Consider the following 144,179-nt stretch of genomic DNA (forward strand, 5'->3'; position numbering starts at 1 on the left):
ATTTTAGTGGAATTGCTTTGAGTTTCTCTCCATTTAATTTGATGGTGGCTGTCAGTTTGCCAGTAATTTCTTGAATAGTTTTGCATCAATGTTCACTAGGAAGATTGGTCTGTAATTCTCTTTCCTTGTTGCATCTTTGTGTGGTTTGGATATCAGGGTAACTGTAGCCTCCTAAAAAGAGTTTGGTAATGTTCCTTCTATTTCTAATGTGTGGAACAATTTGAAGAGTATTGGTATTAGCTCTTCTTTGAAAATCTGATAGAATTCTGTGCTTGAAAATTTTCTGGTCCTGGGCTTTTCTTTTCTTTTCTTTTTCTTTCTTTCTTTCTTTTTTTTTGTTGGGAGACTTTTAATGATTGTCTTTATTTCCTTAGGGGTTATTGGTCTATTTAAGTAGTTTATCTGGTCTTGATTTAACTTTGGTATGTGGTACCTATCCAGAAATTTATCAATTTCTTTCAGATTTTCCAATTTTATAGAGTACACGTTTTTGACATATGCCCTGATGATTTTCTGGATTTCCTCATTGTCTGTTGTTATGTCTCCTTTTCTATTTCTGATTTTGTTAATTTGGATGTTCTCTCTCTCTCTCTCTCTCTCTGCCTTTTGATTAATTTGGATAGGGGCTTGTCTGTCTTGTTGATTTTCTCAAAGAGCGAATTCTTTGTTTCATTGATTCTTTGTATTATTCTGTTCCTATTTTATTGATTTCAGCCCTCAATTTGATTATTTCCTGGTGTCTATTCCTCCTGGGTGAGTTTGCTTCTTTTTGTTCTAGAGCTTTCATGTGTGCTGTTAAGTCACTAGTGTAAGATTTCTCTTTCTTTTTTATGTGGGCATTTAGTGCTATGAATTTTCCTTTTAGCACTGCTTTCATAGTGTCCTGTAAGTTTGGGTATGTTATACATTTGTTTTCATTCAATCTAGGAAGTCTTTAATTTCTTTCTTTATTTCTTCCTTGACACATTGGTGATTCATTTGAGCATTACTCAGTTTCCATGAGACTGTAGGCTTTCTGTAATTTTTGTTGTTGAAATCGAACTTCAAGCCATGGTGGTCTGATAAGGTACAGGAGGTTATTCCAACTTTTGTATCTATTGAACTTTGCTTTGTGATTGAGCATGTGGTCAGTTTTAGAGAAGGTCCCATGGGGTGTTGAGAAGAAGGTGTATTCTTTTGTGTTGGGGTGGAATATTCTATAGATATCTATTAAGTCCTTTTGAGCCATAATGTCTGTTAGTTTCCTTATTTCTCTGTTAAGTTTCTTTCTGTCAGATCTGTCCATTGGTGAGAGTGGGATGTTACAGTCTCCCACTACTAGTGTATGGGGTTTGATGTGTAATTTATGCTTTAGCAATGTTTCTATTACAAATTTGGGTGCCTTTGTATTTGGGGCATAAATGTTCAGAATTGAGACTTAATCCTGGTGGATTTTCCCTGTGATAAATATGTAATGTCTTTCCTGATACCTTTTGATTGATTTCAGTTTTAAGTCTATTTTATTAGCTATTAGGATAGCTACACCAGCTTGTTTCTTAAGTCCATTTGATTGGAAAGTCTTTTCCCAGCCTTATACTCTGAGGTAGTATCTGTCTTTGAAGTTGAAGTGTGTTTCTTGTATGAAGCAGAAGGATGGATCCTGTTTTCATATCTATTCTGTTAGCCTGTGTCTATTTATAGGCTAATTGAGACAATAGATATTAGTGGATATTAATGACTAGTGGTTGTTAGGTACTGTTACTTTTTAGTGTTGCTGGTGTTGTGTGTTTCTCTTTGGTATTTGTTGGTGTGGGATTATCTATTGCCTGATTTTTCATGTGTGTATTTAACTTCCTTAGGTTGGATTTTTACTTCTAGTGCTTTTGGTAGGGCTAGATTTGTGGATAGACATTATTTAATTTTGGTTTTATTATGTAATATTTTGTTTACTTTATCTATGGTGATTGAGAGTTTTCCTGGTTTAATAGTCTGTGTTGGCATCAATGGTATCTTTTGTCTGCATAATGTCTGTCCAGGACCTTCTTGCTTTCAGATTCTCCATTGAGAACTTAGTTGTTATTCTTATATGGCTGCCTTTATATGTTACTTGGCCTTTTTCTTTTGCAGCTCCTAATATTTTTTCAGTATTCTTTATGCTTAGGGATTTGATCATTATGTAGCAAGGGGACTTTATTTTGGGACCAGCATATTTGGTGTTTTATAAGCTTCTTGTATCTTCATAGGCATTTTCTTCTTTAGGTTGGGAACGATTTTCTTCTATGTTTTTGTTGAAAATATTTTCTGTGCCTTTGAGTTGGTATTCTTCTCCTTCTTCTATTTGTGGTGATATTTTATTTGTGCTTTAATAGATAATGTTTGCCTGGAGATCAGAGAAAATAGCAAGCCATTTTAAGTAAGCACAAAAGTCAGGCAGTGGTAGCACATGCCCTCAATTCTATTATGTAACATGCAGGATCTCTGTGTGGTCAAGGCCATCTCTTGCATTTTGTTGGTTAGACTTGCATCTGTAGTTACTGTTCATTTGCTCAGATTTTCCATTTCCAGCATTCTCTCTGTTTGTGTCTTCTTTATTATCTCATTATCAGTTTTCAAATCTTGAACTGTTTCCTTCACCTGTTTAATTGCTTTTTCATGGTTTTCTTGCCTTTCTTTCAGGGGTTTATTGATTTCTTCCAATTTTTTGTTTGTCTTTTCCTCAATTTCTTTAAGGGAATTTTTCATTTCCTCTTTAAAGACCTCTATTATCTTCTTAAAGTTATTTTTAAGGTACATTTCTTCTGTTTCTTCTGCATTGGGATTTTGTGGTCTTGTTGATATAGAACCACTAGGTTCTAATGGAGCCATATTGGTCTTTGTGCTGTTGACTGTATATTTGCACTGGCATCTACCCATCTCTTTTCCACTCAGTGCAAGTGGTGTCTGTGTCTGAGGGAGCCTCTCTTGGTCTGATGGATACTCTTGGTCCAATGAGAGCTCTTGGTATAATCAGTGCTGATGGACTCTGTATCTTAGGGAGCAGCTCTTAGTCCAATCGGTACTGGCTCTGTTCTAGGGAACAGCTTCAGTCTTGGAGGGTGGGTGGTTTGGGGAGGGGTGTGGCTTGTGGGATACAGGCTCTGGTGGTGGATGGTGTTAGTTCAACCTGCCTGCAGGATACCTGCCTACTGGCCTGAAACAGGGACTGTGATGGGTAGTGGTGTGTGAGCACAGGGTGCTAGAATCTGGGGTGCTGAGCTATGGGGACAAAGACTCACCTTTTTGTCCAATTGGCACCGGCAGGCTCTGTCTCAGGGAGTAGTTATAGTCTCTGAGGGAGGGTAAGGTTTGGGAAAGGTGGGGTTTAAGGGTTGCAGGGTCTGTTGAAGGACGGTGGTAGTCCAACCTGTCTGCAGGAGACCTGGCTAATGGCCTGAAACTGGGACTGCAACAAATCGTTTGGGGGGGGGGTGCAAGCTTGTGCTCCTCGGCCCAACACCTTGAGGCTGGGGTGATAGGCTTTGAGGACAAAGACTTACCTCTTAGTCCAACTGGCACTGGAGGGCTCTGTCTCAGAAAGCAGTTTGATTTTTTTTCTTTTGATTATTTATTTGTGAGAGAGAAAGATCATGGGTAGGTAGGGAGAGGAGAGGATATCATAGGAGTTGGGGGATAAGAAAGATGATTAAAAAAACATACTGCCTGAAACTATCAAAGAATAAGTAATTTATAAAGAAAATTTATTGAAGAAGACCAGCCATACTCCAATTAGACCCAAACCCTTTTAAAGCGGGGAACTAAAAAGGCAACTTCACATAGTTTATCTGGTAGTTAAAAGAGGTTTATTTCAGTCTGGCAGTGGTGGCACCCACCTTTAATGCCAGCACTCAGTAGACAGAGCCAGGTGGATCTCTGTGAGTCTGAGACCAGCATGGTCTACAGAGGATCCAGGACAGACACCAAAACTATACAGAGAAACCCTGTCTCAAAAAAAAAAAAAAAAAAGGGGGGGGTATTCAGCGTAACCTACAACCAGTAAAGGGGGCAGTTACGGGATTGGGGAGAGAAGAGGTGCAGTCCAGCATGGTTCTCTGGAGAACTCTAACTTGGTCTGCCATCCAGCATCCCAGAATCACGAGGAGCCAAGAGAGTCAGAAGGTATGCATCTCAGGTCCTAAGTGCTCCCATCTGGGCCACACCCCAGGGGGAGGTCATAGGCTTGTGCATCAGTCACCAACTGCCTCACTAGGGGCAGAGCTTTAAGGTCAAAGCTGAAACAGCTACCCACTACACTCTTTCCTGTTTATTCCCCTTCTATTCTCTTTGTGGCATTCTTATTTACAAACATTGCAAGGCTAATGGATCAATGATTTCTTGTCACCTGACTACTGCATCAACAAAATGAGAGAAATAGTAAGTTAGATGCCACAGGCAGATGTCAATGGGATTATGTTGCAAAATTTGAAACATATTGAATTTTTTTGTTAAAATCATAATTCAGGTCTTTCTTAAATTTAAACATCAAAAATATCTCTCTAATAAAATAAACCATTCCTTTTACACACACACACACACACACACACACACACACACACACACACACACACACACCATTTGTACATTAAAGCCCTAACCACAAAATGAGATTCCCTTTGGAGAGAGGTCCTTTAAAGTATCTAATGTTGCAAAGTCATAAGGATCATGTCATAATCCAACAGGACCTGGGCCCTTCTGAAAAGAGGAAGCAATACCACTGATCCCTCCCTTTGGGAGCACAGAGAAAAGGCTTGGTGAGAGTAGGGTGAGAAGATTGCCATCTACCATCAGCAAGCATGACTTCTGCTGTCATTTTGATCTAGAATTTCCAACCTTCAGCATTCTGAAAAAATGCTTTTCTACTCTAAGCCACTCAGTCTGTGAGATTTTCATATGCCAGGATGATCAGAGTAAAATGTTACCTACTGTACAAAATGGTCCTTTTTACATATTTCACCATGTTCTTTTTTCCATTCAATTTTGCTTCATTATTACAAGGAACTGCATGATGCTTGTGTCCCTGAAACCTAATTATAGTTTGTAAATCATTTTAATTAAATCTTTCAGTAAAATATTGAATAATGGAAAATCCATTATAACAAAACCTTTTAAAATGGCAATTAAGACCCACCAAATCATTTAATTATATTTATTCTTATTTTATGTGCTTAAAATACAATTAATGGTAAATATTATTCTAAAATTCCATGTGTATTCAAAACATTTGTTTCAGTACTTGGGAAAATAGAGAGAAATTGAAATTAAAAACAAATTCTACATCCAACTTGTCATACCTGCACAGTTTTTATATACATGAAAATTCATGTTCCAATTAGAGTGCACATGAGTGGACGAGCTTTTATTTTCTAAATGTTGTTTTGTGACTTTGTTCATAGTGAAGCACATATGAATCACCAATGAGGTGATAGTTTCACATCACAATTGAATTCTTTCATGCCTGATCGATCTTCACAGAAGAAAGGAAGAGGCTCCAAAATGTATGCCATCGTCAGCATAATGAAAAATGTTGTGAATCAATGAGAATGATACAACAGTTAAATAGAGAATCATAAGAACATTAAAAGACAAAGGAATGTAGTCTAATGGATATGCAATTTAGAAAGAAAAATTTGTGTGTTGGTCATACCACCAAATAAGAACTGGAATATTTGTGTTTTCAAAGACTTCCATATCTTTTTTATGATTCATTTTACTTTTATTGGTATATATATGCAAGTCTCTGTGTGTATGCCACATTTGTGTAGGTGCTATAGAGGCCAGAAGAAGAAGACAGATCCTGTGGAGGTCAAGCTTCTCACAGTTGTGTTCTGCTAAAGTGGGTGCTGGGATATGAACTCGGTCCCTCAGGAATAGAAGAATGCGCACTTAACCACTGAATCACCTCATTAGACTCCAAAGTATTTTCTTGCTGGAATAAAGAAACATATATGCAAATTATGTGTGCTACAGGAAAAAGTATAGTGCCTCACTAAACTGATGTGTTTGAATAATCAGAACTGAGGAGAAATCTATTACAAACCTGAAACAAAATTTTCAGCTTCTATAGTTTTGTTAAAATTTTTATAATAATAATGATTATAATTATGACAACAAACCCTGTTTTCTCCTGGTGCCTGTCTTTGTACATTTGGCATTGCTGTAAAACTTTTATAACCAGGATAATTTCTCATGGATATTATAAATATTTTCTGATCAGGAAGTCAGGAAGTCCGAGATTAAGGGACTGGCAGAGACTATTTTCTAATTATGCCACAGCAGAAGAGGAAAGATGGCTAGAGTGAGCCAAGCTGAGCCAAGATCAACCTTTTATAAAGACCAAACACTGTGTTGCTAAACTCATGCTCATAATGATCTACACACTGACACATGACTTATTGAACCTTTACTTCCTGGGATTGTTTAATGGTTAGTACATTTTAACATGAGCTTTGGAGGTGACAAAATTCAAGTCACAGTGTTCATACCTGGTACGTCAAACTCAAATCTCTCTTGAACATAATAAAATATGTATGCTATCCGAAGCAATTTAAAATTTTGAATGTCTTCCAATATCAGCACAAACGTCCATAGTCTCATCTATTTCAGAAAAATGTGAAGCAAAAATCACAAAGTAAAGAATCATCTCTGTTAGTTGTTGAAAAACAAACAATCCAAAAAACATGTTACCTATTTCCAAAGGACAATGATGGGACAAAGTGTGTGTGTGTGTGTATGTGTGTGTGTGTATGCCCAGAGGAAACAAAAGCTTTGTGTGCTCAGTCCTTAAAAGCAGCTTCCCCACCCACTCTGTATGAAGTATACTGGTGACTCTTTAGTCATGGTTCATGGGTTGGGAGAAGCCCAAATCGTCTCTAGAACTAATAAAGACTAATGAGTTCTGAACAGCTCAATACAAGGAAGCTGAGGGTCTGTCGAGGGAATGGGGAATGAACAAACACACAGAAATGTAAATGAATTTCTAAGCATGTTAGTAAACAAATAACATGGAGCCAAATATAGAGGTGAAAACCTTAGAGATCAGGGAAATAGTGAGAGCCACCAACCACCTTACCTCACCAGGTCTGTAGCTTCCAAAATGCCACGACTTCTTGTCTACCCAGGCTTTTATTGCCTTGCTGTTCTGCCCTCTCATTGGCTTTTAGCACAGCTACTCAATTCCTTGAAACTGCCTGTCTTTACAGGCCTCCAGGTCTCTATGGTTGGTACTGGGATTAAAGGCTTGTGTCACCACACTTGGCTCTGTTCCCTAGTGTGGCCTTAAAAAACACAGAGACCCTGCCTGCCAAGTGATCAGATTAAGGGCATGTGCTACCATTGCCTGATTTTTGTGTTTACTTAAAATGGCTTGCTATTTCCTCTGATCTCCAGGCAAAGTTTATTAACATACAAATAAAATATCACTACACAGAAATGCTGGCAATGGGTGGGGTATCCTCACTATGATGGTGGCATACTAACTATTCAGCAATTTGGGACTTCAGTACATTTATTATGGACAGAGAAAAGAAGTAAGGTAGTCTCATTTGTAGGTCTCTTCAGACAGTCTCAGGCTCTAAAGATCTGGAAGGATGAATCTGTGTTTGATGCTTTCTGTATATTTTGTCAAAATAAGTACAAAACAGAAGATGGCTGTCAATTTTCTGAGCCTGACCAAGGAAGGCATAGTTAATTCCCATGCACCTGAGAGATAGACTGTTTTCAGCCACACATTCTCTCTGAACTTCATCTGCTCCTTAGTCACTCAAATTTTCTCCACTCCCTAAAAAGGGTCTTCTGCAGCATCTACAATCACATGGTACTGGTGAGAACTCTGCCCTTGTGGGAACTCTCTTCCATAGCTTTGTCCTAAAATGACCCACTCTGGTCTCCCACACTGTTCTCTGTGTCTGTTTTAGTCGATACAGACCTCACCATGGTTCCACAGTCTATACGCTGCAGTCAAAGCACAATGCTACACGATCAAGGTTTACTAATGAGACCTTCCAGATTGGTTTCCAGAGTTATACCTGAAGCCATGTGAGGAATAGCTAGGGCTGCTGAGGGTAGTTACCACAGCATGTGGAGTTCAGAGAACTGAAGTGCTACTAGACAAAGTGCCTGTAGAAGGGACTCTGAGCCTGGAGACATGAATCCAACTGTTCTCAAGCTCCAGGGCTTTAACGTTAGAGCTAAAGATCCACCACTTTCCTGGACAGTGTTGGTAAGCAGAAGTTGCCTTCCCTTTGTACTTGTAAATAACTTTATCTAAACAATTGTCATTTTATCTTGATCATACTATTTTATTCCATTTGTATGTGAAAGAAACGGAGGAACTTGAGTAAGGCATTCTGGAGAACTGTAGGGCACTAGCAATTCCAGAACTTTATCCTAGGGTGGTCTCACATTTATGTATTCTGCTTCATTTCTAATATGAAATTAGTCTTTAAATCATCCCTATCTATTTTTCATTTATATTACACAAATAAAATAAACAACATAGATTATCAAATGTTTTGTTACAAATGTTCTTTATCCTTCATTACATAGACTAAGTTCATTAGCATTAAATTTTGCCTGCCATACAGTCTTTGGTCATGGTCACACTTCAGTCAAGTTCTTTACCTTTTCATAACAAGGATGACCTTTACTATAGATTCTAATGAGACATTTCTCATCTTCATCTGAGAATTTATCACAGTGATCTTAATATTCATAAGTCTATGAACATTCTGGAGCTTTTCTAATAACTATTCCTGTCTTAGCCTTCAATAGAATTAACCTTACCCTGTCTTCATGGCACTATAGGAGTTTTTGTTTCAGAATCCACATTCAAATTAGTTCTACTTTTACTTACAGTCTAGTTACAAAACTTTTATATTTTCGTTTATCAGAGAAGCAATTCTACCTCTAATTGCTAGCTCTCTGTTACTAATTCAGTTTATGATCCTCTAATGAAATATCGCAGATATCTCATGATTATGGAGGTAAGAAGTTCAAGATTAATTGATTGGCATTTGGTAAGGGCTTTTCCATGCATTATTCCACTTCTTAAAACTCTTACAAAAAGCCGGGCGGTGGTGGCGCACGCCTTTAATCCCAGCACTTGGGAGGCAGAGCCAGGCGGATCTCTGTGAATTTGAGGCCAGCCTGGGCTACCAAGTGAGTTCCAGGAAAGGCGCAAAGCTACAGAGAGAAACCCCGTCTCGAAAAACCGAAAAAAAAAAAAAAAAAAAAAAACTCTTACAAAAGCAATGAAATTTCAGCAGAAGTTTCAGAAAGAGGCAAATTTTCAAAGGTTCATATCACAGAAATATTATTTGTCCCTTTTCTACAGTAAATTTCCTCCTTTGTAGTCATATAGAATTCTGTTTATAATACCAATAGACTTCTAAATGGTGTTAGAGACATAAGTAATAGACTTACAATTTCTTAATGTTTTATGATGACTCTATTTATAACTTTGTATGTTTCACATTAACTAAATCAATTTCATCTATTTCAATAATGTGAAATAATTTCTACATGAACAGTTATTTTAAATAATGGATTTTATGCATATGCATATGTATATATATATATACATATACATATATATATAAAACAGTTACATATCACTATTTGTGGCCTCTACTACTAACATTTATCATCTTCTTAATATGTCAAGTGAATTATCAGCTGGCTGAAGTACTTAAATGTCAATATCAAGTACATGATGACATTAATTCATTTAAAAACATGCTGATAATGTATTTTTATTTGATTGACTATTATTTGAATATATTTTGATTCAATTTTTCTCTGAGTTGCAAACAAACCCACTTATTTTCTAAGCTAAATTAAATACAGATGAGAAGATAATGACTATATTAAAAATTAAGTCATCTACCACTTTAAAATTAAACAAACTATAAGTAAAGAAAATTCTTTCAATATAAAATTCAAAAGAACTCTTCAAAATATTTTACTTTCATGAAGATTTGAGGATGACACATAATAAACTGAATGCACTATGTAGCTGAAAAGTCTATTGCTATGATTTTTTTTGTTTGTGTGTTGAACAGGAGTTGTGTCAGCCTGCCTTGTGCTGCATGGAATCATTGCTTTAGACAAGGTCTCAATATTGACTGGATAAATATATGCAAGTGCATACACATGCACGTACACAACACGAATACACATGTGAAGAGTAATAGATACTAAAGCATTTTTCACTGATCATTTTTTGTATTAATCAAAACGTGTATCTTTAAATAAAACAGTTGTCTTCAATCTTCACTATAACTTCTTTGGGAAATGACATAGTTGAAATTCACTCTTTAGGTTTAAAAACAAAACACTAATTTAATTAAGTTATTTATAGACCTGTCTTTTTTTCACTTTACATTCAACAAGGAATCCTTACAGAATAACAGATACTTCTTTAGTCTCAGTTAGTACAATTACCACTGTTCATTCAGCCATCTTTAAATATGTAGTATCATACAGTTTATAGATTGTTCGATCAGTTTTCCCATAACATTTTTTCCTCAAATTATGTATTGCTTGCTTATGTATTTATATTTATTATAAATTATTTCTAATTATATATGAAAATGCCATAAAGCATTTGGAAAAGAAAGCATATTTCTCACTAAGTGACAAGATCTTTTATAACAATGCTTTATGATATTTTTGCATGTGTGCTTATGTATGTGGGTGCATAAACATAATCTATAGATTTAGAAAGACAGTCCCAGTGAACATATTTTCAAAGATTATTATTTTACTTTTTTGTCCTCAGCAGTAGCTATATCCTAATATAGATATTGATTATTGCCCTCTCATCATCTATTTAGTCAAAACAAAAATATGTAAAATGATTCTTATAAACCAATGCATCTTGTTAGACAATTAGAACATTTGCATAAGAACATTTATACATGTAATAAAGGATTTCAGTTTATGTGTTCATAAATATGCATACTGTTGTTTTCATGGTTTTAAACTCTTGGGAATGATGACAGACTTACACATTATATTTTCAATCATTATTCAAGTTTTTATTGATGTAGAACTCATGTCAAAATGCACAACTACATTTGTGACATTATTGGTTATCTTTCTGTTGTTATGAAATCCATGGATGTTTTCAACAATGTATTTTCAGGCACAAAATATAGTTTTCAATCTAGAAGATTGATAGTTCAGAGAACATATTATTTTCCATATTACTAAATATCAACAAAATGCTCATTAAATAATTTATATCAATTTACTCTACAGATACCATTGTATGTGGGTTCTTGTTCTTCCTAATACTCACTGTGCATTAATATTCTCAATTTTCATATTTTTATCTTTAACAACATGATTTCTTCTTCTTCTTCTTCTTCTTCTTCTTCTTCTTCTCCTCCTCCTCCTCCTCCTCCTCCTCCTCCTCCTCCTCCTCCTCCTTCTTTTTCTTCTTAATATTATTATTACTATTTGGATTTTTTGAGACAGGGTTTCTCTGTGTAGTTTTGGTAGCTGTCCTGGATGTTGCTCTGTAGACCAGACTAGCCTCGAACTCACAGAGATCTGCCTTGCTCTGCCTCCAGAGTGTTGGGATTAAAGGTGTGGGCCACCACAGGCCTGCCTAAGGTAACTTTTCTTATTTTAACATGAAGCTATGATACTGTTTTATTTTAGAAGAAATTAAACATTGTTTCCATATGTGTTTCTGTGAACCAGAAACTTCTTTGTCAAATTTAGAAGTTTCTGTGTGTTTACTGTTTGTACTCTCAGTTACTTTGTTTCTTTGTTTTATGTCAACTTATGGCAGACATGGTTATAATTTTAATACAGTCAAACTATTTTATTCTGTCTTCTCAGCAACTTGTTAAAGCACATACATGTATTTTCACTCAACTTGTTGTAGATAGTATCTTTTTATTAGTTAAATAATCTATTAGTGAATTTGTTAATATTATTCTACTTCCAACAAGTGATTGTTTTATGCATAACTAATCCTTTTCTTTAATGTGTCATTTAACAGATAACTATCAGATCTCAGATCTCATTCCATAGCAACAAACTACCAAATTTTAATGAAATTGAAACTTGTGTAAAGATTACTATCATTATTAATTTTTTTTTTTTTTTTTTTTTTTTCAAGACAGGGTTTCTCCATGTAGTTTTGGTACACATCCTGGATCTCACTCTGTAGACCAGACCAGGCTGGCCTCAAACTCACAGAGATCCACCTGTCTCTGCCTCCCGAGTGCTGGGATTAAAGGCATGTGCCACCACCACCTGGTGTGAACATTATTTTAAAATGAAGATGTTTACTACCACTCTTGGGTCCCTCCAGAATGTGACAGTATGGTCACATTGCCAAAGATATAGTGGAGCTATAGAACATGGAAAATTCAAGTTGGTATTACCATGAAAGTTTCATTAATACTTAATAGGCTTCATTGTACTGCAAGTTTCTCTGCTTGCTACAATAGGAGAAACATAATCATCCATCTTATATTCTGTGATCCTTGTAAGTTATTATAAGGACCTGCCTGGAAAAATATGTAAATTGGTTCTATAGTGGCATTGCTGTGGGAGTGACCAACCACTTGCTGACTGAATTTAAATCCTGTTCCTCAAGATGAAATCCATACTTGGTATATATACTGGGTCAAGAACCTGTGACTAGACTAGCCATAGGGCCTAAGGGAGAAGAGAAGACTAGACTAACTGCTGAGGATTTATCTTTATTACCATAGATTATGCATCCTTCAAAGCTCATCCGAGAAATATCTTTATTTTTCTGGTAGATGTGACTAACACATAGAGCCACAGCTGTTCTGTAAATGACACAGACAGTAAGTGACTATGGAGCTTTCAACTCTAAGTAGGAACATCTAAATCATACCTACTCTCAAGTCCTAGGGAACATCGTAGAAGACTGGGTGAACATCATACCAGAGTCAGAGGTAGTAAGTGATTACAAGGAAACTTTTCCACAAAAAATAAGGCAGTTGATTTTTTTACATGGCATATGTTAATTGACAGCACGTATGAAACCCTTTCAAGCTCAAGGCAGACACAGTTACTAACAATGAAAGTGGAGATAGGAATCAAGTTTCATTCTTAGCTGCCAAACTATTGGTAACTGATAACTGCTGGGAGATGGAAAGTTATTTCTCTTTATGTTTGTGGCCCCTGGGAGAAGAAAGAAAACAAAAATAAAAAGCCTTCAGTGATAGTGACTGACTATACATGAGACCATGTGTAGCAGTAAATGGTCTCCCTGGTTTCGCATCATTGAATGTCAATACAGTCGGGCAGAGATGAGAAAGGAGGTTGAGCATAATTAAAATATAGCATAAAGGATTCTCAATTGATAAAAGTACTTTTAGAAAAGAAGTTATACAAACAAACACTGTTATAATTTCCTTCAATTGACTAAAAAATTACATTATATCTTTGAGGCTGCTACAGGAAAGTCCAACATATTATGTAGGTTATAAACAGCAGAAACTTAAGAAACCCGAGAAATCCAAAGTTCCAATGCCAGGAAATTCAGTGTCTTGGGCAGGCACATTTCCTTACATGATGGACAACAGAGAGTCCTTTCTTTAGGAGTCCTTTCAGGAGAGCATTGATCCCACTCAGCATTAAGCACTTTTCACAAGCTTCACATGTTGAGTCATCACATTGGTGGTTATGTTTTTTACATGTAATTTTTGGGGTATGTAAATATTTTGTCCATAGGGGAAAAATATCAGAAATGAAGCTATTGTAAATGTCTGGTCTATTCCTTAAAATGCTAACAAGCACAAATTGGTAAGAAATCCCTTAGTGAGACAGAATGATCACTCATATCTGTATAGACAGATATTAGCACATTTTTGAACCCATTTCTTCTCTACTAAACATCAAGTTGACTTTACAGAAAAAAATCACAAAATTAAATATATATATATATATATATATATATATATATATATATATATAAAATCAACAAAACCCCTCAATAGTCCCCGTTCTGAAAACAAACCCAGGCTTGAATGTTAGTTTTAGTCTGTTACTACAGATACTCATATTCCTCTTTGTTATTGATCTATATTTAATGTCTATGGTTATTTATCCCCTTAGTTTTCAATTTCCAAATAGTATGGCCACTATGAGCAGAGATGTAGACTCTCTCACAGGTTACAGAAATGGTGTAAATCTTTTTTTTTTTTTTTTTTTTTTTTTTTTTAAAAAGCACATGTCTGTAGCCTATGTCTCAAATTTCTATCTGAGTACACCTCAGTTTCCTCTGCTCCATTGTCAGTACACAAAACTAAAATGTGCTACTTGATGACAGATGTATGCGCTTGCCAGTTTTTTTTCCCTGACAATGTCATGTATTGCTGCTTACTGAACAAAGGTAGAGGAATTTTAGGTACACTGAAGGTATAATTTCATGTGATAAGATTTCGGCAACTTTGAAAGCTCATTGTTAAAGTAAATATCAATTTAATGGTTTCTGATTAAAGTAATTTCTGTGTAGGTAATTAATAAGAAAAAATGAGTTAAATCAGTACATATGTCTGTAAATTTTATTGACTTACTGTATTTTAGATTTTTTTACAAGTGACATTATTTTCTCAGACTAGATTGATCAATTAATTGATACAATTAAGCAATTACATATAATAAACACATGTATTTATAAGAATACTAGGATATTATTTTGTAATTGAGAACCACACTTCCTAAGAATACACAAGGATGAGATCATATTGTTAATTGTCAAGTTTTACTTTTATCCCACTCTAGTAATTAACCACATATTAGGATAAGATGGCTAGATTGATAGTTATGGGAACTCTAGGCTACAAATCTGCAAGAGATAAATTAGATAAAGGCTGAAATTCTTAATGTTTTACAGGATGATCTTTGTCGACATCAGCTAGACAGACATAGGTGAAAAGCAAACTGTACGGTGGATAACAATTGTATTTCAGCAAGGCTACCTCAAATCCCCTGGAACTGACACAGTTGGACAAGATGCATATAAAGTTATTCTTTGTTTTGTCGTAGTGGAATCTCTATACCAATATTCTCCTATCATACATCTGCTGCCATACACAGCCTTAAAATTTGACATAATAACCAAAAAGGGCAATGGATACTTTGGAAAATTCTGACTCACACCAAGACATCTACTCCTCTTTTCTTCTTTGTTTTCACTAAATGTTTCATCTTGAAACAATCTTATTAACACAATTTACCCCTAGAGAAAGCTGTCCAAAATTTAGTGGTAAGACATTCTAGATGTCCATATTCAGCCATTGAATGTCTATTTTGTCCATCACAAAATGATCTCCCCACTCCTTCCTTCCACTTCCTCTGAATTTCCTCTCTGACAATGGGACATACCACATAGAAGTTTCATTCCTCATTGTTTATGTATCACACGCCACCAATGGTTTCATCGAGAACAATGATTTTCATAAAACGCTTATGTATTTTTTTTTGTTTTATGATCTAATTTTAAAAGATTTTTTTCTGAGGTTTGCAATTAAATATTTTATTACTCTGATTATTTTTAAAAATAATTTAGCAGCTCTAAAATATAGTCCTTCAATAGGACAAATGCATATTCAAGTTGAGTAAACAGTTTTCAAAGGTGTGAGAAAAAATGTTAATTGTGTGGGCCATATTGGCAGTTCCTTAATTATGTAACTATGAAACCAGAGGAATTATTTGATCTTTCCCTACCTCTTTGGAAGAGAAAACAGAAAATTAAAACCAGTGACTGAATTACAAAACAGAGAGCCAATTACATGTTTAGTCAATACATAAAGAATAGTTGGGTACATGTTCTGTTTTGTTCCCTTATTTCCCCAGGTGCTGCTACAACGTTTTCTTTGAGACTGTAATAATATGAGATGGTCTCTCGGTACAAAACAGAAAAAACAAAGAAACAAAGAAAAACCCACAGTGTTTTGTCTTTTACATAATCGTCCAGAATTGTACAGGAGGAACAAGCCGGCTCTGAATTTTGAGGAGATTAAAAAGCAAAGGTGTCCTGTCATGAGATTTATAATCTACTGAAGAAAGCCCTAAGATGAAACCAGTTGACCTGTGTGTGAACAGAAGAGAGCACTTGAAGACAAGTGACAGAAGTGTAGCTAGGAAATATATAAATTGGGATAGAAAAAGAGAAACCATGGCCTTTAAAGAATTCTTATTTTTTGTCTTGCACACTGTGTTGTGATTTTCCAGATCATTTCTCCAAGGATACAGGCTATGTCAGAATTCATGAGCCCAGTCAGGGAATGGACCTGAGCAAACGCATGTCAACTTATTTCCCACCAGGGCAATTCCGGGTTGCCATGTAATACATTTGGATTCAGAATCCCTGAATTCTTATATCAAAAGAAAGAATTCTGTTCTATAATTTTGTAGCAACAAGCATTCTGTTTAAAGGGTGAATGTGTATCCTACTGGATTTTAGTTACTGACCAAATTTAAAATTGGCCTCTTGGCTCTGATCAAATCTACTAATTTGAAGGTGAAAGAAAAGATGAAAATGTGGAAAACATTGCCCTACCCAGGTGATTTTGGTCCTTCCAGAAATCTAAAAGCATGGCTGCAACAAGAGGATGAGCATTTAAAGAACAGTTTGGTTGGGAGGTGCAGCCTGGGGGTGGTCAGGAGTAGGGAAGAGGGGGATCTTTGATTGGTATGTAAATTGAATGAAAAAAAATTTTAAAAGATCTCTTACATAATCTACCCCCCCCAAAAAGAACAGCTTGTCTTAGAGGAGGGGGCAATATTGGGGAAATATGAGCCTGTCACCACTGCCAGGGAAGGGGGGAGTGATGGAGGAAGGGACAATAAGCAAGGGAGGTCTTTGGAAAGTGACAACTAGTATGCAAATCTTTTTGACAATAGAAACAGGAGCCAATGTCAGCACGTGTTGGTTTCCACGGCTGCTCCTTTGTTAGATTGCTTTAGTGGTTTTATAAGTAGCTGCCAATATAATTCCTATTTTGGGTGGTTCATATTTGAGATATTACACACGTGTACATACTCAACATAATAAAACACAGCCAAAGTCTCAATAGTATTAGTCTTAAATTTTCCTATCATCATTTGTTATGAGAAAATAAAACTTATCTGAATCATTTTTTTAATATACTGTTCTTTCTCATTTGTTTTACTTGCCCTTATTTCCCTTTGGATAATAAACTTGCTACTTTTAGTATGAGAGGCTCTATAAGAAGAAGGCTACATATTTATTGGAGTATATTTGATAAATTCTGTTGGCACAGTATTCTTAGATAATGTATCTACATATATAACAGGCATTCAAATAAAGGGGTGTGTGTGTGTGTGTGTGTGTGTGTGTGTGTGTGTTTTGAACTTACATATGTAACTCACAGTTTTGCATTAGACTCACAGGATTGCACTGGACTGTTTCACACAGATACTGATTTAAATAGAAGTCATTGTATCAAAATGCCTTGTAAAGTTGAGACTTGAAATTTCGAGCAAACAATCTGTCTTATATCTTTGTAAGAATAAAGTACTTTTGCTGTGATTGAAACAGAAAGGACAAAGGTGACTTGAGCATTTTCTGTTTGACTTTGTAAGTGGTGCTTTCTTTGTTACCTCAGCCTTAAAGATCTCCCCTTCCATCAATCTCACAGTAGATTATGTGCCTTAAATCTCAGAGGCCAGCCATCTGGAATTTAAAACTTCAGCATCCGTCTGCCCTGGCATCATACTGGGATGAGTCAAGCCTTCAGACACTATCTCATTGGGGAAGAAAAATGATCATGTCTGAGTTCCAGGAATAACGAGTCTAAATATGGACAGGTCTAATTCATTGAAACTTTCAGTGATGGCCAAGTGACGCATGCTGGGAGGGCTCAACCTCTACAGCTGGAACACTTAGCTCTTCAGAAGGAGGTGGCAATGTGAATCGTAGAAGATGAATTACATATCATGTTTTAGAATGAATGGATTGTCCAGCAACACAGAAGCTTTCAGAAACCTTAATAACTACACTCCTTTTCTTAGTTGTTTGATTCTCTCTATGCAATCAAGCACTGTAAAGCTCATCAACCCTTTCCTCTTGTTATTAATTTTAAAGAATTTTTAATTTTAAAATATTCAGTATCTGTATTTATCTCAATTGAAACAAAATATGCATTTTTGCAAACAGCTAGAACATATGGGAAAAAATTAACTTGAACAAAATTATATGACCAGGCATGTTAAATGGGGAGAATCTCAGAAACACATGAAGTAAATAGTATGTCATGAATACATGAATAACATAACAAAACATACTTCATCATAAAATAGTGGGTAAAGAATTAAGAACAAAGGCAACAGAATTAAAATGATATAATGTAAGTAACACCTGTTTGCCTGATTGGTGGTACTTCATGTCACTGGAAAAGATGCAACTTAAATGTACAGGCCTCAGTTGCTTTCCACTGTGCAAAAAACATGGAGTCAATGGGAGAATATTGCTGGCCAAAGATGATAGTGCCCTGGCAAAATTAACAGTACAAATGCATGTTATGTGTTCTATAAAAACAAGAATATGTGTTGCATCTGCTATAGCGTTTTATAATTCTTTTGTTGATCACTAAATAATTTTTCTTACATGAATCTTCAGTTCTCTGCAGTAGACACTTTCCTATGTTGGAGATGAATGGAAGTATATACAGATAAATCATACATAGGTTAGCTAAAAAGGAACTTTTAAAACAACAGTTGTAAACTCAAAAGATTTGCAAATATTCATATTTCATATATAAATTTTGCTACACTTCAATATTGCCCTTGAAATGAATTATATAATGTATTTAACATAAATAATATATTCATATATATTTCTGTATGTATGCAATTTCCTGTTGTGTTTCACACATACATATGCATTTTCATTTGAAAGGATGATCAAAGATTCAATTCTAAAAGAAAAAAATGATAGAAGATAACTCACTAGATGGAAAAAGAATTTCGGGAAAATTATAATTATGTTTGACATAAAATTAGTTGACTCTTGTTCTTCCATTAAAAATGCTATTTGGATTTCATCATGAATTTAAATTACTCATCACAAGTATCACCATATTAACATGATAGTGCTATCCATCCAGCATATATAGGATGTTTTTGTTAAACTTCATCTATATTGTATCTGGCACAATGAAGCATTGTGGTTATGGTGCAATAATTAAAAGAATAATGGTTCTTGTTAAATTTACATGAATGAATTTTGGTATTATATAGTATTTGTAACAATTTATTAGCATATGCAAAATCATTTGATTTATAAAACATCAACTAACAGATCCATTACTGAATCTTGTATAAAAGTGAATTGAAGCTGGGCGGTGGTGGCACATGCCTTTAATCCCAGCACACAGGAGGAAGAGGCAGGCAGATCTCTGTGAGTTTGAGGACAGCCTGGTCTCCAAAGCGAGTTCCAAGAAAGGCGCAAAGCTACACAGAGAAACCCTGTCTCAAATAAAAGCAAAACAAAAAAAAGTGAACTGAATCATTTCAACTGGCATATAAAATAAACTTCCAAAACTTCAAAATGTTTGAATTATTTTTGACTTACTATTCGTCAAATCTATACTTAAATGTAAGTGCACACTTACTGTATCATTCTTTGCAGGTGCTGTTTGAAATCAAACTAATACTTTGCAACTTTAGCACAAGATTAGTTGAGTAAAACTTAGTGAATCTTAATCAACATTGCTAATAGGTTAAGAAATTATTGTGTTGTGGATTCAGTCTAACTCGTGTTGTATAAACAAAAGAAACAAAACAAAACAAAAAATCAACAATACCAGACCCTAGTCCAGCAAAGTCTATGACCATTTTTGTTTAGGCTTTGACAGATCTCACAGTTGCTATTAAAAGGATTTAATCTGCCTTGGGAGGAAGATGTTGTTAACTGAGAAAATTTATGCTTTGAACAGCTGGAATCAATCCATTTCTTTCTAATGAAGAAAAATTGATTAAAACCCTGTTAAAATGTCACTCCCTTTATGTAGCCAGACAAGTTTCACTTCTGGTCATCTGTCAATATTTTCTTTTAAGAATAGTGCTTTTGCAATGTTCTTATTATGTAAATAAATACTGGCACTGATTTAATCTTATTGAGTGTCATGTACCTAAATTTCATAAATTTTGATTCATATCATTGCTTTATTTATCTCTTCCTTCCTTTCTTTCTTGTGTTCTCTCTCTCTCTCTCTCTCTCTCTCTCTCTCTCTCTCTCTCTCTCTCTTTATTATTATTTTAGACCAGTAGTGTTTTTTTTTTTTATTTTACAATACTATTCAGTTCTACATAACAGCCACAGATTCCCTTGTTCTCCCCCTTCCTGCCCCCCTCCCTTCCCCCCAGCCCACCCCCCTTTCCCACCACTTCCAGATCAAGGCCACCACCGAGAACTGAGATCAACGTGATAGACTCAGTCCAGGCAGGTCCAGTCCCCTCCTCCCAGAATGAGCCAAGCGTCCCTGTATAAGTCCCAGGTTTCAAACAGCTATCTCATGCAGCGAGCCCAGGACCTGGTACCACTGCCTAGATGCCTCCCAAACAGATCAAGCCAATCAACTGTCTCACCTATTCAGAAGGCCTGATCCAGTTGGGGTCCCCTCAGCCTTTGGTTCATAGTTCATGTGTTTCCAATCGTTTGTCTATTTGTCCCTGTGCTTTGTCCAACCTTGGTTTCAACAATTCTTTCTCATATAAACCCTACTCTTTCTCACTAATTAGACTCCCAGCGCTCCACCCGGGGGCCTAGCTGTGGGTGTCTGCATCCAGATTCCTCAGTCCTTGGATGGGGTTTCTGGCACAACTATGAGGGTGTTTGGCCATCCCATCACCAGAGTAGGTCAGTCCCGGCTGTCTCTCGGCCATTGCCAGCAGTCTATTGTGGGGGTATCTTTGTGGATTTCTGTGGGCCTCTTTAGCACTTTGTTTCTTCCTTTTCTCATGTGTTTTTTTTTTTTTTCCCCTAGGTCTCTGGGCTGTCCAGTCTTCAGTTCCTGGCCATCTAAGCATTACCAGGCATAGGTGCCCTCTTGTTGAGAGGTCTCAAGTAAAATTGGACATTAGTTGACCACTCTCACAAGTTCTATGCCCTCATTTCCCCAGCACTTCTTGCAAGCAAGACTGAGTTTCAGTCAAAGGTTTTGTGGCTGGGTTGGTATGTTGGTATTCAAGTTACTTTTGGTAGCCCTGTCGGGTACCTTCCTGCACCCAAAATACTAGAATGTAGTGGTGAAGGCTCTATTCAGGCTCCATCTTGATCTCCCCATGTTCAACGAGCTATGTGGATGTTGTCCTTTGTGATGGTGCCCCTTGTCAGTTCGCTGAGAGCAACCCTCTGTCCTATAATCAGCCTGGGTTTTTTCAGAGGCTCCATGGAACACCCTTGGCCAACAAGTCAGGCTAATGCAACCCAGTCCTGTTAATAGAAGCCGTGCTTGGCTTCAAGAACTGATCAATTGAGACTCTGCGTACTCCATTACGAGAAGTCTGCCCTAGGACCACTCTCATAGATATTCCAGGGAGTTTCCACTGCACTAGGTTTCAACACTGCCTTCCAAATGCCTGCCTCCTCAATTCTAGCCTTCTCTCCCTGTCCTTTCTCCCTCCATCTCATCTCCCTCACAACCAGATCTCTCCCACTCCTATCCTGACCCCAACACCAATCCACATAGAAAATCTATTCTATTTCCCCATTGCAGGTAGATTCATGTGTCCTATCTTTCTTCATTTCTTAACTTCTTTGGGTTTATGGATTATAGCTTAAAAATTATTTACATATAAGTGAATACACACTGGATTTGTCTTTCTGGTTCTGACTTACCTTGTTTGGGAAATTTTTTTTTTCTAGTTCCATTCATTTGCCTGTGAATTTCATAATGTCTTTTTTTTTTTTTTTTAAAAAAACAACTAAGTGGTACTCCATTGTCTAAATGTACCACATTTTCTTTATTCATTCTTATGTTTAGCAACATCTAGGTTGTTTCCAGTCTATAGCTTTTAAAAACAATGCCATAAAAATGAACATAGTTGAGCAAGTGTTCTTGTGGTAGGATTGAGTGTCCTTTGGGTGTATGCCCAGGTGTGGTATAGCTGGATCTTGAGATAGACAGATTCTCAATTTTCTGAGGAACTGCCACATTGATTTCCACAGTGGTTGTATAAGTTTGCACTTCCATCATCAATGTAGGAGCATTCCCTTTGCTCCACTTCCTCTCCAGCATATGATGTCACTTGTGTTATTGATTTTCGCCATTCTGACTGGGATGTCAGAGTTGTTTTGATTTGCATTTCCCTGATTGCTAAGGATGTTGAACATTTCTCTAATTGTTTCTTAGCCATTTGAGATTCCTCAACTGAGAAATCTCTGTTTAAATCTATTTCTTTTTTTTTTTGGTTTTTCGAGACAGGGTTTCTCTGTGTAGCTTTGCGCCTTTCCTGGAGCTCACTTGGTAGCCCAGGCTGCCTCGAACTCACAGAGATCCGCCTGGCTCTGCCTCCCGAGTGCTGGGATTAAAGGCGTGCGCCACCACCGCCCGGCTTGTTTAAATCTATTTCTTAATGGGGGGAGGGATTAGGAAGAGAAACAGTGGCTGGATATAAATTAAATAAATCTAATTAAAAATTCAAATTCAAAACTGAATTTCTTCTACAAGGGAAAAATATCTATTGGAAAAAGTGTCAGCCTATAGAATGGGAAAATATTTTTACTAAATCCACATCTTATACAGGACTAGTAAGCCAAAAGTTATAAAGAATTCAAGAAACTAGACAACAAGAAATCAAATAATCAAATTTAAAAATTGCTTTATATAAGGGAATACTAGAAAAAATTTGCAGGTTCATTGAGATTGTCACTTTAATCTGATAACAAAGAGGCCCAAATACAGAATTTGGATTTCTATATCTTTTTTTTTTCTTTAACATAAGATTAGTTATACCCAATGGCTAGAGTATTAGTTAATTATCATTGTCAGCTTGACTGAGTTTGAAGTAACTACTTAGATAGGACTTTGGGTGTGTCTATAAGGATATTTCCAGAGAGGTTAAACTGGGGAGTTTATAAACTGACAACATGACCTCTCTATGGTGGGGTTAAGGAGAAGGTTTTATTGTAAACATGAGAGAGAAAGAGAGAGAGAGAGAGAGAGAGAGAGAGAGAGAGAGAGAGAGAGAGAGAGAAAGAGAGAGAGAGAGAAAGAGAGAGAGAGAACAGCCAAAGACATCTGGAAGAGTAGAGTAGACTGAACATGGCCAGCAGCAGACTGGACATAGCCAGAGCTATCTTCGAGAGAAGAGAGAATACCAGGAGACAAAAAATAGAGGAACTATAATGAGAAGCAAGAATAGAGAGGGTCACGAGAGAGGAGAATAACAGCTTTATAAGGGAAATGAGTATCTAGGGGCAGGGAAGTTTGAGAGCTGGAGGGAGTTTATGGGAGAGGAGGAGATGCAAAGTGCTAGGATGGACTGTGAAATATGTAGTAGATATTTGTGATTCTGAGGGAGCCTGGAGGCCAGCATCAGCTTTGATATGCTAATAGGAGCCACAGATAGATTGGAACCAGTTTCTCAAGTTCCTGGGGAACACTGACTTTCATCTAACCATAATCCAGGTTGAACTCATTTCTGGATATTTGGACTGCCTTTTGGAGTTTGGGGAGTTTGAGTTTCCTTCAGACCTGACCAGGAGGGAATACCACCCTGTATGATTGAATGTGGAAAGCATCATTTCATAACATGAGGTCCAGACTTTAAAAAAAAAAAAATGAGAAAGTTATCTGATAAATACCATTCAACTGTCTTTGTTTCCTTATTGTGGATACAGTGTGCTATGGTGGTACATTGTGCATCCCAATAAAACTTATCTGGGGATCAGAGGACAAAACCAGCTACTAGATTAGACATAGAAGCCAGACAGTGATGGCACACATCCTTAATCCTATCACTTGGGAGGCAGAGATCTATCCATCTGGATTTCTGTGAGTGTAAGGCCACACTGGGAACAGAGGCAGGCATGGTGGCACACACCTTTAATCCAAACACTTGAGATCTCATGCCTTTGCTTGGGAAGCACACATACCTTTAATCCCAGGACATAAGATGGCAGGGCAGAAAAAGGTGTATAAAGTGTGAGGAAACAGGAACTCATGCTCTTGAGGCTGAGAATTTCATAGAGGTAAGAATGTGGCTGACTTGTTCTGTTTCTCTGATCTTTCATATTTCACCCCAATATCTGGCTTTTTTATTATTAATAAGATCTTTTAAGATTCATATTACAGTGCATCCATACATTCCCATTGAGGTGATAATGCCTTATCTCCCATGATGGACGCTATTCCCTCAAACCTAAATAAATCTTCTGTCATAAATTGCCATTTGCCCAGTAATTGTTTGCAGCAATAAGGACATCAATTAATATGGTGAGATTTCTTAGGAATGATTCTGATTTATAACTAATATATTGAAGCTTACTCAATTTCATTTAACTGGATATATTTTCCCCAAATAACTATGATCTGTTTCAAAATTGTTCTAGTTTCAATCCTGTACTAAAATATCACAAACAAAAGCAACTTGGGGGAAAAGGTTTATTTGGTTTACATTTCCAGGTCACAGACTGTCACTGAGGGAAGCCAAGGCAGGAATCTAGAAGACACCATGGGGAACCAATTGCCCACAGTGGGGTGGGCCCTTGCATATCAATCATTAATGAGGAAAATACCCCACAGACATGTCTACAGGCCCATCCATTAGAGACATTGTCTCAGTAGATGTTTTCTTTGGCCAGATAATCCTGTCATCTGTGATGTTCACAAAATAAAACAATAACCAATGTAAAAGTAGAATCTGAAATCAGTACTAACTATTTTGCAAACACCATTCAGTACAATCTAGAACTACAAAATAACTAATATATACTACATACTGGACAATTTGAATGTCAACACAGAGGAACTCTAATTTTGGAGAGGAAATATTCATGTTTCTGCATTGTTTATAAAAGAGTTCATAAGGGTTTTCTGAGATAAGCCATGAAGAATGGAAAAATAAGTAGTGACTGTGTAGAAAGTGGTAGAAATATTGCAGCCATTACCTGCCTGCCGTATGGGAAGTAGTCATCATTCCCTAGTTTCAGTGGTATAACACATGCCTATCTTCACTTGTTTTCTCTTTGGGGGCAAATGTACCATTGGACAAGCCAGAAATCTTCTGCGTCACTTCCCATGAGGGAGGATGGTGTAGGAGACTGCTAGCCAGAAGAACCACTTGTCTTAATTTTATGTCTGTGCTTAGACTCTGCCACCTCTTAGAAGATTAATTCCTCATATTTAAATAAATATGGCAGCATTGTGGTCACTGAGCTTTTGATAAAATATTCAGTAATTCCATGATATTTTTAACAGTGAACAGTTATGCTCTGCTTTCTTCACTCCTTTTTTAATTTAACTTGGTTTTTAAATTCTGGGATCTTTGTAACCTTTCTTTACATGTGTTTCCATATAATTCTGGATCTAGAGACTCTTCGTATTCACTCTAGAGTTATTCTAGTTATTGTATTACATCCTTATCCTTTCTTTTACCTACATTTTGAAACAGGATCTCACTAAGTCGCTGAAGTTGTCCTTTAATGCCTTCTGTAGTCCAAGTTAACCTTGACTTTATGACACCTCTGTCATAGCCTCCCATGTAGCTCAGATTACAAACCTGCACTAGCAGCCTTGGACAATGTACATTAGTAAAGTCTATTTACATTAGTTGATATACCTACTATATGTGTTAAAAGAACACTTCAAGATGTGTTACACACACACACACACACACACAAAAGACAACACTGTTTACAGAAATATACCAAGCATCAATAATCAATATTAGAGGTTATATTTTTATATAATTTTAGTGTGTGTGTGTGTGTGTGTGTGTGTGTGTGTGTGTGTGTGTGTGTGTGTGTAGGTACTCAGGGATGAAGGTCAGAGGGTAAATTTTGGGATTCAGACCTTTCCTTCCATTGTGGGATCTGACAATTGAACTCAGGTTGTTTCTGGGACAAGCAGTTTGCATGCTAAGCTATCTCACATCTCAATATTATTCCTTTCTGATTAATTTTGTCTGTGGAGAAGCTGAGGCACAAAAAGACCAAAGAAGCTTGTAGCTGAAGAATTTCTCTTCAGCTCCCGCCAAGTCCTGCCAGTCCCAGAGCCCACTAATAAAATAACAGACAGACTCTTACATTATTTAAACTGCTTGGCTATTAGCTCAGGCCTATCATTGTCTAGTTCTTGCTCTTATATTTAGCCCATTTTTTATTAATCTATACTTTGCCACATGGCTCGTGGCTTATAGGTATTTTATATCTTTCTTGTCATGGCCGAGGCTCCAGCAGTCTCCTCCTCTGCCTTCCTGTTCCCTCGATTCTCCTCTCTGTTAGTCTATACTTCCTGTTTGGCTACTGGACAATCAGTGTTTATTTATACGGAGCGATATCCACAGCACTTTTCTGTGAGCATAGGTCATTTACTAATGTGTGTACATGATAGTTAATCATTTAAGACCATGTTCAGATTGTATATTTTTCCAGTATACTAATAATGAACCAGATTCTCAACCCATTAACTCAATATCTGAGGGAACAATTTAAAAATTTTCAGTGTTTATTATGTGTTCTACTGATCTTTAAATACTATGAATTTAATGTGTGTGAATATGGATGAGACAATTCTGTTGATTAGGGGGAAACTGAGTTTCAGAGAAATAGCTGAACATTCATGAGGTCATACATCTGAAAAGCAAAGCAAAATTAGATTAAATAAATTATAATAATATTTAGCTTGCATTTGAGGACTCAAGTTTCTCAAAAATATATTAGAATTATTAAAATATTGATTTATTTTGAAATGTTACTGGGTTTTGCCTTAGGTACCATCATGAGATCATTAAGTTTTAAAGGTGGTTTTGGTACAAAGCCTGATGTATTTTTTGCCCTGAGTTTACCTATTTACCTATTATTTTACTATTATTCCCTTATTGCCCAAGTCCCCTGGAAATTTTCTCTTTACTTCTCTGACCAGTGGAGACAGTGGTGTTTGCTGACTCAGATGCATGAGAGCCATCTGAGCTTTGCCCATCTCTGGCTCCTGCTCAGGAAGCAGGTCCTCTTCCCACCTGCCTCTGCTTGTGTTCTGAGTTTTAATGGCACATTAACTTACATTTTTCATGTTAATTATCTGTTTTTTTTAATTGCATCCAAGAGTCTAAGGGAAGAGGTTGAAGAAGAATGATCTCACCAGGAGGGGAAGGAAGGAAACCATTAAAGTGGTTAGAATACGAAAAACACCGTGTTTAGTTAAGTGGTTTAGCCCGATTTTCCTTACATATACGTAAAACCAATCTGTGAGGGAAGGGACATTGGGAAACACTGTAGAGAGCAATTACAGGATAAATTCTTGAGTACACTGTCAGACGTGTGATAACAGAAAGTGAAAAACAAGCCTGCCTTTCCAAAGTTGCAAGCTCTTGAATTTTTTTATTTTACACTTTAAAAAATTTAATTAGTTTATTTATTCTTCTCTCATCTATTGCATCCTGAGTGCAGTCTTTCCGCTCTCCTCTCCTCCCCCCACCTCATACCTCCTCTGTTTCTACTCCTCCTCTGTTTCTCTTCAGAAAATAGCAGAAATCTCAGGGATGTCAACCAAACATAGCATGCCAAGTTACAGTCAGACCAGGCACATATCCTCCTCCTAAGTTTGGATGAGGCAAACCTGTAGGAGAAAAAAGGTCCCAAAAGCAGACAAAGGAGTCAGAGACAGCCTTCTCTCCAAATGTTAGGAGTCTCAGAAGAACTGGGATGGAAAACTGGCTCTGTGGACAAGAGTGGATACTTCTTTTGCAGAGGACCTAAATTGAATTCATAATACTTAGGTCCAGCGACTCACAACTGTTTGGAACTCCAATCCCAGAAGATCCAAATCCTTTGGCCTCCAGGTTAACAATACTCGCATGCACATACCCACACAGATACATATACATACACAAAATTAAAATAACGAAAAAAGGGTGGTCATATTTTCTATTGCTTAGGAGTTTCTTGAATATTGTTTTGTGCAGCTCTACAATCATTGATTTAAGGGCCCATCTCCACCCTTATTCTCTCTCACACATGTGTGAATATGGATAGTTAAAGTTACCAAAGCTATTTGTATTATTGAGTGTACTTTCCTTTCTCATATTATTTTTTTCATTTCAGATTTTTGGTTGATTTTTATTATTTATTTGGTTGATATTGGCATGACATGTCTCTTTCAGCCATTTATTTTTAACTTATGTTACTGTTATAAATTAGTAATTAAAAGAAGTTAATCCAAATGTCCAAGAAAATCATTAGAAAACAGTTCAGTCTTATCAACACTGAATTGAATGAAAATTATAAAGAAAATAACTATTTTAACATAATATATTTAGTATTTTTTGTGTGTATAGAATTATACTAGCACCAGCTAGAATAAACTCTGTTATAAGAAACATGCAACAAAAAACACAAAAATACTGCTTGAAATAAATTATCTGAATGGGAACAAACTGTCAAAACATAGAGTCATTAAATAAATGAAGCTACATTTGCAATCAGAAAATGCAGCAATTAAGTAAATTATTTCATCATTTATTTATGGACTTGGAGCTGTTCTTACCACTTTTATTTAGTAGTAGGTGACTCTATTCTAGTAAACCATAAAATTAAAAGATAAAATAAATCATATACGTACATATATCTGTACTAGATTCACACAAGAAGCTTGAATGCAGTAAAACTAAGCTGTTAACTCTACTTGGTGATCTCAGCGTTGATGGAAGTGAAAGAAATGGGCAAGGGAAGAATATTAGCAGTTATTGTATAATGTCTGTCCTCTTGTATCTTTACAAGCATGCATTCATTTTCTAATTAGAAATTAAATAAAATTTTAAAAAGATTTACAATAATACAACAAAGGAATTACTGTTGAATGAATTATAAACAATCTGTAGCAAATTATTACATTTTTAATGTGTGGAAGTTTGACTCCAGATAGATTGAAAAAAAATTACTTATAAATCTTTTCATGTAAAATTAATAATAGAGTTTATTATGTGGTATCTTTTACTTTAAAAGTAGTCATTACAATGTGATACATTATTACTATGCCATTTTAATTGCTAGAAATTTGTGTGCTTTATTGTGAATATTTTCAATTTGGATTTTTGACCCCAGGCAACATCATTATAATGTAGCATTCCTTTTCATATATTAGAAAATGTTACAAATCAAAAGGATAATTATAAACAAAACGAATTAATTCTGACATTCTACAATTTTCTGATCATTTTCTTTTTGTCTTCTTGGAACAAAGAAACTCCAGCAAGTTCGTGAGAAGTGAACAAATGAAAGAAAAATTCTACAAGTTATAAAGAAATTTAGGAGAAACATTCCATTGATTAATAAAACAGGAAAATCAAGAAGCAAGTTAATGTTAAAATGTAATACAAAACCCTCAATCTAAGAAAACACTCTACTACATCATTTTGTAGGTGAGGTAGGACTCAGGTTTATGTATCTTGATACTCCAGGATATAAGCATAAGGATATCGTGAAAACCCATGGTGAGATGAGGTTCGTTGATCCTAAGCTTCTTATTCACGTGTTATACTACTGTATCAAGAGGTAAAATAAATTTGATTTCTTGTGTATGCTGCCCCTATCCTCTGCCTAAGAAGTGTACATTTGGGATCTTTCTCTTCTTGGATGTCCCAGTATTTAAGATTCACAATTGGAGAAAGAATTTGATGCTTCACATCTGTAATCTGAGATCTGTCGATCTCAGGAGGCTGTAGCAGGAGAAGTGCAACTAAGTGATTAGAATTTGAGCAACAGTGTTCTATGATAACATGAGCTACAATATGAGATCCTGTCTCAATAAACAAAACAAGCAAAGCAAACCACGTTTTAACTATAAACTTCTTGACTTTCAAAACACTAAGAGCCATGTTTTTACTATTGAACTTGGAAAATTCAAGGTATGCAACAGCACTCGGTTCATAGCAACACTGGACCAAATTTGTTAGAGTTAACCAGTTGGCATTGGTCTGTGGCATTGAATGCAGAAGGTAGATTGATGAAAGCTGGGGTCTCAAAGGGGAGGTCCAAAGAATTATGGCCTGCTATTCTCCCTGTGTTCTACCTTTCCTGTGTCCTCAAAGACACTCCTTCTTCAGTTATGTTTTGACCCACTTTCTTCTTCATTTTTAGTATATGACTCTGTGTTAAGCATCAAGGCAAAGGGCCAACCATGGCCTGTGTTTACTCATACTTGCCTTGGGTGAAATATATTTAGGTATATCAGATATCATTTCTTCATCTTTTTTCTAGTTATCTTTCAAAGGTATTACATGAGAAGGTCATGCTTTAGCAGGTTTCCCCATCCTTTCATAGCACTGTATTTCCATTAACTGCATATTACTGATGCTTTTGGTTCCTAAAATTGTCAATCTTAAAAAATATTATACTTATTACCTTACATTTTTAGACATGAAAATTCTAAAATAAACTTCATTGCAGTAAAAATCAAACAAAACACAAAATATAAATAGGAAATTTGGGGGGAAAGCATGTGTTTCTATGTCTTTTTTTTTCTTCTAGAAATTTTCTACAATTATTGGTTCAGGGCCATATTAACCTATTAATTGTTTTAATCATCATGCTTTATTTCTGCTGCTGACCCTACTGCTTTCTGCTTATCCAATCCCCTGGGAATATATTCTGTCTGTGGAGGCACTCCAGGATAATATTTCCAGGTCAAGTTCTTTAATTTAATCACATCTACAATACTCTTTTTGGCATTTGGTAATGTATTTGCAGAGCTTGGTAAATTAGCATGTCTGGGAGACTATCACTTACCAAATTACTGTTGGTATAGAATACACTGTCCTAAGCTATTGTAGACTAATCTAGCTACAGTCTCTACTTTACTCTGTATTGCCATTCTCCTACTCATCTGAGAAGTTTCTGTATTCTCTAAAGCTTTACAATTCACTTGTTCACATAATGCCCATCATATGATTTCCTGATTCTTCTCTCTCACCCAGTCACATGTCTGAGAGTCAAAAACAGCCTTCATGATGTCACCTGCAATTACCATTTCTCTGTTATGTTCTTAGTAAATACCTCAGGCTTTTCCTTAAATTCTCCCAAAACATAATTCCTATGATTCAGGAGTCTTCCTCTGACAAAAGAAACCAGAACCCATCATCTCTATTCCATGTTTTAGATTTTTTTCATTATATATAATAGCCCGTGTCTTCACTTTTTGTTCATGTTTTAAATTATCACCTACTTTCTTTTGCCACAAATAATGGCATATCTGTGAAAGAAGAAACTACATGTGTTTTCGCTGATTCTTTAGCTTTGAAACCATGCCTAATGCAGATATTTGAGAGTGTAAATAACTAATTTTCCATTATATTTTGGGCATTGCCATTACATTTTATCTAGCCTATTGATCAAAATTACAATTATGAGTAGAGCTAAACATATGGTTTAGAAGTGGAGGGTCTACATACTCTGTAAAAGTCCTGGGTTGAATTCTCAGTCCAAACAAAAATACTACTTGCTTATTAAAACTGAAATTATAATAACCATTAAGCATTGATTTAAACAGGAGTGAATATTGTTTTTCTACAAACTGTTTCAATTGAGTAAATATGCAGTTAATCTCAATGGTTCTTGATCTCAGAAGGTTTACATACAATGTGAAATAGAAAGTCATGAAAAAACGAAGAAGGGAGCTAAAATCTAAGTGTTTTATTTGTGTATATAAAGGTGAGTGTACATGAACAAGCATGTAAAGATAATTATATGTGCAAGGGCAAGAATACAGTACTTATATATAAGGGCATGATTGTACATTATATCTGGATATTTTCAAAATAGTATTTTGTGACTACTTTCTGACATTATTGTCTCATAGGGGTTTCTAAGTTAACGTTTAAGTCGTCCCCCCAGGCAAAAAAATGTTTTTTGTATTTGTGCTCAGATTTGCTGCTTCTACCATGGTCAAAAATAATTAGTGTTTGAAACTTCAGGAAATGTTAAATGATATCTTTGAAAAGAAGTAAGTCTATGGCAGTTTGGGTGATAAAAATGCCCATATATATTTTTTTCTTTTATTTATTTATTTTATTTTACAATAATATTCAGTTCTACATAACAGCCACAGATTCCCTTGTTCTCCCCTTTCCTGCACCCCTCCCCTTCCCCCCAGCCCACCCCCCTTTCCCACCACCTCCACATCAAGGCCACCCCGAGGACTGAGATCGACCTGAAGGACTCAGTCCAGGCAGGTCCAGTCCCCTCCTCCCAGATTGAGCCAAGTGTCCCTGTATAAGTCCCAGGTTTCAAACAGCTATCTTATGCAGCGAGCCCAGGACCTGGTACCACTGCCTAGATGCCTCCCAAACAGATCAAGCCAATCAACTGTCTCACCTATTCAGAGGGCCTGATCCAGTTGGGGGCCCCTCAGCCTTTGGTTCATAGTTCATGTGTTTCCATTCGTTTGGCTATTTGTCCCTGTGCTTTATCCAACCTTGGTTTTAACAATTCTCGCTCATATAAACCCTCCTATTTCTCACTAATTAGACTCCCAGCGCTCCACCCGGGGCCTAGCCATGGATGTCTGCATCCAGATACCTCAGTCCTTGGATGGAGTTTCTGGCACAACTATTAGGGTGTTTGGCCATCCCATCAGCAGAGTAGGTCAGTCCCGGCTGTCTCTCGGCCATTGCCAGCAGTCTTTTGTGGGGGTATCTTTGTGGATTTTTGTGGGCCTCTTTAGCATTTTGTTTCTTCCTTTTCTCATGTGGTCTTCATTTACCACGGTCTCCTATTCTGTTCTTGTTCTCCCTCTCTGTTCTTGATCCAGGTGGGATCTCCCACTCTCTTTCTCTCAACCCTCGACGTTCATTGCTCCCACTCATGTCCAGGCTGTTCATGTAGATCTCATCCATTTCTCGGTCATTGGGTGATCCCCGTGTCTTTCTTGGGGTCCTGTTTTCCAGGTAGCCTCACTGGTGATGTGAGTAGCAGTCCAGTCATCCTTGTTCCACATCTAGTATCCTCCTATGACTGAGTACATACCATATTTGTCTTTCTGAGTCAGGGTTACCTCACTCAGGATGATTTTTTCTAGATCCATCCATTTGCCTGCAAACCTCATGATGTCATTGCTTTTCTCTGCTGAGTATTCTTCCATTGTGTATGTGTGCCACAATTTATTTATCCATTCTTCAGTTGAAGGGCATCTAGGTTGTTTCCCAGTTTTGGCTATTACAAACAATGCTGATATAAACATAGCTGAGCAAGTGCTCTTGTGGTATGATTGAGCATTTCTTGGGTATATGCCCAAGAGTGGTATAGCAGGATCTTGGGGAAGATTGGTTCCCAGTTTTCTAAGAAAGCGCCATATTGATTTCCAAAGTGGTTGTACAAGCTTGCATTGACATAGGAGATCACTTCCTAAATATAACACCAGTAGCACAGGCACTGAGACAAACAATCAATCAATGGGACCTCTTGAAACTGAGAAGCTTTTGTAGAGCAAAGGATACAGTCAACAAGGCAAAGCGACAGCCTACAGAATGGGAAAAGATCTTCACCAACCCCACATCTGACAGAGGACTGATATCCAGAATATATAAGGAACTCAAGAAATTAGACATCAAAATGACCAACAGTCCAATTAAGAAATGGGCTATAGAACTAAACAGAGATTTCTCAAGAGAGGAAACTCAAATGGCTGAAAGACATTTAAGGAATTGCTCAACATCCCTAGTCATCAGGGAAATGCAAATCAAAACAACTCTGAGATACCACCTTATGCCTGTCAGAATGGCCAAGATTAAAAACACTGAGGACACTTTATGCTGGAGAGGATGTGGAACTCGGGGAACTCTCCTCCACTGCTGGTGGGAATTCCCATATATTTTAAGAGATATTCAGACTGTCAGAAATAAATTCTTCCTGAATTCCTATAGATTAAAATTATGAGAGCTTGTGAAGCTACCACAGTCAACAGAGAATAAAACCTTGGCCTTTACAATCTTACCAGCATGTACTGGTTAGCAAAACAGGCAGGATGAATCTACAAATCTGACTTTTGTCAAACAAGTGTGTTTTTGGTGTCACAGGGAGACGTTCCACACAAAATATTTGCCCCATTAGTATTAAACCTAGGAATTATAAAACCAGAGGAATGTAAAGTAATTAATACTGAAATAGAAAGATACAAATTTTAAACTAGAAATGCAGAAATAAAAGATTAATTCTAATTCAATATAAACTACTCTTTAGTAATTGTTAGCAAATTTTTCATACAACCTATTTTAATCATATTATTTCTCCTTTCCAAACTTCTCTCAGACCCTCACCACCTCTCTGCTCACATGTATTACTCTTGTCTCTGTCTAAAAAACCCCTGAAAATCAATGACAACAACAACCAAAAGAAAATTAAAACAAATTATATAGAATAGTGACAAAAAATACCCAAACAAAACAAAAATTTCACACAAATACACACAGAGAACAAACAAACAAAACAAACTAAGGATAGGAGGTTTGTTTTATATTAGCCAACTACACCAGGCCTGCCCTGGAGTATGGAGAAAATGTCTACTGAAAGGATATTACAAAACATTTATACACCAAACACAAGGGCATCCTAGCTCATCAAAGGAATACTGCTACAATTCAAATCATATATTGACTGTAACACAGGGACAGTGGTTGACTTCAGAACATGATTCTCAACAATAACCAGGCCATCCAGACAAGAAATTAACTGAGAAAGGCTGGAATAAGGTAATATTATAAATCAAATGATCTTAATAGACATTTACAGAACATTCCATCCAAATATAAAAGAATGTACTTCCTTTTAAGTAGTCTATGGAATTTTCTTCACTATTGTTTGGAATTTTCAAGTTACAGATTATCTAGTACATATGGTTTTCATTTATAATTTTTTGTTAAGATTTACCCATCTAATACAGTTTAACAAAGTAAAAATATGTTCTTTGTGTCCCCAAGGGCCTTTAAATATATTTGGTTTGATGTAGTCCTAAAATTTATTCTTATATCAGTACATTCATGTTTGTCCTGATAGTGTCAAAAGATTAGGGAAGACTTACAGTGCCTTATTAATTATTAAGGTAACAGTGTTACTGTTATTTGCATAGGAATCACATCATAGATGCACACACAAACACACACACACAGAGATATTCACAGGCACACATAGGGACACATTACATAGATACAGACACACACACAAACACAAACACACACATAGACATACACCCACTTACTGAACCAACTTGTACTTAGAAAATTCTTCATAAAATGGCAAAGCAATTTTATAAGATGTTAACTATTAACATTTCCTGTTTAATGGAAAACTACATAAAAGATTTCTTCTGCTAACCAAGTATTTCTGTTCATTCAATCAATATCACTGTTTGATCCCACTTCAGGCTATAATAAACACTCTTTCCAAATAAATTAGTTTTTAAAAACAACTCTGATGCTCTGAGGTTGAAATATCTTATCAAGTGATTCATACATAGCATACATAGCCTGAAAGATCAATCCCAACCAGGTGCACCCACAGTTTGAAAGTAACAACCATGTTTTCATTCTCCAGAGCTTTCTTCTGTGCCCACAATCCCCAGAGAATATGCGTGCAGTATAAAATGTTAATATTTTTTCAGTCCTGACTATTTAGACAGCAACGTCATCTTTAAAATGAGCTCCTTTGATACTGATAAAACTGTCTTTGGCTTGGTTCTCTTAGTAGAGTGGCTAATCAATCATTACTGGTGATTTTCAAAGTAGGAACATGAGTCACAAGTTAAACTACTGTGGCACCTCTTCCCTGTGAGATGTCAGTGTAACTGTGATGAGTACTATCTTATTACTTTTGGAGGTTTTGTCATCATGTATGCAATATCTTTGGTTACATGAAGAAGAAAATCAACAATATGTTGGATATCAGAAGTTTATTAGACTACTTTGCATATTCAGAATATTTTAACAAACGGAATCTTTACTTGTAGCCCTTGCTAACCTAACCTAAAGTTCAATATGTAGACCAACCTAGCTTTGAACTCACAGAGTTCTACCTCCTTCTGCTTGTAACTGCTAGAATTCTGCTGGAATTATAGCCATGTGCCACTGTAATGGGAAGATTAAATACTTATAAAACCCATCTCTGTGTTAAAAAATTACAACAAAACCTGGAAAGGTATAATTTTCTAATCTTTGGAATGGCCGCTAAGTAGCTACTAGAGTCTGAGTCAGTGCATAGTGAAGCAGAGAATTCAGCTAGTTAAATCCTGATTGTAAATCAGCTTTGGGGTGTTATTTACGTTATAACACCCAAAGCATATATTAACACCTTAGCCCCTGGTACTTGAGAACATGACTTCATCTGGAATAAGGCAGGTGTTAGGTACTTGTCTTGTTGCTGTGAGAAAAAAAAATCTGACAAAACAACTTTTTTTTTGTTATAATTTCATTCATTGAAATTTATTGGAATTAATCAACATGGCCCTGGTAAATTATGCCTAAAACATTTCACAGATAAGAACTCTCAATGTAACAGCAATTTTAAAAATGATGGTAACCTTTCTAGCATGCTTAAAAGGAACTTGTCAGGATTGTTCCTGTCCTTCCCCAGGATGATCGAGTCCTTTCTAACACTCTGATTCCAAGTAGGCAGCAGAGAGCATGATGGCTGATTAGGGTCTTACTACTTGGCTTGCCATATGCTGTTTTGAAAACTGACATGGAATGAGGGCTGGAGAGATGGCTCAGCCATTAAAGGCTAGGCTCACAACCAAAACAACTTTTAAAGGAAGGATTTGTTTTGGCTCAGAGTATCAAGAGGTGCATTCCATTACATCAGGGACAGGAAGGTAAAAGGAGCAGGAATAAGCTGGTCACATTACATTCTGTATCAGGAAGCTGGTAGTGACTGATTTTAGTACTTATCTCTTTTCTCCTATGCATGCAAAATGGGACCACTGCCCATAGAATGCTGTTGCCTAATTTTCGGGTCAGTCTTCCTGCCTCAATTAGCCTAGTCTAAAAAAATCTCTCACAGGCATGCCCAGAAATTTGCTTCCATGGTGATTCTCAAATCTGCCATGTTAATAATCAAGATTAACTATCACACAGTCATGTCTGCTATAGTTATTAAAGTTAAGATGATTGGAACAATTGTACTCACACACATTTAGGATTGTTGACTTAATGAGACAGAAGGAATGAGATTGAATGAGATGTGTGTGAAGATGGAGGCAAAGGTGGAGTATGGGATCCATCAGTCAGTGGAAGATGAGGATTGTCATTGTCACTCTTGGGTGTATGACATTTCACTGTCACATGACCAACCTACTCTCCCTTTCTCAGCAGCTTCCAAATGCCGTCAGTTCCTCAGACATGCTGCAATCTTGTCTAGTTTGGGATTGTGCAGGTCCAGCCTTGGTGACCTGAAGCATCACTGGCAAATTAAAGCATACAGTATTTATTATACAGATATATAATGTTTGCAATAAACTTATTAGATGTCCAAAACATGTATTTGCACAATTGTTTTGCATGAAAATATTGTGGTAATATTAAAGCTTATTTTGTTGTGCTAAAATTCTCCTTATTCTTAAAGATACCAGAAACCAGAAAGTTGAGTCATAAAGCATGGAGGAACTAAGTTGATAATGACCTGTGTACTTCATATCTACTAACTAACTTTCACAGGGTGGGAAGTTGCTATGGCACACTACTGAAAGAGAAAAATAATCATCAGTTGTCTATGATCCCTCATAGGTAGAACAATGACTATGCTAGCAAGATATTGGTGCAATGATAACTTGAATGTTATGGGTGTAACCAAACATTTTCTGATGGGATAAATTTAAGGCTCAATTCAAGATAGAACCCATACTGGGCATCATTATTAGGGCCAAGAACCTGTGACTAGATGGGTCACATACCCTAGGTGGAAAGAATATTACAATTATTTTAAATGGACTGAGTTTTAAAATGACTGCTAATATTTTATTGATATATCTATATATCAGTGCATCTCTCAACATACAGAGAAGAGGAGATTGTGGACTTCTCAGACCTAAATAGTATACCTATATCACTCTTCTCCTCCCAAGGGTCAGGGACCATTGCAGAAAAGGGATGAAAATAATCATAAGAACCAAGGATGTTACATCATTGTAAGAAAACAGTCCTTTCCAGGCACAATAGGCCAGAGGCTCATAGGAACTGACAATAATCATGGCAACATACACAAGAGCTGTATAAGCCCAAGCAAGACAAAAATCACAGCATGGAAGGAGTCATTGGGCATGAAGTCCTACCTGTAGCTGAAGAGTTATTGACATTTTGTAAATACTAGGAGGGTCATTTCTAAGGCATAACTCCTGATAAGTCAATTGCTGTCCATGGTAGGGCACATACTAATGTGTATTTGGGCAACACAAATTGGGCTGCATGGGTAAAAAAAAATCAAACAGAAGAAGCAAACATGAAATTGAGTAGGTAAATAATGTGGGGTGAATCTGTGAAGAGTTGGGAAGGGAGAGTAAAGAGGATCAAAATACATTGAAATTATTTCTTCATTAAAATATTATTTTAAATTTTAAAAAGTAAACATAGATATCTTGTAGTTAGCTTTAGGTCTGAAGAGAAACGGAGTGCAGAATGAGCCTGACACATGAACTAGCAGTGTGTATTCATTACATATTTGTAACTGACAGTGCCCATGGCTCCATTTAGGATTTACTCATCAGTCATGTCAACTTTTGAGAGTTCTAGAAATAGAAGAAAAACTGAAGTGCCTTTTGAGATGTCCTTTTACACTTCTATAAGGTTATTGTATATCCATTAACTTAGATGACAAAGGAAATGTCATCTGAGTTGAGTGAGTGGATGCCAAAATGCTGAAAGCGCCATTGTCTCAGGTGAGGGAGCAAATGTACAGCCTCCAGGGGTAGAAGCTCTGACTCTGTCTGTGTGGTGACACATGGTGCTCAGTATTCTTACAGATTTGTGAGGAAAAAAGATCATAAACCATCAAATAACATGATATATAGAACCTGGCCTTGGAGCTGACCCAGATTATTCTTCATCTATTTCAAACTGATGGTCTCTGTCCTATCATAAATATCATTCACCCAGAGGGACAAAGAGACAATGGGACCAGGAAAAAAATGAATCAAACTAAGAACACTCTTGAAAAATATGGAAGGGGAACCAGAATTTTTAGTGTGGGTTCACAGCAGAGTTGAGGGAATAGATTTGAGGGCTCGGGTTTAGCATCCCATTGGAATAAAATTAGCTCCCTCTGAACACTATTAAAATGAAAATAACACACTATTGGATCTTTGCCATCAAAAATCATACTATAGTCTGTAGTATAAAGAAAATGCTTAGGGCCAAAAGTTGGCTCAGTGAGTAAAGGTGCTCTTCATTAAACCTAGCACCGGAGTTACTGGGACCCACAGGGTAGAAGAAAAGTGACTACCATAAATGGTCCTCTGATATCTCCATGCATACTATGACATGTACACATCTATGCATGCATGCATGCATATCCACCTACACATACATAATAAAATGTAAATAAAAATTAAAATAAATGATTAACATTGATAGTCTCCACTTATTGGATAAAACTGGAATGAGGGACTCAAAGGAAGTATGTTAATGTTAAAATTTTAGCTAATTCTAAAAAATAACTTTAGGGCTATAATATCTGAAAAACAGAAAAAATGGGAAATGAAAGTGTCCTTTGATGTCACTTGCTCCTGATCTTCATCGGGGGATAAAGGAAGAAGTCGTGAAGTGTTTAATTTGTTATCTAGAAAAGTTTATAAGTAAATCATAGCATCAAAATTTGAAGGACTTAGGAATTGATGTCCAACTTTCTTATAGGAAATAGGAAAACAAATACACTCATCATTTTTACATACATAAAATTTAAGAAAACACTAACACTGACATCAATTGTTGTAAAGTTAGCAGGAGGGGCAGACACTTCAAGAGTCAGGTGTGAAGGAAATTTCTTTTAGAAAAGTATTTGTGTGTGTGTGTGTGTGTGTGATATTAACTTACAGTTTTTTTTTTCCTTACGATACTTTCTTATATAGTTATGGTCAACACAAGCCCCATCAACTCCACTGTTATTTTTCCTTGTCCCTCTGTTTGCTTCTCCACCCCTAGTACTCTATTGGCATGCATTTTTAACACACTTTTCCTCTAAGCAACTTTTAAACATGCTACTGTATCTTAGAGGAGAATTCTACTTCTGCATTTCAAAAAGTCAGTGTACTTTGCCATTAATGGAATAATTTTAATAGTAATGTGAACTGTTTTTTTATGGAGATGTAAGAACCATGCCTTTTAGCAGACAAAATATATACTATAACACTTATAGCCTCATTTAAAACATACTTTTTACATACCGATTTCCATCTATTAACAATGTGGCAATAAGTTTTAGAAGTTAACAGTGAGTAAGGTCAATATTTTTTCCCACTTTCTAAGGAACATATTTACATCTAGATAGATGAGGAGATTTTAGCCATGTGTGTATGAAAGTGATAATTCTTAATTTCCAATTACAGCTTTAAAGCTGTTATCAAATTATCATACTCATTATCATGAAAGCCAAATGTTTTCTCATATTTACAGAAAAAAATGAAAGGAAATTCTAGTTTGGATCCTATATGTAGTGCAGACCTCATAGGATATTGCAAAGGTGTCTATTGGCTTAATTTCTGAGATGCTAACACCATACCTAACACTAGATTATTTGTTAAAGAGGTTTCCTTGGCATATAGTTCTGAAGTTTGGACATGAAGGCTGCATTACTGTTTTTTCTAGATTTGTTTAAAGTGAAATTTTATGGAATTAAAATTATTGAAAATGCTCTAAATATATCTTCTTTAAAACACCCCTTCTTACCATAATGATACCATAAGATATTCAATAGTAAGTTGGAATCAAGAAATAAGAGGAGATGGGAAATTGCAGTAATTGACTTAGAGAAGTATGAACTGAAATCAATATCTAGCAATATTTATATTCTATATACACAATTTCTTCAGTTTATCTTAAGCACCAGAAAAATGCTTAAAATATTCTAAATTTATATTTGATAGAATTTAGGAGATTGTTAGCAACAGATTATAATCAAAGACAGAATTCAGATAACTACCCCTAATTCAAGTAGAATGAAAGGTCAACAACAATCTTAAAAACAAGTTATTATAAATATTCTCAAAATTCAGAAAAAATTCTAGACTGCTATATAATCTTCAAATTACCTATAATTATAAAAACTTGCTCACATAATGTGTTAACTGTGCTGATAGAAAAATAGTGTGAAAATACTAGGAAAGTGAAATTATGTTTAGTAATCATTAATGTGAATTAGTGTATAGAGAAGTGTGCCATACATGACACTGTATCAGTATGTATATACAAAGAAAACATACATGTTCTAGTAAGAAAACCTCTCTTCTTTCTAAGGAGTTCTAAATTAGAGATGAATATTATCAAGACATTTTTTTAAATGAAATTCTCAAATGATAACTAAAAGATGTTCATTTTTTTCTCAATACCACTGCAATTATCAAAGATTTATATCATCCCACACTTAAGTGACAATCTATTTACCTGGTATCATATATGAGGAAATTTTGAGGTAAGGCAAAGACAGAAAATAGAACCATGTATAACTATAATTAAAGAGAATATCATTTATCAGATTGTCTCTAACAATGGAGTAAAAAAGAAGTGGCCAAATGACTTCAGATATGGAACTGTATAATCACATTGGTACATTTTGCTTAATGAAACATATTCAAAGAGGCCAGAGAAGGCAATCAGAAGCAAGTTGCATGGATTTTAGCTTGGTGATAGTAGCTCACGCTAGATTAATGGCATGAAAGTTGGAAAGGAAGCATCTGTTCAACCCTTAGGGGAGATGTTGCTTTGGCAGCACTTACCTACTAGCTAGCTGTAGAAATCATGAATGACAGGAAAGTACGGGGAGATGTTGATAATGAAAGAGTCAAGAATAACATTCTAAGTGATGATGTGCATAGTGTTAGGAGTTTTCCTAATAGGTTAACAGAAAGTTTGTTTAGCAAAAGGTACTCCTAATACATCCTGATTTTAAAATCTATAGGTTGAAATGCTCTCAGACTATTGAGAAATGATTTGTATTTTTGATTACAATTAAAAATGCATGAGGTGAGGATACACAACCTAAAATATTAGTTTGGATTAGATCATAACTCTGGATTGTTCCTGGGCTTGTGAGTGCCTTCAGTTCTATCCTGAACAGAAAGAACTTCATAATGAGTGTCAGCATTGTGGCAGAAGCATTTTCAATAGTAAGGGTTCACATGGCCAGTTGGAAATGAATGTGAGATGTCATACAGGCTCAGACCTGTATGACAATTTATTCAAGGGAAATATCTTTTTAATTCATTTTTTTTTTCATTTTCAGTTCTTTGTGGTGTGTGCATGTGTGTGTGTGTGCGTGCGTGCGTGCGTGTGTGTGTGTATGACAGGACAATTTGTGGGAGTAATTTCTTTCCTTTCTACCATGTGTTTTGAACTTGATCACAAAGATCTAACTGAGATCATTACATTTAAATTCTGAGCCATTTTGTCTAGCCATATATGCTAACTATCTCTCAAGAATACTTAGCCCCCTCTGGTAAGGATTTTAGCACATATTATGAATATCAAGAGAAGGTTTATATTGGTTTATTAGATAGTTTTATGCCAAACTGACACAAGATGGAGTCATCTGAGGAGAGGCAACATCTGTTAAAAAAATACCTCAAGAAGATGGGGTTGTAGGTAGGCCTGTAAAGCATTTTCTTTATTAATAATTAGTGGGAGAGGGGCCAGACTATCATGGGTGGTGCTATCCCTGGGCTAGTGATACTGAGTTCTATTAGAAAACAGACTGAGCAAGCCATGAGGAGCAAACCAATAAGCAACAATCTTCCATGGCCTCTGCATCAGCTTTTGCCTCCAGGTTTCAACCCTGTTCAAGTTCCAGTCTTGACATCTTTCAGTAGTGAACAGTGACGTGGAAGTGTAAGTCAAATAAACTCTCCCCCCACATTTGCTTTTCATTCGTGGTGCTTCATATCAGCAATGGATCATTGCTAACTAAGAAAACTGGATGCATAGAAAGACCAGAGGAAAAAAACCTGGGAAACACCTTTAGTCATAATGAAGAGGGAAACTCATTCAACTGATTTTTAATAATGGTATAGAATGTGGTCAATCTTGACAAAGTGCTGACTTCACCTTCCCAAGATGTCCTATGGGTTAATTTTTTTTCCTCTGGATTTTGCCATATCACTGAAGATGAAAGCACATAAGAAGACAAAAGAGCTAGAACCATAATTATGGAATTGCTAAAACTTTGAGTCTAAAACAATCTCCACAGCTTCATCAAAGTTGAATGACATGTTCTCTTTAGTTTGTAGAGTTTTTCATCCTCTCTATGAATTTATTTACTTTCCTCATTCTGTAGTTTGATAGTTTGAATGATCATAGGTCTGTGTAACTGTATCTATATCTATCTATCTATCTATCTATCTATCTATCTATCTATCTATCTATCTATTAATCATCTATCTATCTTTGTGTGTGTTTGTATGTGTGTATATATGTATGTATATACATATGTATATTTGTATGTATGTATATACAATTACAAATATTCCCTATAGCTCTCAGTCTTCTATTATGACAGTCAATATTCAGGCCAACTCCCAAATTCTCCTGCCTCAGTATGTGATTGTTTAGATTGCTAGAATGGACCACCACATGCCTCTTATTGACTATGATTTAAATTTCAGTGTTTGGTTTAAGTTCTGGGATTACAAGTATGAAGTACTGCCTGTGACTTATTCACCATGCTTTAAATATTTTCATCCATTCTCTGCCTTTTCTATAAGATTTCTGGTGGCAGAGCTTCCAATTCTAGCATTCAAGAGGTATAGGCAAGAGGACTGCTACTTGCTCCAGGCCAACTTGATCTGCAGGGTGAGTTTTGAGTCAGCCACAGTTAGTTTCTGAGACCGTATCTTGAACAAATGAACAAATAAATAAATGCATAAATAAGAAGTGCAATTTAAAATGGAATATTAGACATAAACAAATTTCACCTTAATATAAGGAAACAGTGTCTCCAGTGTGAGTTGGTAGCAGACATTACTAGGTGGGAGCTAGTATTGTTAATGAACGGGAATACTGGGTTCATTGACTCCGAACTCTGCTGGCACTGTTTGACTCATTGATATTTCATGCCATTATCTGACATGTGCGCAGCAGTCTTTATCAGTCACATTCAAGGCAGCTAGAAGAAAAATAGGAAGCCTGAATTAATCATTATAGAAATAGATGATATTTACTATTTTAGAATTTTATAAAATATTAGTATGTTCTGGAAATGTCCTCAACATTACTCTCAGGGGACATGTATCAATACCTAGAAAACCTGGTTGACCCTAAGAGAGAGCAGAGCAGGTCTTCTGGAATCTAGATTGTACCCTGGACATAATTCCCAAACAACAATAAGAGCACGACTGAGCTTGTTATTGAAAAGGTTTTAATTTTTTTACATTTATTTATTTATTTATTTTACATCCTGATACCAGGTTTCCCTCCCTCCTTTAATCCCAGTCCGTTTTCCCACCTGCCCTCTGCCCCTACCCAATCCTCTCCTCCATTTCTATTCAGTGCTGTGGATATCATTCTGTATAAATAAACACTGATTGGCCAGTAGCCAGACAGGAAGTATAGGTGGGACTAACAGAGAGGAGAATTGAGGGAACAGGAAGGCAGAGGGAGAGACTGCTGGAGCCGCCACCAGAACAAGGAAGATGTAAGGTACCGATAAGCCATGAGCCACATGGCAAAGTATAGATTAATAGAAATGGGCTAAATATAAGAGTAAGAGCTAGACAATGATAGGCCTGAGCTAATGGCCAAGCAGTTTAAATAATATAAGCGTGTCTGTATATTTATTTTATAAGTGGGCTAAGGGACTGCCTGGGCTTGGCGGGGCCTGGAGAGAAAACTCCAGCTACAATTCAGAAAAAGGAAGGCCTCCCATGAGTATCAAAAAAAGAAAGAAAGAAAGAAAGAAAGAAAGAAAGAAAGAAAGAAAGAAAGAAAGAAAGAAGGAAAGAAAGAAAGAAGGAAAGAAAGAAGGAAAGAAAGAAGGAAAGAAAGAAAGAAAGAAAGAAAGAAAGAAAGAAAGAAAGAAAGAAAGAAAGAAAGAAAGAAATGTGGATTTTAATTTACAGTAAGACCAAGTACCTCCTCTTGTATTAAGGGTGGGCAAGGCAATCCAATATGAGGAATATAGTCTCAAAAGGTTTCAAAAGAGTCAAAGACAGTCCCTGTTCCCACTGTTAGGAGTCCCATAAAAAAACAAAGTTACACAACTGCCACAAATATGCAAAACAGTCTTGAACACATGGGCACAGGAGACACCTTGCTGAATAAGAATACCAATAGTACAGGCACTAAGATCAACAATCAAGGGAACCTCATGAAACTGAAAAGCTTGTGTAAGGCAAAAGACACCATCAATAGGACAAAATTGCAACATACAGAGTGGGAAGATATCTTCACAAACCCCACATCAGACAGATTTCCAAAATATATAAACTCAAGAACCTAGACATTAACAAACCAAATGATCCAATTAAAAAATGGGGCACAGATGTAAACAGAGAATTCTCAACAGAAGTAAGTCATATGGCTAAGAAACACTTAAAGAATAGTCCAATATCCTTAGCCATTAAGGAAATGTCAATCAAAACAACTCTGAGATTCCATCTTACATCTGTCAGAATGGCTAAGATCAAAAACACAAGTGACAGCTCATGCTAGAGGGGATATGGAGCAGGTGGAACACTTCTTCATTGCTGGTGGGAGAGAAAAGCTCCGAATTTTATAGAGATTGTACATTAAGATGATTCATCTATACTATTAGTCAAAGACCAGTGTTGATTTTGGAGATAATATTAAGGAATGAGACTTGAAAAATCCCAATGTTTGGAGGTCTGAAGGAAAGAGGGAAGGAACTGATGCCATGCTTGTGTAAATTATCTCACCAGTGACTGAATTGTTTAAGCACTGGATATTCCTAGGTTCATGTCTGTATCTCCCTCCTCTCCCAAACCTCAGTGTTTGTATTCCCAGGAAACATTAGCTTATTATTATTAAATTTTATTAATATTAAGTAACAAAGAAATAAGAGACCCAGATCCAATTTTTAATAAAATCCAAACCTAAAGCATAATTATTTGTCTACCCCTTTATTGAACAATAAAGTTCCCAGCCAATCTCTAAATATTTGACATAGCATTGAATTTAATAAAGTGATAAGAAGGTAAATAATAGTGGAAAGAGATATAAAAACCAAATAATTAAGTACAAATATAACATTCAGGTCATACTGCTGAAATAAAAGAAAGGAGAAAGAGATCACATGCTCAAGTGATACACTTATTAATGGTAAAGTCCACTTCTAAGCAGTTTGCTGTGTTTAGTGGAATATTTAGCTTAAGGCAGAAAACAGTTGATTAATAATGAATGAGAATTGGGTTTTAGAGTCAAAGCAGGCTGTACAATATTAAACAAACCGGATAGGATATAAGTCAAGGAGAATGTGGCATCTGAAGAAAGGCCAGAGGTGCAGGGATAGTGAACCATGTAAACATAGAGGAATGTGTGATGATAAACAAAAGAAACGAAATGATATGCAACAGAGCTCATGGGCTTGGAGCAGATGGAACAGCAACAAAATCAGAATGGATTATTAGAGATAGTGAGGATAAAATTGTGTGATACGATGTGGAACATCATAGGTCATTTTGAAGACTGGTTGATGTTACAGAGTATTTGTTTACACTGTCTGAAGATGTGTCACTGTGATTGGTTTAAAAAAAAGGTGAATGGTCAATAGGTAGACAGGAGAGAGGGAGAGGAAGAAGAGGAGGAATCTAGGCGAGCAGGTTACTGTAACACAAATTTGTAAAGGTCTTATAATAAAAAACCTGGTACCAGATATTGGGATAAAGGTTGAAAGATTAGAGAGAAAAAGAAACAAGCCACCTCTTACCTCTAGGACTCTTTGGCCTGAAAAGCTTCAGCCAATAGGCCTCTGGCTGAATGAACTTCCTCAGTCAAAAAGGCTGCTTACTAGTTCCCATCTCCTCAAGCCTTATATACCTTTCTTCACCCAGCCATCACTTCCTGGAATTAAAGGTGTGTGTGCTTCCCAAGCAAAGGCATGAGGTCTCAAGTGCTGGGTATATGCCACCACTGCCTGGCAACCATGTTTAATTTAATGGTTTGTTCTGTTCTCTGATTCTCAGGCAAATTTTGTTAGGATATACAATATATCACTACAGATTACACCAGAGGCATTTCAGCGAGACTCTGAAGAAGTTGGAAATATGGTACAGAGCAGAGGTAAATGACCCACGTGGCAGAACATAGATTAATAGAAACAGGTTAATTTTAGTTATAAGAGCTAGTAGAACAATACTAAGCGCAATGTCAAGTTTCATAATCTATAAGTCTCCGTGTCATTATTTGGGGGCTGGCGATTGAAAAATATTCCCACAAGAAAGCTTGCTACAGGTGTTCATTCAGACTGATGGATAATGGTTGGTAGCTTTCATTGGTTAATATGCAGGTGTGACTCATTTGCTAGCAGTTCCTCTAATTACTGTATTAAGAACAGCCTGACACAGAAGGCATAGAGATAGTGGATCTGGAGGTCTCTAGAGGAAGAAGGAAACAATATTAAGTTCCAACTAACTATGTTGTCTCCGACCATGGTGGAAGTGGTCATTTAAACAATGATCTGATCCTGCTAATAATTTGAAGACAGAGGTAAGCATTTTTAAGTGGATGAAATAGGAAACAGGGCAGCCATGGATAAGCTTGGGTTCTGAAAGCTCTATTGTCAGTTTTGAAGACCACAGAAGGAACAGACTGGGGAAGATTAGTGGGTAATATCATGATCTCAGGTTTAAATTGCAATTGGTATAAGATCTATCTATACACATAGGACAGCTTGAAAATTGTTTCCAAAGTGCTAAACAGGCAGGGATCACACACTAGGAATCTACAGCTCCCCTGCTTCACAGCTCACGCTTACCACAGTCGTTTATTCCAGAGTGCCACTCTTCCAGTCTTTTCAGAATACACAGGTTCTCACACACAATGTCTCAGATTGTGTCTGCTTTCTAGTCTTGGATTTGAGCTTGAGTGCAGGTTATATTCAATATAATAGCATGATCCCTTCAGTTATTCACACAGTAAGGTTATAAACACTAGTCAATCCATGAACAAAATATTCCACTGGAACACCCAACAAGGCAGATTCTGCCACAGTAGCCTGGGACTCACCAGTTTGTGGGTGACAAGATATGACATTTGGAATACTCTATTTTTGTACATATTAAAATAATTTAAAACTTCCCATCATCCATATCTGAAAGAAAATCTTTAACAACAAAATTGCTCATAGATTTTAGGAATGCCTATCAATGATAATGTGAAGATTGTTATGAAAATGAGATATTATGTAAATTAGACATAAGAAATTACATTGTCATACTGTAAGAATTTACATAAAAACTCATTTTTACTTTTCACTTCTCACAAGTCTTAGATTATACACATGTTTATATTGATGTCTTTTCTAATTAAAAAATATTTTCTTTTCACTGTTTCAAGAACTCATAGATGTTTGGCAGAGTTTTGCTTATGCACAGAATAAATCCATCATTGCCTGTGTATTTATCCAGTGGAATCAGAAAATTGATATTAATTATATAACAAAATATTCCATGTATCAGTGTTCATGAAATTCATCATTTAGGAAGCGGCATAGCGGTTTCACAGTTTATTCATTACTTCTAGTATCCTTTGTGTTGAGATTCCTAACAGCTGTCCCCCAACCACCTTCTTCATAGATTATGAGTGTTGGATATGATTTCCAAAGACACTATGTCACCATGACAGCGTCCTTTTCTGTGCAGAAGCTTCTCTCTGGATATGAGTGAAAGGGGAGAAAAACCTATGTGTATAGAACTTAAACACTGTGAAGGGCATATATTATCCTGTGAGGCCATAGGATTAAAATATACTGCTCTGATACTTTAATTATTAATTCACATGCTTCAGATTTACAAATTCTCCTTTCACAGTGAAGCATGTATTTGGATCAGAACCTTAAATGATGTTGGTGAGACCTCTGCAAAGAACCACAAAGAGCTGGGCGTTGGTGGCGCACGCCTTTAATCCCAGCACTCGGGAGGCAGAGGCAGGCGGATCTCTGTGAGTTCAAGGCCAGCCTGGGCTACCAAGTGAGCTCCAGGAAAGGCGCAAAGCTACACAGAGAAACCCTGTCTCGAAAAACCAAAAAAAAAAAAAAAAAAAAAAGAACCACAAAGAAAGGAGATGGACATTCCTGGAGATGTACTTTGCAGGATACACACCTGGCAGGCAACTCCTGGTGTGCACTCTACATCAGTGTGCTTTAAAACTTCTCAAAGTGAGTTCCAGGAAAAGGCGCAAAGCTACACAGAGAAACCCTGTCTCTAAAAACAAAACAACAACAACAACAAAAACCTAAAAACAAAAACAAAAATACTTCTCAAAGCTATAGTTTTATGTGTTGACACTCCATGCTATCATGGAATTTTCTTCTGTGTGCCAGGCCCTGCTAGGATCTTCTGAAGAAACTGAAAGCTTCCACAGGAAAGAACAAACTTTAGCTCTTTGGGGTTTTAGGGATTGTATATGAGCATTGAAATGAAAGATCTTAGTCTAACTGTATTTTGCTTTTATTTCAATTGCGTGAATTTCACTTGTTTTGTGTTTGGTTTTGAAACAGGGTCATACACAGATGAGGATGGCCTCAATCTGCTCTGTTTCGGAAGATAACCCTGAACTCATTACCTTCCAGGTTCCATTCATGTACTGAGATCACAACCTTTCCTGGCTTCTCCAATTACTTTATAAGAGGTATATGTGTGCTCTGTCCTTTCAGGGTGGCACCCTTATTTTATATAAAAATTATTTGCTATCACAACAGGTCTATAGCTTGTTTCTTCAGCTCTTCTGCAAATAGACCTTCTTATGGGTAATATCTGTTAGATCTCAAATTTTCTAAAAGATCATGAATAGTTGAAAAGATGAGGAGAGACAGAAAGACAAACAAAGGTGCTACAATACAACCGAATACCATAGACTATGTGTCTCTCGAACCGATACTTAATTTTTGTAGTTATGCGTTCAAGGAAGTAAAAGGTGAAGCTACCCATAGATTTGTTGCTTGGAAGGCCTATCCCCTTATCTCATTGATAAATACCTTGTTTTGTCTTCTCAAGACTGAAGGGACAAAGGAACTTATATCTGTTGTAAAGCTACAATATTCATGAGGTCTCCCTTGTGTTTTTAAGTGCCTTGCTCAAAGTTTCACACTTGGACAGGTTCACTGTGGAAATCATGTTATTTTGATGCAACAAATAATTTTATACACTCCTAGGAAGAACAGAATTAGTGAGAAAGAGAGAGAGAGAGAGAGAGAGAGAGAGAGAGAGAGAGAGAGAGAGAGAGAGAGAGAGAGATTCTAAAGTAGAGAAAAATGAGGTGGCTGTCTTGTAGATAGTCTGTACTCACCCCCAAGTCTGCAAATCTTGACCTCTTCCTTGAAGAAGCCAAATTATTATGTGTTTCATTTTTATCTGTGCTCTGTGAACTGCTTACTCCAATAGTGTGATGCTAACCCACTAAAGGACCAAAATTTAAAATTAAGATTTTGTTGGGTATTTTATTTAGGTTATTAGAGTATCTAAGACCACCTGAAAAATTTTGATTCTTCACCTTAAAAAAATTTAGTTCTTGGAGAGTTTTAGATTCAGGACAATGTGACTTTATTATATTAACCCCAATTTCCCCAACTCTTTCCAAAACTACATTCACTTCCTTACCTGTCCATCATTGTATCTTAAGATTTTTTTCCCTTTGAAAGCAATTTGTGCTGCCCAAGTACCATGGGATGTATGCTTGCTCTACTTCTGGAACCAGTCACCTTATCCGGGGTTGCACTCTTAGAGAAAACTGTCCTTTCACTCCCCTAGCATCTAAAAATTACCATCTGCTCCATGGCTATGGGTGGGATTGTGCGACCAACTCACCTCTCCATGCTGGGATTTGGTCTGGTTTGAACTTGCAGAGGCTTTGTGCACACTGTTACAAATGTGAACTTGTGTGTGCTATTTCTCTGTTGTAGACTGAAGATGCAATTTTTAACATTCTATTATTTTATATACATAGAATATATTTTCACTTATAGATACTGAATTTAGTAATAATATTGATTTTTTTCTAAACCAAGAAGACAATTTGTCATATTTAAATGTAAGCAAAAGAAAACAAGAAATTTGATTAAGTTTAGAAATCTCCAGCACAATCAAACCAAAAATGAAGAAAAACAATCTGTCGAGTAAGTAGAAGAGTAGGAATAAAATGGCATTATCTTGAATAGTGCTAATAGTAATTGGTGTCTGGCCATCACGTCACTTATAAGGACATGGCTTTGGAATAGGTGAAAGTTGAGAGGAGAGCAGTGCCAGCAACAGAAAACCAAACTTTGCATTTAGTGTTTAGACAGTAAATCAAGGTGTAGTTTTGGAAGAAAATGATGCTCAAGGTTTTTTAGATGTTATTTGACTATGAAACAATTGTTGTTATTATTAAATAAAAATATATGTTTTGATAGGAAATATATTCTGAATTTGTAGGTATTCTATTGGGAAAGGAAGTCACTGGGTCCACAAATGTAAAATCTTTGTATTTAAAGCCCCATTCACAATTCCAGGCTAAAGGAAAAGATTGTCACAGATCTGCCCTCTGGTGAATTGTTAGTCCTGAGAAGGATTTACTGCCATTATTCATGCTGTGATTTAGATTAAACCACTTGCAGCCTCAATTGACAAGCGCTTATGAGCATTCCGATTCAGTTTACTTAAAAGAGTCCCTTCAAACTGCAGCCTGCTATAGTGGATAATCAGAGCAGCTCATTTACTCCAAGTGCAAAATAAATTCTAATATAACCTTTAACAAACTGCACAAAAGCTGGCTGCCATGATTTTACTTCTGAAGTTTAATAAAAGCCTGTCTTTACCTGAATTAGGTCGAGGGGAGGTTAGCTGCTGCAATCATATATGCCTTAAAGCAGAATAAGTTTAAACGTTCATATATTTTATTCATCTCATAGGCCAACAACTTAGCTGTAATCACTGCAACAATGAAGTCGTGCTCTGGTCTTTACCGAGAAAGAGAAGTCACTCCACTCTCAAGCATTAGTATTAGCTGCTTCATGGCCTTTTTTTTTTTTTTTAAACCTTCCTCCAAATTTATTTCAACAAACCCAGTGTTTTGATAAGCCTGGCTGGCATGCTAAGACCTGTGGACAGAAGTATGCCATCTTTGAACTCTTCTTCTCTCTTTGCCCCCTGCATTAACTCACTGCATGCTGCCAAACACTGTGTGTTCTTCCATTGCGACCACTGGTGCATGGAAGCCCTCCTTAAGGCAGTTTCTATCCTTTATAATAAAGTGAGAACACTGGTGGCTTTCCATTCATCAATTTATTCTGTAGCATCTATCCCAAAGGAGAATTGAAGTCCGTGAAAATAGACACAGATCTGTTTTTAATTTCTAGTGTGAGTGAATTGTGTCTGGACTGAAAACATAATAGTAGGTGACTGAATATCATAATGCACCTGCTTAACATTATCCTTATATATGAATGCTCCATTTCCCTAGTAGAAAGAGATGGGGGTATTCAGAAAATATTAAGGAGTTGTAAGTGTTTATGAGTGAAATATGTGGTCCTTGTGATGGAAATTAGTTAGTTTAATAATTCTCTTTTGGATTAAAATGACAACCAAGTATTGTTCTCATTTTCTTTGTGATTTCAGTCTGGGAGAGAGAGAGAGAGAGAGAGAGAGAGAGAGAGAGAGAGAGAGAGAGAGAGAGAGAGAGAGAGAGCATTCCACCTTTGCAACTTGGTCTTAATACAGTTAAAGGAATTCCTGATAGAGCTTTTCTGGACCTGTATAGAGAGAAGCCATTCTAGCTTATGTAAATGTTGACTCTGTCTCTTTCTAAAGTCCCTTTTCTCCATTGCACAGGAATTTTCCAGCATGCCAGAAAAAAAAAAAAAACTGTCAGGCCTGGAGAATCACTTTTGAATCAAAGATAGCATCCATGAACCATCATAGGTCAACATAAAGATTTTTGATTTTATTCTTAAGAGTGTTTGACAATTACTGAATTAATTTGAACATAAGAGTAATTTCATATCTTTTTTAGTTTCAAGGTCTTTATTAAATGCATGAAAATTAGATTATATAGAAGCATAAAGGAATATAAAATATCTGCTTAAAGGGTTATGACCATTCACCAAGAGCTGAAGCAGAATTGGTCCAATTATTAATTTTTGTGATGGATAAGACTTTATTTTTTCATTTTATATAACTACCACAGATCCACATTTCTTTCCTTCTTCAGCACTCCAGCATTCCCCCCTCAACCCAACACTCATTTCCTCCTCCCACAAGGTAAGTCCTCCCATGAGGAGTAAGCAGAGCCTGGTACATTCAGTTGAAACAGGTCCAAGCTCTTCCCCTGCATCAAGGCTGAGCAAAGTAACCCATCATAGATAGTGAGCTCTAAAAAGCCAGTTTATGCACCAGGGATAGACCCTGATCCTACTGCCAGGGCGCCCCTTGAGCACATCAAGCTACACAACTGTCTCACTTATGTAGAGGACCGAGTCCAGTCCCATGGATGTTCTACAGCTGTTTGTCTAAAGTTCAAGAGTTACTACTAGCTTAATTTGGTTGTCTCTGTAGTTTTCCCTGTCATGATCTTGATGCCCCTTGCTTATAGAATCCTTCTTCTTTCTCTTTGACTGGACTTCTGGAGACATCATAGGGATAGGGAAAAACCAAGTTCTAGGGAAGTTCCCAGAAATCAACAAGGATAAACCCAAATTGGTATAATTATTATTTAATTAGTTATAGTTATGGGGGTGGATAAAAGTAACATTGGAATCTAGTTTGGAAGGATCAGAACAAATAGTGTATGCTGATACATGATATGTGAACAAATATATACATATACATATGTAAATATGTATTACAATTATTTTCAGTTTTTAGGCTCCATTAAGAATAAAATGTACCAAAGTGACTTAAAGTATATATACCACTCCTTTTTACATCCTAATAGGAACACATTTTTCTCAAAAATCTATGCATTTAAATTTGATAATCTTAAAATAACTGATATCAATTCTATGGCACCCACCAAGATATTATTCTTTTCATAATATCCCATACTTTAAAATAGATTTTCCTTTTTAAAGTAAACTTAATTTTTATTAAGAAAATATTTGAGCGAGAATTGTTGAAACCAAGGTTGGATAAAGCACAGGGACAAATAGTGAAACGAATGGAAACACATGAACTATGAACCAAAGGCTGAGGGGCCCCCAACTGGATCAGGCCCTCTGAATAGGTGAGACAGTTGATTGGCTTGATCTGCTTGGGAAGCATCTAGGCAGTGGTACCAGGTCCTGGGCTCGTTGCATGAGTTAGCTGTTTGAAACCTGGGACTTATGCAGGGATGCTTGGCTCAATCTGGGAGGAGGGGACTGGACCTGCCTGGACTGAGTCCATCAGGTCGATCTCAATCCTCAGGGGAGACCTTGATCTGGAGGAGGTGGGAATGGGGGTGTGCTGGGGGGAAGGGAAGGGGGGCAGGAAGGGGGAGAACAAGGGAATCTGTGGCTGTTATGTAGAAATGAATAGTATCGTAAAATAAAATTAAAAAAAAGAAATACACCAGAAAAAAAAAATATTTTAGCCTACAGTGATGCATTGGTATTTAGTCAAGGGTAATGGGGGGGGAGGCATAGAGGAAGACAGTACTTTGCACCTGGAATGGGCAAAGCCTTAAATGACAGAATCATACTTTCATTTTCATCCACTAGGGTATCATGTTGCTTTTTGTAGCATCATTTGAAATATTATGAGCAAATCGAAACAGAGTGTCTCTTTAGAACTAGTATTTTGAGTTCAATTTCTGTTTTCATCACATCTGTGTTCTGTTGTTTGTTCCACACTTGTTTCTCAAACTTTCTTCTCTACTTTGCTTAAATGTGGCCATGTGCACACAACCTTGACATTCTTCCTTTATTACATCATTTGTATCCTCCTTTCCTTCTGTCATAAAGATTGTGTTTTGACATTTACATTATGTTTTACTATTTTTGACTAAATGGGAAATTGTTCTCTCAATGAAATGTTCTTCTAATGTAAGAGGCTTTTGCTTTAGTCCATTTAAGAGACATAGGACAAATGAAACCTCTTTATTAAGTATATACTAGGGGAAATGGGTGTTTACAAGTTTCTGGCTCGTGGTGTGTTCGGTTTTTAATTTTGCTGGGTGGCCCAGTCAATTTCTAAAATGATAAGGAAGAGATGATTAAAGCAGGAAGCACTGGCAAAACGATCCAGAAATTATTCGCAGTCACTTTTTACGGCATTGTTCTCTCAGCTCTTTGCAGACCTCATTCTACCAGTTGGTGTGCAAGGTCATAGGCACATAATGAGAGTTGCTTGCAATTTTTGAGTCATCCCTCTCTTCTTGTTGTTTTAACCTATTGCATGTGTCCCTGTATTTTTAATTTTAGAATTATCAAAACACAAGATCCATCTGAATAATAATTGGTATAAACCCTTACATGCAGAGGCACATATGTGCTCATACTCATCACAGTTCTATGTTAATCTCTTCTGTTTTAAAACATAAAACATCTAGAGGATATATAATCCTTCATTTAACAATTTACTGTGCTTCTACTTTATAATTTACAGTTGATGGTTGTTGTTTAATAATTAATAGATGGAGTAAAGTTGTGAAAACAAACAACCATTATCCCTTTCAAGTCTTCTGCATTTGGGGGGGGTACATGAACACATTAAGGTCATTTAATTACTTTCATGTTGTTCTGAATATACTATGCACATGTCCAAAAAACAGAACTTTCTATTTTCTCCCAGTATTTTCAAAGAGAAAGGGCAAGTCTTAATTTCGTTCTAAGAAGGTCCCAGAAACTCATTATCTTGGAAGTCTAGCTCACTGAATACTTTGTACAGTGAAATACATTTCCACAGCTTTTCCCATTATGTTCCAGATAAAAGTTTCTTAGACACAAAATTGTCAATATATGAACAATATTGAACATGAATGACAAGGTAAATCCTCATTTATTTAAAAAAAATTATAAAGAACTATTGTCTATATTATTTTCAAGAATTGTCTTTTTTGCCACATATGGCTAAGCATTGAAAAACAATGTGGGTAATATACTTCCCCCTGGATTCTTTATTCTGACACAGTGGACAATAATGTTGCTGCTATTTCCCATAGCATAACAGCCAAAAGTGGGAAAAACATTTTCTAGTATCCTAGTGTTTAATTGCTTCTTTTTTTTTTTTTTTTTTTTTTTTTTTTAGTTTTTTGAGACAGCGTTTCTCTGTGTAGCTTTGTGCCTTTCCTGGATCTCACTTGGTAGCCCAGGCTGGCCTCGAACTCACAAAGATCCATCTGGCTCTGCCTCCCGAGTGCTGGGATTAAAGGTGTGCGCCACCACCGCCCGGCTTAATTGCTTTCTTAAATGGAGTCTTTCTATTAACTTTAATTAAACATTTAATATAGATTGCAAGCAGAAAATGTGTCTTCCCTTATAAACTAAATTCTTTTCCCTGTAGGTCGTATGTCAATATATAACACAGGAGGCTGAGTTCTCAATAGAATTCTATCTGTCCCTTTTCTTTTCAGAATGATTACTGACCTGTTATTAACATTCTGGGAAAAAGCCCTTTCAGTCATTTACATCTCTGGATCACTGTCCCTTTTGTCTGACACTGCACTAAATACAGGAATTATTCTTTGTTCATCATGTTCAGGGACAGATTCTTCAGGGGTTAATTCATTCTGTCATTTGGAGCATGGAAAATGAGCAGAGAGTCCCTATGCAGATCTAGGCTCTTTCCCCAACCACAAGCCCTTTGCAAAACATGAAGGTACAAAAGTGGAGGGAATCTCTGCACCACCAAATGCAGGTGGTGCTGGTAGTTACAGACTAAGCTGGGTAATTTTCATTTTACATCTTGCATTCCTAGGCATTGCCTATTATTCTTCATCTACTGTCATTTCAGAAAGTGCTGATGCAGAACATTATAGCAACATTTCTTCTTAGATAAGAGTTACAGTGAACCTCACCCTCAAACCTTATAATTTTTAGTGATATTCTTAATTTATGATATAAATGTAAAACCAAATCCACCATAATATATTTTCTTCAGACTCCAAACATATATCATACCTTTATTCTTACAGCGACATTTATAAAGACATAGTAGAATTTTATTTCTTGTGTATGTATTACATTTAGAGCACAATGAGATGATGAATTTCTCATAAATTATTATTTTACAATATTATATTTGAAGAATAGTTACAGATATATACATGCACATGTATGTATAATATTATATATAATATTATAATGACTCACAATGGCCCCATGATATTTTGGAAAAAACTTTAAATGAAGAATTCAAATTTTCTCTGTTTAATTTGAATTAGATCAGTGATAGCTATTTGGGTGGGCTTTATATTTGGGGTTTAATTTACTATTTTGGTGTTTTAAGAAATCTGAAATAAAGACTTCTTTTGTACATTCAAACTTTACTAAATGATTCGTCTGCTGCACTACTGTATTTTTTCATGGCTATTCATGGATCTTCCATTTTCATTTTAGTTTCAAATGCCTCTTTTGTAGCATTGTAAGATGAGAATTTATTTATGAATGTCCAATTGGCACAGTGTTCTCAGATTTTTCTACTGCTTAAAGAATTGACTTCAAGAACATAAACAAGATAAATAAGATCCTTCTTACTCAGTATTATTTTTTTCACTTCAACCAAATATCATAAGGTTATAGATAATACTTATTATCCTGATGATAAAATTTCTGTCTTGTCTCACTAAGTAATTCTTGAAAAGTTTGTGCTTTTGTTGGGTGAGCAAATTGGGATCCTGTTGATACTTTAAAACTAGTGTAGAATTCAATATTCGTCATATCATCACGTCTGCCTGCAAGCTGCCATGCTCCACTTTCATGATCATAATGGACTGAACCTCTGAAACTGTAAGCAAGCCACCTCAATTAAATGTTTTCTTTATAAGAGGTATTGTGATCATGGTGTCTCTTACATGAATAAATGCAATGTATAAATTGTGACAGAAGACACAAAAGAGGAGAATATAATGACATTTATACCTGTTACCTAAGAATTTGACCAACTAGTAAATAGCAAGAAAAACTTCTTATTGGGTGAATTTCATATAAAAGGTCTGCAGAAAAAAAAAAAACATTCTTTCTTTGGGAAGCAAGAATAGAAGTACATTATGAACAGAAAAAAAAATATTACTTATTTTGGGGGGTTTTACATACTAATGTTTATCTGTTCTTCTATCTGGAGTTAATTTTTAGTCTTCATTCAGTTTATTGTCACTAAACCAATTTCTATTTCACTCTTTTCTCATCACAGTAGTAACATTTATTTATTTATTTATTTATTTATTTATTTATTTATTTATTACTTGTGAATTTGGCAACTATATGAAGCTATGAATATGAAGCCTAGATTGAAGTGGAGAATGAAAGAAACACAAAAAGCAAGCATGGAGAGAGGAAGTACACACAAAGTTCCTGTTGTAATGGAGAAGCTATTGCTAATTGGTTGCTGCTGTGGGAGAGGGATACTCAATTTGTTTAGGGTGTTTCCATTGACTTGTACACCATTCTCCACCATGGGCCACAAAGCTGGGGACCTCCACCGTGTGCCACTAAGCTGGGGATGTGGATGAGGGGGAGGAGAAGAAAGAAGAAGAAAAAGAAGAGGAGGAGGAAGGGGCAGGAAGAGGAGTACAAGAGAGGAGAAGGAGGAGGAAGAAGGAAGGAAGAAGAAAGGAAGAGGAGGAGAAGGTGAAGAAGAAGGAGGAGAAGAAGAAGAAGAAGAAGAAGAAGAAGAAGAAGAAGAAGAAGAAGAAGAAGAAGAAGAAGAAAAGGAGGAAGAGGAGGAGAAGAAGAAGAAGAAATTGAAGTTGGGTAGTTAGAAAAAGGGATGTTGGATCTTGGGGAGAAGGGATGAATATGTTAAAACTATAAAGTAATGAATTCTCAAAGCACTACTAATATAACAAATAAAATCTGTACCTCAGAATATTTTATGAACTAAAAGCTAACAGTCATACCCTTCTAAAATGCATGTAAAAATATTAACTTTATCCAAAAATTACCTGTCAATTTCTTTGCTAATTTTTTTTATCCATAACAATTTTTTAGGTATTTATTTTTATTCTTACTTTATTTATGTGGTCGTTTGAATTTAATTGCCCCTGTATGCTCACAGCGAGTGGCACTATTAGGAGGTCTGTCCTATGTACATGTGGTCTGGTTAGAGGAAGTGTGACACTGTGGTAGTGGGGGAGGTGGTGGCTTTGAGGTCTCCTGTACTCAAGCTATGTCTAGTTCAGCTCACTTCCTGTTGCCTGCAGGATCTTGATGTAGCTCCTGCCCTACTCGCAGCTCCTTTTCCACCACCATGTCTTCCTGGACACTGCCATGTCCCACTGTGGTGATAATGGACTAAAACTCGGAAAGTGTAAGCCAGTCCCTGTTAAATGATATCCTATATAAGAATTGCTGTGATCATAGTGCATCTTCACAGCAATAGAAATCTTAACTATAACATTTTGATACTGATTATTAAAACAGAATATTAATTTAGATTGAAGAAAATACTAGCAGTGATATGAATCATGGAAATCTTTTTTTATTACTGTTTATTATGTTTACAGTGTTCTGCTTGCATGTATTCCAGCAAGCCAGAAGAGGGCACCAGATCTCATTACAAATGGTTGTGAGCCACCATGTGGTTGCTGTGAATTGAACTCAGGACCTCTGGAAGAAGAGTCAGTGCTCTTAATCTCTGAGCCATCTCCCCAGCCTGAATCAAGGAATTCTTAAGTCAGAAAAAAATCCATCAATTCATGTGTATCTTATTTATTTGTCAGTAAATGAAAGTATAATAGATGGTTTTCAAAAAGTTTGTTGCTTTGAAATGGTTGAAATTTGCAAACTGTTTTTTTTTTCTTGAGTTATATTTCATTAATGTTTGCAGCCCATTGTTGGCTTTGAGATCACTGTAGAACCTATAGACTCTTGAAGTTCTTTAATTAACCTTCTGTTTCACCTTTGAATGACTTTATGATAATTATTGTATTTAAAGTTATTTAATATGTATCTTTAACTTCTCAACATATTTGAACACATTTCCAATGGCATTGTAATTTCTGTAAATACTGAAAACAGTCATCAGAACAGGTGTCCTTCTATCAATTGATTGAATATCATTTTAATAATTCAGCTTCATATAGAGAAATATTCTTATTTGTTATCATCTTCACATTCTTCAAAGAGCTGTACAGGGACTGAAAGTAAATTTTGAGACATGATTAAACATTGGAGACATGGCTGACCTTGTTTTGAAAACTGTAATTGTATTTATGAAGTCAGCCTGGGGTTTTATTAACTTCAAGGAAATTCAATTTAGTTAATTCAATAATATTAATAGATTTTCTACTTTGTACCAGCTACAATACTAGGTGTGAAAGTTAAAAGGTAAATACAGCATGGATCCTACTCTCAGATGTAAACAGTAGACCTCATAAATCAATACAGATAAAAATTAATAAAAAGAAGAAGAACTCTTACCAGAAATTGAAATAAAAATTTTGACTCTTATTATGCACTTTGGATGACAAAGGTGATTTGCCAAGGAAAAGAATAAGGAAAATCTATTATGCTATGGAACAAATACACAGGAAGCAAGTGGACCAGGAATGATTTATATTTGCTGAAGTACAAACAATGATCTATTTCAGGCTATAGATCATAGGATCAGCATGATAAAAGTGATATTTGGAGAGCTTTTATAAATAGCTTTATGTACAGTTTGGAATACTTCTGTATAGTGTTTCTGAAAATGCAATCAGGACTGTTGTAATGTGAAGAAGAAAAGCAAAGCTAATGACCTCTGACTTCACTGAGGTGGAGACATTTTAACAAGGTCTTCATGTTATAGGATTTACTGGGCTACAATCTGGATACAAATAATGCAACACCTCATTTTGCTTAAAGTCATCTCTAAACTTGTCTGCCTTAAGGATGTTGTTTAAATTCCCAGGGCAGACTCTTACTTGAGGCACTGAGTTACATGCCTCTCTGTACATCAATCAGAGTGTGGAATGGGCTGCCTCATTTGCATATATCTGATCCCTCATTCTCAGGGAGAGTAAAGAGATGTGATAACACTCCCTTCCAAATGGGCAAAGAGAGCTTTGTGATACGTTTCTCCTATCTACCACACCCACCCCTACCGCAAACTATCACATTTCTGATAGAAAAATAATTCTTATTCTGGAAGTTGAGGAGATGGATCACAACATAAAAACACTTGCTGCTCTTCTAGGGAAACCAAATTCTGCTCCCAGGAACCATGTTTGGTATCACACTACTGCCTTTAACTCCATCTCTAGTGGATCCAATGTGTCTTCTAACCTCATAGACATAGCATGCACACAGACACACATGAACATAAATTTAAAAAAGGATTTGACTCTAATTTGCCAAAGTCGTTTGACAAGAAATATTTGCATTGTGAGATATCGTTTATAGGAACATGCCAACATAATTCATATTGGATTAATAACTATTATTACATAATTATATAAGACATTATCTATAGTCCTAAGTTCCCTGTAGTTGTGTAACTTTATAAACATTTAGTAGTTGAGGAAGAATATACTATTCAAGGGCATATGAAAATGTTAGAAAATTTTTAGCACTTAACCTAAAATATTATTTTTTCTACACACTAAAACTTACTCATAATATAGTTATATTTATTTTAAAAGACCTATAGCTCCACTCAATTTCAAAACAATGATCTAGGTTAATTTATATCAATCTAATTTTCATACTGGAATTCTCTGTGGAGTTATAATAATAGTTTAGTTCTGGTGTTCACTGGTGTCAGTTTAGAAATGTTTATCTAAATTGGTGAAGTGTGAACATAAGGTCCTCAGAAATTTGATAGTGTGATCAAATTTGGAACCATATTTCACAACCAGGTGTATGAAAAAATAGAAATAGGGTATAGGAATCTCCCTTAATGTCACACTGAGGGTTTATAGAACAACAGATTAATAAAAATTAAGGAAAGTCATAAAGTTGATCTCGTGTAGCTCCAGTACATAGTCACTATAATGAACATTACCACTGTTCCCTCACATGGTGCTACAATAGAAATATTAGTACTCTCTCAGTTCATATGCTGAAACCCAACCCACATCTGTGAATATTACTACTGCTAACAAAAAAGAAGAAGAAAGTGAGGCCTTGCTCCTCTATCCTATTAGAACACAAAGAAGGTGGCATTTATGAAGGAGAATCTGGGATTTCCAAACCAAAAACTATGAACAATATGTTCATTTTGTACACTAAGGTGTCTTGATGGAACTTTTTTTTTTTTTTTTTTTTAGTGTTTCTATTTTTTTTTCCTTTTATTTTATTTTACAATATTCAGTTCTACATATCAGCTACGGATTCCCTTGTTCTCCCCCCTCCTGCCCCTTTCCCCTTCCCCCCAGCCCACCCCCCATTCCCACCTCCTCCAGGGCAAAGCCTCCCCCAGGACTGAGATCAACCTGGTAGACTCAGTCCAATGGTTATTTTATTAAACAAATTTGAACTGAGTACGAAAAACATTAGCTCCACAATTTACAGACTGCTAAAAAAATTTTATCTAAAGGGAAAAGTGAAATAAATCTCAAAAGGAAATTAAAAAATGAAAGAAAAACTTTTCTTTTATCATTACCATCATTTTGCTCAAGTGTAGCAAGAAAATTTTGCAAATTTTATTTTTTATTTGCTTATTTGTTGAAGTTGGTTGTGGCATTAAGGGGACAATTTCTGGGAGTTAGCGCTTTCATCCCACAATGTAGGATCTGACTATGAGATTTAAATCATCAGGTTTGTTAGTTTTGATGGCAAGCATAATTGCTCTCTGAGCCATCTCTCCTGAGCCAGTTAGGAAATTTTAAAGCCAGAAAAGAAGCGCATCCATTTATGATTTGTGTCCTCTGGTCTCGTTTTCCCAATCATGTCCCACAATGGATAGCTCAAACCTGTCTTCTGCTGTATATCCTTTGTTGCTATTTAACTGGCCTCTATCATATATTTCTTAGTGCCTTTAAGGAAGTCAGTCATGAAAAAAAAAATGATGAAGTCTGAAAGGCATTTGTAGTTCATTCCCACTGACATTCAAAAGTAGAAGAATATAGACAAATAGAGTAGTGGAAAGTCTATTTGCAAGGAATTTATAAATGAAATAAAGTCACTCTTGATGATTAGTTCACATTATCAGTCATAGGCAGAATAATGTATGAAACTCCTTGAATGAATGCCTAAAACCCATTTAAATGGTCACTAAAGAAAAAAGAATTTAGTTATAGGTAAAAATGAGACAATTGTATTCCTAGAGTGTCGTACATTGCTAGCATAAAAATTCAGAATATGATCCTTAAAATGCATGGTGCTATATGGCATACTCAAGTATATTCATAGTCTTATATAAATTCTTATAATAAAGTACAATAAATGTTAAAAGTTTAGTATTTCTTCTTTTATCTGCACACTATTTCCACAAAGAATATGTTTAACCCTTTCTAAGGCATTATAGCTTATTCTTTAAATTCTTAGTTGAAAGTTTCTCTTTCTGAGTCTGATGAACTTTAAAACTTGTTTTTTAATCCTTTAAACATGAAAGAAGCAATATAATTCACTTCATTCTCTTCTTCCAAAGAATGCTCTAACTGAATTTATTCTGCTGACCCTAAAAGTGTTCATTGTGCAATATTTGAGTATCATAAGATAAATATATGTAGACAGCGGTTGTTTTCACCCTCTGATCAGGAATTTGTTGTCTCCTTCATTTGCAACTACTGCCAGCTCTTTACAAAGCAATACAAAGCAATACAAGCATACACTCTACAATCCAATGCAATGATAAATGAATGCCAAGTCCTTCAGAGATGATAGATTCTTTTCTTATGACTGGCAAATATGGATTAAGAACACTAATATGGAAGAAGATCCAGGTCTTCTACAAAATATTAGAAAGAACTTCAGATAACATGAAAGCATTTATGATTTCTTGAACGATAGGTGGTTCTGTGGTGTAAAGAAAGGGTGGAAATGATGTTAAGTGTCACTAATCTATATCATTCTCTGTCACCATTACCTCTTATTTACTTCTATTTATATGCACAAACACACATTTACACTTCTGCGAGGATTTGTGCTTTTTTATTTAGTCAGTTCATTGATAATTTCATACACATCAACAAAGCATTCATAAAACTCACTTTCCCACCTTCTCTTACTCCCTCTCATGCTGAGCAAATCTTCCTACTCTACCTCTTCCCAAATTAATGACTTTTGCTTCTGTTTTGTGACTCATTTATTTTAACCAGGGTCACGTGTGTAACCATTGGATTAGAACTAACAATGGGGATCTGGTGAGATAAGGGCTAGGTAAGTAACTGAAGTGAGTGGTTTCACTTTCCATGAATTTCACAGCATAACTCAGAGATGAGAAGGAAGGCCAGCTAGGCATCTTCTAATTTCATGCCTCTCTGTTGATGAACACATTCTTATACATATCCTGTACCTATAGTTGTTCAAAATTCCTGATTACAATGGATCTTTATCACCCAGAAAATGTCATTCTCTCTATTTTCTTTTTCTCTCTATTTCTGTCTCTTATGTTTATTCTGTCCCCTCTTCAACACTATGCCCTGAGCCTTGAAAGGGGTAATATCTTATTTATTGATGAGCACTTAAACCATCACTTACCTTTTGTACCCTGAAAGTCTCTTCTCCTACCATAGTTCAAAGTAAGAAAGGCTTCTCCTGTTAAGGCTGAAAATGATAACTGTCTATGGGTGTACATGTATGTATTTAGCAAGTGATTCTATCTTTTGAAAGTTAAGTTAAACAAGATAATCCTTAAAGGGTTAACAAGTAAAAAAAAAAGTTAAACAAGTTCATCTTTAGTGCTTATGAGCTACTCCCAGTGGGCATTTTAGTGGGATTGCAGTACCAGGGATGGATTCCTTGCAGTACCAGGGATGGATTCCTTCCTGTGGTGTGGGGCTTCAATTCAATCACTGGAGTATTTGGCTATTCCCCCCACTCCAAACAGTCCTGCCAACAGTGAACAAGACTTGCCTTGGAGATTGGATCTTTGTTAAATATGAGTAAGACACGGGCTGTTTCTCATACCCTAGCACTGTGAAAGCTAGTTGCTGTAGAAAATGTTTTCTACATAGTTTCAGATTAATTTCTTTATAATAGGCACCCAAGATGTGTGGTGTCTTTAGCAGCAGGGTTTCATCATTTAGTTCTTATGGACAATAAAGAGAAATGGCCAGAGCTTATGGAACTCATGACAAGAAGGGCAACTAACATGTCACTTTCCTAAGGAAGAGCAGAAAATCAGGTCCAGCAAACATTATGCCCACAGCTTGTGTGAATATTTTTCCATTTGTTCAGATAGAGATGTGCTATAAAATGTTTTATGAAATTCAATATATCTGGTAGAGGAAGAGTTTAGGAAAACCTTGTGAATAGACACAAGAATTTTGTCCTTTGTGTCCACATTACATAAAAGATAGGCGATTTCATTGACATGGAGCCATAAACACAGAAGCATATTGAGAAGTTTAAAAAAGCAGCAACAATGTAAGACAAGGTACATGCAGATAATTGGCAAGAGAATTTACAATGAGCAGTCTTATAAAAAATGAAGAATTCATTCCAGATGAACACAGTAGGGAAGGGAGATTAGGCTAAAATAGACAAACAAAAGTCTGGGGATGCTTTAAAACAGGAAGGTGAACTAAGGGAGAGATGCTCAAACATATTGCAGAGTAGGCTGGCCAGGGTGATCAGGCCATCTGGTTATTAAGTGCTACTTATGGAGGTCAGCTTCACAGAATTGGAGATAAGCACCACATATGGGCTGCACATTCTTCTGCTGTTACATTCAAAAGAATAGCTCCTAGGTCCTTGAGAAAAAAATGTTCCTATGCTATAAAACTAACAAGAGGCTAGGTGAAGATTTATATCTCAAAAGAGTTGAGGAAGAATTTAAAACGTCAAGTTTTCTAAAATACAACCTCTAAGAAAAGCAAGCTACAAGCTTTATATTAAGGAAGAAAATGCAAGTTTTTTTGGCTGGGAAAAAGAAAAGGCCATTGTGTGTGTGTGTGTGTGTGTGTGTGTGTGTGTGTGTGTATGTGTTTGTGTGCGTTTTCCCATTTGATGCCAACATGGAGCAAGAGCAATGAACAAAATAAATCTTTGTGCCAATTCTGTGAATGAAATTATACACAAAACTCCTAGATAACTAAGTAGAAAAACAGAACCTGGAATTATGAAGAAAATGCAGGAAAGGAGTTAAAAGAGTCAATATTTATTGAATTAAAACTGTCTATTTCACTAGAGGACTTTAATATTCTGACTTCACATCTCTAGACCTGTTGGTTATTTTATTTCTCTCTCTCTGTAAAAAGAGCAACAGTTTTTATCCCTTAGCTAGCTGTTGCAAGGATTAGATGATGTGTTTTTTGTACAGGCTCTAGCACAGTGACCAATCAAAAATATCTTCTTAGGAAATAGTTGGCAACGCTAATTAGGATGTATCTTCTATGGAAAAAAGCTGAGGAAAAACATGAAAATTAAAAAGAACATTCGGTGTGATTGAATAGAGTGTATATGGGGATCAAAGCATTGTATCCATAGAATAGAATGTTTTCTTCTTTTGTTTTAATTTTCACTTAAAACAGGTTCTTTTATCATACAATACACCCAATGAGTTTTTCCTCCCTCAACTTCTCCTAGCAACTCCCCACTTCCCTGTTCCCCAGATTGACTTACACTGTTTCCTCTCCAGAAAAGAGCAGGCCTCCAAAAACCAACATCCAAACCTGACAATACGTTATACAATAAGTCATGGAAAGACTCCTCAAGGCTGGACAAGGCAACCCAATAGAAGGAAAAGGGTCTAGAGAAGAGGCAAAAGAGTCAGAGATACACTAGCTGTCTCTGTTATGTGTGGTGATATTGTGTCCCCCAGTATATTATGCATCCCAATAAACTTATCTGGGGTTAGAGAACAGAACAGCCACTAGACAGGTATAAAGGCCAGAAAATGGTGACACACACACCTTTAATCCTAGGAAGTGATATTAGGAAGCAGAAAGGTCATATATAAGGCATGAGGACCAGGAACTAGAAAGCTTTTTAGGCTTTTTAAGCTTTTAAGCTTTTAGCAGCAGTTCAGCTGAGATCCATTAGGATGAGGACTCAGAGGCTTCCAGCTTAAGGAAACAAGATCAGATGAGGAACTGGCAAGGTGAGTTTGGATGTGGCTTGCTCTATTTCTCTGACCTTTCAGATTCACTCGAATATCTGGCTTCTGCGTGTTTTTATTAATAAGACCTTTTAAGATTTGTGCTACAGTTAGGAATCACACAAAACAATCAAGCTAAGAGTCATAACATGCATGGAGAGGACCTAGGACAGACCTATGTAGGCACAATGCTTTCTAGTTCAGTGTCTGAGCCCATGTGATCTCTGCTTAGTTTATTCAGTGGGCCATGTTCTCCTGATGTCCTCCATCCCCTCTGACTCCTATGATCTTTCCTGCAATGGAGGAGTGTTCCCCTTGCTCCATATCCTTGCCAGAATGAGTTTTCACTTGTGTTATTGATCTTAAATATTCTGACAGGTGTAAGATGAAATCTCAAAGTAGTTTTGATTTGCATTTCCCTAATGACAAGGACATTGAACATTTCTTTGTTTCTCAGCCATCCTCTATTGAGAGTTCTCTGTTTAGTTATGTACCCCATTGTGGTTATAAATGGTATCCTGCAATATATTGTGTACCCTAATAAAACTTATCTGGGGCAGAGAACAGAACAGCCACTAGATTAGACATAGAGTTCAGACAGTGGTGGCACACATGCCTTTAATCCTATCACTCAGAAATTAGAGATCCATGTGGATCTCTGTGAGTTCAAGGCCACACTGGGAACAGAGCTGGCATGGTGGCACACACCTTTAATCCCAGCATTTGAGATCTTGTGTATTTACTTGGGAAGGACATGTGCCTTTAATCCCAGGAAGTGATGACAGGAAGCAGAAAGGTATATAAGTCATGAGGACCAGGAACTAGAAGCTTTTAAGCAGTTCAGCTGAGAACCCTTCCAGGTGAGGACTCAGAGACATACAGTCTGAAGAAACAAGTTTGGCTGAGGAGTTGGCAAGGTGAGGTTGACTGTGGCTTGTTGTGCTTCTCTGATCTATCAGCATTCACCCCAATACATGGCTCTACATATTTTATTAATAAGGCAGTTTAGCAATTTGTGTTACACCCCATTTTAATTGGACTATTTTTTTTTTTAATATCTAGTTTCTTGATTTCTTTATATATTTTGGATATTAGACCTCTATTATATGCAGAGTTGTCAAAAAAAACTTTTTTTTTTTCATTTTATAGACAAACTGTTTGTTCTTTTGGTAATGTACTTTGCATTACAGGAACTTCTGTTTCATAATGTCTCATTTATTAATTGTTAAACTTAGTGCCTGTGCTATCCTTGTTCTTTCCAGAGAATTGTGTTTCAGGCTATTCCCTACTACCTCTTCTATCAGGTTAGGTGTTTGGTTTGATGTTGAAGTGTTTGATCTACTTGGACTTGAGATTTCTGTAAGGTGATAAATATGAATCGATTTGCATTATTCTACATGTGGACATCAAGTTTGATCAATACCATTTTTTGAAGATGCTTTCTTTTTCCAGGGTATATTTCTTTCTTATTTATCAAAAATCAGATGTCTATAGGTGTGTGAATTTATGTTTGGGACTTTGATTCAATTCCATTTATCAATGTGTCTGTTTTTATGCCAATACCATGTATTTCTTATTACTATATCTCTGTTGTACAACCTGAAATCAGGATGGTGATCCTCTCACAGTTCTCATATTTTTAGGATTATTTTGGCTGTCCACGTTTTTTTTTTTTTTTTTTCTTATCCATATGAAGTTAAGAACTGTCCTTTCAAGGCCTGAAAAGAATTGTGTTAAAATTTTAATGCAGATTGTGTTGAATCTGTATATAACTTTTGGTAGGATGGTCATTTTTATGATGTCAATCCATAAGCATGGAGCTTTTTCATTTTCTGATTCTAATTCAATTATGTTATGGGATAAGTATTTTGTACACTGTGAAGTTGTGTCTCATATAAATAGTTTCATTTAAGTTTTAAGAGATAATTGTGGATTAGCCTAACTAATGCCAAGCTTTAATACTTAATAATAAGTCTCCCTGCCATTATTTTGGAGCTGGCATTCCAAATAAAGTCAGATTACAATTGCTGCCCAGTGTGCAGCATGTATCCAAACACAGGGCCTTGAAAAGCTCAGAACAGTTATGGACATGGAGATGGACATGGCTTTTCAGTAACTGCCAGGGGCATGCAGAGGTGTGGCTCCTTTAAGAGGCTCTGCTTTGTAGTCAAGCACTTGAACCGCAGGTGCACTCTTTGGTGGCAATAGGTCAAAATGCCTGCTGCATTGCATGTCCACCAACTCCTCAGAGCTGGAGAGGATAGGCACCGCTGCTGGACAATGTCTGAAAGTACGAGGCTACGCTCTCACAGAAAGGCAAACCGTGCCTAGAGCCCAGAACCATTGGAGTCGCCTGTGGGACAAACCCAAGGATAGGGGAGCCAGCAGCCAGTGCCAAGTACTGAGCAGAGTTGCAAAGGGAACCTGCAGAGGGTACAGAAGGACTTCGTAATATTTTTGCAACAAATTTCTTTCCTCAAGGACTTGAAGTTTTTATCATATAAGTCTTTCCCTTGCTCAAGTAGAGTTACTCCAAGATGTTTTATATTGTGTGAGGCTATTGTGAATGCTGTTGTTTCATTGATTTCTTTTTCAATGCATTTGCCATTTGTATATAGGAGAGCTTTTTTTACTGATTTTTTTTTTTTAGTTCCAACCACTTTGCTGAAAATGTTTATCATCCTGTACCAGTTCCATCTCATCTGTAAATAACAGTAAGTTGACTTCTTTCTTTTCAATTAGATCCACTTGATCTCCTACAGTTGTCTTACTGCTCTAGTTCAATGTTCAAGTAGTTTATTGACTAGATATGGAGAGTATGAACAACCTTGTCTTGTTCCTAATTTTAGTGGAATTGCTTAACATTTCTCTCCATTTAATTTGATGTTGATTATGGGTTTGCTGTAAATTGCTTTTATTGTGTCTAGGTATGTCCCTTGTATTCCTAATCTCTCAAAGATTTTTATCACAAAAGGGTGTTGGGCTTTGTCTAAGACTTTTTTAGTATTTAATGAGATGATCACTTGTTTTTCCTTCAGTTTATTTATGTAGTGGACTACATTTACTGATTTTTGTATGTTGACTCATCCCTGGATCTCTGGAATGAAGCCTACTTGATCATAGTGGACATCATTTTGATGTTTTCTTGGATTCAGTTTGCAAGTAATTTTGCATCTTTGCTCATAAAGTAAAATGTTCTGTAATTCTTTTTCTTTATTGTGTCTTTATGTGGGTTGGGTACCAGGATAACTCTGGTCTCATAAAATGAATTAGACTTTGCAAGAGACAAGAAATTGAGCTGAGTATAAGCAAGCAAAGAAGAGAGAATGTGTGCTTTCCTGCCATTGTACTCTTGTCTGGGGATGTGATGTTACCAGTTGATTAAGCTTCTGGTGCCTCAACTTTCCTCAAAGTAATTTATTGTGATCTGGAATTGTGAGGTAAAATAAACTCTATCTGCACTAAGTTGTTTATTGTCAGGGTATTTCACTGCAGTAAGTGTGTGTGTGTGTGTGTGTGTGTGTGTGTGTGTGTGTGTGTGTATTATGTATATGTAAACCTTTCCATGTTATGAAAGATATTGAATTGCCATTTATTGATATGAAATCTAATTAAATGAATTTTATTAGCTGTATATTATATTGGTAGATAACTGTTAGAAGCAAGAACAAACACACAAGTCTTAATATAATAAAGGGCAAAAGTAGAATTTCTAGTTGTAAGTCACAAGGAAGAAAACAGGATGAAGCTTAAGCAGAGGAACTGAGTATTGTACTGTAAATGAAGTAGTTGTCTGGGGATATTTCAAATCTGATCTCATAGAGGGCATGGTGTTAAATGTGGGAAGCTGAGTATTTAATGTCAGGCTCTGTAGGTGTTTGTTCGCTGTAAGTCTATTCATTCTATCAATTGCATAATTGCAGGGCGTGAATTATGACAATTAAAGAGAGATTCTGACAGAAGTCAGGGAATAAGTAAATCATACATTGAAAGAAATCAGCCAGAGGTAAATTGAAAACAAAAGTTGAAGAATGAGGTTACCAGATGCAGACATCTGGATAATATTGATTGGCAGCATAATGGAGTCTGCTGTCACCAAGTTAGGCATTCATACATGTTTCTATTACTTTTTAAAATGTATTGACCCTCAAACCCTATTAGTTTGAGACCTCAATACGCATCTATCAATAGAGAAGTCATCCAGAAAAAAATAAACAGTGAAATGATGGAGCCAACTAACTGAAATTATAGACCCAATAGATATTTACAGAATATTTCATCCAAACACAAAATAATATACCTTTTCTTATCAGCTCATGAAACTTTAAATTAAATTAGCCACATACTTGGATACAAACGAGTCTCAACAGATATAAGAAATATGAAACAACACCCACATCCTATCTGACCACCATGGTAAGGCTGGATGTTAACAACAGACACAAATGAAAACTTCCAAACTGATGGAAATTGAACAACTCACTACTGAATGAAAAATGGGTCAAACAGAAATTAAAGACTTTCTAGACCTGAATGAAAATGAATAAACAACATACCCAAATAGGACGCAATGAAGGTGGTTTTGAGAAGTAAGTTCATAGAACTAAGTGCTTACATAAAAATATAAATAAAAAATAAAAGAAAGCCCTCATAATAGTAACTAGACAGTATACCTGAAATCTCTAAACAAAAAGAAGAAATCACTCCTAAAAGGAGTAGATGGCAGGAAATAATCAAACTCTGGGCTGAAATCAATAAAATAGAAACAAAGAGAAAACAATACAATGGCTCTTAATGACATTTTGACAGATTCATAGATCAGTGCCTTGCTCAGTCTATCCCACAAGCTATTTCCAATTGATAATCACTTGCAAATGAAAATATAGCTTTCTGCAAGATGTCTCATTGAGAAAACAAACTACACTCATGTAGGCTTCATATCTGTCAGTAAATGGCCAACACAAAGCAACTCAATGGCATCGTTGATTGGAAGTTCCTTGTCTCATAATGTTATATCAGGGATTTAAAAAACATCAAATTTACATATACATATATCTCTCTTTTTACCCTACAGATCTTTTGTGTCTATAGTATGGCTTTCACGTTAGTGTTTTTATGGGATTCCTAATTAAGTGAACTATTGGATCTCTGCATCTACATTTGCTTCTTCTATCATTTCTTGGGCTCTTTTCCTACTGTATGTTTTTGTTTTAATGTATTTTTTTTTAATTTTATTTAAGAGATTTTGTAGTCATGTTACATATCAGCCATGGATTCCCCTGTCCTCCCTCCTCCTACCCCAGCCTTCCCCCCCATTCCCACTTGTAATGTATTTATTTTTATTCATTATTGTACCTTAGAAATCTGTTCATTTTTTTTCCTAATGAGAGAGAGAAAGAGGGATGGTCTGGATGTGAGGTGAGGTGGGAGGGGAACTTGGAGGAACGCAATAAGGGGAAACCATAATCAGGATACATATTACATGAGAAGAAAAATGTTGGTATATACTGTGTGGCATTTCTAAACAGTGTCAATGTAGGAAGAAAACTGGAAGGACACTTAATATTACAGTTTATAATATCTAGAAATTTTAGCATTAAATCTGTATCAGTGCATTCTGGTGAGGAGCAGGTAACATAGACAACTTAGAATAGTCAACGGAAAATTATAAGAAGGGGATTGTGGAAACATGTATGAACACAATTTGGGGAAATTCTTCAGGCTGTTACCCTTAATATTACTGCTTGTACCAACCCACTTTCTGTAGGATAAAACTCTTAACTACAAGGAACACTCTTGGAAAGGCAGAGGGGGTACAACCACATTTTCCAGGCCATCTGTACGACTGTCAAACAAAATGTGCACAGTACTCAGGAAAATCAATGCTAGTTAAGCTCATAATTATTTTGGTGAATTCAAAATTCACTACCCCTCCCCAGTTTTACTTTCTAAGTCTGGAAAATATCAGTAGAGAAAATGTGCCTGTTTTGTGCCAAGGGGTAGTAATTTATTTTGATTTATTTGTATTGCGATTCTTTGAAAATAAACATTTTAAAATAAACTGAATATAAATTCCTATAAATGCAAAATGTTTAAAAAAATGCAGTCTTTCCCTGGAAAACTGAAACATAACTGTTAGAACACTTCAGCTATTTCTTGTCACGAGCATCATTTCACTGCCAACTTTCCGTGGCAGGAAGGATCAAGCAAACACTTCAGGAAGGATTGTTCTCCAGGGAGTAATAGGGAACTCTCAAGGGCATAGGACAAAAAGGCATCACCTCCCTCTCACAGTCTCTTCTTCATTTCCTGCAGGTCTCCGCTGGCCAGATGGCAACAAAGCTATATTATGTAACATTGCAGATCAACTTCTTCAAAATGAGAGTGAAATGTAGGATGGAGAATGTGCTTTGAAAATACAAGCTGAAGATACTTGCACAGAAACTGAAAGCTGCTTTCTCAAGCTATACAGGTCAGCCAAATAGAACACATCCTTTTGGCAGGTGCTTTTATGATGAAGAGCTCAAAGAGTCGTGATTTGAAGGAACTACCTCTTGGAATATTTTTGGTCACAATAAAAAGTTAAAAAGAAATCAACTGTTATTGTTCTTAAAATCTGAAAGAGCTAGGTGTTTACTGAAGGGGGAAATATATGACCAGTTGAAAATATTTCAAGATACCCAAAATTGTAATCAGCACCATATATAAAACAGAGCTCTTCTGCTCTTTAGATTCCTGGCCAGGATGACATTCACACAAAAAGCAATAATACACACTATTCATCACAATCAACTGAGTAACAGATGACACGTTGCACATCGACTATTACAAGTTTAATTGTGAAATTTGTATATTTGTTTCCTTACACAGTGAATTATAATTGTGCTAATATTAGGTCTGAAAATAAGAAAAGAGAGCACCATTTTTCCATGTTCAGTGACAAATAATGGCTGGGAATTTCAGAAAGAAATATTAAGACCAAGAACTAATCCATAATTTCAATTTTAATTTTAATTCAAATTGGTACATCATTAATAATCAATTCACATGTACAGATATATAGGACTGAACCCACTCTTGTAGAAAAAGAGTCATCTGTAGCAGAGCAACAATTGTTTCAGTATTAGAGTGATGTGGATCCAAACCTCCTTGGCCTGACTAGCTTCACATATTATTACTATCATCCCACTCTGGAGATGAACATGCATTATTCTCAAAACTAAGCAGAAAAAGGACTCCCTCTATATGTCTAGGCTTTTGTCCTTTGTATTTTTATAGCCAAAAATAGTAGGACACTGAGTGGAATGTGGGGCCTTATGATGCTTAAAGTTCATTTAAACGCGATCATTCCCAAATTAGGCCACACTGACAATTCACTTAAGAAAATTGTTTTAAATATAGTCCTCATCCCTACCACCTGCAAGTTCTGATCAAATAGGTCCCATATAGGAAGCCGGAGTCTATATTTAGTGTGTCCTAGTTATTTCCATTCCAGAATCTTGAACCTTTGTCTGCTCATTTGATGCTTCCACTCTCATAGTATATAATGCGTTTATTTGTGCTAGTTTGGAAGTGTTAAGATTCTAAGGACATCTCCCAGTGGTGAAGTCTATTTTTTCTTTTCAAGTGCTGAGTATCTGTGTCTACCACAATGACATTCAAATTTCAACAGTCAATCTAAATGTGTCAAATTCTGAAATTGTTAACCTATCCTTTTCCAAATAGGAAACATATACCACAAAATAAAACAATTATTGCTATCCCATAATCTGTATCTCACTGACTGGAACTTATTGACCCCTTTCAGTGACAAAGATAATCTCAGGTACCACCCTTATATTCTTTAAATTATATTTTCATCATTTTTAAGATTAAAATATGATTACATCATTTCCCAAATTCTTCCCTTCAATCATTCCCAAGACACCCCTATATAGGCTTTGATCCCTCTCAAAATCATCATGGCCTCCTTTTCTTCATACTTGTTGTTACACACACACACACACACACACACACACACACACACACACACACCTGTGCCTAAATAGTCAAATACATAATGCTCAGTTCATTCAGTGTGGGTGTAATTTCAGGGCTGCTTATTTGGTTTTGGATAACTAGTTAGGGGGCTCATCCTTGGGAAAGACAATTTCTCCAGATCTTGGTATTCCTTATTAACCTCTAGTTCTTTGTCCAGGGTTAGGGATATTAGACCTCCCTCCCCTTCTATGTTAGCATGCCAGTTCATGTTGTCATTGTTCAGAAATCATTTTTGGAGGCTGTATTGTTGAGGTATCATAGGTGAAGCTTCTCTGTCATTTTCAGAGTCAGAAGCTCATGGCTGATTTCCTGGTTTTCTGGAATACACTGTCTTTTTGCACTCTTTTCTGCAATGACTTCTAATGATATTCAGCTATATTCATAGATCAGTGCCTTGCTCATCCATCATTAGATAAGCTTCCTCTTGCAGCAGATGGGAACAAATACAATGATCCACAGCTGGACAATATGCTCAGTCCTAAATGGAATATCTCCATCAAATCTCTCCACTCTCTGTTAAAGAGGAGGAAGAAAATATAAGAGCCAGAGGGGATGAAAGGCATCAAGAGAACAAGGCCTTCTAAGCATAGCAGGACTGATGTGTGTATGAATCTACAGACACTGTGGAAGCATACACAGGATCTGAATTGGTCTGCAGCAGATAAAGCCCTAGAGCACAAAGAAGTAGACAAAGGCCTCCATCCGTAGCCCTGAAGCTATGTATAAGTGATAGTCACTTGCAAATGAGAAATTAGTTTTCCCCAATGGTGTCTTACTGGAGAAACAAACCACTCTTAAATGTAGGCTGCATGTCCAGCATTAGATGGCCAAAACAAAACAGACTCAATGGTTTCTTTGGATGTTCTTTGCCTCATCATGTTGTGTCAGTGCATTTATAATTATTTTATTTATTCCTTTGTTTAATTTTTATTTTTAATCTTATAAGTCCTTATAGTATAGCTTTCAGTGTTTTTTTTATGGGATTCCTATGTGTACAAAACTTTGTGTCATTGTGTCTTTGTGTTTCCCTTATTTTACTCTGACTCTCTTTCTTCCGTTTGTTTTATCTTAATTTGCTTTATTTTATTATTATTCTTTAGGTATCTGTTTGGTTTCTAAAAAGAGACAGAAAGGGTATTGATCTAAATGGAAGGTGTTGGGGGGGGCTGGGAGAAGTTGGGAGAGGGGAACCCTAAATAGACTATAATGTGTTAAAAATCTATTTTTCATAAAAGAAAAAAAATAAAGGAAAAGTTTATTATGTAAACAGAAATAAATGTGTACATATTTGAAAAATACTATCTTCAACTGTAATAAAATGTCCATTCAAATGTAACTCTAAGTTCCTAAATGTCATTGAGGAAACTGAATTAAGTAAACATCATCAAGGATCTATACTTGTAATTTGAGAAACTTAAATCTGAGATCAAAATATGAATGATTTGCCATCAACTAATTCAGAAATCCTGATGTGGCCACACACACACACACACACACACACACACACACACACTCACACACACTCACACACACTCACACACACATCCTTTATTTAGTTATCTTTAACAGGCATTGATGTTACATAACTCTAAGTAAAAAGTTGAGCTATTTGACCAATTCTGTTCTGTCTCAATAATTCTCAATGGTTATAAAAACATGGCTCTTACCTGTGCTTGTCTACAATTTTCACCTGTGTGCTTGATATCTGGTTCTTCAGTGAATAAACATGAGAATAGAATTAGAAAAAAAGTCTGTTTTATCTTTTTTCCCCTTGTTTGAGTCTACAATACTTTCCTATTAATATTCAAAAGATCAAAATTCAAGTGTTGAATTTGTCCCTCATTGAATATCTGAGCTCATTTGGTCAATGTTTATCATACCCCAATAATCTGATGCATTCTCCATTGTTGACCTCATAATTCCTATCTGAAAAAAGATAAATTATAAAGTCATAAATAAATAAGTAGTAACTGTCTCTGAATGTCATACATACTGCTTTTAATTTATTCAGAGCAAGATTTTAGAGCTAATAATATGAATTCATTATTTGATTACCATATTGGAAAAGAAGAGTTTTCATTTTTATTTTAATTAATTCATGAGTTTACACCAATGGAAAGCCCTAATGATATATTCTGTGCTATAATGTGGCAATGTCATTCTGGGGAAAACTATATAATGATAGCAATAACTCAGTGGAAAGAAACATAGTTCTTCATCTTGCTTGTTCTACTCTGGGGCAACATTAAAAATATACTGTATTCTATAAACTTTGGTCTTAAATTCCATAGTTCATTCTGTAAAATAAAATTGCAAGGGAAATACAAATAGATGGGCAAATATATGCTTCCATGAAATTAGAAGAGCTAATACTATGACTATGTATAAGTGATACCTACCAAAAGTATGTGTATTTTTGCCTTCATGAATACATTCCCCCAGCATAATGATCATAGTAGGGAAATATACATAGAAAAAAAAGAGTACTACTCAACTGTTTTATTTGGCATATTACTTACTAGATACACTTTCACAGTAGAGGATCCTGACTGAATGTATCTGAAACTGTAAGTTTTTGCTTAAGTATCTTTTGAAATCCTATTCCCATACTTTGATAGTTATATATTTCTATGAAAAATGGTATAAATTTTTGATGCCTTGGTGACCCAGTGTTTATTAGCATAGATATGAATTGTAAAATTTCATCTTTATCCATACATATTGATGAATGTTGACTATTAGAATTAAAAACTATCGTAATTCTAAAAAGGTGTGTTCTGAATAAAGGAAGGTAAATAAGTAAATATATAATACATGTATATTTTAAGTGCTAGTAAGTATTTCTTTGGAATTAAAATGTGTAAATCAACATAAAATTCTTGGTCATGCTATTTTATACGGAACATTTGGAAAGGTTAAAAAAGACATTTGATCAGAGTTATATAGGAAGGGAATAAGTAAATTTTGTATATTTGAGGAAGGAAGAGAGGTAGTTGTAGTAGGCAGGGTTCTCTAAGTGAATACAAATCAGTAAGGGTTTACCAGATTTGCCTATGTGATGTGGCCCAGGTGGTCCAATAATGACTGTTTCACAGTTGAGAAGCTGAGTATCTGGTAGTCCATGTGACTGGCTGTCTCCGCAGTTGCAAGCCAGTGCTGAAAGTCCAGAGGATTTCTGGAGAGCTGCTGGTCTTTAGTCTACATTCGAAGCCCAGATATGGTGATATATTATTTGTATGTTAATAAATAAAGTTGCTTGAGGGTCAGAGCTAATAGCAAGCCATAGCAGAAGTCTGGCAGTGGTAGCACACACCTTTAATCCTGATGACATGACAGGCAGAGCTCTGTGTGTTCAAGGATACCACCAGCATGGAGACACACGCCTTTAATCTCAATACCAAGCATAGAAGACCTGGAGGTCTGTACAACAGGCAGTGACGAGGAGGTCATGTGGGTGGGTTTACAGGCAATGAGAAGGCAGAACAGAAAGTCAATAAATAGGAAAAACACACAGGAAGTAGGTCTCTTGCAGAGAGGTAGGAGAGCAGCATCAGTGAAAGGTAAGGTTTTTAATCTCAGCTCTTAGCTATTGCTCTGACCTCTTGGCTTTTAACTCTGTATTTGGCTCTGTGTTTCTTATTTAACAAGACAGTTACATCTACACCCAGAGAATCTGGCTCTTACATCAGTGAAGGAATGACAGATCAACAGGATGGATGGGTTTTCTTGCAATAGTGCATGCAAGCATGCAAATGTAAAGACTTACTTGTTTTCCTTTTGGTCCTTTTATCTGGGCTGCAACTAGATGCCATTGTACACATTTAGGGTGGTTCTTTTTGCCTCACATTTTCACATTTGATCATGTAATCTCACAACACTGCCCAATAGTTTGCATTTTAGTTGACTGCAAATTTATTCACATTATCAACCAAGAATAACCATCACAACAGTGTAAAGATACGATAGCAGTTTTGTGTTTAGAATTACCAAGAAACCTATTTTCTCATCAAATATGAGTAGTGTGAATAAAAAGAACTCAAGGAATTAGAGCAGATCCTATAGATCATGGTAGGGAATTTTATTAACTTTGAGAGTATCTGATTAAGAAAAAAATGATTTAATTATCTTTTTAAAGGACGTTTCTTGCTGATATGAGTAGAGAATAGTCCTTAGCAGGGTAGGTGTATAAAATGTATATATATATATGGATCTTAACAATCTGATATGAAATATTGATGATATGGGTTTAGTTTAGTAGGATCCATCATATAATTTGTAGATATTTCTTCAAATGTCAACATATAGATTTTTAACTATGCAAGAAATAATCTTTTGCCAAAACTAAAAGGGAAAGGGAGTTTTCAAGTGAATCAAATGAAAAACACAGAGGAAAAAATGCAAACTTTGAGTCTAATCAAAAAGTGGTTGGTTGCTCCAATAATACTCATGCCATTGTTGAACAACTGGGTATATTTTGCTAGGCCAGTTTTTATTATAATTTGGAGGGTTCACAGTCTGGTAAAACTTTTGATTACTTTTTTCCTCCAATAGCACAATGTGGTGGATTGAATAACAGTGGTCCCCATAGACTCAGAAGGAGTACCATTATTGGAGATGTGACCTTGTTGTAGTAGTCATGGCCTTGTTAGAGGAAGTGTGACATAATGGATGGGCTTTGAAATTTCAGAATCTAGGGTAATCAATTGCCAACATCTTCAGATGCTTTCTCTAGCTTCCAGAATAGGGAGGAAATAAATTTTCTTAGCTGAGTCACTGAGTTGGTAGAACTGTTTTGGCAGCTAATTTGATTTCATCAGGAAAGTAATTTGGTTTCATCAGAATCTATTTTAATTTATTCAAATGAAATATATTTTTATTGTTTCTCAATATGATACCCCTCAAAATTATAATCCTCCTTCTTCAGCATCTAAATACTACAATTAGAAGTTTGCAACATTATATGCACAGCACAAATTTAACATTGTCTTTCTTTTACATTGAACAACACACTTGTTATAACATGCTCTCCCCTTTGTCTTATGTGGTAGTTTGGAGAAATGAATGTAATTATTGATTTTCATACCTGTTCGAGAGTTTCTCTTTTATAGTGGTATTTTTCTACTTAAAATGCAGTATTATCCAATCTTCAGGGAAAGAACTAAACAGGGATGTTTTGATAGAACTATATGGAAAAGATGAAATTGGCATTGTTGCAAACTGATCATTAGCTGAAAAATAATTTATCAGCACTGTGTAATTCAAAGCAAGGGTACATGAAAGATGGAATTATTCCCTCATCAACTCAAAGTTTTAAGGTAATTAGATAGTTTCTTAGCTTTACTGTGAATATTTTAAATAGAGATTTAATGTTTGTTTTTATGTCTCAAAAATAATAAGGTAGTCTTATAAAAACACATAGAGAAAATTGAATTAGAACTTATTTAAAATGTTGGGCTTTGAAAACATACTAGTACAAGAGTACCTTAGATATTCTTTTTTCCTCAACATGACATAGAATTAGTCCTGTGTTTGAATCATGCACCTGAAATTGATTTTTTAAGAACTCGTTTTGAAACTAGTAGCACCCTATTCTTCTCATTAAACATAGAGAACAATTGCATGTCAGAACTTTCTGAAGACGTCCCTGTATCACTTGCCCATTTGAGAAGCAGGTACAGTACAACACAGACCTGCCTGCCAGCAAATTACAGCTACTAGGTTTTTAATGTCACAGCACTCACTCTCAGTCCTTAGTGCATCCTTATCTTATAAAAAAAAATTAATGTAGGCAGTGTTTAAATTTAAGATACCCAGATGATATCGTCTGAATTTTTGAAAATATTTCACAAGTATTTTTATACAGCTGTAACACAATTTTACTTCCTCCTTTGAGATCTGTTACAAAATTTCAGCCTGAGCTGATCATTTGATGAGCAATTTGACAATGAAGAATTATTCTCTATGTTTCTTCATGGTCTAGACAGCAGAGATGAAAGCATTACCAGGATTTACATCCACAGCATGTCCACCCATAAGTAGGAGTTACCACCAAGCACTGTGAATCAAAGCATACAAATGTTACCATCAAACATCTCTATGAATTGAGACCACATCTTTTTCTTCGAACAGTACTTTTTCTTACAGTTAGTCATAAAATATTTAGAGGCATGTCTTCTGTATTTTAGTAGATGCACTAAATCAAGATACTCTGATTCTGATTAGAATATTTGGATTTCTTTTTGGAAAAGTAAATAATTTATTTTCTAAATAAATAAAAAATGTGTTCAAGCAAGTTCCAAATTAAATTTCTGGTGGTTTTTAATTTTATGAATTTATGGTTTCATCTTCATTTCCGAAACAGTTTGTGATTCTATGCTACTGTCAGAGTTCAAGAGAGGTTGTTTAAATGTAAGTAAAGGGCTTCTCGGTCTTGACTTTTGGTTTTCCAATTTTTATCCTTTCCAAACTGGTAAACTGCAACATAAGAGTATCATTGTTTGTTATAATTAAAAATTTCCCACCAAATACACCTTAAGAAGAGAAATACCATAACAATTACAGCTGCTCACAAAGGAATTTAGAAATGGTAAAAGGACTCACTTGAAAACTCTGGTTTTAATCTTCCAGAGAGAAACTGTAGTCTTTCATTTCTGTTGTACTGGAGTATAAGAAATCAATGACAGGTACATCTCTCTTTGGAATAACTTTTATAACCTTCTCTCAAAAAAAGTCTCTATTCTTGGCATGCCACCCACAGTTCACTGACTTTGAACTAGTCATGTCCAATCCCCAGCCCAATGAGCCTGTTTGAGCTCTCTCTGGTGGAAGAGCCCCTGGAGACTTCTTTGCTGAGATATTTCCAGTTGCTCTTCTCATAATAAAGATGACTTTTCAGAGTCAAGCTAGGCTACTCATCAGATGAAGTTTAGGGCTTAGTTACTTCGCTTTTTATTTTGAAGTTCATATCAGGTTTATTAGTATATATTTTTAAAAGTAAAGACTGTTGTCTACAACAGACACTTTTATTCCTGTGGTCACCTTTTCAAGTGTGGTCATTATTTTCAAAAATCTCATATTTTCATTATTTATGCAGCTGAAGGATTTCTCACTTAGGGAATAGAAGGATATGTAATTGTGACAGTAATAGAAATATGATGAGCAGGCAATGGTGAGCTGGTTCAGTGGATAAACAAGTTAGGCACACAAACTTGAGTTCAATACTGAGAATCTATGTAAAAATCCAGATGGGTTGGCACATATTTATAATTCTAGTACTAATATTGTGAGATTGGATGTGAAACAGGACAATCACCTTTAAGCTTTTAGCACAGTTTACTTGGGATATGCTGTACTGTTCAAAACAAGAGAGATTTGGCCTTAATGAGGTGAAAGAACAGGACCTACTCTAGAAAGTTGATCTTTGTCTTCCCAATGTGTACTCTGGAAGGTATATACTGTATAAACACACACACATACATATATGCATACACACAAGCACACATATACAATTTATATACCATACCACACAACAATAATAAATAAAAATAAATACACTAGGCTGTTTCAGTATATTTAATAATCTAATCTTGAATTAATAGTTAAAACTAAAGTACCTTAAATGAGAGTAATATGAATTTCATTTACCTGAATTTGCAGGGCTCTAGGCTACTTATCTTTTTTCCCATGAAATTAACATATTAAAAATATGTCATTACTGAATGCTAAACATCATTTGATAAAATTGTAGTATAAATTAGATCTGAGAAGAATCAGAAGGTCATGGAATCACTATGTATTAGTGTGGGGGATGAAGAGGAAAATACAAAAATTAAGCTTGTTCCATGGTGTCTTAAAGTGAGATATGTGAGAAGAAGCTAACACTTGCAAAACAATATCAAAAAGGTGTCAGAGAGGGTTATTTCTCTCCCCATACTGACTTAAAAAAGATAAGAATGAAGAGGAAACTCACTGTGGGGCACAATGCTTCAAAAAGATAGTACAATACCAGTATCTTGAGACAAGTGCGTGCCTATCATAGCTGGATAACAAGAAGCAGGATTCTGTACAATTCTGTGCAGATGATGAGTTTAGAACTTTTACTAAGAATTAGATTGTTCAGATCTTAAAAATTTGGACAAAGCTTTATTCTTCATGAGATGAAGACCATACAATGTTTGCAACACAGAGAGAGGACTGCTGTGTTTCAAAGAGACCTAAATGGGAGGATAGGGAAGAGACAGAAGCTAATACCTGGGAACATGGCAATGTAACAAGAGATGCTGAAAGATTTCTGATTATACATGAATGTAAGAAAAGCCATTACTAAGTGAGGTTACTTTGGCTAATATATCTGATATAGGATTTAAATTAAATATGTTGTCTTAATTACATTGCTATTCCTATGATAAGACACAATGACCAAGGCAACTTCTAGAAGAAAGCATTTCTTCCAAGCTTAAAATCAGAGGAGTAGAGTCCATGAAATGACATCCTGGTGGGGAGTATGGCATCAGACAGGCAGGCAGATATACGAATAGAACACTAGCTGAGAGCTCAAATTTTTAGATGAAACCAGGAGGCAGAGACTCATATTAGCAAAAGTCTTTTTGAAAACTCCAAGCCTGACCCCTGTGACACACCTCCTTCAACAAGGCCATGACTTGTAATCGTTCCTAAAGAATTACACCATTTGGGTCAAAATATTCCAATTCATGCACCTACTATGGTAGCCATTCTCATTCAAAGCATCAAATGTGTCTAAGGCAGATCCTTGTTTTTTTTTGTTTTTCAATGGATTAGAAGAATGAAGTATAATAAGGAGATGAATGTGTGTGGATGAACAATTCTAAGAACAGCTCTCCTTCAACAGTTCAAGTTTGAGAGTTCTGAGTGCAAATGTACAGTGAAAAGTTATGTACAGCTATTGGTAGATGTGAGGATAATATTAGCGATATTAATTCAGTAGTGATCACAATATACATGCAATTAAAAAATCACAAAACTAGAGAAAATATTTACTAAAAATATAAAAGAGTAACCTGTTAATCCCTGCAAGTTAAGAAACTGGTAAATGTTGAAATTCACAGATAAAAGTTGTGATCAGTGTCAAGGGAAATATAAAATGTGATACTCAGAAACCCAGTGAACAGAACCACGTGTTTTTCCTATGCTGACATGGACATGAGCTATTGCACTTAGTTTCTTCTAAAAACATCATCATATGTCTATATATGTCCATACCTTCAGATAGATGATAGGTAGTTAGATAGATATTATCAGAAAACTATGATCCAGAGTCCATGAGACATTACACAAAATGTCTAACAAATACTGTTCAAATTTTTCAAGGTTGACTATGTCAAAGAAAAACTAAGAAACTGTCACAATAAGAAAAGTTTGAGGAGAGATGATGACCACAAGTAAAATCAATTTGTGAATGAAATTCTAGTAGAAAAAGCCCTTGGGTAGAGGTTAAGGAAGTCTGGATTGAGAATGAACTTCAGTTAGTAACAACCTGGGAATTTCCACTCACTCACTGTACAAATATAACAGAGAGACTATGTTAATAACACGGTGGACTAGTTAGTGCTTTGTGTAGTGTCTTCAAATTGTCTTAAAATCTAATGCTATTCAAAAATAAGCATTTCATTAAGAATGGACTAAAACATCTTATAGGACCTCCACATATTATAATACTTCTTCCTATTTACTCTGTAAAATATTTTCAGTATGAGACAAAAGCTATTATGTACTTTGCTTATTCTTTGATATAATTTTAGTTTTTCTGTCAGTCTGACAAGGCATGAAGCAAGTCTCATATATATATAGATATTTATGTATATTTTATAGTCAGATGAAATGAAATAGACTGCAGTTTAAAAATCTGTATCTTGAAAATCAAAATTTTATGAGTTTCTTGAACTACAAATCCATCTTAATTAAGGGGTGACTCTGATCAATGCTATCTCCATTGGGCACACATTAAGAAACTTTTATTATATTAAAAAAAAGTCACAGCATCGATTACAATGGAAGTTAGGAATAAAGGCATTGAAGTATATTTTATTATGTTTTTATAAAATGATAGTCTCTGTCACGTGTAATTATTCTGTTTAATGCAGCTGATAACTTTTCAGAATGATTGAGCATGAAGAACTGACCCTAGCCTACAGTAAACAAAAAGGTTTATAATGAAATTTGATAGCTATCCAGGAGTTAAGCAATGTCCTGGGTCTTTAATTGTGACTCATAAATATACTATATTTTTTCTCTTTCTATTCACATTCTTTTTTATATATATTTAATTGGCTTCTAAATCTGTTAATTACTTTGTGGTATTTTTATCATTTCTAGAGAATATAATTTAACCAACAGATGAATGAATGAAGTGTAATGCATGCACATATATAAGTACAATGGAACACTATAGCTTTAAATTTTAAGAGTTTGTATCGAGGGATATATAGTAGACTATTCTAGCTTTTGTATGAACCTTTACACAATTTTCCATAAGGTCTGCACCAGTGTGAAGACTTTACTCAAGACCAGAAATTCTGAGCTTACTTTGTCCAGCAAGGCTGCATAATAGGATGATTTGGCTAAAGGTGTGATTTCCAGGTGTTTGAAGGGTCTATACTTGTTGGTACTTTATACCTTGACCTTGAAAGGGGAGGTCTTTTGTTCCTCCCATTGCTGAAGTATAAAAAAAAATCATGAATAAACTTGGGGCAACCGGGTATTGACTTGGGCCCTCCTGAAGCTATCCTATGTCCATGTATTTTTCTTCACCTATGTCTATATTTCTTCCTATTATTTTTCAGTTCCTCACTCCTCCATTCAAGAACCCTTCAACAGGTTGGGGCTGGTCCTCGACACACCAGTCTATATAGAGTCTTACCAACATGAGTAAATGTTCACCTTTTCCCACAGTATTTCCCAGTATTTGCTGTCATTTCCAAATAATAGCCATTATTACTGGTAAGAAATACAATCTCAAAGTAGTTTTAATTTTCATTTCCCTAATGGCTAAGGATGTTGAAAACATTTTAAGATATTTATTAGCATTTGTTGGTACTCCTTTTTAGAAGTCTCTGTTTAATTACAGAGCCTGCAATTTTTGTTATCGATGATATTTTAGGTCTTTGTATATTCCAGACATTAATTCTCTGTCCTATTTAATTGTGGCAAGTATATCTTCCACTTTGTATTTTTCTTCTACATGTGGATTATGGTTTTCTTTGATATGGAGATACATTATATAGTTTCTTATTTTTAAACTAATGGCATTATTTCCTAAGCTGCTGGCATCCAATTGAGAACAATCTTTCCCTATGTGTACATCTCATAGGGTACTATCTACTTCTTATTTTCTTTATTAAAAAATTAAAATGATTTTCCCACATACTATATTTCCCCTATCATTTCCCCTCATCCAAATGCTCCCCAAGATCCTCCCCACTTCCCCAACCACCCTAACCACCCCTGTTCTTTCTCTCTCTCTCATTAGAATAAAACATCACCCAATAATAAGTGAATAAATAAAGATAAGTTAAAAACAACAAACTAGAGAATGACCAACAAAAATGAGCAAATAGAAAAAAAAAAGCCAAAGAAAAGTAGAAAAACACATACAGATGCTGTGATGCACATATTTGCACACAGGGAAAACCCATCAAACAATGGAAGCAATACTATATAAGGAAATGATATGTAAGGATAAAACAAGACAAAACAAAATCCCAGACAAAACAATGTGGGACAAAGGGGAAAAAAGTCCAAAAATAACACTGATCCCCCAGAGCTCGTTTGCTGTTCGTTGTATACTGCCGGGCATGGGGTTTTTTCTCAAGTGTGGTTTCAATGTGAGAGAGACCCTTTTGGAAAAATAACTTTTCTTTGTGAGTTGTTTTCAATTGTAAATAGTTTCTATGTTGGGAATGGGAGTTTGCTTGTGTCTACTACCCCTCTCAGCTCTGGGACTATATTGAATTTACACCCATGTAGTTCCTGTGTGTACTATCACAGTGTGAATTCATTTCTGTGTCATCTCTATTTTGTCTAGAAGGCTTATGTTTCCTTCGTGTCTTCTATCTTCTCTGTAGATTTGCATCTGTGAGTATAGCAGAATGTCATTCAAAGTCATTTTATTGCTACATTCCTCTAGAAGAACAGTAATATTTGATTTTCCCCTAGGTCAAATGACCTATCTCGTCTCAGGTTCTTGGCAATGGTCAGTGATAGGGATTGGTTCCATCTCAGACTGTGTCTTAATTCCAAAGGGTGGTTGATTACTCACACAAATTTTGTGCCAATATTGCTCCCGCAAAATTTGTTGGCAGGTCAAAATTGTAGTTCATAGGGTTGTTGTTTATTTTCCTCTTCTGGTAGTGTGCTAAGTACCTTCTAGAACCATGAACAATTGTGATTCTTGCTCAAGTATGTTTGTTGCTGCTCTATTCATGATAGCCTGAAATCAGAGGCAGCCTAGATGTTCAACAACAAATGAATGCATGGATAAAGAAAAAACTTACATAATAAAATTTTAAAAAACAAACTACAGAACAAAAAACAAAATCATGAAATTCCTAGGTAAATGGTTTGAGATAGGAAAAAATTATACTGAATGAGATAACCCAGACCCAACAAGACAAATATGGTATGCATTCACTTATATGTGGATGTTAGCTGTTATGTCTTTGATATACAGGCTACAATCCTTATAACAACAGACATTGTGTGTAGAGAAATAGATTAAGGGGAAAGACCATAGCTAGACTAAATTGAACAAATATTTATGCATGGAAGGGGAGATAGTACTTTAGTGGGAGGAACAAATGGAGAGGGGAAGGAGAAGGGGGGTAGAGAGATCTAAAACTAAGGGTCATTTGAGAGGTCATATGGAAAGTTAATACAGTTCAATCTTCTCAAAATATATACACAAAGGAAAGAAATCTAAATTTAAATCACCAAATAATGGAGGAGACACAACCCCAGCTAGATATCTCGTGCCTCTACATGAAACCACCAGTTCCAGTACTCTAATTGAGTTGTTTGCCCAAGAAGCCCCATGAAAAGCTGCAAACAACCCAGGATATTGCATATTTTTTCTTTCCTTTTTTTAATTAAAAGATTTTTCTATTCATTTTGCATACCAACCACAGATTCTCCTGTCCTCCCTCCTCCTGCCCCCAGCTGTCTCTCCCACCCCACCCCCATTACTACCTCCTCCAAGGCAAGGTCTCCCATAGGGAGTCAGCAGGGCCTGGTAGATTCAGTTGAGGCAGGTTCAAGCCCCTCCTCCCTGTACCAAGGCTGCTCTAAGTGTCTTACCATAGGCACTAGGCTCCAAAAAGCCAGCTCATGCACTAAGGACAGGTCCTGATCCCACTGCCTGGGGGCCACTAAACAGTTCAAGCTAAACAACTGTCTTACTTATCCAGAGGGTCTAATCCAGTACCACGGGGTCTCCTCATTTATTGGTCCACAGTTCATGGGTTTCCAATAGTTTAGCTAGTTGTCTCTGTATGTTTTCCAATCATGGTCTCTACATGTCTTGCTCATAGAATCCTTTCTCTCATTGATTAGACTCCTGGAGCTCTAACTGGGCCCCAGCCGTGGATTTCTGCATCTGCTTGCATCAGTCAATGGAAGAGGGTTCTTGATGACAGAGTATTCAGTCATCCAAGCACCAGAGTAGGCCCGATCAGGCACCCTCTGACTATTGCCAGTAGTCTATGGTGGAGTCATCCTTGTGGATTCCTGGGAACCCCCCTAACACTCTACTTCTCCCTATTCCCATGGTGTCTTCATTTACCATAGTATCTCTTCCCTTGCTCTTCCACCCTGTTCCCATGCCAGCTCGAAACTCCCACTCCTCTAAGCTCTCACCCCCCATCCCTTGCCCTCCTGGAGGTTATAGTTTTTCTTCTAGAACTTTCAATGTTTCAGATTTTGTATGGAAGACATTGACCCATTTGGAGTTGATTATTTTGCCTCATGCAAGAGCAGGTTGTAATTTAAGTCTTCTACACACGGATATCTACTTTTTTGTAGTGCCATTTATTGTAGAGGCACTCTTTTCTCCAATGTGCATCTGGAAGGCCAATTATGGACTTCATTGTTGTCATTAATATGGTTTATTTTTTTTTCAAAATCCGGATGTTAAAATAACATTTTCTTGATTACAATGGTATATATTGAGGTCAGATAATTTGCCTAAACTTCCTTAGGAATTACACTGTTAACTACTTTACAGTCCACTTAGATTTGATTCTGCACTACTACATGTGAAGCTTAAAATAAAAAAAATAAAAGACTATAAAATTATTGTAATTCCATTTGTTTTCTAAACCATGTGCTTTTCTTACCACATACTTTATCTGTATATCTATTCAATGTTCTTATCTAATTTTATATAGTCAGTTGTCTTTGAAATATATTAAACACACAAATAAAATATAGTTCATATTTATCTATCTCTAGTTATGCTTGTTTCACCTGTATATCTTGAATTCTGAATTCCTATCCAGCAATATTTCTATTTAATATGAAGCACACCCTTAGTCAGGTTTTTATAGTGTTATATTCAGACAACTAATTCTTATTAATATAGTGTTATATTCAGAAAACTAATTCTTTTAGATTCTGATTATTTAATGTAGGCTACATTTCCTTAGTATTTACATTTCCTTATTTTTTTAAGTCTGCTGGAAGTTTAAACATTGATATAATATATCTGGTTTATTCTCTTTTTTCTGTTATGTTCATTTGAAATTTTCAAAAACTTGACTATTTTGTGTTGTTCATTTTTTAACACTATTTAAGATGTTTTACCTATTTATGTACACTAGACAGACCCCAAAAGTACAACTATGCCTTAGGAATAGGCCTAATATTCACCACTTTGTGCCAATAATATTGTATAGTATTTAAAAGCTACCTACTTATTTTTCAACTTTTTGTGTTCATGTCTTGTACAAACAACATCAAAACAGAGCTATATACAGAAAGAGTGAAATTTAAGCATAAAAACAAACAAACAATAACAACAGCAACAAAACTGGACATTGTTGTCATGCTGTCAGGAAAGTCACAGTAGTAGTGGCACAGGAACTTTACCCATTTTGGAAATGTGTGCCAAGGCCTGAACGGTAGATACTGGGCTTTCCGAGCCATTTGGAAAGTGATAGAAAAACCAGTGTCGTCATTCTACCTGCAGACCTGAAGCGGTAGTGTGTCATATCAGGCATAGAATAACTGAATTTTTTATATGACCCCTTATGCTCCATGAATTGTTTTAGGAATTAAATAACAGTTGAGACATTTTCCAGAAGATATGAACATTACATATAAAAGAATTACTTGGCAGCATAAAAAGTTTAATGGGAAGACTTGACTAGCAGGATAATACATTTCTTTACACAGATATACCATTATTGGGTGGCAAAATCTGAGTCCCAAATTTGAGGAAAAAGACTATTTTGAAAGAAATAATTTCACAAAGTATACTTTAACTTCTAGGTAAAAATGATGATTTTCTTTCCATTCGACCTTCTGTCTTTGTTCTAGTGGGTCTCTCTTAGCAAACTGTTGATGTTGCCTGAGGGTATAAAATGTGTCAAGAACATTATTGAGACATGGCAGAGGGTTGGTAGAATCTTCTCAGTCAGAATCGATGACAACCAATTATGGACCAGAAACTGGAAACCTCTTGGGAAGAAGTAAAGTATGAATCTTCCTAAATAAGTTAGTTTGAGGATTTCCTGGTAGCTAGAGTATTTATGTATAGAATTAATAATAAATGACCTGGTGCTGCAGCATTACAATATGAAAACATTCCTATTTGACCACTAGGAAGCCTCTTACTTCACAGCAATAATAGAGAGAAAATAAATATTAAATAATAAATCACTTCTTTAAAAGAAGGTCTTCATGATGTTCTTTAATATTCATGAAGTTGTTAACAAAGGTTCTTAAAACTTTTTGGTATGCATTCTCAAGGGTATGTAAGAATAGGCTTGCTTTCATTTAAGAAAAACTTTGTGATTCTTTTTCCTGTGACTGTGTGTTTCTTTGTATTACCTTAGTTCTCTGTATATTTGCTATTATTAAGTGATTATTGGTATTTAGAGTAAAGTAGCACTATTATATTTTATTGTATATTACCTTTTACTTAATAATTAGATAATGTTCCTTAAGTTTAATGCTTTTACAGCAAGAGGGGAAAATATTCTTGATTTTTCTGACATCTGTATAAAGAGCTTTCTTCTAAGCAGACCTACTTCAATGGAGAAATATATGCAGTGAGGTTTGATAGAAGAGATATTAGGCGATTTCTCGACACATGGAAGCCTCAGGCTGATATTTGTGTCAGATGCCTAGAACGATGTAATATGTATTATTCTATTATAATTGATTAAGCTGCCTCTTCATCAGTCTTTTCCTACAAGACCTAGTCTGTGCATATAGAGGAGGGAAGCAGAAGTAAAGACAGACAATACACTCAGTTTCCTGTGAATGAATGTGTCCTCACACCTTCTGTTTAGATATATGAAGGAAAAATCACACATGTATAATGGTAAAGATATACTTGCTTATCACTTTCCAACTCTTTATGTAAAGCTAAAAAGAAAAGACAGAATAAATGAATATATAAACATATATAGATACATAATCTTAATTTGTTTACTAATTTACCTGAATTATATATAAAATCCCTACAACTGTTGTCATAAACGGCAGAGAAAAAAGATAAAATTCTTCTGTTCCTTTATTAACTAATATTTCTATTATAAATGACCATTAATGGGCTACAGAAATGAGAAATTTAATATTCAAATATAGAGATAAAATTAGAATTTTAGAGTTTCATAAGAAGTTTATTAACATATAAATCTTGCCATTTTATAGATTTTCTGATCCTTTGCAGTTCCAATCTTATCTAAAATGAAACAAAACCTACACACAAAAAATAACTATAAATATGTTGAGTTACAAAAAGAAGGGAAACATTAACAATAAAGGAAGATATAAGCCTTTGTTTGCTCCCTTCATAAACACACAAAGACTAAAAATATCTAAATCACATTCGTCAAGAGAGAGCAGCATTTCTTATACTCCAGGCTCATGCATAATTATGGCTCAAGGATCTTCAATGAAAGGCTTGATATCAACAGTTAAGAAAAATCAGTGATACTCTGAGAACCTGATATTACTTTATCAACCTGTGTATCAGAATTTGCCTGAAAGAATTCATACAAACTAGGTTCACAGGAAGAAAAAGCAGCGTACATTTTTGAACAAAAATTTCTGAAAGAAGGAGAAAGTTTGGATAATCTAGAAAGTAATGTCATCTCCTACTTCCTAATGCTACCTACAATGAAATTATAAATAGTAAAAACAGTTGCTGTCCTCAGAATTTTGTGCCTATGTAGTAGTTGTTATATCTAAAGAGTCTTTCTAGGCAATTTAATAAGTAAAAAACAAAAATCACTGAAATTTGAATTTCAAGTAGATAATAATTTATTTCTTTGATATCAATATGATTAAGCATTTGACAATATCCATTCTCTTGTGGAGATATTTCAGTTAACAAAATGTTGTTTACCTTAAGTTCAAACCTTATGAGTTATCCTATATTTAATTCAAAATCTTATTTAATACATTAAACTATTAATTCATTTGATTCTTAAAACTATATAACATACTAATAGGTTTTTTTTTTTATTACAAATGGATATTAACCATGTAGAGGACAGGAGAATTTCTTCCTTTCTGAAGGTTCAAGTCTACTGAATAAATTGCAAGAGATAGACTGTAAAATAAAAAATTTGATATATTTGATTAAAATGAACATAAGTCATATGTAATGTTATTCAGGGAAGGTTGAGGCTTACATATCCTCTTCGTATGGCAAAGGGAATTGAGGGATAATACTGATATTCAAGAGGGAGTAGTTGATTATTCTGAGGTGATAAATAGGCCCTGTTATCAGATCACAGTGTGGGAAAGTGTTCCTGAAGCCTCTGAGAGTGGAGTTAGTGTTTCCTTGCCTCTTTTGTAAAAATTTAATCTCCCCCGTTTGATAAAATGTTGGTAATTAGGTATGAGTGAATTGTGCTCTATTTTAAGGAGTCTGGTCTGTAGATAGATAGACTTAAGAACGCTGGTCCTCTCCTGTGTTGCTTATACCAGGCAGAGAGTCATGTTTGGAGCCTTAACAGATGCTGACCTAAGATTTACTTCTGGATTACTTGTTTTATTCCACTTGTTTACTATGCATGATTAGATGTCAACTATATGATGATTTGAACTGAATCTGCAACCTTCAGTACCTAAAACAGTACAGTGTTTCCTTCAGACACATTAGTAGCTAATTCCTACCTTTGTTCCTAGACCTGGTACACAGGGGATCTAGAGCTATATCCAATCTAGAGTTGTAATGGATTTTGAGAGAATATTTCAAACAAATTTATAGTTTCTATGCCTCAGAAACTTTTTATTTATGTTGTGGCATGATAAAACTATATTACATGCATATATATACATGCAGTTATATACACACATATATTTATATATACATGCTTGTTTACATGAATATAAAAATATATTTTACACATATATTCTCACATACATAAGCAGCGGGTGGTGAACGATTCATGTAACTGCTATGCTTCATGTTATGATTCTCTTTTTCTTGCCTCTTTTGAGCTGACAGTTAATAGAGCCTTGTTTTTTTTTTTTTTAATCTATGAATCATTCTAATGATCTAATGAACTTGAAAGCATGTGTTAAGAACTGCAAATTTTAGTCATATTTTCAAATAATGGCAGTCTCCTAAACTGAGACCTTTATGGGGTCCTTGTCAAGTATCTGTGATTTAATGTTATAATTTAATTGAAGTGTTAAACTCCAATTTGGTACCAGAGATTTGAAGAACTGTGTGTTTGGGGAAACTGGTATGTATTTGTTATAAATACATAGATACATGGCTATAAAATATGTTTGAGTACTGGGGATGTCTTTCTGTATGCAGTGAGTGTGTTGCTCTGATTGATTGATAAATAATATGCTGATTGGCCAGTAGCCAGGCAGGAAGTATAGTATAGGTGGGATATGGAGAGAGGAGAATTCTGGGAGGTGGAAGGCTGAGTCAAGAGACACTGCCAGCCGTCACTGCCATGACAAGTAAGATGTAAAGTACCGGTAAGCCACAAGCCACATGGCAACTTATAGATTAATAGAAATGGGTTAATTTAACATATAAGAACCAGATAGCAAGAAGCCTGCTATGGCCATACAGTTTATAAGTAATATAAGTCTCTATGTGTTTACTTAGGTCTGAGTGATACTGGAGACCACTCTAGCAACATTTGAGTGAATGTGTGTAAGCATAGATATTTTCGGTAGCACATATGCACATGTATATACATATATCAGAAATTATCAGAAATACATCACAGAAGTAGATATATATGCATATATATAGAGAGAGATTATATATATAAACTATTAATGTATTTTAATAGGTTTTATATATAAATATAAAAAAGTTAAATAACCATACATGTACATACAAATAGTAAAATGAATAATCTTAAATTTAAACATTATTTTTAACTTGACTAACTTTACATTGGTCATATTAATGCTAAGAAGTTGATGATAATACTGTTCCTTATTAAATACAACAGTGGATACTTCACTTGCTATAGAAACCTTGAACATACAGCACTTGTGTAGCCGTCCTGAGTCACACCTTCAAGTCAGTGCTTATCTGCTGTTGCACTTAGATTTACTGCAGTGTTTTTCAGCATTGGCAGACAAATACAGCAAGTATGGGACTTAGGAGTTAGTATCCACTTTAAATAGATGAGAATCTCAGAGGTTCAGTGTTTAAAACTACATAATTACTCTCATGTTTCACTATTAAATCATATAACCTCCAGCTATCAAATGCTTACAAGTTGGCATTGTATCTGACTCAAGCGCTTGAAACCTGATGAATTTACTGTTCCAGAATAACATTATAAATGTCTGTGAGCTCTCAAACCATATCACTAAAGACTATTTGACACATAAGGTGTTTGAACTACTTCCTAAAATCCCTTTTGAATCATGCCCTAGAGCTTGGAAGAAAGTTAACGGATTTTATTTTTCTTTTTGTATTACTGGAGTTGAAAGCCACATAGACTATTCAACTAGAGGGCACACTACTCATCACAGGAAAAGGATAGCCTGTCTATGGAGCTAGTTATCTCTATAATTATGGGTTTCATAGTCTTAGTATTTCAAGGTTATTCTCCTTTTTACAAAGAATACCTTCTCAACAACTTCTTCATATTAACTCCATCTTATTCTCATTCTGGAGTAGTAATTTGCCTTTGAGATCTTTCTGATGCTTTTTCATCACATCTTTGTCAGTATTTAAGAGAAAAGCCTGTGACTATGAGGAACAGGAGTTGGAGGAGGTATGATTCCTACACACAAGGCCTCCAGTTTGAGGTCTGAATTGTATATTATTTGGTGCAGTATGCATTGACATCTACATATAAGAAAGCTCTCACACAAATGCCCTATGTTCTTGCATTGTCATTTTCTAGTATAAAAATATGAGCCACAGAATGATTGTCTATGTTTTTGTAAGTTGTTAATGGTGAAGTGAGCTCTCATTCAATTCACTTAAAATATTTTTCCAGTTGGCAGTGGTGGCGCACGCCTTTAATCCCAGCACTCTGGAGGCAGAGACAGGTGAATCTCTGTAAGTTTGAGGCCAGCCTGGGCTGCCAAGTGAGCTCCAGGAAAGGCGCAAAGCTACACAAAGAAACCCTGTCTCGAAAAACCAAAAATAAAATTTAAAAAATTAAAAAAAATATTTTCCATTAATTTTAAAAATTCTAACCAAATATTATGGCCAGGATAGTAGGGAATTGAAACAGGTCAACATATTCAAATGATCAAAACAGAAAGGCCCAGGTTATTTGATTAAACTTCTTATCAATAAAACATCTGTGTACCTTACACCAATGGAACGTGAAACTATCCCCCATTCTTCTGACTGTCTCTGTTTCAGATTTTTACCATTTCTATGCATATGTTTCTTAGTGATATCTATTCTACAGTACTTGTTAAATTATCATATCAAATAGGCAATAAAAACTCTGAAATATTAACTTTATAAGACAGTAAGAGTAAATAGTTTTAAAATGTTTATCCATTAAATGCAAACAAATGTACAATTCCATTCTGTTTGTGATTACTATAGGCTAACTTCCATGTTCATCTCTTGCATGAATTTCTCCATTTAATTCACAGAAATAAATAATTAATATGAGGTGAATGGTTGGCTTTCCAGAAGACAGTTATTGCTCCATTTCTTTTTTATTTTTAAGAGTCTCACTAGTTCATACTCTTTCCCCTCCATGTTTGAGACAGTTTTGTAAAATAAAAGAAATATGAAAGCATAAAATTTCAAATGATAAACAATAATATACAAAGAATAAACTGGTTAAATGAGGCATTAACATGTGGTGACTATCATTAGAACAAAAAAGGGAAGAGGAATGTTTACCTCATTACTCCAGTATTCACTCCTCAGATGACAGTCAGAAACTCATGACAAATGTTACAGAAGTTCTAGAAGCTTTTGCTCAGCTTCCAAGCATGTCCATACAACCTTTTGGGCACTGATGCCTGAGTCTTTTCCAGGAATATAATCTTCAAAAGTAACTCAGTGTTTTTCTTATGATCAAGTAAATAGGTAAATGTCTAGGTCTTTCCCTGGCTTTCCAGGGTTCTGAGCATTTCTTGACCTATGACCCCAAACTATCCTATATGTGCCTATGCTTATGAGATCCATAGTGCTCATTTACATTTTATATGTTTTGCCAATATTCATTTTCTTTGGCTTTAGTTCTCAGCTGTGTTTCAGGTAGGGGGATCAAGTGCCATGTTCCCATGACTTGGTCAATGCAGAGTGCTGATAACTGTGGTATTGTTGATAGTTGCTTGAAAACATGGGTTTCGAGGGTCAGGGAAGAAAAGAAAATACAGATTCTAATGCCATCAGATAGACTGTTAAGATGAATTTGTATACAAATATTGAGTTTCTTGGCACTACTCTGATACCAAACATTTTTTAAAAAAACTACCAAGATTACTACTTCATACATGGTTAACTCATTATTGTTGTTCATTTCCTCTGGAAATCCATCCTTGGCATTCTACACATTGCCCAGGAGTTCATTCTTTGCACTTCAGTGAGACTGTTGCCTTAGATCACCAGTAGATTTCACATAACATTTATGTCCACTTAACCGTACATCTTCATTTCTTTGATTCCCTGCATATAGTATCTATCATACCTGGGGCAGAAAAGTCCCATACAATGGAGTAATCCTGTTTATTGGGAGGTGTGATTGGTGGTCAGTGACTGAGGCACTATTCCCATTCTGGTCACCACTCCCACTGTGTATGTGAACTCTGTTACATGATACTGCATCCCTCCCTCCAGGGGAAGCGATTCTCTGCTTGTAGATTGATACTATGACATATGGTCTCCTGTCTGGCCTTAGTCTCCTCTTTTCTTGCATAGCTGCTTTTCTAATCTCTTCTCTTCTGCACTGTTCCTTATGCCACCAAAAGTCATTTCAGACAGAGACTATGAATGCTTATTTCTCAATAGAAAACTGTCCTCACAGCTCCAGAATGGGGAAGAGGGTGTGCCTGCAAATAAAGTATCCCCTGTGGATTTAAAAAAGTTTTGTATTTCTTGAAGATACTGGAAACTCAATGTCCAGTTTTAAATATGGGCCTAACAGGACTATATTTCATCTTAGATAGATAACTGTGTTAGATCTTCAGAAGATGGATTAAAGAAAAATAAAGAGAAGGAAAACAGGATATCAATGATAAAGTTACTTAATACTGCAGACCTGTTAAAGACCTGGGTGTGAGATCATCTTTCATTCATGTAAAGTACCACATGGACATGTTTTAGATTTTGTCTCTGGTATTGCCTTTGTCCCAAGTCCAAAAATCTGATTCACAGGCTTGACCTATAGGTTAAAAGTAAAATGAATGTAGGACACTGACTTGCAATAACACAATTTTATAGAAACAAAGAGTATGATTTCTTACAATATATATGGGATTATTTTCAAAAGTCACATAGTATTTTTTTCACCCACCAAAAATATCTATAAACTTTTTATCTCATTCCTCACTTAAAAGTGAAAAGCTTGAGTTGGCCCAAGTGTCTGAGTTTATTGACACATAGCTTCTATAACTGAATTTTAGAAATGACAAAGATAAAAAGGAAACAAAATGTACAGGCTTTATTCATCATTAATAATGTGTGCGATATTAATATGTTCCCATAAGAAATAATAAAATATTTGTTGACCAGCTGGAAGTAAAACCTTGGTAATATAAAAACATGATGAGGAACAAAAAGGATATGACAGAAATGGATCTCTTCAATCACTAATTGCTTTGATCTACTCTGAAGGACTAGGCATTAACCAATTTTTAAGTTGATTAAAGTTATCAACTTAGCTTTCATGAAACCCATTGTTTCTGTACTTATACTTCAACATCTACACTATAATTAAACTTTTTCCCTTCTATATATTTTCCTGCAACATTTACCATTTCTATGACAAATTCTATCAACTTCTGGTTAAGAAATTACCTGTGAAAATTTTCCAATGGAGAAAGGAAGAAATCTTTTTTTAAGAATTTATTTGTTAAAACATGAATGATGATAATCACAGTAATGATGATTAGGAGGAGAAACATTGACTTGAAGTTTATCTATGCAGTCATTGTTACCATATAGAAAAATCTGATTAAAAATTTTATCCCCTACATTATGGTTCCATACTTATTTAACATATTAAGTTTCTTGAGACTAAACTGAACAAAGCCTTTAGAGTCAATTGTTTAGTATCAATATTATTTCCATCATTTGAAAATCTTGTCTATGTCATTTCTCATATACTCTAATGGCTTTTGCAAGCTTATAGTGATTATTCTTTATCTTTCTTCCACATCTTCCCTCCATTTTCACCTGTGTTTTCTTATATTTATAGGCATTCATGAGCTCTAGACTTGTGGGTTTGAATACAATAATATGATTAATTTTAACTAAAAGTAGAGTGAGAGCTGAGGAAATGTCTTAGTGCATAAAACACTTGTCACACAAGTATGAAGATGGCAGTTGAGATCCCCAGAACACATATAATCTGGGTAGGCACTCATAAGTTCCGCATATGGATTCCCACATATATGAGGCAGATAAAGAATATCCCCAGAGAAACCTAGGTAGACTATACTTGCTGAATTAGTGATATCCAACTGCTGCTTAGACTACTAGCAAAAGTGGAGAGGGTGCCTGAACTGACTTATGCAAGTAACTGATGGGAGCAGATGCAGAGATCCACAGCCAAACACCAAGCTGAGCTCCAAAAGTCCAATTGAAGAGAGAGAAGAGGAATTTTATGAGCAAGGGACATCAAGATCATGATCGTGAAACCTACAGAGATAACCAAACCAAACTAGTAGGAAGTCATGAAATTTAGACCAACACCTGAGGAGCCTCTATGCGCCTGGTCTAGGCCCTCTCCATGAGAGAGTTGTGTAGCTTAATCTCCTTAAGGGCCCCCTAGCAGTAGGATGAAGATCCATCCCTGGGACATGAACTGGCTTTTTGGAGCCCAGTACCTATGGTGAGACACCTTGTACAGCCTTGATGCAGGGGAAGGAGCTTGAACCTGCCTCTACTGAATGTACAAGGCTATGCTGACTCCCAATAGGAGGCCTTATATTCTTGTAGGAGGGAATCAGGCTAGTTTTGAGGGGGGGCTGGAGGGGTGGAAGGAGGGAAGAGGGGAATCTGTTACTGGTATATAAAATGAATAAAAATTTTCTTAATAAAAAAGGAGACAGTGTCTCAAAATGGTTGATGATGAGTAACAAAGGGAAAAATTTACCATCAACCTTGGGCTTTCACATGCATACTCACAGACATTCACATGTGCTTGCACATATGTGCCTATATGCCTGAAAATAAACATATGCATTCATGCCACCCACATGGGTACACACACACACACACACACACACACACACACACACACAACACACGCACACATATCGAGGGAAGGAGGAAGGGGGAGGGAGGAAGGAGAGAAAGAGAGATGATCATTCTCAGTAGATTAGCCCTACTATCTAAAGGGTAAGACTGAGATTATATGGTGAAATTTTTTTGAAATTACAATCTACAGGAAGAGGAACATATCAAATGTGACATTATAGATGGATATTTGTCTGCCAGTTGAGATCAACGTAAGTTATCTTTGGGAAACTGTCCTTTCATTTTGGTGAAATCCATCAAAGACTGTAGAAGCTCAGAAGGTGATACATTTTCAGGATTTCACATGAACTGAGGTTCAGAGATTTCCACACAACATATTTTGAATTCGTAACTATATGAAATCTTAGGAAATTTCTAATTAAAACATGGCATAGGGAATCTAAGTGTCTGGTTGGGTCAATTGCTTCCTGGCCTAGTTTTATAGATTAGAATTACTTTTGCTTACTAAAGCAAAAGAAAAAAAAAAAAGAACTATTCCTACATATAAGGTTACCTAGGTTAATGAAGTGCAGGTTCCTGGGCATTATTATGTCTACTGTTTATAGTATTTCTACAGCCACCAGGAGGAGAAAGATGACATCATCGTGTTCGTGCTTGGTACATGAATTATTATGAAATGTTCTCCACTACCTTTCCCTCATCTCTTTGATGGTCCTAATTAATCATCATTTTTTCTCTTATTCTGTTGTGATTTTTTGTGTTTTATTTCCTATTATTTATATTTATCTCTTTTCTTACATAAAAAGACTTAGAAAGATTGATACTAATCAAAATGCTTTGTTCTTCAATGGTTGAGAAAAAAATATAAACCTGAAGACCAAGCTTTTGAAACTCCCACACTGGAAAAAACTGGAAAAAAACATTCTAATTATTATTATTAATGCTATTATCCTTTTAAGACTGAAAACATAGATATTGTCTTAAAGTTTCATAATATAGACTATTTCTGGCTAGAGATGTGGTCTAGTTCTCTTCTTGATTATTATAACTATTTTTAGTATGTAATATTAAATTTCCTGGAATAATGAAGACACTGTGTAAAGATCATGTGACAAACACCAAAAAATATTCTACATATTTGATCTTTTTAATAAACTAATATATAGTATATGATAGATGAAATTCAAATTATTGCATACTACCTAGAAATATGAAAATGAAAATAAAGTAACAACAAGGAAATGCAATACATTGCTAGTTTGAAAATACCAGAGATTTTTGGATAGATAGTACAGTATATTTTCTGGAGCTGTACCATTTTTCTTGAATTTTAAGATCAAATATGCTTCATCCTAGAGATGCAGCAATAGTTTAACATACAAAAATCAGTCAATGAAATCCACTGTATGAAAAAAATACTGAAAAAAAAATCCACATGATCATCTCATTAGATGCTGAATAAGCCTTTGACAAAATCCAACACCCCTTTATGATAAAAGTCTTTAAGAGAACGGGGATACAAGGGGCATACCTAAACATAATAAAGTCAATTTACAACAAGCCAATAGCCAACATCAAATTAAGTGGAGAGAAACACAAAGCTATTCCAATAAAATCAGGAACATTACAAGGGTGTCCACTCTCTCCATACTGATTCAACACAGTAATTGAAGTTCTACCAGGAACAATAAGACAACTGTAGGAGATCAAGGGTATACAAATCAGAAAGAAATAAGTCACAGTATCATTATTTTCAGATTATATGGTAGTATGTATAAGGGGCCCGAAAATGCTACCAGTGAACACCTATAGCTGATAAATGTAGTGAAGTGTCTGGATACAATATTAACTTAAAAAAATTAGTAGTCCTCCTTTACACCAGTGAAAAATGGGCTGAGAAAGCAATCAAGGAAATAGCACTCTTTACAAGAGCCACAAATAATGCTAACTATCTTTTTGTAACTCTAACCTAGTGAGTGAAAAACTTGTAAGACTAAAACTTCAAGTCTTTGAAGAAAATGAAGAATGTATCAGAAGACTGGTAGGATTTACTTAGTAAAAATGACCACCCTTGCAAAAGCAACCTATAGATTCAATGCAATCCCTATTACAATCCTCACACAATTCTTTATAGAACTTGATTGACAATACTAAAGTTAATATGGAAAAATGAAAAACCCAGGATAGCTAAAAAAAAATCCTGTACAATAAAAGAATAGCCAGACATATCATCATTCTGATTTCAAGCTATACTATAAAGCTATTTTGATAAAAAAAAAAAAAAACATGGCACTGGCATAAAAACAGGTAAGTTTATCAATAGAATTGAATAATTCCAAACACGTATGGATACCAGAAGGAAGCCAGGAATATACAATGGGAAAAAAAGAAAGCATCCTCAACAAATGTTGCTGGTCTATCTGGATATAAGCATGTAAAAGAATGTAAATTGATCCATATTTATCATTCTGCACAAAACTCCAATCTAAGTGGATCACAGACCTCAACTTAAAATCAGATACACTGAACCCAATAGAAGAGAAAGAGGAATTACTCTTGAAATCATTGGCAAAAGGGACAACTTCCTAAATAGAACACTGACAGCACAGACATCAGTATCTACAATTAGTAAATGGGACTTCATGAAACTGAAAAGCTTCTCTAAGACAAAGGACACCATCAATAGGACAAAAAGACAGCCTACAGAATGGGAAAAGATTTTGACCAACTCCACATCTGACAGAGGGCTGATCTCCAAAATATATAAAAAAACTCAAGAACTAGACATCAACAAACCAAATAATCCAATTAAAAAATGGGGTACAGTTCTAAACAGAGGATTCTCAACAGGGGAATCTCAAATGGCTGAGAAAAACCATCCTTTAGTCATCAGAGAATTGAAAACCAAAACTATTTTGAGATTCTACCTTATACAAGTCAGAATGACTAAGGTCAAAAACACAAGATACAATTCATGATGACAAGGATGAGGAGCAAGGAGAACACTCTTCTATTGCTGGTGGGAATGCAAACTATAAAAGCCACTTTGAAAATATGTATGATGCTTCTTAGAAAATTGGGAATAGATCTACCTCAAGACCCATATATACCACTCTTGGACATATATCTAAGAGATGCTCCATCCTACCACAGAAACATATGCTCAACTATGTTTATTGCAGCTTTATTAATAATAACTAGGAACTGAAACAACCTATATGTCCCTCAACAAAATACTTGATAAAGAAAATGTGTTGCATTTATACAATGGAGTGTTACTCTATTGTTAAAATAATGACATCATGAAAGTTGTAGGAAAATGGATAGAACTAAAATAGATCATCCTAAGTGAGGTAACCCAGACACGGAAAGACAAACAGTGTATACTATACTCACTTATAAGTGGATATTAGCCAGTAACATAAAGGGTATCCATGCTACAATCTACAGACCCAGAGAGGCTAAGTAACACTGAGAGCTCAAAGAGGGACACATGTATCTCCCTAGGAAGCAAAAAGAATAGTTTTTTTGGTGGAATTGGGACTGTTGGAGATGTGAATAGGAGGGAACAGGCAGTATGAATAAGATGGAAAGAAGGAGATAGTACTGGGAGAGACTATTGGAATTGGGGATCATTTGAGGGGTGATATAGAAACTCCCTGGAATCCATAACAGTGACTCTAGGAAAGTCTTCTCATAATGGATGATATGGAGCCAGAACTGGCCATCTTCTATAACCAGACAAGGCTCCTAGCTGTGGAACTGGAACATCAACCCAGCCACAAAACCTTCAACCTATAATCTGTCCTGCTTGCAATATATGCTAGGATAAAAGTGGCACAGAACTGTGGGAGTGGTCACCTAATTAATGCTCCAACTAGATGCCCATGACACAAGAGAGAGGGAGTCTGACACTGCCTGGATTGCCAGGAACCAGAGGTAGGACAGCCCAAAGACCCAAGATAGAACCAAACAGGATAGGTTAAAAAAAGTCAATGAAGTGATTCCTAATTGATATTCTGCCTAGCCCAATTGTCATCAGTGGAGCATCATCCAGCAACTGATGGGAGCAAAAGCAGAGACTTAAAGGCATACACTGAGCAGAGCCAGTGGATCCTGTAGAAGATAAAGAAGAAAGATTGTAGGTGCCAGAGGGGTAGAGGACACCACAAGAACAAGGCCCACAGAATGAACTAAGAAGGCTCATAGAAGTTAACAGAGACTGAAACAACAAACGCTGTATGGGTCTGAGTTAGGTCCTCTGCATATATATACTTTATGGTTGTGCAGCTTGGAATTCTTATGGGACTCCCAACAGGAGAAGAAGAGGAGGAGTGTCTCTGATTGTCTGTACTTTGGACTCTTTCCTTCCTACTGGGTTGTCTTTTCCAGACTTTGAATGAGGGTTTGTGTCCAGTTTTTTTTTAAATATTTTTATTTTATAATTTACTTAATTTTACACATCAGTCATGGATTCCCCCATCCCCACTCCTCCCACCCCTGGGCTTCCCATTCAATCCACCCCCCATTCCCACCTTCTCCAAGGCAAGGTCTCCCCTGGTGAGTTAGTCCTGCTTGGTAGACTCAGCCAAGGCAGGTCCAGTCCCCTCCTCCCTACACCAAAGCTAAGCAAACTGTCCCAGCATAGGCTCTAGGCTCCAAAAAGTCAGCCCATGCACCAAGAACAGGTCCCAGCATCACTGCTTGGGGGCCTCCCAAACAGTTCAAGCTAATCAACTCTCTCACTTATCCAGAGGGCCTGATCCAGTTCCATGGGGGTTCCTCAGCCATTGGTTCACAGTTCATACATTTTCACTAGTTTGGCTATTTGTCCCTGTGCTGTTTTCAATCATGGTCTCAATATCTCTCGCTCATATAGTCCCTTCTGTCTCTTGCTGATTGGACTTGCTGATTGGACACAGGGGCTCGGCTGTGGATCTCTGCATCTGTTTCCATCAAACACTGGATGAGAGTTCTCTAATGACAGCCAGGGGGTTTGGCCAACCATTCACCAGAGCAGGTCACCTCAGGCACTCTCTCAACCATGGCCAGCAGTCTAGAGTGGAAGGATCTTTGTGGATTTCTGAGGACCTGTCTAGCACTCTGCTTCTTCCTATTCCCCTGGGGTCTGAAGACAGCTTATGTTGGAGAGGATGTGGAGCAAGGGGAACACTCCTACACTGTTGGTGGTAATGCAAAGTTGTACAGCCACTTTGGAAATTAATATGGCGTTTTCTTAGAAAATTGAGAATCAACCTCCCTCAAGACCCAGCTGTACCACTCTTGGGCATAAACCCAAGGATGCTCAATCATACCACAAGAGCACATGCTCAGCTATGTTCATAGCAGTATTATTTGTAATAGCCAGGTCCTGGAAACAACCTAGATTTCCTTCAACTGAAGAATAGATAAATAAAATGTGGTACATATACACAATGGAGTACTACTCAGCAGAGAAAAACAAGGCATCATGAGGTTTGCAGGCAAATGGATAGAACTAGAAAAAAATCATCCTGAGTGAGGTAACCCAGACTCAGAGAGACAAGCATGGTATGTACTCACTCATAAGTGGATACTAGATGTAAAGCACAGGATAACCAGACTGCAACTCACAACTCCAGGAAGCCTACCCAGTAAAGAGAACCTTAAGAAAGACACAGGGATTGCCCAATGACAGAGAAATGGATGAGATCTACATGAACAAACTAGGGTTGGGGGAGGTAATGGAGGGCAAGGGTCAGGGGAAAGGGAGATCCCAACTGGATCAGGAGCAGAGTGGGAGAAAAGAGAGGGAGATAACATTGTGTCCAGTCTTATTGCATCTTATTGGGCAACGTTCTCTGCATATCACTAGGAGGACTAGGAAGTCTGTTTCTCTCTCTCTTCCTCTCTTCCTTTTTTTTTCTTTCTTTCTTTCTTTCTTTCTTTCTTTCTTTCTTTCTTTCTTTCTATCTATCTATCTTTTTTCTCTCTCTGGCTCTCTTTCTCTCTCTCTCTTTTGAAAAGAAATAGAAGCAGAGTGAATCTGGGGAAAGGATGTGGGGAGGCACTGGGAGGAGTAAAATGAGGTGATATGTGTTGAAGGAAGAATAAAAATCTTAATAGTACCATTAAACCATAATAATTATGAGCTGTATTTTATTTTGAATAAATTAAAGTGCATTAATTCTTAAAGAAAATTAATATAAGGGTGAGAGAAGAAAGATTGAGAAAAAGAGGAAAATTTGTTTATTTTAGAATTCTACAAAAGGAGTTGATCTGAATTGATGAAGTTTATGGCAGTTGACATAATCAGGTGTTAAGAAAAAAAAAGGATGTCAAATATGACTCTAATTTAAGGTTAATGTGGGGACTCAGCAACCAAGAAAACCTGTCTAGTGATCTGCACTAAACTGAAGCAAAGATTGTTTAAATCTACTCCTATATAGAACATCAGTTACCTCCTGATGTAGTTTGAATGAGAATGGTCCCCCAAGACTCATATGTTCAAATATTTAGTCTCCAGTTTGTGGACCTGTTTGGAGTGAACTGGGTTGTGTGGCCTTGGTGGAGGAGGTGTGCCACTGGAGGCAAGCGTCATGTTTCCCATTATGCTCCCTGCTTGCTGCTTGCTGAAGATGTGAGTCTACAATGGCTTCTGCTGTCATGCTTTTGCCCTCCCTTTATGCATGCACTCTACCTCTGTGGATCTGTACACCCCATTAAATGTGTTCCATGATAAATCACCTTGTAGATGTAACCAACCGTCTTATTAAAATAAGAAACACAGAACCAATGTAAAAGAGAAAGCCGAGAGGTCAGAGCTCAGAGCTAAAATCTTAACTCCTGCAGTGCTCCTAACTTCCCGGAAAGAGAGCTACTTCCTGTGTGTCTGTCTTTAAATAGTCTTTCTGTTCTGCCTTCTCATTGGTTGTAAACCCAAACATATGACTGCCTCATCACTGCCTGTAAGTACAGCCCTCCAGGTTTTAAAGGCATATGTCTCCAATGCTGGCTGTATCCCTGAACACACAGAGATCTACCTAGCTCTTCTACCAAGTGCTGGGATTAAAGGTGTGCTCCACCACTGCCATGCTCTTGCTATGGCTCTAATAGCTCTGACCCCCAGGCAACTTTATTTATTAACATACAATGAAAATTACATTTCAGTACAAATAAAATACCACCATATCACCTTAGTGATATTTTTCTTATCACAACAATGGAAAAATAACTAAGGTGACTATGAGAGTCAAAGAAATGTACACAGCTTCAGAGAATTCTTTCTTTCCTGTTGGTCAGAAAAAGTCCCCAGACCTGAAAAGTATACTCTTGAGCTACAGGTTTTCTCAATTCAGCTCACTCCCAGTCTATGACAAGTAATTAACACTTTTCACTGTAGAAAGAAAAAAATACATGTAATTAACAACTACTAAGAGAGGGAGAATTAGTATTCCAAATGAGTAATCCCTCTGATTATCCAATACTAAGTGATTTTCCCTGAAAACACGCACACACGTATATATACATATATATGAATGATATATACATATACATATATGATATTTATTTATTTATTTATATATATATATATATATATATATATATATCTTATGCATAATAACTAAGAAAAAGAGGCCATAAATTTAAAAGTGAGTGTGGGGAAATGATATGTTTATCATCTATCTATCTATCTATTAATTTTTCTATCTATCTATCTATTGGTATGTATGTATATATATGTGTATATATATTCTTTTAACATAATATTTTTGAGATCACTGAATAATAATATTATAATTCCCTGTTTCCCTTTCTTACCTCCAAACTCTCCTATATGCTACTTCTATTCTCTTACAAATCAATGTCCTCTTTTTTCATTAATTTTGTTGCTATGCACACACACACACACAACACAACACACACTTTCATAAATGCACACCATACATGTTTGGTCCATTTAATGTTGATTGTATGTTTTCAATTAAAAACACAAATGAAAAATGAAAATAACTTCATTATCATTAACTACCCATGTCCTGTTCAATCCTTTGTATAAGACACAAAGGATCTGAATATCATACCTAGGGAGATCCCCAAGACCCTATTGCTAACAGAAGTATAAAAATTTATGAGGTTAATTTAGAAAATAAAAACTCATAGGAATCAAGTTTTAGAATGAGGAGCTATATTTTCTTCCTAAATTCCACCAACTCAAATGATACAGAAGGAACTGTAAGCATGTCAGGCCCTCTAGAAAAATGGTAGACAAATCTATCAGTCAAATATCATAATTCAACCTGTTTTATAGATGAATGGATTGAAGCTCAGAAAGCTTGTTGTATCTTCAGTTTGTTGTTGTGATAAAACACCATCAACACAAGCAATTTAGAGAAAAATAGTTTGATCCAGCTTACAATTCCAGTTTATAGTCCATCGTGTTGGGAAAGTTGAGGCAGGAACTTAAATCAAGAAGAGAAATGGATAAATAAATACATCCATGTTATTGATTTGCTTCCTGCTCTTAGTAAACTTTATTCATCCTTATATAGTTCACAGGCCAACACAGGAAATGTGCCACTCAGAGGGCTGGGTCAAATAACAATCAAAACAACCTCTAAAAGATATGTCTGGTAATTTATCCGATCTAAATAATTTCTCAATGGAAACTTTCCACAACTGAATATAGGTTGTAAATATTTGATGGTTAAAAAATATCTATCACAGACATTAAACAGCCTCTGAACATAACAGTCTTCTCAAAGTGATTAAAATATTAAAGTTCTTATACTTAAATCTCTTTAATATCTCCTAAAGAACAGAAATAAAAATAAAATGTTACCTGGAAAATATGTTTCAAACTGAACATTATACTTAGTAACCCTTATTTTTCTCAAGGTCATTTCCAACTTAGCCTGAGCATAAACCTTATTCTTTCATTTCATGTACATTTGTTTATTCAGTATGTTCATGTTGCTTATAGAAATTAACTTATTTTTTTCTGTAATGATGATTCATTTAATCTATGCTTCCTTCTTGGCAGGCTAAATTCAAATCAGGAGGTCTATAAGCATTGCCACTGCCCGTAGTTTTTCCATATCTTGAATCATATATCACTCTGCAAATGATCCTCCCAAGATCCAGTTGAGTGCACTGTTCCTCTGCAGAAAATTTTTGTTCATTCTTCTCAAAAACTCTCTCAATCAAATTTTAAACTCCTTCCTTTTGCATAGAGGGTTTATTTTTTAAGAATCTTACTTTCATATTCCAGTTACAAAAGTTGACATGAATGTCCAGAAAACCTATTTTTTGAATTGAAGTATAACTGCAACATTTACATTTCACACACACATACATATATGTGTATATATATATATATATATATATACATACATACATACACACACATGCATATATATTTCTAAAAAAAAACCTGTTCTAGTCAATATGTTACTTCCATTTCCATGTCTATGATTTCAGGACTGACAATTGGTATTGTGTAGATGTAACCAACCATCTTATTAAAATAAGAAACACAGAACCAATGTAAATGGAAAGTCGAGAGGTCAGAGCACAGAGCTAAAGTCTTACCTCCTGCAGTGCTCCTACCTTCCCAGAGAGAGAGAGCTACTTCCTGTGTGTCTGTCTTTAAATAGTCTTTCTGTTCTGCCTTCTCATTGGTTGTAAACCCAAAAACATGACTGCCTCATCACTGCCTGTAAGTACCACCCTCCAGGTCTTAAAGGTGTATGTCTCCAAATGCTGGCTGTATCTCTGAACACACAGAAATCTACCTAGCTCTTCTAACCACCATGCTCTTGATATGGCTCTAATAGCTCTGACCCCAGGGCAACTTTATTTATTAACATACAATTAAAATCACATTTCATTACCAATAAAATACCACCATAGTATTGGATAACCAATTCTGGAATGCATCCCTGAGGAAGATTATTTTTCATGCTCTTAGCATTTCTTAGTTGTCTGTATTTCATTGTCTAGATTTTGGACCTAGTGAAATCTACCCCTTTCATGTTATCATGTCAGTTGTTGTCAACTTTGGTCTAGTCTTGATTAAGCAGTTATGACAGTTATGAGTTGCATCTTCTAGAAATGCCATAGAACCTACACCAGTGAATATTTTCTCCACATTTTTCTGTACTCACATGCCATACTACTATTACCATTTAAAAATTATTCTGGGCCAGAACTTCTTTATGATCTTTTCCTAAATCCAGTAACCAGAACCTATTTTCAAATATGAAACACTGTACTGACATTTCTGGAACACTTACAATACTCCAAGCATTCATGCTATTAAATCTTGACTTTGCCTAAAAGGTGTTGAACATGGAATCAATATGTCATAATTATTGATTTCCAGGGCCCTAGCAAATAACCTAGTATCTGTTTTGGAATATAAAAATAAAACATTGAAAGAACAATAACCGATCATACCCCGATTCCAACAATTGAATCCCTCTGTAAAGATGAAAGAATGCAATTGGTGAAAACCTAAAATACTTTCCACTGTAAAAACCTTAATCTTCTTTAAATTAAGTGTCTATCATACCACAACAAGAAGGATAAGACAGAGTGTGCATTCTTTTGTCCCCATGCCTGAACTCAAGTAAAATGTGTAGGAAAACTGAATTAAAGTAGCTGAAAACTTTCTTGCTTGTCTCTACTGTTCTTGCAAAGTTGCCTGGAAAGCCAGATTTGAGGGGGTGAGGGTGGGAGGCAGAGAGTAAAGCAAAGACTAGGAAATAGGAGATTGGGGGCGAAGTGAGAGAAATTCAGGATGGAAAAAAGAAAATGCAAGATAATTAGCTGTTGTGATTAAAAGGATTCATTTTTTTAAAAAAAATATGTTTTCAATGTAATCTCTACTCTGTGAGATGTGAAGATATATTTCTAGACTAAGTAATCTGCTACAGTGCAAAATTTTGATAAATACGTATATTTCTATTTTATCCATAAAATATTAGGGATTACTCATTTAATTACCATAAGCAAGCTCAACATGGTGGTGGCTGAGCCCAGAAAATAGCCATTTCCTGAGGATTTGGCAGAGATTCTTCTGTATCAACACCTGAAAACACAAGCTATTCCTTCTGTTTCCAGCCCACAGTGGAGCACTTCAGGCCCTGCTACCCATTTTCTGATGGTCCAGCTTTGCTCTTCTCACAGAGATTAGGATTCTGACTGGAACTTCGTCTTAACACACCATTTTCATACTACGTTGACATTCTTTCTTGCTGACTTGCTAGTGCACTAGTCAAGTATCTCACTCAGCATCTCCTCCTCACTGTACATTAAGGAGATGCTGAGTGAGATGCTGTGCTGAAGTCAAGTCAGGAGATGGTTGTTGGGAAGCATTTCACTGGACACACACTGATGAAGATCTGTACATACAGGGGAATAAGACAAGAACAGAATGCACAGCCTCTTTCCAGACATGATAAAGATGCATTGTGTGTAGTTCTCAGTGTATGCATTTGTATTATGTCCAAGGCTATTCACAAAGTACCAAGAAGGCTACCACATGTCTTATTTACATTATCAATGAGGTGGCCTTTTTATGATAGCTGAGGCAGATGTTTTCCCATGAATCAAATGCTTCCACACATGGAGCAGCAGTTTGCAAACGAATTTATCAAAGTGCCAAGAGCAGGAGTTCAGTGTTTGTCATAACAATGTAAAGACTATACCTGTTTGTGAATTTAGGACCCCTATTTGTAACCACCTATCAATATTTTTGTGTTTTCCTTGTCACCTTTTAATGGCTATGCCAAAGTTTATTTACTATTGTTCAGCTCCCATTGGCAGCTGGTCAATCCTGTCCTGGAGCTGCTAAGATTCTGTAGCAAGATTTTTTTCCTTTGGAATTAAATATAAGGAACCCCTAATAGTGAATGTTGGTACCACAGTCAGATAAGGGTAGGTGTAGAATTCTAATTTCCATAGCTGCTTCTCTTTCTTTTAGACTGGAATGCTTTCTTACTAACTGTTCAAACTTCTTTCTCTTGACCTCCATCACAGGTACCATGCATAATGCCACAAGGACAAAGTGAATAAAGAAAGAAGACAATAGCACAATTCAAATGTAGAAAGCCAAATGGGTGCAGGGCAATCTCTGATGAAGAGATATTCCTCAAATATACTGGTCACTTAAAGGAAGTCCAATCACATTAGAAATGTATGATGCTTAGGACAACATGCTCTACCTAGATCTGCAGGTGTTCAAATAGAAAACAAAGGTAAGGTGAATTCTAGGAAGGCATTTGACCAGCATTACCTTGGATGAGGCATTAGACACTATTTGAGGTTACAGATATTGAAAACAAATTGGGATGTTAACAGAAGTCATGTATCAAATGACAGGTCTCTCTTCAACTACTTTTCTGTAAATTAAACATAACTTACTTAGGAAATTAGTGGGCTCTTATGTGATAAAACAGCCACTGTCAGTTAACTGCTGATCTACAATGATAGTCAGAAAATAGCAAGGGAACAAATTATAATGTCATCTTGGGTGTCATACATTCCACTAACATAACATCAGTTAATGACCCAAACCCATGCACAGGGAGTCTCCTGTTAGCATTTGTTAAATTTCTTGATTCTGTGAGTTCATGGTCATGAATCAACAAACACTGAATGATTAGAAAGAAAACAGAGCAGATCAATATTGTCATTAACAAGCCAAAATGACCAAGGAAATACAAAGCAAATAAATAATTTGATTGGAAAAAGCACAGGTACAAATAGCCAAACTCGTGGAAACACATAAACTATGAACCCATAGCTGAGGAGCCCCCATGGAACTGGATCAGGCCCTCTGGTTAAGTAAGACAGCTGATGAGCTTGAACTATTTAGCAGGCCCCCAGGCAGTGGGAACGGGACCTGTCCTTAGTGCATGAGCTGGCTGTTTGGAACCTAGGGCCTATGCTGAGACATTTTTCTCAGTCTTGGTGTAGGAAGGAGGGGACTAGATCTGCCTCAACTGAATCTACCAGGCTGATCTGAAACCCCAGGGGAGACCTTGCCTTGGAGGGGGTGGGAGTGTGGGGTGGATTGGGACAAGGCTGGAGGGTGGAAGGAGGGAGGACAGGGGAATCTGTGGCTGATATGTAAAATTAAATTAATTATAAAATAAAATATTAATAAAAATAAAAAAAATAATAAAATGAAGAGCCTTGATAAAAAGAAAAGAAAGAAAAAGGACATGGTGAAAATGATAATGAAAATTTGAAAAATAAGTTCTCACTGTAGTCTTTAGAGTATGTGAATAATAATAATATACCCGTTTCAAAGGGCAAGAACAAACTATTATCAAAATTTCAGTTCATAGAAATGGTAAATGTCTGAGAAGTTAACTGTTTTTACTTTGGTTTAAACATCATGCAATGCATATATATGGAGTGCTTCATAGTTCATAGCTCTTAACTATGAATGCGTAACAATCCTATGTTTTCACAGTGGGTGGATAGTTACCTTGCTTCATGTTTCCAGTACCTTTGAAAAAGATATGGTTTTTATGGCAGGAGCATAGGTTCTTCAGTGTGACAAATATTTTGGTATAATGAGTGAAAGGCAAATTATGATATTAAAAAAGTTATGAACATATAAGCACGAAAGGCAAATTTTACTTGTTACTTGTGAATCCATGATGACAGTGGCTCTTAATGTCTAGGGCAGGGTTATGAATGTGACCTTACTAATGGCAATGATGGGGTATTTGCACACATCTTCTCAGTAAATGAAATACATGATACACATTAACTGACAGGTATTAAAATAGGAAAACAACAACACCATAAACCAAAAGAGATACTTTTCTACAAACAATGTAGAGGAATTTGCTCAAAGTACCATAGGTGTACACACACACACACACACACACACACACACACACACACACACGTATAGTATTTTTATATTAAAAATGCCATATACCCCCAAAAAGAAATGTAAACATATGTACACACATGCACATACACATTACACAATCTCAGATACTGACATATGAACAAGAGAAAAACAATCCTAAGAAATAACAAACCCTCATTCAATTTCTTGGTAGCAAATATTATTTAAAAGATAAAGGAAAATTAAGTCCCCTTTCTAATTTGAAATAAATTCTAATTAGTTTATGGAATGATGTTTTAAATTACAGGATTAAAGATTCTAATACCTGAATTTCATTTTATTTTTCTTGAAATCAGTTTTTACTACAATACATTCTCATCATGGTTTACCAAGCTTGTCCCCATTTTCAAACTTACTCAAATCTACACCTTTTGTTTCTCTCTGTTACTAAGCTATAAGCACTCATCTAAAAATAATAATAACCAAATAAAGTTAGATAATATGAAAAGAAACAAACCAGAATAGGACAAAGACAAACAAACAAACAGAAGAAAACGGCCAAAGACAAAGTTCAAGGAACACAGATAGATGTGGGCACATACACATCTGCACAGAGAGAAATTACAAAAAAAAAAAAAAAAAAAAAAAAAAAAAAAAAAAAAAAAAAAAAAACATTTTATATTGGAACATTTTAAACTGGAAACCATAATGTATACACAAAGGGCCTGTAAAGTAAAAGAAAAAATGTCCTGACAAAGCACTCTGGGACAAAGAACCTCCAAAATGCTATTGAGTTTACTTTGCATTGGTCATCTACTTCTGGCCTGTGGCATGGCCTTGAGACTGGTTTGTCTAGTATGACCTATACAAATATGAACTCTCATAGTAACTGTTGCAGCATGCACAGGACTGGAACTGATGGGTTCCCAGTGCTGAGAGGGGAAGTGGACAGAAGCCTACATCATTAACTCTGATACGATTTTAAAAGATTCACCATCCTCTATTGCTTCTGCAAAAATTTACAGAATTAGTTCACTTCTATTCTCTTTCAGTATTTCAAGTTATAAATCCATACTGTGATTGTTAATACTGACTGCCAACTTAACAGGATACAGAAACACCTAGAATTCATGCCTCTGGGCATGTCTGGCCAGATTAATCTACTGTGGTTCAGCCTCTAGACTGTCTTTCAGAGATAATCTACATTAGGTTAACTGAGTTAGGAAGTTCCAGTCTGAATTTGTGCATGACCATTCCATAGACTGAGGCATTAAACCATATAAAAAAGAGGATGCTTGCTGAGCAAAGGCATTCATTTTTCTCTGCTTTCTAACTGTGGATGTAATGTAAACAGTTGTCTCCTGCCCTAGCCATCAGACCTTCCCTACCATGGTTGATTGTGCCTGCTGAGGATGAAAGCCAAAATAAAGTTCTTAAGTGGCCCTGCCTGGGTCCAGCCCCAACAGTTGACAGCTCTGGAGAGGCATTAAAGGGAGGGAAGGATTAAACCAGACATGATGGTCGGGAGAATCTTGCAGCCTGACTATTGCAGCCAGAGTGTTTCTTTATTATACAGAATTCAGTAAGTAGGAATATATTCATGTTGTTCTAAAACATAGATCATAACACTTTTGGTTTTGGACATGTGTTTCACTTCCTCTTGAAAAGATTTTAGTCATCATTGATAAACTGACAGAACAGAGTTATCGTTCACAATAGTTTTCCCTCAAGTTTAATCATCATTGATAAATAGCTATTTTTTATAACCATTTCTACTCATTAATCACATAACTCATATTTTTAAAACTCTAGAGGCATGTGATAGCCTGTTCTCAGGCTAGTAGCTGTTGTGACTTCAAGGACACTAGACCAAAACAAAATCTCTAAGTCAGCCCAGGCAGATTGCTGTCTCCCAAAGAGTGTATTATTAACACTTAATGGTCTGAGTGTTCAAGAAAAATCCTTAGGGCAAAGCTGCTGCTCTTATTATTCAATTCTGGCATAATACATGTTTATAGTTTATATCTTTATATAATTTTCATATATGTCTAATCCTGGCATTTTGTTGTTCTTTGGTCATATGACATCACAATGACTCTGAATGTGCTATCTTTTCTAAGAAAGGGAGGTTCTGACATCTCATTATTTTATTATCTTTACATTATTTTTTTTCCAACAATATAAGTATCTGTGTAGGCAGAGGTAACTTTGGCTAATCTAGCTGTATTGCTGTATATGTCATGTAATTGACTGAGTGTGGCATGGGAAGAGGCTTGTAATCTAATCTATGGCCAACACCTCTAGAACACCAAATCTCATTGACCTTTTTAAATTTACTTTGTTTTGATTATCTTGTTCCTGAGTAAGTTCAAGGACAGATGTTTCAAGAATGTCTCAAAGCTTCAAAAAGAGACCTCTGACTTCTTTATATGTGTTACAACCTCCAAGGAGTAAGGAAGACCTTCAAGTAGATAAAGATATCCCCCTAAAAGCAGGAGGGGTAATATGTTCAGGAATTTCCAGGGAAAGCTTAGAAGCAGTACTCCTGAGAGAAGGCATAAGTGATTCATAAGAAAATTTTCATTAATCAAATATCCCCAAATTGTACAAATATGAAATGACCCCCAAGTTCAGGTGTCCTGTCACACAAATGAGAAAATAACAGACACACACCCTTCAGATACCTAATTTAAGAGTGAGCCATCAACAAATACAAAATACTTATGAATTTTTTAACATTTCCTTCAGATATTCTAAAAAATATTTTGCATTAGATTTATTTATTGTTTATACTCCACGGGATTATACTTATAAAGAATTTTCTAGATTTTTGTATTTTCTATAATTGACAAATTTTTTGAAATTTTAAATATTTATATGATTTCGGCCTAGTGTCCATTATTAACAGTAGCCCGGATGAAGACTTCTGAACATCTATTCAAGAGATTTGTCAACATAGTATATTCTTTTACATATATGAATTTAGCTCAGGAAAATAGGTCTTTCCATATGCTTTGAGCTGTAAGAATTAGTGCTTTGTGTTCCATAATAATGTGATCATTTTTCTCCATTTAGACTTATTGTGCAAGATGAGTTGCTTCATGTTTGTGAAAAGAACTGAGTGAACTAAAGGCTCCCTACATCACTTATGTAGGTGGGCTTTCTTTTCAGTGCGGGTTCTTTCATGGTTGGGGGGATTTGAAGCCACTATAGGCCTTTATACATCACTTAAATACAGGGGGCACTAAAGCTTTTATTTCAGTCTGAGTTCACCCATATACTCCAGTGTAACAGAAAGAAACAAAAGCCACTCCATATTACTTGCACACAAAGACTTTGGTATTTCTGCTCTTTCTAAGAAGGAAGTAGGAATGACTGAAGGCTGTATTATTGGAAATATTATTTTAAGCTGTGTTACTTTTCTTCATATTGCACTTGTTTAACTCTGTGAAGCTGTGTTACTGTGCCTGTCCAAAACACCTGATGGTCTAATAAAGAGCTGAATGGCCAATAGGAAGGCAGGAGAAAGAAAAGGTGGGGCTGGCAGGCAAAGAGAATAAATATATAGGAGAAATATGGGTGAAAGGAAGAAAGAAGTAGCCAGAAAAGGAGGAGGACATCAGGGGCCAGCCACCAAGCTACACAGCAAGCCATGGAGTAAGAGTAAGATTTACAGAAGTAAGAACAGGAAAAGCCTGGAGGTAAAAGACAGACGGGGTAAGTTAAGGAAAACTGGCAAGGAACAAACCAAGCTAAGGCCAGGCATTTATAATTCCAAAGTAAAGCCTCCTCTGTGATTTATTTGGGAGCTAGGTGGAGGGCCCAGAAAAGAGTAAAACAAACAACAATGTACCCTTGAAGTTGACTCGCTAGTGTTGGAAAATAAAACTGAAGCTTTCCCTCAGTTATAGATATATGTAGACTTGCTGTGCATTGTGCATTTTTAATCCCTTCTAGATGAACTGAGAGCACAGGTGACTTTCCTCCATTGCTTAGATACATAGTGTTCCTTTCCCTGTGAGTTTCTTCATGTCTTTGAAGGCTGCTCAAAGAATAGAAGACTTTCAAACATTGCTTTCATCCATAGAGTTTTTTCCACTGTGAGTTCTCCCAGGTATTTGAACATAACTGCATCCCCTAAAGGCTTTCCAGTACTGCTTATATTCATGGTGTTTGTCTTCAGTGTGAGTTCTTTGATGCTTCTGAACCATGAGGGATAGTGAAACACTTTGACATAGCGTGAGTTTGTGTGACTTATCTCCATAATCCTGACTCCCACGTGCTTGTGTTGTGTGTAAGCCGTGAGGGGCACCTGGGCATGAGACACAAATAGGAGCTTGTTCACGCACTCAGCTTTCATCTCGTTAAAATCCTGGAAGAGTTTCAGTATTGACAATAGGACCCCGAGTCAAGATGAAGCTTTCAGCTGTCTGCCTTCTTTATATTCACAGTCATTCAAACACCAAATGCAGCTCTGCCCCAGATCTCTGTTGGTCCTTATCCGGTGTCTGCTTGTCCTGGTTTTCGAGCAGTGGCCAGGTTCCTGAATGCTTCAGACATTGCCTCTCTGAAAAGGCATCTCTTGAGAAGGATATGCAAAAGTTACACTCTAAGGGTAACATTCAGAGCCATACTCTCAAATGTTGCTGATTCTACTTCCTGTTTCTTGGATATCCATTGTCGATTCATTGCCTTTTGAGGTCTTTGGAGGTTACATAGCCATAGAGAGTACAGAGGAGCCAGGAAGATGGCTAGAGAGATGCACAGGAAGGAGTAGGGAGGGACTTGGTTTCTTGTGGTCTTTTTGATTTGGGATGGCTGGAGAGATGCTCTCTTGCTGGGTCTTCAGCAAAAAGGAAGGTATGCTGGTTGCTCCCTGATCTAGCAGGTTTTCATTCCAACATCTGATTTCCAAGTCTTTATTGGTAAAAGGAATGACAGAGGCTTAGTGGAAAAATATAGATGGTGGCAGCAGCAGAGTGGGGGCTAGCTGGACTGGAAATTCCAGTACACACTGACTGTGAGGCCATGGCCATGGGGCTGTGGGGCCGCAGAAGGTAGTTAAAATACCAGTAGATGCAAGTGCAGCTGGAAAGCCAACTAAAAACAACACAGAAATGAAGTTATAATTATTTTAAGTAATAGCCTACTATTTTTAAAGTACTGCATTTAGCTGAATATTTTGATTGATGTAGAGACAAAATGAAGTACAGGTTATTTACTTTTTACATACATTTCTCTAGGAATATATTTTGTCATTATAATAGAAGTTAGTATTTCAAATGTATAGGAGGGTAGAGTTTTAGAAATTTAATAAAGTATAAAGATAGGTGGTTTATGTTTATGTTGTGGTTTCAAATAACATATAGCATAGTCTAATAATTGAGATATATATATTTATGATGGTTAATATTGATTGTTAGATTGTCTGGATCTAGAAGCACATAAAAGACAAATTTATGGTCATGTCTGTGAGTGATATTATAGAATGTGTTAACTGAAGTGGTTAGACAGATATTAAACGTGGCTGACCCTATTTTACAGTCTCTGGCTCCTAGACTGAACAAAAGGGGCAGAGCAAGCAGAGGACCAGTATTGTTTACTCTCTTCTTGTTGTCTGCAGAAGCAATATGGACAGACTCCTCAAGCCTCTTCCTCACACTGTGATGTGTCTTTCATAATGGACTGTACCCTTACACTAAGAGCAAGATGAACTCGTCTTTTCCTCTTCAGGAATTGTGTTGCAGGGAATACGAAAGATAACTGATGTATTGATCAAGCAAAGTAAAGTTAATAAAAACTGAAAACTGGGGGTTTTGTTTGTTTGATTGAGGGTCAGAAAGCACAGCTTTTACAAACACAGTACTATTATCAAAGCTAGAACATCAGGAAGTCTGTTACAAAACATTCATTCCTAAGAATGGTCACATTAACAAGATGGGAACAATGGCAACATCAATACATATGCTTACAAGGAAAGGAGAAAAATTTTCAGAGTCTAAGCCTTAGTTAAGAACTGCAACCCACTAATGGCTGGGAGGGGAATCTGGACCAAAAAAAAAAAAAAAAAGGAATGCAAAAGAGGACGAAAATAGCATTGAAATCCACACAGACAACACCAAAAACTCATAAAAACTATGCTTATAATTGAATGTCATGAAATTACTGATTTTGATGATCTCAAAATGCACCCAGCTGACTAGAAGATAGAAGTCTAACCCCAAAGCCTAACAAGCATCTCTCTTTACATTATTTTTGACATTTGTTATGCTACAATAAAAATTTTGGTTATCAAGATAGAACTGGATTTTTTAATAGCACTTTTAAAGGTTATGGAGCTGCATCTCAATTGAACCAATATTACATCTCAGTTCTGTAGTAAGGCACACCACACAGAATAATACTTTGATCTTCATAAATTCTCAGTGATTTTGTTTTGTTAGTGCCTATCTTTTTAAAATATTGAAAAATAAGTTGCTTTCCTCTGAAGAGGGCAAATGAAGAGAAAGGAAGTACATACACTCGCTTAGAAGGCTTTGAACATAGAAACGTGAAAGAAATCTCCCAAAATGATGACTAAGAAAGTTCCACATTATGGAAACAACATATTAGGAAAAAATCACTCAAAGCAAAAGTAAAATAATAAAAATACCTACAAATGGTATCTCAATAAAATCAAGAAACCTAGTATAAAACACATTTGCTGATTATCAACCCCAAGAGATGACTTTCAATGCAGAGAGACCTACCAAAGTCATCTGATATACAAATGACCAGAAATAGACCATATACTTTTTTCTTTTTTTTCAAATTTTTCTTTATTAATAAATTTTCTACTCACTCTACATACTACCCACAGATCCCCCTCCCTCCTCCTCTCCCTCCTCCCATCCTCCAGCCCTCCCTCCCTATCCACTTCACATCCCCACATCCCCCAAGTTAAGGTCTCCCATGGGGAGTCAGCAGAGCCTGGCACACTGAGCCTAGGAAGGTCCAAGCCCCTCCCCACTGCCACCAAGGTTGCACAAGGCTTCACACCACAGTCACTGGGCTCCCAAAAGCCTGTGCATGCACCAGGGATGGATCCTGATCCCCCTGCCTGGGTGCTCCCTAAACAGTTCAAGCCAAACAACCATCTTCCATATCCAGAGGGCCTAGTCCAGTCCCATGGGAACTCCAAAGTCACTAGTATGCAGTTCATGGACTTCCACTGGTGTGGCCAGTCATCTCTGCACGTCTTCACATCATGATCTCCACATCCCCCGCCTGTGGAACCCTCCTCTCTCTCACTAATTGGATTCCCAGAGCTCAGCCTGGTGCCTGGCCATTGATCTCTGCATCTGCCCCCATCAGTCACTGGACAAAGGCTCTGTGATGATGGTTATGGTATTCACTAGATTGGTCACCAGAGCAGACCAGTCTAGGCACCCTCTAGACCACTGCCAGCATTCCCAGGTGGGGTCATCCTTGTGGATTACTGAGAGCTTCCCTGGTACCCTGCCTCTTCCTATTCCCAGGATATCTCCATCTATCATGGTATCTTCCTCCCTGCCCTCCCATTCTGTCCCTGTTCCAGCTTGACCCTCCCATTTCCCTATGTTCTCATGCCCTACTTCTTGCCCTCTGCCACCCCCAACCAGTCCGCTCATGTATATCTCATCCACTTCTTCACAGGGTCATCCATGTGTCCCTCCTAGGGTCTTTTCCTGTTAGCTAGCCTCTCGGGAGTTGTGGGTTACAGTCTGGCCATCCCTTCACTCACATCTAGTATCCCCTTATGAGTGAGTACATACTATGCTTGTACTTCTGAGTCTGGGTTACCTCACTCAGAGTGATATTTTCTAGTTCCATCCATTTGCCTGCAAATTTCATGATGTCATTGTTTTTTACTGCTGAGTGGTACTCCATTGTGTATATGTGCCACATTTTCTTTATCCGTCCTTCAGTTGAGGGACATCTAGGTTGTTTCCAGGTTCTTGTTATTACAAATAGTTGAGCATGTGTCCTTGTGGTAAGATTGAGCATTCCTTGGGTATATGCCCAAGAGTGGTATAGCTGATTCTTGGGGAAGACTTATTCTCAATTTTCTGAGAAACTGGCATACTGATTTCCAGAGTGACTGTAAAAGTTTGCATTCCCACCAACAGTGGAGGAGTGTTCCCCAGCTCCACATCCTCTCCAACATCTGACAGTTGTAAGATGGTATCTCAGAGTTGTTTTGATTTGCATTTCCCTGATGGCCAAGGATGATGGCCAATTCCTTTAATGTCATTCAGCCATTTGAGATTCTTCTGCTGAAAATTCTCTGTTAAGCTCTGTAGCCCATTTTTTTTTAAATTGGATCGTTCAGTATTTTGAAGTCTAGCTTTTTGAGTTCTTTATATATTTTGGAGATCAGCCCTCTGTCAAATGTGGGGTTGGTGAAGATCTTTTCCCATTCTATAGGCTGTCATTTTGTCTTATTGTCCTTTGCTCTACAAAAGCTTCTCAGTTTCAGGAGGTCCCATTTATTAGTTGTTGCTCTCATGTGTTGAGCAACTGTGCTGGGCCAGAGTAACCTATTTGAACTTGAGTATTTTGAAAGTGAACACAAGCACACACACACACACACACACACACACACACACACACACACACACACTATGCAATGTGGATTTAATAATTTGATAGTGACCAAGAGACAGTAGAAATCTTGGATCCATTGTAAGCTTTTCCTTTGAGGCTTTCCAGCTCTCCAGCCTGTATGTATTTGATATTCAATTAAGCTGGAAGATGCAAAATTCAGCTGCTCTGAATTATCCTCAGGGCCCAGTAATTCACTTGTTGAATCAATAAGTTTTGAGGGACACAGTTTTGGAGCTATAACTCAAAGAGAGCATACCTATCCATCATGGATGATGCCCTAGCTTCAAACCTTCGTATTGCAAAAATAATAATAAAGCAATAAGATTTTTTAAAAAAGTGGAGGGACAAGAGACAGACAGGACTGAATTGCTTCAGTTTATCCTAGTCTGTCTTAGATTAATGCTTTGCTCCAAAATATAGGTATCTTCTTGCAAACTATGACCAAGAAAAGACTGACAATGGGCTGATTCTAGGCCTCCAAAGGAACTTCTTTATATGCCAAAATAAAGTTTTAGAACCATGTTTTCTTTTAGCTTTATCCTTAGCAAACATTAGAACAGAATGTTGTCATTCAGTATTTACATGGTGAAAGATTATGACAGAAATTTGAGGCTTGTTCATTTTTCTGAGTTATAAGCTCATAAGAGGTTCTAAGGAAATTGTGTAAATTACAATGAAAGTTATTTCTTGGAAACATAACAGCAAAAGTAGATGAGTTATTTGAAAATAATCCCCCCCAGTTTAAAGGAAATTAGAGTTGGGGGGGGGCTATTGACCTGCAAGAAAGCAATAACTTCTTTTTATTTAGAAGCCTTGAAGAACATATTTTTTTCAAATTTTATATTAAAATAGTCTTGATTAAAAATTGAAATATAATTGATACAATAACATTAAATAATACTAATATTCAAATGTTACCAAAATAAGTTTATGCAATTTTGAAAAAAAATCTAAATTTATTAAAATAGTTATCAGGTAGTAGACTAATTTTTTTATGTAATCACCCCATGTATATCCCTTTCATCAGTATTCTGATGGATTATTGGTATTACTATTTTTATTCTACAAGTAAAAATAATGATCCTGGAAAGAAATGTGTCAGTTTCCCATAGTTCAAATATCTCTATGTTCTTGACATACAACACTCATTATAAGTCCCATCCTGGAACAACCATTTACTTTTAGTGTTCTGCAATGTTGTGTGAATGGACTACAGCTTACAGCTTAGCACTTCCTCTTATGACTTATTTTTGACTTAACTGTGAAGTTTATAGTTTGGATCAAAGCTTCCTAATGCTGGAATATTACTAACCAGCAAAACCATCCTAACAAACCAAAAAAGAGAAAAAAGACATTGCTTAAGGGTAAAATTTTATCTTTAAAGTTAAATTTAATCATTTAGTCATATGCAGCCAACACTGAGATCCTTCACATCATACATAAGATTCATCAACAAATACAAATGACTTTCTAAATCTCCTTGAACTAGAATCAGCCCATCATTTTTAAGTATGTGCAAATCATTATTTTTCAGGTTAATTGGTTGTAAGTGTTTGGGGGAGTATATCTCATGACATAATTAGCCTTGTTAATTATTTTTAATTTTTTCCACATTCAGAATGGAAATACTTCTGCTTTATATTGTTTACAATTATCATAAACTATGTGGGTTAAAACAGAGTATAAAATTTTTTCTGAATATTTTTTTCCTCAGGAAAATCTTCAATATTTCAGGTGAGACGTAGATTCTGTTTAAATAATTAGCCTAGACTAAAGACCACAGATACTCATGCTCCTGGGGCCACATGTATTGGACTATAAAGAATCTACTGGTGTTGAGAGGGGAATTCAGTCAGGAGTGTAAGATGTTTCCCATATTAAGAGAGTATTCGGTGAATGGTTTCCAGTGCTTTATGTATCTCAAATGATTTTAACCTCTCAACTCACTGTGTTAGGCAGAGATACAAAGGTACAACAACAACAATCCATTTCATTGAATCTGTACCACTAATGAGTAAAGTCAAGAGAGCCACATCTTGTTACATTGGCTGTAGCCTCAATGCTCCTAAACTGCCACTCAGAAATAAACTGACATCAGTGAAATAGGGCGTATTCATTTGACTTTCAGGAGTTTAGTGCTTTTGTTCTCCGAGCTTCATTTTATCTCTAAATTTGAGTAAACGTTATTGGGACAGAATGTCAATATATGTGTGAGCAATTTCTAAGCGGTAAGGGTGTACAAAAAGCTATTTATTTTGAAAGGAGGCAAATCTCCATGAATGGCATTTTTCAAGACATGAGTTAGAAACTTAAACACAGACCAACAGAAGCAGCAAGAATGTGTTTCTAACCACTGACCTCTGTGACTCTACAGAGCTGTACTGAAGAGTCTTGAAATGAGGGACAATTGAATGGCAGCATGCACTGCAACGGAGACTGCAGAGTATGGTGATATCCATCTGTGTCCTCACCTATGCACAATAGAAATTGAGAAACTGGAGAGGCAATGAGTTTCTGGACTTAATAGGACAAATGTAATTAACTGAATATTAACTCTTCCTCCCCACAGGACAAAGAAATTGGCCTTTAACAAAATAGCATAATTCAGTCAATAATCACACTGAGGTGGTGCTTATAATTCAAAATGAAGGCTGCCAGCGGATTCACTGGAGATCTCAAGCTCCTGAACACTGTGCTGGCTCCGTTAGGAAGCGAATTACTCAGTAATATATTTTTTTCCATAACTCACAAATTTTCTAAACTTAGGAATTACAGGTTTTGAAGGTCCTAGGAGGCCATCAACCTTGTAATGAAATACAACCTTATAACAAATTACAAGTCTTTCAAGGTCAAGAGGAAAACCTGCTTCCCATGCTCAGTGGCTTCCAGCTGCATTTTAAATCAAAGACAAAATTAAAACAGCAAATATTACTTGAAGAAAGTGTTAGATCTTGTAATCACTGAAAACTCAAATTTTAATACTCAGTTAATTAGTAGCTGGCACATCAAATGATATACGATGCCAGATCTGGTACAAAACAGAACATTAAAAAAAAAAAAAAAAAAAAAAACTTGTGAGTAGGTAGGGAAGCTTTTTCAGTAAACAGATATCAGTAAGACTCTGGATAGCACTGGGCTTCAAAATACATCAAAATTGTATCTGTTTTCCACAGAGAATTGTAACAACTCCATAACATTTGTAATCATTAATGGCTGTTGCTAGTGATCCACAGTTAAAGCCTTGAAACTGCAATTAAGCTGAGGGAAAAATCGTGAGAAGTTCAATATTTAATTATTGACCCAATATATGTTGAATTCAAGGTCCACAGATAAATTTATTTTGCATAATTTTTAGAACTTTGTATCCTTGATTTCTTCATATACATGGTACAATTTTTAATAATTCAGAAGACTAAAAATGAATCCAACAGACACTAATTGAATCAGGTGTGCCTTGTTTTCATGCGATCTTTTGTATACTGGATAAGATTTATTTTCTTTAAATCTTTTGTGTTCATCCTAAACATCAATATTGAACAACCATAATTTAAAAAACTGTAAGAGCAGATGGAGATCATCTAAACTAGACATGCAGGAGGATGCTGGGATGTTTGAGATGCTAAAAGCTGCAGGGGAAACCAATCTCCAATCCACAGAAATTGTGTCCCCAGAGCACATTGAACTTACCTTCAAAGGCAAAATGTGGGGGTATGAAGAGAGAACCTACAATACTTAAAACTTCTGAGAACAGATTCCTGGATGTTCCCATTTTCACTTTCCAGTATCTCTTGGAGGGGTTAGGGGGTTCTTTCAAAAATATTGCAAAGTTTTATTTTTCTCTGACAGCTATACAAACAATATTTTCCACTGTGCAATCTTGAATTATGAGGGACAGCTTAGTTACAAAAAGCTTAGAGTTTGTGAGTTTAAAAATATGTACTTTCCCAAGTTTCTTTGAGTAATGCTTTGTAAGTGTCTACTTCTTGTTCCTGTGTGAAGAGTGGGCAGATTTCAACCTACAGGAAAGATGGGAAAACTATAGGTGTATTGAACTTCATATTTAAACCACACTCCGGCCTTTTCTTTCTCCCAGATTTGAAATGTCTCTATAGTTTTGTGTAAGTCTGTGGCGTTCTCCTTCTTGCCAGTGTGCAATAACCAATTAGTAAAGGAGGCAATGTGTAGGTTATAATACGTGCTATCTGCTGATAATACATTTTTCTGCTTTTTGCTTTTCTGCTGGTGGATACTGATCCTCATGGTGCATTCAAGTAAGAAGTTTTCTGGGCAGTGAGGAACATCCAGTGGAATAAAATTTAGTTATCTTACATAAATAATTTATCCTAGCTTGTTCTTCTCCATTCAAAACTTACCAAGTCTCCCAATACCTTTCTTTTATGATTTAGTACTAACTTTTGAGATTTGATCAATATATCTATAGCTCATCCACTATTTTCATTATTTAATGTATTATTTAATTAATTTATTTAATTTTTAATTTTATTTAATTAATGCATATTTTCAAGGAAGTTATGACAATATAAAGTTGTTAGTGTTCCCCATTCTGCCCCTTGTCTTTCTTCCATTGCCCACTTTATACTTCTCAAAGATTAAAAAAAAAGTCTTGATATATAAATAGATATTATGTCATAGTTGGATATTATTAATTATTGTATCAACCAACTGGATGTGAGGCCTAAAATTTCTCAGCCCTTTGATGGGCACTTTCTATCTGTGATTGTAAGTTACAATTGTCAAATTATCACTATCTAGCATCATCTGGGAAGACAGTCTTAGTGGATTATGTAGAACAAGTTGACATGTGGACAAGACTGTGGAGAGATTGTCTAGATTGTCTTAAGTGATATGGGAAGACTCAGCCTAGTGTTTGCAGCACCATTCCTTGTATTACCTCTCTGGAATACATATGGAAAAAGAAAAAAGATCTGAGAAGCAGGCAAGCATGCATTTATTCTCTCTTTCTGTTAGCTGATTCTTATCCCTGGATTGACTTAAGAGTTGTAAACTGAACAAATATTCTTATTCCTAAAACTTGATTTAAAGGATATATTATCACATTATCAGAGATGAAAGAAGAACAGCATCCAAACTATAACACATATGGAGCCATGCTGATGTACCTGTGTAATGCCTAGATTTCCTAATGCTCAAGTTCCAGGCCCACCTAGTACCATAATTCACAAAGGCAAATGAATACAAGGCTAAAACTGACCGTTCAGATTTCAAATTCAAGCTTTTCCAGTTGCTACTATGTTTTTCTAACTCCTGTCTTTGTATCTAAAGAATAGATAACAATAACCATCATTTTATAGAATGGTTAGAAATAATAAGTCATACAGTGAGAACACAGTATTTAACAAAAAGATATTTTATTGGAAATATTTTTGTATTTAGTATCTACTGTTATCTTAAGATTCAGCATTAGAATGAGTCTTCTTCCCTACCCCTTTTGATAAATCTTTTCTCTATTTTATAAGGAAGAGGAAGAATATGAGAACACAAATACTTACCTAAATTTCATTGGGGGACAGTGGAATTGTCAGGATTTTGAGTTAGGTTGCTTTGAATTTTAGAACACAAACATAAACTCATAGAAATCAGTTCTTTCTCCCACATGACCTTGCATCTTGTGATTAAGTTACTTCCCATCCATACATCAGGATGTCCTTATGTCAAAAGCCTCTTGCAAGACAAAACTTCTTTGATCTGTTTTTTGCCTCCTTTGCTCAACAGTTTTCCACACCTCTTCAACAACTTGAACTACACAAAGAGAATTCAAATTCCTTTCCTTTCCTGTTCAATTATTCCTGCAGTACTTCTTCTACCATTGTTTCTTGTAGCTTGAGTTTTCTCTCTGGGTCCCGCCAATCCCCGGCAGTCCCATAGTCCACTTAAAAAATAAACACAGAGACGCTTATATTGCTTACAAACTGTATGGCCATAGCAGGCTTTTTGCTAACTATTCTTATATCTTAAATTAACCAATTTCTATTAATCTATAACTTGCTACTTTTTTTTTTTTTTTTTTTTTTTTTTTTTTTTTTTTTTTTTTTTTTATTTTTTCTATAACTTGCTACGTGGCTTGTGGCTTACCCGTATCTTAACATGCCGCTTCTCACAGCGGCTGGCAGTGTCTCCCTGCCTCAGCCTCCACTTGCCAGAATTCTGCTTTCTCCTTGTCCCGCCTATACTTCCTGTCTGGCTACTGACCAATCAGCATTTTATTTATACAGAGTGATATCCACAGCAGTTTCTCTGCCCTCCTCACCTGAAAGGCTTGGTTTCAATATTTGATTCAATACTTTTATCTCCTAATTCTTTATAAATCTGTATGCTGCATATTTTATGACTACATTGTTAGTTTATTATTGCCTTTGTGGTTAATAGCTATTTTAAATCTGTAGTATGAACCAATCTGTAACAGTTCCTGGATCGATAATAGAGATTGTGTTCTTGTAATGACAAAATAAAAATTTACATCTATTTTTTTTTATTGGAAATATGGCTTTCCTGTGTGCTTCAGTTGAAATTCTAGAACTGGACTGATCACGATATAGAAAGCATCTATACAGTCACCTCAGTGAGCATTTTACTTTCTGTGGTACAAAGAAGTTTGCAGTGGGAGAAGATAAAACGTGTGATTTAAATTAATGCTTGATCCACACTAAAAATCTATTTTAGTCATTGCCTGTTCTCTTTTCTCACGATTTGTTGATTGAATCACTTTCTTATACTTTTCCTCTTCAAACGTGTTCGTGCGAGTGCTTTCTAGTACATAAAAATATACATATTCAAATATTATATAGAGAACATACTGTAATGGCTGGGAAATTTTGGGTTTCAATAGAATTTATAAATTAACTCCAATTTTGAGATAATGACATATTTTTAATTTATTTAAACTCATTAAAGAATTCATATGTTTTCCCAATAAAGATTAAAGAATAGGTAGATTAATTTGTAATAATACAAAATTGGAGCTAGAAGATCATTTTTTTTCATGTTATTCTAAGTACATAATATATTAGTATCTTTCATCTTCATTTATAATGGCTTTAATTTCTAGAAATATTAAAATATTGTAAAAATAATATATAATTAAAACAAAGTAAAAATGTAATGGCTATACCATGCAGTGTTTTAAATGTGAAAAAAAAATGTTTAAGAACACAATAAGATATGCTCATTAAAATGGAAAGCATGGCTATTGATTCAGAATACATGAACTTAAGATGATATAACAATATCTATGAAATTTAGACTTTTAAAGAAGGTGTTGGGAGGACAGTCTTGAAGTGTAGAAACTCTTGATGGTAGAGTCATTTGGATTTATGTCTAAATCCAGCTTTTATTGGGATTTTAGTATGAGCTAGCTACACAAATTTGTGTGTATATGTGAACCCCTATATAAAGTGAAGCTAACTCAGATAGATCCATTGACTTATTCTGAAGACCCACAACACAGTATTTATAAGAACATAAGATACAACTTGACACAGAATAATAGTATGGAAACCCCATGGAGATTCTTGTGCAGATCATATTAGGCATTAGAAATATATCTAGAGTTTTTCTGCATTTTAAGGATAAGTCAAACTCTATAGAAAACTCTCTGTGATGACAGTTAATGTATTTACTATTCTAATCTCTGGGGCAAGTCAGTTCAGTTCACGCACCCCCTCCACTATTGCTAGTAGTCCAGGCTGAGGTCATCCTTAGGGATCCTTGGCAACACCCTCCTGAGCACTGGGTTTCTCTCTATCCCCATGATGTCTCTCTCTATCATGGTATCTCTTTCCTTGCTTTCTCCCTCCCTTCCTGTTCCAGCTCAACCATCCTATTCCCTTATTTTCTCATCCCCATCCCCTACCTTACATTGCCCTCCCCACACCCCAGTTTACTCATGGATATCTCATTTATTTCCCCTCCCATGGTGGTCCATGCATCCCTCTTTGGATCTTCCCTGTTAGTCAGCTTCTCTGGAGTTGTGGGTTGTTGAGTGATTATCCTTTGCTTTATATCTAGTATCCACTTATGAGTGGGTACATACCATGTTTGTCCTTCTGAGTTTGGGTTACCTCACTCAGGATGATATTTTCCTGACTATCATCACAGTGCTTTTCTCCAATGACTGAAGGAAGCAGGCAGAGCTCCAGGAGTCCAGTCAAAGAGAGAAAAGAGGGATTCTATGAGCAAGTGCATCAAGATCATGATGTAGAAACATGCAGGGATGACCAAACCAAAGTAGAGGGAACTCATGAAAGTTGAGTATTTTTTTTTTTTTTTTTTTTTTTTTTTTTTTTTTTTTTTTTTTTTTTTTTTTTTTTTTTTTTTTTTTTTTTTTTTTTTTTTTTTTTTTTTTTTTTTTTTTTTTATAGTAGTAATGTCTGTGGAGCCTACATGAGACTGGACTAGGCCCTCTGCGTGGTGAGACAGCTGTGTAGCTTGATCTGCTTGGGGGCTCCTGGTGGTAGGATCAGAATCCATCTCCAGTGCATGATTGGGCTTTTTGGAGCCCACACCTATGATGGGACACCTCGTGCAGCCTTGAGGCAGTAGAGGCTTGGACTTGCCTCTACTGGATGTGCCTCCCCATAAGAGGCCTTCCCTTCTTGTGGGTGGAAATGGAGGGTGGGTTGGGAAGGGGAGTCTGGGGGGGTGGGAGGAGGGAAGAGGGAGATCTTTGATTGTGTGTAAAATGGATGAAAAAATTTCTTAATAAAAAAATGAAAACTATGTAGTGCTTGACTGGCATCTGAAAACCAAGAAAGATGATTCTGGAAAGAAGTATACTGTAGGAAAACATACTGACTCATTTGTCCTTCTTTATATGAAAATATCCCACACTCTGAAATTAATGGGCACCAAACCACTCTTGGAAATAAGACATCATTTGAAGTTAAAGAATTACTTGGGCTTGAGATATTCCTTAGTAGTAATGTGCTGGTGAAACTGTTATTTGTCTACATTTAAAAGTCATTTATGTTATGTTTATTATGGACATTTATGTTTATGGATCAATTACTTGTCAGCAAATCAATAATGGAGGATTTGTAGCAATATTCAGATGTCTCATTAACAACTTTAAATTTATGATTCAGTGAAATAAATTTTCATAATTACCTATTTAAACAAAATTGAAACTGTTGTGTGCTAATCAGCTTTTCCCTACAAAAATCAATCTAAAAGGAAGAAATACATGTTCTTTCTCACAATTTCATAATTGCTCAGTTGGGTTGCTTTGTTTTTGACCTGTCCTGAGGCAGAGTGCCACAGAAGGGGTAGTGTTGTGGTGATATATTGTGTACCCTAATAAATTTCCGTGAAGATCAGAGAGACAAAGGATCAAGCCACCACTTACCTCCAGGACTCCTCAGCATGAAAAGCTTTCCTCAGTAGAAAGACTTTAGTTCCTGTCTCTTCACACATTATATACCTTATAAACTTTTTCCACCCACCCATATCATTTCCTGTCTCAAATTTCCTAGCGCTGGGATGTGCGTGTGTATGTGACTGCCAAATATTGGAATTAAAGGTGTGTGCCACCACTGCCTAGCTCTATTTCTCTCCTAGACTCAGTCAGTTTCATGTAGTCCAGGGTGACTTTGAACTCACAGAGATTCAGATGGATCTTTGCCTCCTGCATGCTAGGATTAAAGGTGTGTTCACCACTGCCTGGCCTCTATGCTTAATCTAGTGGCTTGTTCTGCCCTCTGATCTTCAGGCAAATTTATTAGGATACACAATACAACAACACACAGTGTGGTGGAGCAGAGATGCTTACCTCATGCTGGTCAGAAAATAACAATGGAAATTCTATTGTGTCTGTGTATGTCTTCATTGCTCCCTTTATAATGTAAGACTTCAATCTAGTTATCTAAACTTGATGCCAACTCCTCTTTCCCTATGCTTCTCCAATTAAGGACTCGCTTCAACTTAATACACATACATTTCTTCTTGAAAGACTTCAGTGTTATTCCCTTTGCTATATGTAATGGCTCTATACTAACTTTTTTTTTTTTTTTTTTTTTTTTTTTTTTTTTTCAGTTTTCTGCGTAGTTTCGCCTTTTGAGCTCACTTATACAGCTGCTCGAACTCACAGAGATCCGCCTGCTCTGCTCCGTTATTAAGCTCCCACCGCCCGCTCTATACTAACTTTTAAACAGATGACAGTGTTCGTTTACTATCTCATTGGGATCCTAGGACACTATATGACTTGGATTCTTCCTTTCTCTTTCTCTCTTCTCTCTCTTTCACTCTCTCTACCCCACTCTATCCCTCTTTCTTCCTCTCTTTCTTTCTTTCCTTTCTTTTCTATTCCATTGGCTACTGTTGCATAGGTTTTATATTATACCCCTTCTACTTAAAAAATAATTTCTCTCCAGGTGGTGGTGGTGCATGCCTTTAATACCAGCACTCAGGAGGCAGAGCCAGGCAGATCTCTGTTGAGTTCAAGGCCAGCCTGGTCTATAGAGTGAGATCCAGGACAGGCACCAAAGCTACACAGAGAAACTCTGTATTGAAAAACCAAAATTAAAAAATAATAAAAAGTTTCTCAATATTATACTATTCTGGATTCTCTTCTTGAATTTTAGCTCTGTCTATCTGCCAAAAGTCTCTAAAAGCCTTTTCAGATGCAAGATGCCATCAAGAATTGTGCTAAAGAGTCCAACATTTATACCCACTCCTCTTCAGAATCATTAGATATTGGTTGATCTTCAGATGCACACACTCAAACCCATACTTAAGTGTTCTTGTCATCTCGAAATACACAGCAAGCAAGCAAATAAAAACCTAAATGTATAACATAATCCTCTCAATATGCTTCATATTCTGCCAATAAAACGCTTGAATTTGAGTTGAAGACAATAACTTCACAGACCAATACCCCTGGGGTCAGGCTTAACAAACATTCTCTCTCACAGCCTCAGCACATTCAGAAACAAGCTAATAATTCCCATCAAAGTCACTTGTATTGTTCATTCTTGCATCAGTCCACCTGACAACTTTCTAAGAGCTCCTCATCCAACAGAACCTAACACCATTCTCTCCAGCTTATATTCAAATAGCAGCCACAGCTTCCGTAAATGATGTTTGAATACTATCTCAACATTTCCTGTTTTGAGACCTTACCTCCCCAAGTCAGCTACTTATGATGCTCAGGTTCTGTCTGTGATTCAGGGGTTCTTTTTTTTTCCTTCTCAACTTCCACAATTCTCACCATCATGCACTTATTCCAGCTCTAGTGGTCTCTGATTATATGTCTTTCTCTCACTTCTTTACTTTTTATACTGGGAATGTTTTTTGCTATCTTATCCTTTCAGTCTCTTCAGAATGTTTGATCATTTGTTTATATCTTTGCAAGAAGAGCTTTAATCTTCACAGTATTTGCACTTACTTTCTCGGAGTATAAAATCTGGCCTCTTATGCCAGATGTGAGGAGATAAATGTGAGATCTTTAAGCACTGTCTTTCACTACCTGGTATACATTCACTATTGTCAGAAGAGGGCACTGCTACCAGCGTATTGTGTCTGCTAGGTCGTGCTGGGCAAGGGGTGTTGTCCTGTGCTCTTACAGCATGAAAGACCACTGCAGTGACTGCTTCTTCTGGGATAATAACATCCTCTGCTTTGAGATCTCACAAACTTTATGGTCACCTCAGAGCACAGAGGAGCTTCTCCTGACATCACTCAGAAAACAATACTTGTGAGCATTTACCATTGTCCCTAAAGTGGAAATCCAAATAATCTGCTCTATCATTGCACTTGGGATTTTTTTTTTTTGTCATTTAGGACCTAATATGATGTATTTAAAGTAATTATATATATATATATATATATATATATATATATATATATATATATATGTATATATATATATATATATATGTTGCAGGAATCTTAAAAGTTCTTATTAATAAAATCAAACCCGAGCCGAGTTATTGGGGTCCATGCTGGTAGATCAGAGAGACAGGACAAGCCACAGCTATCTCACCTCACCGGATCCTCAGCTGGTCTTGTCTCCTCAGACTGGAGGCTTCTGAGTCCTCATCCCAATGGCTTTCAGCTGAATTGCTGCTCCAAAGCTTGAATGCTTAACCAGCCAAAATCTTAACCAGCCAAATGCCGCCAGTTTCTGGTCCTCACGCCTTATATATCTTCCTGTTTTTCTACCACCACTCCCTGGGATTAAAGGCTGGCTTTCTGGGATTAAAGGCGTGTCACCATGCTTGGCTGTTTCCAATGTGGCCTTGAACTCACAGAGATCCAGAGGGATTTCTATCTCTGGAATGCTAGGATTAAAGGTGTGAGTGCCACCATTTTCTAGCCTTTGTATCTAGTGGCTGTCTGTTCTCTGACCCCAGATAAATTTATTAGAATACACAATACCACCACATCTCCTCTCTTTTTGTCTAAAATTAAAAAAAAGCTTATAACTAATACAAGAAAAAACTATCCAATAAGTATATACAATATATACAGCCAAAAATTACATTAATGATGTCTAGTCCATTAACATTTGACCGATTCAGATAAAAAACTCCATTATATATTAACAATGTCCAGTCCAGTAACATCTGATAAACTCAGACCAAAAAAATTTTCATTACTTATCTTATTTAAAACAAGTAGTTCCTTTTTAAAAGTAGATTCCATAATCTCCCTTTTTATCTTATCATATCCATATTCTCTCTTTTTTCTTTTCATAATAGATTCATTAGTCTATCTCTTGTCATTTTTATATCTTCCCCTTTTTCTTCAGTGTAGATTCAATGATCTACCTATTTATCCTATTATTTCTTTATCTTTTTCCTCAGAGTAGATTCGATGATCTATCTCATATCTATATTCTCTTTTTCTCTTTGCTTTCTAGGGGTGAAGATATCTTTAGGGAATCTTGAAAAGAAAATTTTGGGGTTAGTCATCAAGTCCTGTATCGTTTGTCCAGTCTCTGCATAATAGGAAAGTTCAGGGCTTGTTTCAAGTCCTTGTTCAAGTAGTCTGTCAGGCTGGATCATCTCAACTAGTCCTCTCGAAATTGTCCTGACCAGTTTGTAGTCCAAAGTCGATTTTTCCATGGTGTTAATCGGCTTAATGGCTTTATCATAGTCCATGTGGAATCATCGTTGTAGGATCCTGTCATCTTTTTGAAGATTTCAAAGTCAAAGTCACTGTTAGGCATGGTCATGGTTTCCTGCAGACTTTTTTTTTTTTTTTTTTTTTTTTTTTTTTTTTTTTTTTGCCTCCTCTGTGGTTTGGAGCAATCACAGTCTGATAAATGTCTGTCTCTCGAAACCATGAACGTTCTTCCCTAGAACAGAAAATCTTCACAACAATTTCTCCCCACCATTTGTCTTGCCAAACTTTTCCAAACTGACCTTTGTCGATGCTTTCTTGTAACACGATGGTCCTGGCAATTCTTCTCTGAACCAGCAGCAGTAAACCCTTTGTCCCAGGTAGCAGCATCACCACAGTCACCAACACGATGAAAAGGAGCTGGCAACGTGGAGCAGTAGCCACTGTTTCCATGGTCCCACCACTGTTTGTGGTTCAGTCCGGGCCAAAGCTTCTCCCAAGCCTCCTAGGCCGACCTCAAACTCAGGATTCTACTGCCTCTGTCTCCTTCAGCAAATCCTACCGGCTAAGTGTAGCTTAGGCCTGAGCTCGGGCTCACAAGGCCACACTCAAACAGCTTTTTCATGAATTCGTAACACGAACGTTGGGCGCCAGATGTAGCAGGATTTTTAAGAGTTCTTATTAATAAAATCAAACCCGAGGCGAGTTATTGGGGTCCATGCTGGTAGATCAGAGAGACAGGACAAGCCACAGCTATCTCACCTTGCCATTTCCTCAGCTGGTCCTGTTTCCTCAGATTGTAAGCTTCTGTGTCCTCATCCAGAATGAATCTCAGCTGAACTGTGTTGCTCCATAGCCTGAATGCTTAACCAGCCAAAATGCTCTAGCCGAATGCCGCCAGTTTCTGGTCCTCACGCCTTATATATCTTCCTGTTTTCTACCACCACTCCCTGGGATTAAAGGCTGGCTTTCTGGGATTAAAGGCGTGTCACCATGCTTGGCTGTTTCCAATGTGGCCTTGAACTCACAGAGATCCAGAGGGATTTCTATCTCTGGAATGCTAGGATTAAAGGTGTGAGTGCCACCATTTTCTAGCCTTTGTATCTAGTGGCTGTCTGTTCTCTGACCCCAGATAAATTTATTAGAATACACAATACCACCACATATATATATAATATCTATATGACAATTTTAAATTATATCAATTATAAAATTAAGCTCTTTGGCCAGAAAATTGAATACTAAAACACTTTAAATGTGTTTGCCCTATATATAAGTATGTCTGTATTTTCATGTACTTTTAAAATGTATTTGCAAATTTGCATCAAATAGATTTAGAATATTTATTATATTTACTACTATTGCTGTATAACCAGGCAGTCAATATGTACTAGGTATCACAACAAATTAAAAATTATATCACAGTATAGGATGAGTAAACCATATGGATTTTTGACACTGCCCTGCTGAGGTCTGTCATTGACTGTAACCTGGCTATAGAGCTTGCTTGACCCACCTATTCTTTTAATGCCGGATTTATTCTGTTTCCCCGGATTGCATTAGCAAACACAGTGATATGTTCTGTTTAATATTTTATGTAATCCACATGCTAAATCTTGCCGTTTTTAATGCTGGAATCATAATTCCATGAGCAATATTAAGTTGAATGTACTAATTTACTGAATATGACCAGTCCAAGTAGATTAGAGGCAATGGGTTGAAACATTAAAGACTATTTTTTTCTATTTTTCCATAGTTGCACTTTCATTCAATATCATAATAATTAATTAACTGGCTACATGGGCTAGTATGTGCTAAGTAATATATTTATATATAATATGTGTGTACAATATATATGCACACCCACAAATATAGCAAAGGACATTATGTTTCTATTAGTTAAATATGCAATTTCTCAAACAGAATGATACATTCACAAATGCTGTAAAGAGTAAAAGTAGCTGAAATCTCAGATACATGGAGAAAGTTAACAAGGAGGAAAGAGGAAGAGAAGGTGGTATAGTAGAGAGAGAAAGAGAGAGGGACGTTATAGATGAAGGAGCACTAAGTGCATTTGGCAGTTTATTTTATTCTTTGGTTGAATATTTCTAGAAGCAGTGGGCTAGAGCTGAGGTGAGATTTTTTTTTCCCGTTATGCTCAAATCCAAGCTTCCAGATACTGCCAATGTCTTAAGTGCAAGAAATACATTTACATGATAATGAAAGAGCAGAATTGAACATGTTCCAGCACATATTCATTTGACAATGAGGAAATACAGCACACCTTGATTGTAACTGCTGGCAGACTTTGAAATAGTCCTTCCATACATATTTATTCTAAATTTATTGTTGCTACATTTCTAATGGTGTCACTAGCCAGTCAACAACCGGGGAAGTGCAGGAACACATTATCAGTAAATTGGTAGTCTTTCATGATGGAAGTACTGTACCTTAAACTGGTGTTATTCTCTAGGCTGATTTATGCAGTAGTGCTGTTTGTTATTTACAGTGTGATCACAATATAAATCTGTTATATCATCATGATTTACAAACTACATTATTTAAAATTCTGGGTGGTGATTTAACACAGGTCCTTCACAATCCCTCTCTTCTCCTTGGCTCCTGACACCACGTCTGATTTATGTGATCAGACTGAAGAAGAGATGCTTCCATTAAAAAAAAGAAAATCTGTTACAAGTAGGTATTTCTTAATCGTGGTAGTGTTAGTCACTGAAGTCTTCATATCTAGAAGCCAGCATGCCAATAGGCATGTCAAGACACTGTAAGTCCTGCTTTCTACAGCTGCAGGGTCCCATCCAACTTCCACCTCTACTGCAGCTAATACTGCCTTGAAGCTTAGAGAAATTTAATTCTGTCTAAGGGCTCCTACCAAATTTGGAAGAAAGAAATAGGTCTAGTACAGGTAGCAAATCAAGTTGATACTCTGTTTTACTCTTCAGCATCCAACAATAATAATGCAGGCAAAATCCTAGATTTGAAAGAACGTGTTGTTTTCTGTCAGTTAGATGATTAAGGTGTTTTGCTGACTAGGCTAATACACTCATTCAGCAGTCAAACACTGCTTTTAGGACTGTCTATGAGAGTGTGTCTAGAAGAAATTAATCCTGGAATCCTGAGAATGAATATTCCTCTTATCAATACATTGGGCATTGTCTTGTAAACTAGGAGTCTGAGCAGAAGAGGTGAGAAAGGATAAATTAGTTCTGTATGCAAACTTGTCCAAATATTGTTGCACATATTTGGACACTTGCCATTCTGGGTCACAGGTCTTTCAGCATGAACTGGCCGTGTTCCTCCAGCTCTCCAGCTTACAGATGGCAGGTAGTGGGATTCCTCAGTCTCTACAAGTGAATCAATGTCTACAGTAAATCTCTTTTTGTGTAGAATCATGCATCATATTACAACAAGAATGTGATGTGGAAAACATATTGCCAGGATAGTTTATTGAAATCAACTATCACATAGTGCACTTACACAAACTAAGAAAATCATGATGTCACTATGCCATACATTATTTTTATACCATCTTTTTATTGAGAGCTGTCATTGACTAAAATGTAGTTTCGCTGTTCTGCTGGAACTGAATGTAATATTTTATGTCCTATTAAATTGTTTTTCTGTGTGACACTGACAAATGCATTATGATTTATTTTGTTCAATATTTTAGGGCATCTAAACAGTAAATCAAGTCACTTATCCTAATAACATCAAATTAAATTAGCAATATTAAATGTAAGACTAATATCTATTTAATATATCTGACCAGTGTGAGTTTGATGCTATGATTTGACTGAAATTTTGTTAATAATTGTTAATAATTCTGATGTCAGAACAAATTTACATATTTTTGCATATTTAATATATGACAAAAATTAATAAATTTAAGAATTAGTTTTAAAATAAGTATGAATTAATACATATAACTTAATCATTCTAATGTCTTTGTTTAAGCCTATGAAATAAATAGATGTTAGTGTATGTTATACTTCCCAGATGGAAATTGAGACTAATAATTTAGGTATCTGACGCAAAGCCTTCCTAACAATTATGTACTTGGATAACTTGATGAAAGACTCAATGAGAATTGGTCTTAAAGCTTCTCTGCTTATGTTTAAAATTATAATTTCCCCATCGTGTTCCTGTGTTTTACAGCCAGTGAGTTCACTACTGAAGTAAAGTCAATTTTATTGGGCATAACTTGTAAATGTCCAGATTTATCATAAGGGCCAACCAAACATCTATTTAAAACTACACTTTACATAATTTTGAACTTATTTTCCTTTTCCAAATCAGGAACTGTGGACAATAAACTAATCTTCTTTCAATACAAAGTTTGTACAGAGCAATTATATCTTAAAATTGTACAAATATCAGTTCATGCATATAAATAAAACAATGTGTGTCATTCTCTTTCACTCTTCCTTATTTATTTGTTTTTAAACATCTTCCTTCATATTTCAGCACAGCATTGGTCTTTTGTGCTTTTCTGCTTGTGTTACTGCTGGAAACAGGTTTCCCACGTTGACAAATGAGCTCTGCCACAGCATATGCACTTTGATGCTCAAGTACTTCTTGGTGTAATCATGAGAACTACAGCTTCCTAATAGGCATTGCTGTTAGCTCTAGTGAGAAAAAAGGAATTTTACAAGATGATTTATTGACTACACAACACGACTTCCAAACTGATTTGCTGGCTGACAAGTAACAATAATATTACCAGTTGATACTAAACTTACAGAAATGGAAAGTTAATATAGAAACTGATGTCTTAAAATATTTCTCAGCTGACATGTCTAAAATTAAAATATCTAAACTCTATCTTAATGGATTATAGTCTTCAAAGTCAACTGTGTATAAAATGTCTAGCCAAAATCCAGAAGGGTCCAGTGGCTCAGAAAAAATTCTGAATAATTATCTTCAGTTCCATTGAATTCCTTAATTTCTCTCATCTAAATAGACTGTGAATTTTTTGTTCCTACATGTATGAGAATTATATTCGCTCAAAACCAACATAAAATGTCATGTACCACTTTTTAAAGTATTTTGAGCCAGAATCAAACACTGAAAAATAAAATTCTGGTATTAAACACATTCTAAAATGTATTTCCTTTTTCTTTAAAAGCATTAAAGACACACACACACACACAAACACACACACACACACACACACACACATATATATATATGTATATATATATACATATATATATATATATGTATATATATATACCTTGTGTGATGTGTATGAATGTGTCCTATTTTATTCTGACAAGATAGCTATGAAGCACATTTTCTTTTTTTTTTTTTTTGGTATATGTAGTTTGAGACATTGAGAGAATAATTAGCTTGTCTTAAGACAACAGGGCTATTAACACTGGAAGGAAGAAACAGAATTAATAATTCATTCTGTTCCTGTTATTAGATACCAATACCTTACACATTTTTGTAACTTTACCCTTTTATTATGGCAAGAAAATACATTATTTAGAATAAAAAACTGCATTTTCTATTACATTTAGAATTAATTAAGAATATTAAAATTAAGCATCTCATTTCCTCAAAATGTAGGCATACAGAAGTTTTTATTTTTGTTTGTTTGTTTGAAGTTATTGATTCGCCAGTAATCTCATCAAGGGTCTATAAAGACAGTGACATCTACTAGTTGGGATACAAGATTTGCTCTCTGTTCTAATCTCTTGTACCTTTTCGTCCCCAGGCTCCAAGATATTTAAAATACGTGTCAACACAGAATCACTGACCACATATGTTCTCTACATTTATGGGTGAGATATTTGATGTTTGAGGTATTTGAGGTTTGAATGAACAAGCAGACAACTAGAGGGTCCACAGCTAATATAAATTGCATTTCCTGATAACCTGGGCAAAGGAGTTCTTTGCACTTTACAAAACTACTTTTTTGATATTTGCCTTGCTTTGGAAATTGCAGATTGGAAGGGCTGTGAATCGAATGCTTGTACATTTGGCTTTTCCTTTGTGCGTTTTATAATAGCTCAGTGGCTGTGGAGAAGGTAATCTCCCTCTCAGTGGGTTTGTTCTTTTACTACGGGCAATAATCTACTGAGTTCTGGAGTTCCCATAATATAAGCAACTCCCTTTGTGACTTTCAAATGCTGTAGGTTTGTAATGGTGCTTGGCACTTTAATAATTAGTCTTCAGGGAGCTTTAATAGAGTAGGGCAACTGTTTTAATTAACTTAATCCCCAGAACATGAGTTGACCATTAGACATCAAATCACACTTTAGCTCCAAGAGTATTTGAACTCTGAGAAAATCACATTTGTAACTACAGTGGGGATAACATTATCTTCTGTTACAAAACAATGTAGCTGCAACCGATTTGGCTTCACTGGCCTCTGACACTGTGGTAAATGGAAGCCATTATTTCCATTGGAATGAATGTATAATAGAAACGGCTCAAGAGTTTGGCTTTGGGTAGTGTAGAAATGATGTGTGCTGGCCTAATTCATGAAAAGCTGAGGACAAATAGAAAGGAAGAGCCATTTTACAACTTCCAGACTACCTATTTTCAGCTGAGTAAAGGTGTGCATTTGCAAAACCACTTAAAAAGCTAATTTGGCTAAAAAAGCACAACATTGCTATAAGGCATCTTTACACTCTGATAGCTTTATGCTAGTTTTTAAACTATAGGAATATTTTAACTCTTCATTTATTTATTCAACTGCTTTTGTTCTATATAAACAGTGTATATATAAGAAAAAAGAAACTAGGTGCAGGGTGATGAAGAAAACTATTTGCAGCCATAATAAAATTGCATAGAGGAATTTAAAGGATATGTTTTTTAATCTAAATAAACATGTTTTGAACTTTCAATAAGTTCAAAAGTCCTTTATGGGTAGTTATATTCATTTATCCATTGCACACATATTTAAAACATATATTAAATGAGGTAAGATGAGAGGAAATTGCAATCCAGGTTTATAAGCTATACAAAGCGACTTGTAAGCACTTGAATGAGGAAGTGCTGTGAGATGAAGCTGAATTACAGTGCTTATGGGATTGTCCTGGAGGATGTAAGGACACCTAACTAGTGCTATAATTTTAGGCAGTTTCATAAATGAGGCATTTGAACAAAAACTTGGAAATTAAAAGCTTTGTCAGTTTTCAGTAAGATGTAGGAATGCACAATGGTCTGGACTTGTTAAAAAAGACCTTGCATAGTATCAATATCATTCCTAAGGCTAGACTAGAAAGCACAGAGAAGCAACTAATGAAACTATCATATCATCAACACTCTTCTATAATGGCTTCAGAAATTTTACTTAATGAAACCACACTAAAGAGCAATGAAAATATTGGGGAAGACTGAGGAAGCAATAGATTTTATAGATCAATACCATGAATTCAAAATATAGATTGATGAAATTGGTTCTTTTTTAAATCATTTTTTTTTTAAGTTTTGAGACTGTAGTACAATTACAATATTTTCCCCTTCCATTTTCATCCTCCAAACTTTCCCATATCCCTTTATGCCCTCTTTCAAATTCAGGGCCTCCTTTGTCATTAAT

Source organism: Peromyscus leucopus, chromosome 10, assembly GCF_004664715.2.
Source record: "Peromyscus leucopus breed LL Stock chromosome 10, UCI_PerLeu_2.1, whole genome shotgun sequence".
Taxonomy (NCBI): domain Eukaryota; kingdom Metazoa; phylum Chordata; class Mammalia; order Rodentia; family Cricetidae; genus Peromyscus; species Peromyscus leucopus.